The sequence below is a fragment of the Rutilus rutilus genome (assembly GCF_951802725.1).
Source record: "Rutilus rutilus genome assembly, chromosome: 22".
In the NCBI taxonomy this organism is placed as follows: Eukaryota; Metazoa; Chordata; class Actinopteri; order Cypriniformes; family Leuciscidae; genus Rutilus; species Rutilus rutilus.
Genome location: NC_140227.1, coordinates 17,261,021 through 17,378,436, shown reverse-complemented (window position 1 = coordinate 17,378,436; position 117,416 = coordinate 17,261,021). Strand labels below are relative to the sequence as shown.

The window sequence follows — 117,416 nt, the reverse complement described above, 5'->3', positions numbered from 1 at the left end:
GTGCCTATACAAATGGAACAAAAGTACTTATTGTCTTTATGAAGTATGTGGAAAATATGAACTATTTATAGGTATTATTGATTACTAAACACAATTTTGAAAGACTTTAAAGCGCCAACACATCTCTTATATTAGTTATAAAGATTCTCTAGCTGTGTTTGATTTGGCAGGATATAGTAAGTACACCTGAAGCACAAGGAAATTTAGCGTCCAATATTTGTTTGGTAAACAGGGCTGGAGGAAATATTCAGCTGTTTAAACTATGAGACATGAGCTGTACATGAGAACTGTGTGTGAGAGCGATGTTTGAGCTGACCAGGGTGAGAATATGTACTGAGCAAACAGGAGTATGTGACCCGAGTATTGTACCAATACAGTTGTGAGACAGCTGCTTCCGCTGCCTGCCTTTTGTTAGTGTGTGTGTGAACAGGTGAGCAACAATTCATTCCCCCGATACAATACGGAGCACATACACACAAGAGAGAACAAATATGCAGCAAACACACACTGCAACAAGCACAAGCTCATACACACTTTGCCTCGCTGTCTATGGAGTTTTTGACATCTCTTGGGTGTTTCAGAGGCCAAGTAACCTCACAGAACAATTCTCACCCCATTATTGCGGGTTATGATTGAATTATTACTTTCTCTGCTCACCTGTTGCAGTATGAGCCAGGATTGCAGTGGCCAATAAAACGTACAAAAAAGTTTTGAACGTAACTAAATGTAAAAAAAAATTCGACCAATATTAAGGTAATACCATTAATTCTTAAGGATGTACCGTGGAAATATACCATAGTATTCAGTAAAGGTCTTTGTAGTGTCATTGTACACAAAAAATACCATGAGTACCATGATATTCTTGGACATACTCTGGAGTACCACGTTAATACCATGAAACTTGAATTTTAGTACCATGGTATTTTTCAAAATGCCATTGTAATACCATGTGTAATTAGCCTCCTGTCCCCATAGTAGTACCATTTCTGTACCATATTACCACAATATAATGGTATATTAAATGGTAATCATTCACTATACTTTAGTAGCCTATATATATCAAAGGACTATGATATTGTGAATATAACTGAATAATCAAGTTTATTCATTGTGAACATATATATCTACTATTTTGGGTGAGGATTGACTGCCTCAGTGTGGTATTACCATGTTTTTGGACACAATACCAAGATAATTCCATAGTTTCTTAAAAGTGTGGAAGTGTGGAGAAAGGAAATATCATGTTTTTGGGATATTTACTTGGCAATACCATGGTATGTTTGGACATAGGCCTAACCCACAGTACCATGTAAATTCGATGGTACTTGAATTTCAAAAATGCCATAGTATTAAACCGTGACACCATCATTGTACCATGCTATAAGGCCATACCACACATTTGTTTTGTAAGGGTAATAGCCACATGGTATATTAATACAGTAATAATTCACAACTATATGTAACATGGTAAAACCATCTGCTATTATAATTGTATCATGTTACTGCCATATTGCCACAAATGAATAATGATATAGGCTACCAAAATGTCCCTGTTGATGGTGAGCCGTGTGCTTTTCGAAGTGTTGTTATGAATCATAAAATAAAGAGAAATCTGAACGAATTAGTCTCCTGAGAGTCGCGCACAGCTTGAACAAATCATTACGCTTTCACACTTATTGTCCGTTCATGACCCCGCTGATTCTTTTTGTCACTCTTCGGGGACGAGGGCTGGATACAGATGTGCAGCTATCGCTATGTGAGAAGTCGTGACTCCATTTTCCACCACTAGAGGGACTGAAACACTGCGACTGAGATGGAGCAGAGACAGCAAGACTTCAGGGGAATCCAACTCAAGACAGAGCCAGAAACACCTCATTAGTGTGTGTGTGTGTGTGTGTGTGTGTGTGTGTGTGTGTGTGTGTGTGTGTGTGTGTGTGTGTGTGTGTGTGTGTGTGTGTGTGTGTGTGTGTGTGTCTGGGCCACAGATAAAGATGTTCAAAGGCTTATTGGATGTTATCTCATCCAAGCACCTTTTGTCCAGCCCTTGGCCTCGTCTCTAACAAAACCGTGCCTTGGGATGAGATCATAGATTAACAGCTTGGACCGTCCGTCTAAGAGTGCAAAACATCATACATCTGCTGTAATTTAGCAGACATGTGAAGTATACAATTCCCATATGCGGTCACAAAGAAGCATGCATGTATGCATGTGTCGAGAATGCATTGTTGACTTAAACAACCGCTGCGCCTGCATGCATCTTAAACGAAAGCCCTTTATCGCTCTCTAAGCATCTGCATGTGCGCCAGCCTGGCTGCTTGGCAAAATATGAGCAATTTCCCTACAATGTGGTTACAATGAGCCAGTAATCGCTGCGAACGGCCCCCTCCCCACCCCCCATGCCACAAACACTCCCCTGCATTCAGTGTTGACACAGCTTCAGTGGGAATACCCACCCTTTATGCCTCCTCCTGCTCTGACCCCCTCCTCCATCACACACACACACACACACACATCAGAGGCCCAGCCATCAGGCCCCACACCTGGGCATGTTTGCAAAGGAAGAGGCCGGGGCGGGCGGCCCTCCATGCGCCTGTCGACTGGCTCCACAATGTCTGGCCAGCTGTGAGCCTGGCCTGCCCTGAGCCCTCACTGTGGGGGCTGAACACACAGCTGGGGAAGGCATGCTTCCCAAAGAGAGAGAGAAAGAAAAAGGGAGGGTGGGAGGCAGAGGGAAGACAGAAAAAGAAAGCAAAGGAATGAGGAAAGCGACTGCACTGTGCATCTGGATACAGATGCTATAATGTATTTTTTGTTCATAAACTGTTGCTAAACTTTGTAAATAAATTTTAATTCTTTCTTTTTTTCCTCCACATTTTTGGTTGCTACATAATTCTACTCATTTATGCATTTAGCAATGCTTTTATCCAAAGCATTATCCATAAGCAATTCGGCACAGAGCCAATGATATTATGTTGCTGTTACTTCATCGTTTTGCTGACTTTTATTATAAAATGTAGATAAAGGTTATAAGAAAGAATGAGTCAGTTTGTTCAAACTTTTCACGGCTAGGCTTGGTTATTTTTAGAACGTAGAGTTTGAATAAAGTTTACAGAGCCAGAACAAATCATTACCAATCTCTTGTAATGATACACGGCCAGATATCTAACTGGAATAATATTCCGTTCTGTAAATCCAAACAAGCCCCCAAGGTTTATTGTAAAAGTCCAAGCATAAAACCCTCTGTAACTTTGACTTGTTTTTATGAGTCTGAATTGCTATAATTTTACATCTTTTATAGACATATTTTATGAATTAACAGCGAAATCGCCTTTCTATCGTTCTTACTCTTTTTTTTTTTTTCTACAAATCCAAAAGTTGAAGATCAAGTATGTGCAGCTTGCTTTAGTATGGGCCAGTGCTACTATTACCAGTTAAGTACTAGTTAGACCAGAATTGCAGTCTATTCCCAGACAAGGCTGGTCTTGTTATCTGTCAAGAATCTATTTCAACAATCTCAGTGAAAAATCAATCATGTTATTATATAATAGAATTTAATATAATGAATACGTTATTTTATATCATTTAGTTATATAGTTTAGTATATGTGATATGTTGTGGCTGTATTAGTGTAATGCATCCTATAAAAGATTCATGCCACAGCCAAATGCTTCTTCTAACTGACCCATATGACCGACCTGTTGGGTTTAAACCAGGCTGTATCCCTCTCAGAGGACACATGCTGCGTCTCCAACCTGCCCTGGCCCGAGCACCCTGCTGCTTCCCTCTCACACACACACACACACACTCCAGATGGGCACAGTAGATGGACAGAAGGACAACACATGTTTAGGAAGTTGGAGAGTCAATAGGGAAGAGATCAGGTGGAAAAATATACCTAACAATACCAAAAAGTGTAACTGTTTAACACGCTCTCTTAATAGCAGTGCAGTTTTTTCTGTAGCTTTGTTTCTAGATACTATAGCAGCAATATACTGGTCTATAATTAATGCCAGCAATGCTAGATCCTCCAGCAGATTCCTTCCCCATTTGGGTGTCTGAACACACACTCATACATGCATGGTTTATACCATTTACGTCATGTACCAATCAGCGCCTATCACCAGTAAACCCACTTACAGCATTCCAAGGCTATCCAGCACTGGTTTATGCTGCTTTATCTGGCAGGATGGATGAACGTACACTACCGTTTTAAAGTTTGGGGTCAGGATTTTTTTAATTTTTTTTTAAGAAATGAATACTTTTATTCAGCAAGAGCACATTACACTGTAAAAAGTGAACAGTTGGATCAACTTAAAAAAATTACTTCAATTGGTAACACCTAAAGAAATTAAGTTTTCTCAACTTAAATTATCACGTTTTTCACGATAAAATGTGATAATTTAAGTTGAGAAAACTTAATTTCTTTAGGTGTTACCAATTGAAGTAACTAAGTTGATCCAACTGTACACTTTTTACAGTGTAAATTGATCAAAAGTCACAGTGAAGACCTTTTATAATGTTACAAAATATCTTTGGTAGGCTACTTTTTATTCTTTTAAAGAACCCTGAAAATGTTTTTATCAGGTTTTGCACAGAAATATTAAGCAGTTTTCAACATTCTTGAGCTGCAAATCAGCATATTAGAGTGATTTCTGAAGGATCCTGTGACACTGAAGACTGGAGTAATGATGCTGAAAATTCAGCTTTGCCATCACAGGAATAAATGACATTTTAAAATATATTAAAATACAAAAACAGCTATTTTAAATGTGTAATAATAGTTCACACCATTACTGTTCTTACTGTATTTTTTATCAAATAAAGGCAGGCTTGGTGAGCGGAAGAGACTTCATTCAAACACACTAAAAACTCGATAGTGAATCTGTGTTCACTCGTTTCGTAGGCCTGAAATGAAGTTTCCATTAATTGTATTTGTTGTTTTATGACTATTACATTTATATATCGTCACCTTCCTAAAATAATTGCCTAAGTCATTTTTTCAGGTTTCTCAGAAAACACTTTCGTTCTTCTTGATGCAACTGCCATCTTGAAAAGCTTGTAAAATTGCTTGTAAAAGTCTCATTGTCTTTTGACTCATAAGTCACACTCTTGACATAGGCCATTATACTACAGAGGTAGAAATGCATGATCTGTTCAATTGAGGATGTGGGTGATTTTACCAGAGGTGGCCAGCATCATGAGGAGATGACTTGTGCAAAAAAATCATTTTTGTCAAATATTTTAGGAAGGTGACGATATGTAACTTTTTGTTGTTAGTCTGGTTCTGTTTTTCTCCACATGAGAATAGGTGTATGACGTTATGACCTCATGGTTGATGTCATGACGTGCCTGGTTTGTATTTGTTTAAGTGCACATTAACACTTTTTTGTTTTATAGCCCTCAGTTTGCACATATTTATAGAGGGGAGTGTTGAAAACAAATGAATGAAATATTTAATCAATAAATCAAACAAATTTTCAGTTAGTTGCAGTGTTAATCTATTTGAGTTTCTGCAGATGAACGTGCAACCAAATGTGTCAAGAATAGGCAAATGGAGTGAGAGACGTGTGAGACATTAAGTGTTGTTTCACTTTGCAAGTGTTTTTCCACTTACGGTGCTTTACTTTTGGAATTCCGCAATGGAGCAGCGGATCCGTCTGTTCATTTGCCCACAGGTTGACATTACACGGCGAGCTGATGACGCTAAAACGATTCCTTGTCACATCAGCAAATGGCAGTCACCTGCTTAGCTAAGGGAAATGGAAAAATCAGCAGTACAAATGGGGTGAGAGAAGATCACATGTGTGAGCGTGTTTGTGTGCGACGCGGAGAGAGAATTCCCTGAGTGAGGCCAAAAGCAGGAACTATCTCTACAGCTGTCTTTGAAACAGGAAACTACTCTCTGAGAAGAGCTTTCTCAAGGCCTGATCATAGAGGCGTGACAGGAAGCCCCATCAAATGACAGGAAGTGAAGTCTGGAGAGAGGAAGTGGGCTGTGGAGCTTCGGCTCCAGTAAGTCTGGGCCCTAAAGCGAGGGAGGAAAAGAGCGAGAGAGAAAGATGCTGGGCGTACTGATGTTAGCGGCAGCTGTTCCCACACTGCCAGCTGTGAGTTATTATTTGCCGCCTCGTAAAAATACACTGGCACCAGTCGGGCAGCCTCCTGTCGCCATGGTACTAGTCTCTCCAGTGAAGAACAGATGTGTGACAGCACACAGCCATCGGTCTGTCGTTGTGTTAGCATACAAAAATAAGCATGGTTTTCATCTACAATGCCACATATTGTGGACACACTTTAGCATTATTTTCCTCGCTGTCGTATAGTTTAATATGTCAGTAAGAAAACAATGGTGATAAAAATATATATTTGTGAACTAATTAAGCCAAAGATACGGCCTGGTGCATATTTACAATGTCTTAAAACACATGCTAGTGAACAACTCTTTTACACTCCCCTCAGGTTCGTAAAAAAAAGTCTTTAAAGTTTATGTCACGGACCGTAGCGGCGTTCAGAGCATGTGCTTAAAACATTGAAAGGCTAACCGTGCCTGTTTTGAACACTTAGCATACAGAGAATGAGGAAATAGCTGTTTTGCATTAAAATAAGATGTATCACCTCAGATAAGTAGGTGCTAATTTGTGTAGCGGCAGCTGACATGAATACAGTGGCAGCGTCATTGTGCGTTAAGGGTTGTGACCACAAACATGGCCGCAAAGCCTGCATACTCATCCTAATTTGGGTATCAACTTCCTCATTCAGAAGAAGAGGTGCTAAGTGTACCTCACACTGCTAATGGCTCGCGAACCTCGCTGGAAAGGAAACCGATCAGGAGACAATAGCCTATTACAATTATCACACTTTCTAAGTGGCACCAGCAAGTTTAACCACTAAACTTTTCACCTACTGTAAAGAGCTTTGTGAGGCATTGCTTCCTTTCTTTAGGGATGCATCAGGTTGCTAATGGATCATTAGCACCCGTAACACCGGCCCTTGAACCCGGGGACTTTGCGTCTCGGGCAATGTCAAGGAAAAGTTAAAGTTTTAATTGTCAAATGTGCAATGCAGAAACCTGCAGTACCTGCTGATGAAGTAGTGTTATTATGTAGAGTTGTAGTGTTATTATACAAATTATATATACACTCACTGGTCCCTTTATAAGGTGCACCTATTCAACTGCTCATTAACACAAATATTTAATCAACCAATCACATGGCAGCAACTCAATGCATTTAGACAAGTGGACATGGTCAAGACGATCTGCTGAAGTTCAAACTGAGCATTAGAATGGGGAAGCAAGGTGATTTAAGTGACTTTGAACGTGATATGGTTGCCATTGGTGAGTATTTAAGAAACTGATGATCTACTGGGATTTTCTTGCACAACCATCTTTAGGGTTTACAGGGAATGATCCGAAAAAGAGAAAATATCCAGTTCTGTGGCCTTGTTGATGCCAGAGGTCAGAGGAGAATGGCCAGACTGGTTCGAACTGATACAAACGCAAAAGTAACACAAATAAGCACTCGTTACACCCGAGGTTTGCAGAAGAGTATCTCTAAACACACAACACTTCGAAACTTGAAACAGATGAGCTACAGCAGCAGAAGACACACCGGTGCCACTCCTGTCAGGTAAGAACAGGAAACTGAGGCTACAATTCACACAGACTCACTAAAATTGGACAAAAGAAGATTGGAAAAACATTGCCTGGTCTGATGAGTCTCAATTTCTGCTAAGACATTCAGGGCCCTATTTTAACGAGTATCAAACGCGAAAACACAAGTAACTTTGTGGGCGGATCTTGGGCGCAGTTGCTATTATACCGGCAGGATAAATGACTCTTGTGCCTGACGCAAATCTAAAATGGGTTGGTCTGAAGTAGCTACATTACTCATAGGTGTGGTTTGGGCTTAACGTGAAATAAACCAATCAGAGCATCATCTCACATTCCCTTTAAAAGCAGGCGTGCTTGTTCCATGGCGGGTTGCTATTATAACGGCGGATTTGCCAGGCACACGCCAGGAGCGGTTCACAGCCGAGGAGACCGACGTTCTCGTCAGGGCCGTAAAAGACAGAGAAGTTACATTGTATGGGGATGGGAGAAACCCACCCAAATAAGCTTCGGTTAAACAGGCGTATAATAATTTGGGTAAATGTGGAAGCTAGATTTATGGCTATTTTTCTTCATGGACACCACAATGATTTCCCTCATGTGGAATATTTTTCCTTGTAATTATGTATGCAAAAATGGAACTGCTGCGTCTGTGTAGATGAGAGAAGCAAAGTGTATGCGCGTTGTGCACACGCTACACTATGGCCAAGCATGCGCCCTTAAAATAGCATCTGAAAACGCGCCACTGACTTTAGACTAGGTTTTTCCTGGTCTGTGGCGGAATTGTTTTCTGAAACTGCAAAATAGCACCAGGGAACGTTTGCCTCCTGTTTTCGCTGAACTGCCCCCGGGAGCCCAAGTTCCTTCCCTAATTTACTGACGTGCGTCTGTGGAGGGAAAAGTCCGCTGTGCGTCGGGTGCAAAATAGGAATGATACATGCATCGGTGTACAAAGTCAATTGCGCTGGGTGCAAGATAGGGCCCTCAGATGGTAGTGTCAGAATCTGCTGTAAACAATATGAAAGAATGGATTCATCCTGCTTTGTATCAACAGTTCAAGCTCAATTTATCTCAAACTGGTTTCTTGAATATGATCTCAATCTGATAGAGCACCTTTGGGATGTGGTGGAATGGGAGATTCGTATCAATGTAGTTCTAAAGGGAAAAGGGGGTCCAACCCAGTACTAGCAAGATGTACCTAATAAAGTGGCCAGTGTGTATATAGCATGGAAAGTTGGTATCTCCAACTATGTAAAACAGCAAGACCTCTTTCGTCAACCAGTTTTAGCATACAAGGTCATTGGGTTCGCATGCACTTAGAAAGTTCAATTTCAGTCAGACAGAGTTTGTAGGAAGTATTAGCCTCATGGTTTCTCAGCAATGTCTTATTATTAGATCAAAGGTGCCACATTTCATGTGACCTTTTCATATTATTCAGATAGCAAACTCAAGTCTGATAGCAAATGAAAAACAAAGCGATGCCACAAGGACACGCTCAAGAAAGACAGACAGTTACATTACTGTGACTGATGGCATTAGCCTAGCATCTGGACAGACATAACACAGGAGCCACAGAAGTATCGCAGACATAATTCACAGAATTGTATCACCACGTACGATAATATATCACATTATTTTGCATTTCCAGAGGGTGCACACCGAGACGCATCTTTCTTGGTCGAAAAATGGATTTCTTCAGCTCTTCGTTGTATTTCGTCCTACATAATTTCAGAAATGTCACTGATTTTCCATCTCCAACTTTGGTCATTTCAAACTCATTTTGAGCAGTGGCTTTGATCACCTCACACAGCTGCACTGAACCACTTTCATTGCTCTCACAATAGAAGAAGAGTGTTTTTCTCCAGAAGAAAGCCTGGGGTTTAGTTCCCAAAGAAAGCTGAAGTTTAGCTCCTTCACTCTCTCAGCATTGTTATGCTAACAGGGTCAGGGCTAAAGAAACATCCCATTAGCATGTGAAGAAGACCCCACATCTGAGAGGAGACCTTCCAGAAAGACAATCTCCCATTCCTCTCTCACTCTCTTTCACTTATTCATTCATTCCTTCTCATTCAGCTCTGATCCTTCACTCTCTTTTTTCCTGTCTTTCAGGCTTTTATTGTTGTGTGTTTCCAAAGATCCTCCATCTGTTTCCCTCTCAAAACGAGAAAGCGCATAATATCATTTCTTTTTGGAAGCTTCTTTAAATATAGGCTCTTAACGCTAAACAATATTTATTGTTAATCACATGGCAATTATAGTTACCGTGACTCACGCTGTTGTAGCAGCCCTAAATGTATCCTTCAGACTCGGGATGAATTCATCATGTATATGGCAACAGTGTGTGCCTTAACTGGTGACAGATGTGGAGACCTTCAAGTCTGTGTGTGTTTGAGCGTGCATGTGTGTAGATCATGATAAGTATGACCACACTGATTTCTGTCTTATAGTGAAACTCCATCCATCTTTAAGCGCACATCAGCCAGAGTAAATATATATGTTTAGATGCCATATTGAGCAAAGAGCTGTTGGATTATAGACATATGGTTCTGCTGGAAAACAGAAAGCTATCCAGATCATAATGGGAAATATGAAACACACACTTCATAATGACCAAATACGCTGTTTAAAGGATTATCTATCAGGGTGTGTGAATGCGAGTATTAGCTATACTTTGGAGACAAAACTGTCCTTGAAACAGCTAATTCTGACAAAATCTCTCTTTGGGGATGACCTCGTAGTTAAAAAAATAAATAATAATAATTAATAGATATTTAGTCTAAAGAATCTTTTTGTTTTATATTATAATTAATAATGTTTTATATTGATATTTTACTTTTTATCTTTTTATTTAGAGTTAACCTATAGCATTTACAGTTTAGGCAGTATTACAATAACACTGTGTCGTACAGTACCCTCCACTGATATTGGCACCCTTTGTAAATATGAGCAAAGGCGGCTGTAAAAAAAAAAAAAAATCCTTTTGATCTTTCATTAAAAAAATGCACAAATTTCTAACCTTTCATTGAAGTAAAAGTGGGGGGAAACTCACATTATGAAATAGATGTTTTTCTCTAGTTCATGTTGGCCACAATTATTGGAACCCAATATTGCAATGTCCTTTTCCCCAGCTCTTGAGTCTTCTCCTATAATGCCTGATGAGTTTGGAGAACACCTGACAAGAGATCAGAGACCATTCCTCCATACATAATCTCTCCAGATCCTTCAGATTCCTAGGCCCATGTTGGCGCTTCTTCTCTTCAGTTCAGCCCACTCATTTTCTATAGGGTTCAGGTCTGGGGACTGGGATGGTCATGGCAGAAGCTACATTTTTGTTTTGATTTTGATGTTTGTTTTGGATCATTGTCCTGATGGAAGATCCAACCACGGCCCATTATAAGATTTCTAGCAGGGGCAGTCAGGTTTTGATCTTTTATCTGTTGGTATTTGCTAGAATGAGCTGAACAAGATGTCCAGGACCTCCAGCAAAAAAGTAGGAACCCAATATTAAAGATCCAGCAGTATATTTAACCGTGGGCATGGGGTACTTTTTATCCCTGTTTGCACCAAACCCATCTAGTGTGTTTGCTGCCAAAAAGCTTTTGAATTTCCAGTCGTGTCTGACATCTGAATTTGCTGGAGTTTGTTTTAGGATGAGTGAGGAGGATTTTTCTTGAAATCCTCCCAAACAACTTGTGGTGATGTAGGTGCTGTTGTTTGATAAAAATGTTTAGGTTTTCTTACCCCAAGACTCAACTAATCTCTGCAATTCTCCAGCTGTGATCCTTGGAGAGTCTTTGGCCACTCAAACTTTCCTCCTCATCACGCATTAGGACGATATAGACACACGTCCTCTTCCTGGCAGATTCTTAACATCTTTAGTTAATTAGAACTTCTTAATTATTGCCCTAATGGTGGAAATATGAATTTTCAATGCTTTAGCTATTTTTCAAACAGCCACTTTCTATTTTGCAAAGCTCAACAATGTTTTGCTGCACATCAGAACTATATTCTTTGCTTTTACTTCATTGTGATGAATGATTAAGGGAATTTGGCATTTGTGTTTCCTCATTTTTATACTGCTGTGGAACAGGAAGTCATGACTGGACAATTTCATGTTCCTAGTCACCCTGGTGTGCCAAAAAAACATAAATATGAATTAGAATATACTTCAGAGATATTTTACTCATAATAATTTCTATGGGTGCCGATAATTGTGGCCAACATGCATTAGACTAGAGAAAAACATTTATTTCATAATGTGAGTTTCCCCCCACTTTCAATTGTTTTACTTCAATAAAAAGTTAGAATTTTGTCATTTTTTTTGAATGAAAGATCAAAAGGATAAACAATGCAGATTTATTTCCACAGCCGCCTTTGGTTATATTTACCAGGGGTGCCAATATGGAGGGCACTGTATCTTTCACATGTTAATCAGAGTTTTTAATACGCAAAATGCATTGGTTATATATTTTAGAAACGGTTTCTAGTTTTTGTGATTTATTGCGATGTCACGGCTGGAACAACAACATACAAAGTATGAATGATAATCTCAGTACTGATTGCATGCTTATTGTGAGTTTAAATGTCATTCTGCGTGACCTTTATAGCATAATGAAATCGACGATGGATGATTCAACTCAGATCTTAAAAATAAATAAAAAGGAAATGTTCAAACTGCAAAGTCATTAATAATTATGGATTGTGCAACAGTCAGGTTCCGGAAGTAAAAACACCATTCATTTTCTCCATAAGGAAATTGATTTTGAACTATAACTTATAAACCTTTAAAGACAGACCTACTGTGAGCTATGAGGTTGTTAATCAATGATATTTACTTCTGTTGAAGCTGTCAGCACTCATTATTTCAACTTGTTTTTAAAATAATTGTTTAACAGTTGGTCTGTGGTGAAAAAACTACACTACCCATGATGCTGTACAGAAAATTAAGCCAATCAGAGAGTCGAAACAAGCAAAGCTCGCCAAAAGAGCGCTTAAGCTCCGCCCACTCCCATGAAGAACTTAGTAGTCCAGTCGCCTCTCTGCTGTTCGCAATGCTTCATGGGATTGTAGTTCTTTCCCTCACTAAAGCAGTTAAATATACAGTCTTAGTGCTTTTAAAGGGATAGTTCACTTTGAAATAAAATTTTGGTATGTTTTAGCTTACCTCAAGGGCATCCAAGATGTAGGTGTCTTTTTTTCCGCAGTAGATTCAATTTTGATATTTTCAAAATATAGTCAGTCATATAATGCAGGTCTATGGTCACCACCTCAAAGAGCATGCACAGAGTCCAAATTAAAACAATTCCCCATCGTAAGTACACAATGATGGCCTGAGACACGAAACGAGCGGTTTGTGTGAGAAAACGAACAGTATTTATATCGTTTTTACCTTTTGTACACAGCGACGTCCAAGTGATCTGAGGGCGCGGGCGCTTCCTAGTGTGTGACGTGTGCGCAGACTGGTGCATAGAAATATACACTAGATGTTGCCTTGGCGACGGCAGTTCATTGAACGAATGCCGTAGCCAAGGCGACATCTAGTGTATATATCTATGCACCAGTCTGCGTACAAGTCAGATCAGATCACTTGGACGTCGCTGTGTACAAAAGGTAAAAACGATATAAATACTGTTCGTTTTCTCACACAAACCGCTCGTTTCGTGTCTCAGGCCATCAATGTGTACTTACGATGGGGAATTGTTTAATTTGGACGATGGGGAATTGTTTTAATTTGGACTCTGTGCGTGCTCTTTGAGGTGGTGACCATAGACCTGCATTATATGACTGACAGACAAGAACGGTTTGACCTAAAAATATCAAAATTGAATCTACTGCGGAAAAAAAGACACCTACATCTTGGATGCCCTTGAGGTAAGCTAAAACATACCAAAATTTAATTTCGAAGTGAACTATCCCTTTAAGATACTTTTTGGTTCAAATCAAAGTTTGTGATGTTATGATTAATAGATAAATAGATCCATTAAAAGTGTCAAGTTTCGTATGTCACCAAAATTAACCCATTCTGTAATCATGCCGCTGTAGTTCCGCTACGGGTTTCCCCACTAATAAGAACATGAATCTGGAATGTACTTGCAAGTGTACTGATACAAAGAGTGAAAAGTCTCAAATTTGAGGACTAAAACTAACTGTTATATGCTTGATAACAACTTGTTATTCATTGATCTGTTGCCTAAAATCAAAAGCACACCATGTTCTACTGATTGTGCTACAGGAATGTTCATTTAAAAAAGAAAAACAATGGCACTTCCTCATTTTGATCGCTAGGTAAACTTGTTAAGGTGTCAATAAGCAGGCTGATTATCACTATGAGTGTATGATAAACAGTAGTGAGTGAACACTGTGAGTGATGTGACACTCAGCCTGCTCTCATCTCTAGAAACAGAAACTACTGCCAGCTGTACAAAGAGTCAGAACCGCTGCACAGGCCCATCTGCCAGAACACACTCACTCACACACACGCACACATTTGAAATCCTGGAAACTCCAGAGTCATGGTGCTTGGCGCCTGAGTATGTGAGTGATGCTTTCAGTAAACACTGAGACAGCTGGGCTTTTAGGGAGCAGCTAAATTGTTGATTACAACATGTACCTGTGACTAGCACTGTGGTGTAGCTTAACATCACATAAGCTCGCTTAATAAGGAGTTGCGTTGAGTAACCCACACATACTCACGGATGGGTAGGGCAGAGAGGATGACTAAGTCTCGCACCTGCTGGGCTGTCAGGGCATTTCACTAAAGACACTTACATAGGCAGAGAAAGGGAATGAGGGAGGAAGGGAGGGGGAGTAAAAGAGGATATTTCCAGTGAAGTCAGAAGGAGGATGTTGTGAAATCATGTTGCGTATGTGACTGCACAGCTGCAGAGTCGTAGAGAGGGGCGGACTGAGCATGTGCAATCACAAAGAGGCACATACATGGCTTACGCTGACATTTCGTCACCGGGGACATTATCACAGATGAAACGGATAATGTGTTAACATTATATGACCTGCCAACGTGAGGACTGGCAGTGGCAGAGGACACAGAGAACTGCACATAAACACATGCACCTTTCGTTTCCTGTAACTATTAGGCTCTGATCCAGCACATTCCTCTTGTTCGGGAAGGAAATGCCTCACAGCTTCGGTCTCTCTGATGGTTTGAACCAGAGAAACACCCTGCACATTGACTTCTTTTGTTCTTCCTCATATATTTATGAAGGGACTTGCAGGTGGTTAGGTCAACTATCTGTTAATACATAAAATGAATAAAATATCATTTAAAATCAACTGATGAAGTGGTAAAATGCACAAGGAAGCATGTTGCATCTCTACAAATGAATTAATTCATTTGTTTTACTTCAGGGCATAGCAGCACATCAAACTAAATGTTTGATGTTTGAAAATATAAATACCTGAATATATATTTGTACATTATATGCTTATAATATGCTTTTATATATATATATATATATATACTGTATATATATATATATTTATATATATATATATACTGTATATATATATATATATATATATACTGTATATATATATATATATATATATATATATACTGTATATATATATATATACACACACATATATACAGTATATATATATACATTCTATATATTCTAATTAATTTATATACCTATTTAATATAATATTTACTATCTTTAATATTTATTTATTGATATAATATATATATATATATATTTCTATATAAATTACAAAGATAATTTTTTTTCATATTATACTACATATTTAAAATATTTATTTTAATTACTCTAAAATCCACCAATTAAGGTGGATTAATTAAGTATTGAAAGTATAAACAGTATACACATGATATTTCTAAAATAGACCTAATATACTGTATATTATAAATTATGACAATAAATAACTGTGAAATAAAAATATGATTTTATTAAATATCTAGATTCATTATTCTTTATATAAATAAATCTAAATGTATATTTTCCTAAATTGGTGAAACTTTCCTTGTCATAAACCACTAATGCAAACCAAGTAGTGCATGTTAATTTTGACCTGTGGGGTCTGTAACCACTGAAGCCGTTTATGGTGAAATGGCCTCCAAAAACCCAGTATAAGGGTGTATGAAGCCAAGCGTCCTTCCATACAGGCGCTGTGTGGTCCAGCTCCCCCTAGGAGATGTGTGCAGGAGCCCCAAGCTTTCTTTAACTGTCTATTTAGCTTTGATGCCGACACTCTAAAAGCTATAGTGCAACACGTGCTGTATATGTATTAAGATGAAAGCGTGGTCTATTTTTGTAAGGTTAAGTATGTATATAGATAAGGTGTGCCATTTAGGTCTTCACATGTCTTTTTGAATGTGAATATATGTATGTGTGTGTGTGAGAATGTGTTTGGGGGGGGGGGGGGGGGGGGGTACGGCGGTCCCCTCCTGCCTGGTTGCCAAGCGAGCACCATATGGGCTGCCTGTTAGGGTGCAGCTGAGGTCTCTAGCCCGTTCCCAGAATTGAGATGGTAATGAGAGTGGCCCTCTTTAACTGGACACTGGACTCAAGCTGGAGCTGAGAGGAGACGCTGCCTTTCAGTGCCTCCAACAGGCTGCGGGACAGCCCAACTCCACAAGACGCAGCCCCTCCAACAGGGCCAAACCACCTGTTTGATTTTCTCATGAAGAGGTGGGGGGGGGAACGGCAAGAAAGAATAAAGAGAGTGGGAGAAAGCAGAGGAATGTGCTCTGCTAATTCTGTTCATGAGTGTCTCCTTCTCTTCATTCAACTTTCTCCAGATACCCCCCTCAGCAGCACCGCTGACACACACATACTCACGAGAGTAATTTAGAGTCTATGCTCACAGATGAACGCGCACAGACGTGGACAGACACTAGAGGACGATGGTGTGAACATACCACACACACAATGTTCACCCGTTCTCCCTTTGTTACTGTAACCCCCCGAAACAATGCGAAGAAAGAAGAAGAATGTAAAAGAACTGGGGCACCTTCTGCTGCCTGTTTCACACAATTGGATCCCTGCAAGTCAGGCCTGATACATGTGTGTGTGTGACCAAGTGTATGGCGTTGCTCGGGCCTGGCTGTGGGAAAAGAGATAGCGTCACTGTATGTGTTTGTGCAGTGGACACATTCTTCTACCGTGAGAATGCCCAGGGGAGATGGGATGCATCCTTTGCATCCAGATTGTAGCCTCCTTCATTCCCGCAGTCATTCCTATGGACTTTTGCTTTTGCTATGACATCAACAAGGGCTGATAACTTAAGATTTATTTTAAGATTTGTTGATTTAGTGTGATTGTTTACATTAAAAAAAACACTATAAAAATGCAGGGATTTTAAAAGGATTTCATTTCCTCATCAATTATCATACACACAGTCATTTTTATTTTGCTGTAATCAAAAATAATAGCAATAACGTTAAAATTATATATATATATATATATGATATTACTATTATATAATAAAACATTTAAAAAAAATACACATTTAAAATGTACAAGAAAATTATTTATAACAATTGATAAAAAAAATAAAAAAATAAAAACAAACTGCAACTGGAAACAAATTATTTTAGATTTTTTATTTTTTATTTTTTAAGAACTGTTTTCTGTTTTCTTAACCGGTAGGCATGTGTGGCTCAAATGTCCACATACTTTTATCTTGTAGTATCTTGATCTTCCCATGCAACTGAATTACAGCTTATTCTACTCTTGTGGGAACTGGCTGAATTTACATTCTACATTACAGTACCTACATAAAACAGGTGAGTGGTTGAAATTTAGCTCTATTATATTTAACAGCCCAGCCCTGCCATATGGCAGATGGGCAGCTGAAGTGTGATCCAGCTTTAGGCAGTCAGTGTACACTGGCTGATGAGCTTCACTTGTACTAAGGCTGCAGGCTGAACACCTGTGTGGAGAGTGTATGTGTGTGTGTGAGAAACACAGGGTGAGTTTGTGTATTTTAGGGTGTGGCTAACTGCCTCGGCTCTGTGGACAAACAGCCTCACAGCAGCACCTGATACATGTGAGTTTCTGGTTACCTCTTTCTGATGTGATTTCAAACCTGTTTACACTCTAATAAAGGAATGAAACCAATGAGTCAAAACCAAACAATTCCTGCCTGCAGACTCGTTTGCCTTATTGCCTCATTGCCTTCTGCCATTTCTTGCACCTGTTGATCCCGAGGCTTCAGAAGCGGTCGCGAACATTTCTGAAAGTATGACGTCATCACCACAGTCAAGCAACTCAGCTTTTATTACGCAAGACAACAAAACACGATGATTGCCAACATTACCACTTGGGCAAATTCAAAAACAATCATCCTGGAATTTCCTGGGTTCAATACAGGTTAAGCTTAATCGACAAGCTTATTTGTGGCATAATGCCGATTACCACAAAAAAAAAAAAAAGTAACTCGTCTGTTTTCTTTTAAAACGCAACCAGGGTTACAGTGAGTCACTTAAAATGGATGTGAATGGGGTCAATTTTTGGAGGATTTGAAAGCAGAAATGTGACACTTCAAATTTGATAAATATTTGAGTTGTGAAGTTGTTCTCATAATGTTTTAGAGAGTTACGTTGTAAAGGCAACAAAGTTGAACAATTATATACACTGTAAAAAAAAGTTGCCGCCTTAAATTTTGTAAGTACAATCAACTTAGATGTATAAGTTATTTCAACTTAAATTACATTAAACTGGCTTAAAGAGTTGAATCTTGTATAACTTATAAAATAAATTAGAAAATTTCTCAACTTATTTTGATGCGTTAAAGTAATGTAATAACATTGTCATGACTTACTGATCAAATCATTTTTACAATGTAACGTTACATCGAAAATGTTAGTGATTTTTCACAATAAAGTTTTACACCTTTTAGCTTTACTACTGAAACACTGAGTTAACATTCATTTTTATTGTAAGTGTAGTTCGAAATTCACTTTAGTGGTAATCAACATTATGCCACAAGTGCCCAGAATATTCCTTTAATGACCATACAAATCAAATCAAAGTATCTTGAGAGTGCCATACCCCCCCAGAGGAGCACAATCTTACAATCCAGAATAATCCAGATTACATAGATTCAATACTGAAAACAAAAGAGCTGGAAAGGTCTGTTCAGTGTCAACGCCGGCGGCCATTTATCAGAACCATCAGCGGAATTCATTCTCAGGCGACTGGCACAATACGCTCTGACAAACAGGAGGGCTTCCCATTCTTTGAGACTGCCACTGGGAAAACGGATTTGAGGAATTAATCTTAGTGTGGAACTGAAGAGGAGAGAGTAACCAGGCCTCTGTATTGTCCCCTTTACTCTGAATAGGGCTTTGTGAGGGAAGCACAGCTGCCACCATCATCACACCCATCTTTAGGCCATACTTCCAGCCAGTATCCAGATGGGTTTGGGTTTGGTATTTTAGCACATATAGGTATGTGGAGGAAGTCAGGTGACTTGAGCACACATAGATCTATTAGATGCAACCCGACCATACAAGTTGCGACAAGCTGCGAGACCACGAATAGTTGCTGACGGCAACTTTTTTGACAGCTCCGTAGAATATCGGAAATAGCACAGCACCTGACACACAGGGAGATCTGGGTTTAGAATAGAACGAGCAGAAGCTCTCCAGAGGGTCTCTGGCTAAATGGCCTCTGTCCTTCTCCCCTGCTGGTGGTGACAGCTGCCCGGTAGTAAGGGTCTTCCCTCCAAAACTTGGCCATTATACCCCAGCTGTGAGCAGCTGGTCTCCCATAAAAACACACACACACATCCTCTGGATTTGTCCATACAATGGCAATGTGATGTAAATGAGGGTAAGGCGAGAACATCATTCAGCTTTTCTTGTTTTGAGGTGGGACAAGAGTCATCTAAGCATCTTTAACGATCAACTTCTTACCCACCTGGGGCGATTTGTAGACTAGGGAATGCGCATTAAATAATCATGCCGAAAACAAACCGCAAAGGTGCGATCGCATTAGTGAATTTCCGATGAAATTTCACAAGCAAAAAGTTCAATTGTCTATCGTCTATAGCGTAGTGATGTTTGAAGCACGGCTCACAATGAAGTCCCTCAAACCAAGCAGCTTTTTTGTGAAATATGTGAGGGGAAATATTTCGCATTCACACGAAATTCCCGATCACGTGGATTCCTATTGAAATGATTTGGCTCACGAGCGGTAAATGTAACCCCGCTTTAAGTGTCAACTTTGTGCGCTTTTTTTACGCAACGCAGACCGGACGTTACCACCGTCGGCTCCTTTCAGAAGCTCTGCCCTTATGTCTCTTTTCGAGGATGTTAATATGGTGCTGTCTGGTTGCATTTATTACCCCACTAACAGCACAAAACAAACGTCTGTTCCCAGAAGATGACACAGTCACAGATTAACTCGAAGAAGCAGAGCTGTCGCCAATGAGCATGAGAAAAAAAAGGAGGAGGAAAACAAAATGTGTTTGTGTGCGTGGGGGGTGGCATCCAGAGGACAGAAAGAGCTCCAACGTTATTAGATTTGCAACAAGCCACAACACTGTCGCCCATTGTGTATCCACCTCCTCCCCCGTCCTGTCCCGTGCGCCTCCCGGAGTTCGGAGCTTCTCTCCTCCCTCTCCGTAACCCTGGCTCTCCTGTCCCATCCCTTCCCAGAGGTCCAAGTCCTCTCCAGGCAATCTCCAATGGAGTGGAAACGATCCTGGGACACAATGGCCACTCTCTGAATGGGGCTTCAGCATGCCACCGGTGCTCTGTCACCAGCAGATGGGGAGCTAATTAGGAGCCATTAAGGCACTTTGATAGTGTGTGTGGGAGCCAGGCGGAGAATGTGGAGTGTGAAAGTGTGTGGCGAGCGGGGAGATCTGCGTTCACAAGATGGTAGAACCGCTATGTAGGAAGGAGTGCTAGCCTATATATCATCATGAGGTCAATCAGAGTATATCTGATAATATCTAATAGTATTGGGAGTATTGGGATTTTGACTAAAGATGCGATGTAACGAAAGTAGCGACAGATCATTTCTTCCATATTGTGATGAATATCCAAGTGAAATGGATTATTGAAAATAATATAATGTAGGGTGGGGGTCCTATCAGTTGTTGATTGGATGGAGGAGGATAGTTTGAATGAAAGGGTTGGCTGAAATGACTGGAGAAGTCTTGCATACGTCACCAGAGAGAAGTCTGCCGTTTCCCCCGAAGATCCAATTATGACATTTTGATAAGGAATTACGAGGTCAGAAAAACGGTAAAAAATGAAACGTGCATGGATGAATTGTTCGAAATAAGAGCAATAGCAGACAGATGACTCAATTTTCCCTTTCATGCAGATGTTAAAGTCAAGAGATGAAAACGAAATGAATCAAAATGATCAAAATCTGAAGCTCAAAAAGTAGGGGATGGCGCCACCAATGCCATGGTTATAGGGTCGATTCCCAGGAAATGCATTAACTGGTAAAATGTACACCTTAAAAAAATAACAGTTGCCGCCTTAAATTTTTAAGTACACTCAGCTTGGATGTTTGTCATTTCAACTACATTAAACTGACTTAAAAAATGAGCTGAATCTTGTATAACATAAAAAAGTTGAAATTTGCTTATTTCGATGCGTTAAAGCAATGTAAAAACATATGTTGTCATATCTTATTGATCATATTATTTTTTTTACAGTGAAAATGGTTCGGACAACAAACAAAAACACTGTAAAATGTCACAACTTTTCCACTTAGGCCTCGCTGGCGGTTGGAACATATTAACCAATGTCCAGCTATTAAGCAAACTTGCTTTTATTTTGGCTTCTTTCTGGTATTTAATGGCCACCATCCAATCAATTCCCACCCTACATTTTTTTTTCCCCCTCATTGCCCTGTTTCAGAAATACGTCATGTTACGGAAGTCAAATGTGTTGTGAAAAGCCATTAACGTTAACTTAATGTCAGATGACTCACACAAGCTAATTAGGTCATTTTATGTCTGTTCTCTGTGAACTGTATTGTCTATATTGCGCTTTGCATTGAACACTTCCTTTCTGTGTCTATCTGCTTTGTGTAGCGGTGATGTTGTGAATTAAAGACTTCATAGCCAGCTGATGACACAACACAGAACACTGCAGCCTTGTCAGACAGCGATCACATGACTTCTGACAGGATGTGATTCCCTTGAGGACAATTATCTGAGGCCACTCTTCCCATGAGAGGGGAAAGTCAAAGATACATGCAGATGCTTGAAGAAGAAGAAGAGTATTCACACTGACCCCGCACCAGCTTTTTCTGCTGCATGACATATTGTGAGAACACAGTCATAGACAAGATCAGGGTGGAATCAGGACAAGAACAGCTATAAATTATTTAAATGCGTGTTTATGTTCACCTGCATTTAAAAAACATGCTTTATATTACACATTTGTGTGAAATTATCCACACTAAATGAATGACGGAATGAATTAATAAACAAAAATGTAGGCTACATCAATATCAACTCATTTTTTAAGTCAGTTTAATGTCATTTAAATTGTACTCAAAAATGTAAGGCAGCAACTTTGTTTCAGAAAGTTTTTTTTTTTTTTTTTACAGAATAAAGATATATTAATATTTGCGTGCATTAATTCTGTCTTCTAAAACTATAGCCACACATGATGCAGATTATATTATATACGTTTTAATGAGCAAATAAAAATGGGTGCTTGCTGTCCAGTGTCCAGCATATGAGGTCGTCGAGCAATAAAGCATAACTTTTTTCTTTTAACTTCCTCTCTCCACTTCTAGGAATATGTTTTATATTTTACCAAGAGTTCATAAGGGTGTGTGAGTGTGTGTAAGGGGGATGTTACACTCTTTGCCTCTCTTTGCCTTGATGTGCAGTAAACAGGCTTTGGAGAGCCCAGCTGTGAGGGCTTATTGTTGGAGTCGGTAGGAAGTGCTGATAGCTTGCGCAGCTGAACAAAAGCGGGATGAGCGAGTGGAGGGGCGCTCCAGACTCGTCGGCTCCAGCCGAGATTCTCTCTCACAGTCCCGATACTGCACTCCCATTGTTCAGCTCCTCCTCCACCTCCCCTCAACCCCGCTCAGCTGTGACCGAGCCAGAAACGCTCCAGTCCCTCGAACTCCTGCAGGATGAGCAGCTATGTGCACGAGCCATCGGTAAAAAAATAGCGTGCACACATTCGTGCACGTTGTGTATTTAGGTTTTGTTTTAAACACTATTAAAAAAAGTAATATTTTTTACTATATAAAAAACAAAAATGCACATAAATTGCAAATACTCTCTGTTATTATAGTTTTCATGTTTAGTTTTTATTTAGTGGACAAACTTTTTTTTCCCTTCAAATTATTAAAAATGCATATCTGCTTTTTTAAATATATATATAAATTATAAATAAATTTTATATCTATAAAAAAAAAACGATAAAAAAAAAACGATAAAAAGTTAATGTTAAACGCTAATGTATTTTGAAATAACTTTAAAAAATATCCGGACGAAAATAAACAATTAGCCTAACTTTTTTAAAATGACAACAAAATAAAAGGTTCCCAGGAATCTAAAAAAAAAAAAAAAAAAAACTCTGGCTCAATAGGCTATTTTTCACTTTGTCTCTCACTTTTTGTGTCTTTACAAGAGTCTTTCGCGGGACGACAATGGCAGTTTGCAGGTGCGCGCAGAGCGGTAATCGCATCAGAGGTTTTAAGTGATAAATGAGCGCTGACCAGTTTGTTCTCAGGATTCCGCAGCGCGCAGGTGAATGGGGGAGAGTGGAGGGATGCTAGCCTGTTGTTTGTTGTTGCTATAGAGACCGCCCGCTCGGCGCCAGGCTGACAGGCGTCAAGGCTCGAATGAATGGGTGACGTCACGGCGCTGGCGCCCGGCAGTCTGCTTCGGTTTGTTTGGACAATCTGGGGGAAGAATCAGAGCACAGCAATGCAAAGTTATGTGAGTGCGCGCGCTCGCGCTCAAGGCGACGCGCACATATGAAGGAATTTGGAAGTTTGCGCGAGGAAACACATTCGAAGAAAGACAATGAGACGATCATTGAACAGATAGAGGACATTTTTGAATAAAAATGAGATTGTAGCGAGACTCGATTGCACATGCACAATAGGATAAATCTCGGGCTATCTACAATCTATCTGCACTTACTGTAGGATAATGGACTATGCATAGTTTACACTTTAAAATACTTTATATGCTACTGAATGCAATTAGTCTAAGGCTGATGAAAATGTAAAGGTATATAATATCAATAACATTAAAAAGCATGTGAACCTCTAGCAACAGTTCACAATAAATGTCTTATATTTTAAAACACACTGAATCCATATCATGTCCTGTTAAATCACGATTTTATCAGATTTTATACAAACCACAAAACAAACAAGCCCAGGTCTATTTGATATTAAGCAACGATTTTATTAATGTATAACTTTAGCGCTTAAAAATGCACTGTAAAAACTGAAATTCTTGAAAAGCAACAGGTTTGCATTAGTAGTTTGGCATAGGCCTATTCCTTTAAAAAAAAAAACTTTTGTTTAAAATACTATTAATAGCCTATTTTAAAAACGTTGTCAACCAAATCAAAATCAGTATGGCAAAACCAAAATGCATGAAGCCATTTTGTTGAGATGATTTCTTTAGACACTTATGACTATATGTAAAGGTCATTGATTTATAAGGGAAAACTTTTTATTATATAAAAATATATATTTTGTGTGTGTGTGTGTGTGTGGCCTACTTAAAAAAAAAACAATATGTTTGCATTATGAACACGCACATGTGTTCAGGGTTCACATTTCGCGCAGTATAATGACAGAAATGATTGTGACAAGTTAAATGGATGGAAACAAAGATGCTGATGAAACATTTTACAGTGCGCTTTGTTTCTTGACGCAGCCCACATACGAAGAAAGCTTGTTTCATTGGAAAGTAATAACTGTTGCCTGTTGATTCTCGAGCACCCCCACCCTCCGCTTGATCTGTGTCTGCTTCACCTGTGGAGAGTACGGACAGCTGGATATCCACAGATCATCCGCAGAAGACACACATTTGTTTCCATTTGTAACACCATCCCCCAAGCATATTGTATCTGCGATAACAGAGCCGCGCCGTGATTGGCTCCGCTCGCGACTCCGGTGAAATCCTATTGGCCCAGGCCTGAAAACACGAGTGTTTGGTGACGCCCACAATCCTTTAAATACCGAACAACCCGACGCTGTTAGCATGTGGTGAACTGTCATCGCACTCTCGACGACTCAAGACCCTAAAGGAGTACGAGCACATCGCTTCAACTCAATCTCTTTGACTTAATCGTCAACTTTTACAGCCAAAATGAAAGTTGTGGGACCTACCTGCGCGCTGAAGAGCGGCGAAGATGTTGTCCGCTGCCTCTCCGACCAGAGCCTGGCTATCACCAAATGCAAGATCCCGCTGCTGGACGAGCAAATGACCATGTTTCTGCAGGACATGAACAGCTGCTACAGCAAACTGAAAGAGCTGGTGCCCACGCTGCCGACCAACAAGAAAGCCAGCAAGGTGGAGATCCTGCAGCACGTTATTGATTACATCTGGGACTTGCAGGTCGAGCTGGACAGCAAGAAGAACCAGAGCTCCTCTCCCCGCACTCCCCTCACGACGCTCAACGCGGAACTGGCCAGCATCTCCGTCGAGGTAAACAGACTAGCCTATATATGATTCTTTCTGCTCAACTAAATGATCCATTCGTAACAAGAATGTCTGTGTGAATGACTCAACTCATGATGTTTCCCCTCTTGTTTTGCAGAACGGCTGTTCAGACGACCGAATCATGTGCCGTTAAAGCTAATGCTCTCGGTTTCACATCAGCTGATCGAAGCATCGCGAATAACGAACAAGGTGCGCTGAGGTGATGATGATGATGATGATGATGGACCAGAACCGCCGTGACGCCTTGAACTGTGTTGGGATAGACTCTCATTCTCCTGTTGTAGAGGGAAAACAACTTTCAGTAGAGAGTCACAAAACCCCGTGGACATGAGAAGTGTGACGTGCTCTCTGAGATCTTCCCAAACACACCGATGTGTGTGTGTGTTAAAGCTGTGGAATCCATGGCGATTATTCACTTATAGTTCATGCATTTCCCCCTCGGTCAAAGTTTCTCCAATGTTTTCTTAAGTCTTTAGAAAATCTTCTATTTTGCTGTAAATGTTTTCTCAGATTACTGAGCGAAAGAATGTATTGTATATTACAATGACATATGATGTGAATGCTTTATTGTGTTTTTTACAATGTATATTGTTTTTTTTATGATTAAAACAAGAAAATGAGACGTATTTTGGACTTGTTTTGTATGTGGGAACGAATGAAAGTTGGACTGAGTTTAGAGTGCCTTTTTTAAATAGTTTAGTTGGTCAGTTTTACTTCCATTTAAAATGAGTTGCTTTCACAAGGTTAAAGGTCATTTAGCCTGTTAACACATTAAACATTATGCTGTAACATGTTTTCTTCATGTTACGACATCATTATTACACAATTTCTGTCATTTCAAATAAATTAGTTCAATTTCATCCTTATTTGTCAGTAGTTAAACTGAAAGTGAAATTATCACTGCAGATTGTAACTTTGATTTAGTGAGTAAATGAAACATAAAAACAGCCATTCAATTTTAGTGGGTTCATCTGTTTAAAAATTTAAATGATGAAAAACACGAAAAATACAGCTATATAAGATAAAGGTCCTATCTGATAAATATGACATCAACAAAAGGCAAAATAAATGGAAAAGTAGGCCAATGGTTTACAAGAGAGGGAACTAATCTTTCCCTTGAAAAATTAAAAAAGATTTAAATGAATAATTAATAAAGCATTTTAATTGGTTAAGGATTGCTTGATTATTCAAGTTATTTTTAGCTATAGTGATATTGTCAAACGTTTTAAAGCGTGTAATTCCGCTTCTTTTTACGCATCCCAGTATTTAAGCACGGGTAGCGGAAGGGTTAAGTGCTTTCCGAGAAGAAGGCAGTTCGTTATAAGATTTATTCCGTCTCCCTGGTGCAATGTTTTTCTCATTTCCCTGCGGTGTGATGCGCGCAGCTGCAGGCCTCTGCTCGGATCGGCCGGTGTGTGTGATTGTGTTTGTGTGATCGCTTTGTGCCAAGGGCAGGGGAGGGCGCAGACTGAGCGGCGCCGCCGCACACCTGGGGAAGTTCAGGTTAAATCGCTCCACATTCCTCGGCACACAGCTGATTGAAACATTAACAAACAGTAATCCGCAAGCCCGGGCTGCAGATGGGCCGGGAACACGGCCAAGGAACTCTCACTCCCTCTGTATAGTTTCCCACATACTACAACGAAAGCTTCTTTTAATAAGAACTTAGCGCATTTAAACATAGCGCCACACATTATACAGCCAACTTTTCCACTGGAACATCAACTTAACAGCACGCGCTTTGACTTAAGAACACGTTGTTTTCAGGCCAGTGCGAGATATTTAAATTAATTATAGCTAAAAAGTTTATGCAATTAGCAATTTAATGTTAATTAAGGGGCATTTAGCCTATGCATGTAAGTACTGAATCTTCTCTGACAGACGTAAAAGTGATAAGGCCAAATGCATTTTTAGTAAATCCGTATGCTCATCGGTTTCATTGAATGATACTTACCACTTACAGCCTATTAAGACGACATTCCCTTTTTAAGAATAAAGTTAGTTTTGTAGTTGAGGCGGGACATTTGGGCTTCTAGCGCCCCTCAGTGGTAACATGGTGAACTTTATTTTACCTAAAGACACACACACACTTTGGGTTTCCATCTTTTATGGTGACTTTCCATATGAATGGATTTTATACTGTACAAACGGTGTATTCGGTCCCCTATTCGGTATATTATTTATGAAATTTTTGGTATTACTTTCCTTATGTTATTATGGGGACATTTTTTCCTCACAACATATAGGGGATACCTGAACACTACACACACACACACGTGTTCATGCTTTATGGGGACTTTCCAAATACATAATGGTTTTTATACTGTACAAACTGTATATTCTATCCCCTGAGGAGAAGAATTTTGAAAATTGCCATCTTTGTGGGGACATTTTGTCCCCATAATGTAGGGTTTACCAGGACCACAAATACACACACGTTGAGTTTCGTTCTGGGACTTTCTATAGAAAGTTTTTTTTTGTACTGTACAAACTGTATATTCTATCCCATAAGCCTATACCCATTACAGGAAACATCCTGCATTTTTACATTTTCAAAAAACAATTTAGTATGATTTATAGCCATAATGGGGACCAAAAAAAATGTCAAAATGACTGGTATTACTCTCTTTGTGGTCCCCATAATGTACCAAGAGTGCACACACACACTTTGGGTTTCCATATTTTATGGTGACTTTCCATATGAATGGATTTTATACTGTACAAACTGTGTATTCGGTTCCCTAACACTTTCCCTAAACACCACCCTCACAGAAAACTTTCTGCATTTGTACATGTATAAAAACATAATTTGGTATGATATTATTTATGAAATTTCCTTATGTTATTGGGACATTTTTTCCTCACAACATATAGGGGATACCTGAACACTACACACACACACGTGTTCATGTTTTATGGGGACTTTCCAAATACATAACGGTTTTTATACTGTACAAACTGTATATTCTATCCCCTGAGGACAAGGATTTTGAAAATTGCCATCTTTGTGGGGTTTACATAATGTAGGGTTTACCAGGACCACAAATACACACACAGACACACACGTTACATTTTCAAAAAACATAATTTAGTATGATTTATAGCCGTAATGGGGACCAAAAAAAAGTGTCAAAATGACTGGTATTACTCTCTTTGTGGTCCCCATAATGTACCAGGAGTGCGCACACACACACACACACACACACACACACACACACACACACAGAGCTATTTAAATGGGGACATTCCATACACTTGTATTGTTTTTATATAAAGCTTGTTATAAAAACAATAAGCAAAACCAAAAACTTACTCCATTTTTACAATTAAAATAACCTCCAACAACTTGGTCAAAAATGAGGGTGTCCTCAAAAGGAGCTTTTGTCAGATTTCTCTCACTTCTTGGTACAAATTTGTCATCGAAACAGAAAAGCAGGCACGCACAAACCGCAGAACATACGTGTCACGTTTAAATAGAACTTTTATTTACAACAATATCAACATCAAGCAAAATAATTAAGTGTAATGTAATTTACATCCTGTAAAATGTGAGCTTATCTTTTCATGTTCACACCCCTCCGTCAACCAGTTCTGAAAACACACCAGAATAACCTCAATTTCCCGGAATTATCGTTTCAAAATATACTTTGTCACAATCAACAGTAATCTAGCGAAATGAACACAAACGATAGCGTTGCTTTCCTGAAAAGACTGAAGAGACTGACTTATTATTAGTTTCCCCATTGAATTTCATTCCCGCATCTGGGAATCAGCATTATTTGAAGTCACTGAAGGTAAAGACTTGACTAATGAAGCGGCCGAGGATCACTGCAACAGAGATGCACGGATGAGCGTCTTTGACAGAATGGATTCCTTATTACTCGTACTTTCAAAAAGCACACGTAAAAGTGGTTTAAGAAACGTTTTAAAACGAGGTGTGTAGTCTTGGCAGTTCTGTAGATAATTCAAAATCATTCAAATCTTACAAAACTCAAACTGAAGAGCGAATAAACCTGCATGATAGAGAAACCCTCAAAAAGCACAGACAATACTGCTAAAATATCAACTGGCCTCAAAAATAAACAGGTATACTTGGTTTTGTATGTATACAGTATATAGTACAAAATCATAATATGTAGTAATATGTTCATATGATATGTACCTTTTACTCCGCGCATTAGCGCAAACACATATTAATGGATACACTTCTGTAATCAAACTTGAGGAAACAGAAAAAGAAAAGACTGAAAAAAATATCTTTGGATTGTGCATGTTTCTTAAAGGTAGATTCTGAAGAACCGACAGTACGATGCAGAGAGAAAGTGAGTTATTTTCATTAGTAAGAGCTAGCTTAAAAAGCAACATCAAGCATAATCTTTGCGCATCATCTGAAAATTTGCACCATTGTTTTTTTTTTGTTTGTTTTTTTCGGTCAGAAGAACAAATGGAAATGAAAATAAAACGATGAAACCATCATCACTGCGCAACATTTCTGCGAAAAAAAAGAAGCCATCCAAACATAATGGCGGTCATTGTTGAAAAAGAAAAGACAAACAGGCTGTGCTGGAAAAGATAAAAATAAAATATTTTCTCCCTTTGATAAAAGTTAGAATAGATGTAAAACCCAGAGCAGTATTGACCTAAAATATAGATAAGATGGACCTAACCGGGTCCAAACTCTGTGCAAAAAAAAGTATGTAGTAAAAGCATGTATGGTACATATGTAGCATACAGTATTTACAATTCCAATCTTATTCACACACACACAAAAAAAAAAAAAAAAAAAAAATCCTGTCTAATACTGCAGTACCTTTTGCTTTTTGTTGACACACCACTTCGGTGGATTGAGAGGAGGATTATTGCTTTGATATGCGTAAGTGATGAAGTTCTGGTGCTTACAATTCCCACGGTTTTCATTCAAAAAGAGGCTTGTCCGAAACAAATTCAAAATAGACAATATGCACATAATCGTTCTATAAGGCTAGAAAAGCAAGAAATATATTGCAACTATCCTTTTCCGTACTAGCCTTAAAATAAAGTGCTCCCCACACTGTCAAGTTGTACCACAACCGTTCCTACTCTGTTCACCCTGGTGGTTATGTTGTGTACTGCAGTACAGCCACGTGGGACAGGAGAGAGAGAGCCTGCTGCACTCGCTACTGGGCACATTCCCCCAAAAACCCCACAGAGAAGGCTTGAGTCTCTCTCTTTCTCTCTCTATCCCCTTTCCATGTCTTTCTCTCTCCCTCAGTCAAGTTTTCGCTGAAGAGTTCCAGCGATTTCTCCTCTGCGAGGCGGATGTTATAGCTTCATGTTGACATTTCCTCAGCGGACTGATGTGCGAGTCCGAGTTAGACTCCAGCTTTGACAAGAGATGGCTCGTCGCCTCAGCAGTACTTCTGTAAAACACGTTACACGTGCACAGATAAGTAAAGGTAACGTGTGACGTGTTTTAATGCAGTCATGCGTATGTAACCGAATCAACGCGGGGCCTGTACCTGATCGGGTCCCATCGGCATGCGTCCCATGCCCATGGCACTCATGCCCATCTGGCCCTGCATTGGGGGCATCTGCCCTGCACCGTTGCCATTTACACCCCCCTGCATGGAACCGTTCATCATCATTCCCCCGTACTGTCCCGGCGCCCCCTGCTGGGGATATTGCTGCTGCTGGGAGTATGAACTAGGAAACAGATAAAACAGGAGAAAGATTGGTAACTGGTAGCACTTTATTTAACAATCCCCATGTACATACCATGAACTTATTACAGTAATTAACTGGGTAATAACTCTGACCCTACTCCTAAACCTAACCCATGTAGTTACCTTATATTACCCAGTATGTAAGCACACTGTAAGTACACATACTGTCAAATAAAGTGCGACCACTTAACTCTATTAAAAACCATGCATTCATGTTTGATTGTTGTGACTGACAGGTTCAATACTTTGTCTGAAAAGTTTTTCAGTAACACTTTACAATAAGTTAATGTATGTATTATCTAACAATAACAAATACAGAAACAAATGGATTGCTCATGGTTAGGTCATCTTTGTTAACGTTAGTTAATAAAAATACAGCTGTTTATTGTCAGTTCACGTTAGTTAACAGTGCATTAACTAATGTTAACAAGATTTTAGTAGTAAATATTGAAATTAACATTAACAAAGATTATTAGTTATTATCATTATTAATGTTAACTCACGTAGTTAACTAATGAACCTTATTTAAATTTTAATTATGACCAGTTTTTCATTTATTTAGCACAGTGTACCACATCGGCATTGTTTTAGTACTATTCATATACTATTATAATATTTATTTATAATTTTGTTATGTGCTTTTGTCATTTTCATTAGGTTTTCTTTTTTTTTCATTTCAGTTTTAGTTAATAACAACCCTGCTTTTTGCCAATAAATTTCTAAGATTTTCTAAAATAATTTTATAGCATTTCTAGCTGGTTAAATATTATTTTAGAACTGAGCATAACTAGAAAAGCTGATTTATATATAATAACACTAATATATAGTAATAAATATTATATAAAACAATAATATAATATCAAAAAAATTAAATATTAAAATTACATATATCTTTATTTATATATATTTGTACTTTCATAACTATAGTAATTTCCATAACATTTTCAAGACCGTTCACAACCAGAACAATAACTATAATATAACTCTATTAGCATCCATATTATATTGTTCTGTTTATTCTAAACACAATTAATAAAACGGACCACAATTAACAAAAATAAAAATATGAAAGTGATTACAATATTGTTTCTGCTATTCTTTTACGTACATCTTTGTCATCCTTGGTGCGAACAGGCCGTTAAGTGTCATTTTATTAAATCATTTTTCAAGGACAGAAAGCAAAAATGATCTGACATTTCCACCAGTTTCCATGCTGCATAAGGGTTTAGAACTTACTTATTCATGGGCATGGGCCCCTGTCCCCAACCTTTCATCTCTGCTGACTGGTACATGGGATTGCTCTGTGGGTGCTGTTGCATCATGGGATTCTGAGGGCCACCCATACGACCAGACATCATATTGGTAGGGGGGCTGCTGCCTGTTGCCACAAATGAAGGGTCCCCCTGCTGGCCCATACCTGCAATCACAACACACATATTTACAAGAAAGCAAGAAGAAAGTGCATTGCGCATCATTTGCAATTGATATACCTAAGCAAATCGATATTCTATTCCAATGCTGTTAACCACCACGTTATTTTATAGCGCATTTCAGGAGTGTTTCTAGCTTTTTTATTAGTACTCAGGCACATAAAAAAAAAAAAAAAAAAAAAAGATAAATTATAAAATTATAAATATATGGACATAAATTGTCTTTCCCTGCAGTAGAGAGTCGTTTACAATGTGCACGAAATCTGCTCACGAGAGCGGGGCAACTCAAATGAGATCGCAGCAATAGCAAACCACAACCATCCAATCAAACCCCAATGGACAAAATTAAGCCCCGTCCTACATTTTCTCTTGTTCGAGAAGCCGTTTCACTCAGATACGGGTCACAATAGGGCATTGTCCCCATCATTTCATGATGACTTTAAGCAATGAGATCCCAATATGATAACTATCCTACCATAGTTGCCTCCATAGTTAAAGGCCTGCTGGCCGGGCTGGTTCATTGGGGGTCCTCCCATTGGACTGTCCATTCCTGTGGGAGCTGTGACATTAGGAGGGGGACTGAAGCCTCCGGCTGCAACCTGTTGCTGTTGATGCTGCTGCTGTTGCTGCATCATCATCATCATCCTTTGTCTTCTCATCTGCAGAAAAGAAGAAAACAATCGTACATCAAATCGTATACTTCAGTTACACTACATAAATTGTCACTGGGGGGTCGAGTACGATATATGCAACTCCACGTGACTAACACAAGCGCATATTTTGAAAACGGTCTGTTTATACCTCTGTTTGAAGATTCATCATTTCTCTGCTGCGCTGGGCCATCATCTGAGCATTCAGAAAACCAGGCTGAAAGATGAGGAAGGGTGATATTAGAGAGAGAAAATGAACATATATGAGGTTTCAGATTTCATCGGAGGAAGAAAAAAGTACCTGTCCACCCATGCCTGGCTGCATGCTGGGTCTCATGCCTGGGTTTCCGGGCGGGTTGTTATCTGGCCTCATCACCATGCCCTGCCTGCTCTGGTTCAAAAACTGCAGCAAAGACACATCCAGATGTTATGAGATTTCATCAAGTAACATCATTCATTACAGTTAATCTGCTGGAAGGATAAAATAATAAAATCATCAAGTAAATATCATTACTTGTGTTGAATATAGGATTTCAAGTTTCAATTATGGTTTATTTAGAATCTAAAATACATGTTTGATTTTACAAAAAAAAAAACTTTTTTTTTTATATCTATCATTAAAATGCAAATATTTTATAATGCAATATTGCAACTATTTATTACTGAATTTTTTAAATGACATTATTGTATGTACAATGTTTTTAGTTATAATTTACACGGCTTTAATGTACAAAAATGTTCAACTGTAGTCCTCATGCAAAATGCAAGCCTTTTAATATGCGCATTCCAATAAGTTATTTAATTTTATAAAGATATTTTTGTCATTAATATTCTTTCATATGTGGTTAAGCTACATACAGTTCATAATGTTTTTAATGTGAATATGTAAAATATACAAACATTACAAGCACATTTTCTATATAAAATGTCCCAGTTTTCTGTGTCATAGCAAAAAGATCTGACTGAACGATAATAATTTTTCTCCATTAATTATTATTAATTAGTAGTCCCAGCCCTACATTACACAAAATATTATAGGCACTAGAAACTAGAATTTCTAAAACGTGGATCAGCTGTAAAAGCATGTAAATCGATTACACTTCCTCATTTTTGTCCGTTGAGTGCTGCTCACCTGCTGTCCCTGCAGTCTCTGCTGGAGCTGTAGTCTGAGAGGCTTGGTCGTGTTCACCATCCGAGGTCTCATCATGTTCGCACGAGGATGCATAGCGCCCATTCCACCCATTCCGGGAAAACCACCCTGCTGGCTCATCTGACTCATCATGGGGTTAAACCCTGGTCCAGACTGGGGACCAGGTCCAGGGCCGGGACCAGGGTTGGGACCAGGGCCATATCCACCCTGCATCCCCATGGATGGGGGGCCTGGGTAGCCCTGCCCATACATGCCCTTGGGCTCCATACCCATAGACGAGTCAGGCCCCGGACAAGGACCAGAGAAGGGGTCTGTCGGAGGGGGCTGGTCTGAACTATGACCCTAAAGGGAGAAAAGAGAAAGACGTTGTTTTTCAGGGAATGTGACTGGATGGTTGCTCTAACATTTCTAACTCCACAGCGTTACAGAAAGTGAACACATCTGTTCCATGAAGCAGGTCGGCTGAGTACCTGGTTGATGAGATCCGGTATGCCAAGGGCACGGTCGATCTCCTCCAGAGCAATGACGTCAGTGTTGTTGAGTAGAGAGTCCAGCTGGTCCAACAGAGCTCGCTCATCACTCTGACCCTCAGTGGTGGATGGAGGGACCAGAAGATCATCCAGAGAGTTATTAAATGGCAGCCTGATACACAAGCAGAGGGCAAAGAGGACGCTATTAACTTTTGGGTGTAAAAACCATCTAAACATCGTTGCAACAAAATAGATTTACTTGAGAAGCAATGAGATGCACACACTTGTTTTCAGAGAATATATCTTGAATTAAGTACTTTTTTGGTTTTAAGAACAAATCTAACAAAATAAAAAAAAAAGGGGGGAAATTTTATATAAATGATATAAACTTAACTTAATGCAAATCTTATTTGACATGTAAATTTATAAAACGATATATATATTTCAATTTTTTTTTACAAAAAACGAAATATATAAATATTATATATATTAATCCATTTTTTGTTTAGTTTTAAATCCTTAAAATAATAAATGTAACATTTAAATATAATATTATAAACACACATATATACATGTATACATGAATACTGTGTTTATATATATATATATATATATATATATATAATATAGCTATAATATATATAATAATAATAATAATATACATTAATAACAACATATTATTTTGTATTTAAAAATATATTTTTTAATACATTTATTTTATTTTATTTTATTTTATTTTATTTTATGGACTGAAAAAAAAAAAGCATTAAGAAAAAAAAAGTCAGAGCTGCCATCTCATTTATAATGTTTGGGTTTGGTAACATGAAACCTATCAATTTGAAAGGGCTTTGGGGAGAAAATGTGTGATTGGATGTGAGAATATGATCCATTTGAAAGTGCTATATAAATGCCACATTCATTCATTCATTCACTCACTCATTCAAGTGAATAAGTCTACACTAATTTTAAGCATTTAGCATCAATGAAAGCAGGCAAATGATCTAAAACTGTAGATCTAACGTAGCATAATTTAATTAACCTGTTTGCATTCTGTGGTCCCTCCATTCCCATCCCACTGTCCGGCCATGAAGGGGACTGTGGTGGAGGTGCCTGCCCTCTGAACGAATTTATACCCATTCCTACATCATAAGGCCCTGCAAAAACAACATCATGCCGTTTGAAAGATTTAATTTGATATATTATATTTGATATATTTGATATTATATTGATATATTTTAATAGGCACACACTGCTGGTTTTTAGTTATTCTGAATTAACAGCACTTACCCATATCCATCAACTGCTGCTGCAACATGGATCTGGTTGCAGGAACGCTGTTAGATCGGTTAACCATGGGTCCTCCCATCATGCTCTTAGGATTGTGGTCCATGCCTGCACGACCCATGCCAGGGTGTCCGACAGGGCTGCCGGTGGAACCAGACATTCCCCAATCTCCTGCACCTGCCATAGGGGGCCGATTGGGCATTCCCATTGGCCTGTTTGGACCTCCTGGGAACAAAATGGTGGAAATGTTAAAAATCCCTCTACAGAATGAATGTATGCACGGTTTTACAGTTACATTTATGTTTAAACGTTGAATATGAGACTCACCCATGCCCATCTGGTTGTCAGTGTGCTCCTGTTTGACAAGAGAGGAAGGGGCGCTCCTCCTACCCGTCATGCCCGGCCCACTCAAGGGTTTACCATCGACAGACACTGCCCTCTGGAAGGGCACACGTTGACCAGGGCCCATACCAACAACTTCCCGATCTGGAGCACACAATAATGCATACAATTCCACTAAGAATAAACACAATGGGCAGCAGTTTTGGTAATCTACGTGGTCATCTGCAGTTACCTTTAACATATTTGTCCAGTTCATTTCTGTTGAAGTTTACATGTTGTCATCTAGTCAGATAAAATTTTCAACATCCCCTCCTGGCTTTGAGGCCCTCGAGGTTTTGTGACTCACCATGTGCGGTGCTGTTAGGTCCATTGCCTTGCTTATTGCCTCCTTCCATCCCTCCGGTTCCAGAATCAGCAAACATTCCAGAACCAGAATTCCTCAGCCCTCCAAGAATACTCTCCAAGTTATCCAGCTGGAAAAACAAAACAAAAGGATTGATTTTAGAATAATAAACAAATAAATCTGAATTGGATCCGAGTTTTGCATATCAACAAAACCTAATTTAGTAACCGTCATTATTTTTCATAATGTGGAAAGATATTCCAAAACCCTAATTTTTAAGTATTGACTTAGAAGGGTTTTTAAATATTCAATATATAAATAGATCGATATATATGCAAATTAAAGTTTCTCTTATGCTCATAAAAAAAATACAGTTATACTGCTAAATATTATTACAATTTACCGTAAATGATCTCCTTCCTGTCATGGAAAAGCTGAATTTACAGCTTATGCTACTTAATATTTTTGTGGGAACCGCAATATGTTGTTTTTCAGGATTCTTTGTTAAATAGAAAACAAAAATTTCATAAATATATAAATTAAATATTTTTAATTAAATAAATTCCAAAATATAAGATTAATGTGATCTTGAGAAATATAAACCCCCCCAAATAATCAACCATGAATACCTCATCAGGTGGTTCGATCTTGACTTTGCCCTCCTGGTTGTTAGAGTTGGAGGTTGTGACCCCTGACCCATGCCCTCCAGTGGCCCCTCTCCCTTCCAGCTCCTCCAGCTTTGGCTTGACCTCTGTGGCATTGGGCTCTTTGGAGTCATCCTTATTGAGGAGGTAGTGAAGAAGGGCTTTGGGCTTTTTTCCTTCTTTCGGACTGTGCTGCTCCTGTTTGAGATCCAGATTCCTCCCTTCAGCGCTAGGGTGCTCCGAACCAAGAGAGGCCTTACCAGTAGCCTCGGCTGTGATGCGAGCCACCTCATCGGGTGTGTTTCCATTTTGAAGAAGCTTGTGGAGTATCTTGTGTTTTTCCTGTAAGGTGTGAGTACTGTGATGTCCACTGGGACAAGCCGTGGACGACACTCCTCCCGAGCCTTGCTGATTTAGGTTATTCCCTGATGATGAACCGGAGGAGGAGGACACCCCCGTCGATGAAGGACTCATCATGCCACCTCCTGCCTCCTTTGAGTCGGAACCCATTGGAGTGGAGGCGCGGCCTGGGATGGGTCCACCAGTCGCAGTCCCAATCCCAATCTCTTCAGTTGGGGATGTGAGCAACTGAAGTAATTTCTTGTGGCCCTTTCCGTCAGGGACTCTCCGGTTGACTTCCGCCCCAGTGGAACCGTCCTTGTTGGACTGACTGTCCGGCTTATCCGTGGTCTCTGATGAAGAGGCCTGTTGTTGATCCAACCCTGTGCTGTGAGCACTTGACGGGCTCTTGGACTCACCAGCGCTGGGTTTGTTGTTGCCGGTCTGGCCTTGCTGACTGGACTGGGTCGAGTTGATGCTGGGAGAGCTGTCGGATTTGTGGGCAGGTGAGTTGAGAGCTGAAGGTAGAGAAGAGCCAACACCTTCACTTATGGCCTGGAGGGCATTCAATGAGCTGCTAGAGAAGGTGTTCCCAACTGATGGACCAGAAGATCCACCACTGCCGCCCATACCTACGGGACCCATGGGAGAGTGCATGCCTGCAACATCAAAAAAGTAAAGAAATTACAGTCAAATCTTGATGTTTGTTTTCTAATGGAGCACTAAAGCCCAAAGTATACTTAAGGTTTTTATGCATACACTAGGGTCCGTGTACATGATGCAAATTTAATCATCAGCATAGTATGCGTGTACTGTACAAAGCAGTCAGATTTTTCTACCAACAAGTACAATGTACGCTCAGCTCCCACATGCACCTTGAAGTTTTAATGCACTAACTAGTTTGCCCACAAGATGGCAACACTGCCAATGCCTGTTGTTTCACAGTCAAAAAAAGAAACCAATGAGACAAAAAACTACTGGAGAAAACAATAGATGGCCATGTTGATGAGCGCTCATGTGAAGGAATAAAGAGACACACGCAGCTCTAGTTTAAATGAGTAAAGTCATTTTTATCTGTGAAAACTTCTGAAGAGAAATAGAGCAGATTCACTAAACAAGGACAAAACTTTCTAGTGTGCATGTATTGAGTGTTCATGTATCAAATGGAGTATACTTTGAAAGGCTGTGCATTTGCCTTACGCATATGCTAAGCATTAATGTCAAAACTGAAGTATATTTTAGGCTTAAAGGGATAGTTCATCCAAAAATGAAAATGCTGTCATCATTTACTCACCCTCATGTTGTTCCAAACCTGTATGATTTCCTTTCTTCTGCTGAACACAAAAGAAGATATTTTAAAGAAGGTTGGTAATTAAACAGTTGCTGGTCCCATTGACTTCCATAGTATTTTTTTTTCCTACTATGGAAGTCAATGGGGTCCATCAGTCATTTGGTTACCGACTTTCTTCAAAATCTCTTCTTTTGTGCTCAGCAGAAGAAAGTAAGTCATACAGGTTTGGAACAACATGAGGGTGAGTAAATGATGACAGCATTTTCATTTTTGGGTGAACTATCCCTTTAAAGGAACACGCCGACTTTTTGGGACTTTAGCTTATTCACCGTATCCACCAGAGTTAGATAAGTCCATACATACCTTTTTCATCTCCGTGCGTGCTGTAACTCTGTCTGACGCACCCACCGCTAGCCTAGCTTAGCACAAAGACTGGAGGTAAACGGCTCCAGCAAGCATGCTGCCTAGAGCCCTGCACGGGGCAAAAAATCCAGCCCTAACCGAGACCTGGCCCGTGGTGTTCAAGCCCTAATCCGGCCCCAGCCTGAAAACGTCTGCAATTTTTCAGCCCGAACCTGACCCGAGACCAACATCAATATCACTTTAAGCTCTCTCTGACGCACACTGTCTCTGCTAGACGCACACACAAGACGCACACACATACACACACACGCTACTAGGTAAAATTTTATTATAGGCCTCAAACACCACCGACAATTATGCCCACAAATATTAATACAGACTGTCCATTACAGAGAAACATAAGCATGCAGTAGAGAATATTATATAGCCAAATGTGATCTAGCAGTAAATAAAGATTCACGGCCTACCTTTTTTTGATGTTAAATAACTTTACTGAAGAACAACGTTTCAAAGAACTCTTTGCCAACTGGCTAACGTTAAATAATAATAAAAATATAATACCATTTTTTTTAAATCTGTTGAACTGAGCAGGCTCACATTCACTGTTTATTCGCGAGTGTTGTGAAGAAAAAGAATAGCATCCACTGTTGAAGGCTTCAGGCTCGGTAATCAAATCAAAACTCTTTCAAAATGCAGCTTTTCCTGAAGTATTGGGAACTTTTAGTAACTCCCCACACTCCAACTTCTCCCTGATGCTCTGCATGGTCAACTGTCACCTAATGCATTGCACTCGCGTAATCACATATTGCGTTGCATATAATATTATCAATATAACAATATTTCATACAGTAGCCTGCGCTCTGCACGTATATTATGGGCACGATGAAAGGAGAGTCCGACCAAAGCCCGATCTGTAAAAAAAAAAAAAAAAAAAAAGAAGGCCAGACTGCTCCCAATAAGTGACAAAATAACGCCAACATTTTCCTATTTACATGTGTATAGTCACAGCGTGTACAAATAACAAGGTCACATGAGACACAGCCATCTTCTAACCTTATACATACTGGGAACTATATTCTCAGAAGGCGAAGCACTGCTACTTGATGGAGTGATTTGCTCGCAGCACCTGAGAAGCCCCGTGGTGAGGAGCAGAGTTCGCTCAGAGTTGGAGTAAATCACTCCGCAGAAGTAGCAGTGCTTCGCCTTCTAAGAATATAGTTCCCAGTATGTATACAGTTAGAAGATGGTTGTGTCTCATGTGACCTTGTTATTCGTACACGCTGTGACTATACAAATCACAACATGTAAATAGGAAAATGTTGGCGTTATTTTGTCACTTATTGGGAGCAGTATGCTAGCTGGAGCCGTTTACCTCCAGTCTTTGTGCTAAGCTAGGCTAGCGGTGGGTGCGTCAGACAGAGTTACAGCACGCACAGAGATGAAAAAGGTATGTATGGACTTATCTAACTCTGGGGGATACGGTGAATAAGCTAAAGTCCCAAAAAGTCGGCGTGTTCAATTAATAGACAAAATACTAAAGTATTTTAATAACGAATGAAATCTGGAAATTTTTCTTATATTTTCTTTCTTTGGTTTAAAGGCAAAATTGATTTAAATTCAATTAAATTAGTTAAAATACCAATAAAAAAAAATAGACAAGCATACCTATTTATTGTAAGGTGATCAAATTAGCAAAAATATTTATTAAATGAATACACGAGGTGCTTGGGATAAGTAGAACTTTAGGAATGACGTGTTCGAATGCTGTGGAACTGAGCAAAGCTTTCTATGTAATTCTGTTAGATTATGCAGGCCTAATATTCCAACCATTTAATCTAAACTGCAAAAACAGGACACATACCTCCAGGTGAGAAAGGACTTGCACCCATTTTAGGACTCCCTCGAATCCGTGGCGACCCCATGAGGTTCTGTTGAGTAGGATTCATACCGGGGCTTCCTTGCGAGGGACTTGTCATGCCCATTCCATAGCTACCACCATGAAACTGTTGGTGTTGATTCATGCCAGGATGGCCCATCTGATTCATAGAGTTCATCTGATTCATAGAGTTCATCTGATTCATGGAGTTCATTTGATTCATGGAGTTCATCTGATTCATGGAGTTCATCTGATTCATGGAGTTCATCTGGTTCATTTGATTCATCTGATGCATCGGGTTCATTTGATTCATCCTGTTGCCTGGGCCGTACATAGGTCCTCCTCTGGGTCCCATGTGACCTTGCTCGTTCATGCCGTAGCCCCTGGGATTGCCCATGGCCATCTGGGTATTCGGATTGGCATTGCCCATAACTGTTCGCATTACACCACCCTGGTTGGGTCTGTATCCATTTTGCTCCCTGTGTGAAAGAGATTGAGATGAGGACGAGGACAGCACAGAGGCATTTTCATGTAAAATCAGAGTAGTGTGTAACTGTTGGCTTTGGGCAGAGCTGCACAAACCTCTGCAGAAGATGTGTAGAGAGGAATGTGACCGGGTCGTTGGTGATGGGGTTTCGGCATAGCTCGCTACGCGTTTGTGCCGTTACTGGAGTGCCATCTGACAAAGAGAACCGATAGAGTGGAGTCTCTGCTCTGCCATGAACATATGCTGAAAAGAGGAAGAAAAAAAACATCATTAATATAACAAAAGTACTCAATCTGTCAATTTCACACCTCATGCAAAAGCAGCATGTTAGCGAGTTACAGAATTCACACTTCCATTTTGTCTTTCAACATCTTTTCTCAAAGTACATGGAGTCATTTACTTAATTTAAACACCAAATTGTGCAATGGACTGTGATGACATGTTTCCAAAGTTATTAAAAAATTTTTTATCTATTTTTTATATATTATGTACATTTCTTACACTATACTTTGTGTTATATTACCTTAGCATTAAAATACAGGGTTAGTTCACCCAAAAATAAAAGTCCCTGTCATTAATTACTCACCCTGATGTCATTTCAAACCCGTAAGACTTTCGTTCATCTTCAGAACACAAATGAAGATCTTTTAATGAAATATGAGAGATTTCTGTCCCTCCATTGACAGTTACAGAACTACCACTTCGAAGCTTCAAAAAGTCAATAAAAAGATTGTAAAACTAATCCATATGAATCGAGAGGTTTAGTACTCGTTTTCTGAAGAGACTTGATCGCTTTATATGATGAACAGATTGAATTTAGACTTTTATTCACATTTAAACCTTGATCAGTGAACAAACCGAAGCTCAACTGAACCTGCTTGACGCGCGAGTACAAACCTAACTGGTTCTTGCTGAAGTTCAAACGTGTTGCATTACACAAGAATGAACCTCATTGGTTCTTGCTGAAGTTCAAACGTGCTGTTACACGAGAATGAACCTCATTGGTTCTTGCTGAAGTTCAAACGTGCTGTGTTACACGAGAATGAACCTCATTGGTTCTTGAAGTTCAAACGCGTAACACATGAAAATTAACCTCACTGGTTCTTGCTGAAGTTCAAACGTGCTGCGTTACACGAGAATGAACCTCATTGGTTCCTGCTGAAGTTCAAACGTGCTGCGTTACACAAGAATGAACCTCATTGGTTCCTGCTGAAGTTCAAACGTGCTGCGTAACACGAAAATTAACCTCATTGGTTCCTGCTGAAGTTCAAACGTGCTGCGTTACACAAGAATGAACCTCATTGGTTCCTGCTGAAGTTCAAACGTGCTGCGTTACACAAGAATGAACCTCATTGGTTCCTGCTGAAGTTCAAACGTGCTGCGTTACACAAGAATGAACCTCATTGGTTCCTGCTGAAGTTCAAACGTGCTGCGTAACACGAAAATTAACCTCATTGGTTCCTGCTGAAGTTCAAACGTGCTGCGTTACACAAGAATGAACCTCATTGGTTCCAGCTGAAGTTCAAACGTGCTGCATAACACGAAAATGAACCTCATTGGTTCTCACACGTCACGCGAACGTCCTTGAGCTTCCGTTTACCACAACTGATGTATTGATGAATGTTTATATATGAATAAAAGCCTAAATTAAATCTGTTCATCATATAAAGCGATCAAGTCTCTTCAGAAAATTTGGACTAAACTGCTCAATTCATATGGATTAGTTTTATGATCTCTTTATGAACTTTTTGAAGCGTCAAAGTGGTAATTGCGTAGCTGTCAATGGAAGGACAGAAAGCTCTCAGATTTCATCAAAAATATCTTCATTTGTGTTCCCCAGGTGAACGAAAGTCTTAGGGGTTTGGAACGACATCAAGGTGAGTAATTAATTAAATTAATGAAAATTTTATTTTAGAAAAATAAACACAAAAAATAGACACTAGCATGGATTTTTTAATATTTTGCTATTGTAACAAATGGGAAAGCAACAAATATATTTGTTATAGCTTCCATTCACCACTATAGAAGTTTAACCAGCTATGACGCTTCTGAGAACCCCAGAAATGTGAAAAGGGTTCGCACTAGAAATGAAAAGATCACATACCTTCATGATAGTGTCTCTTGTAGGACCAGGGCTGACCCTCGCTGCGATGCAGGAACATCTGCATACACCTGCGCACTAAATCCTCCCAGCCAGGACGCATGGTGGTGTGCAACAGGCTCTGCTGCTCGATCTCGATAAGTTTACCTGTAGTCAAATGAATTTTAATATTATCTCATTATTTGGTCACTGCTGTCACTTGTACGGATCCATTATACTGTTACACATGCGTTTTCTTACTCAACAATTACGCTCACTTAAAACATAACTGACCGTTTACGTGAATACTCACCAAGACCGGGATTTTGACATTATTTTGTATTTGACATTATTGTGTATTTGACTGTAAAAGCTGTGAAAAATAACTCAGTTTAGTATTGAGAGGCGGCTTTATGTGCATGCACTTAAGGTGTGAGCACAAAATCTGCTGAATGAGTACAATTATTAAATGCAAGCCCTTGTAACACCAACAAAATTCATCCAGAGCAAATGAAACGAGCGAGGAGGGGCGGGTTTGTGTGTCAACTCGCTGTCGGAGAGACGAGAGTGAGAAAGCGCAGCTGGTATCGTGTATCTATTCTGTGGAAAATGAGGATTGGAAGCGTTTTAGATATTTCAGTATCAAAATGTATCGAAAAAATCTATATTTTTGAAAACACTACATTACACTTAGTTATTTCAGATGCCTTTTTTAAAAGACTACAACTGAAAATGTATACATTATAAAATTCACTGTTACTGTCAAGTATATGTCATCATATGTGTGTGTATGTGTTTTTAAAAGAGCTTATTAACCTGCTAGTTCAGTTTAATAATTGCAATATTCACATTAATTCTATGTAAATTCACTTTGTAAACACTGTTATCGCCTTTTTAATATCCTGCAGTGTATATCAAACGCATTTTATTAACAGTATTTAATGAGCTTAAGTCATTTTAATTAAAAATCATAAAATTTCTGTCATGACGACTTTTCACCTTGTCACAAGTAATTTCGCTGACGAAATTTACATTGAGCTCAATGGCACCATGGTCAATTTTACCTGTTAGTTCGTGTCTAGTGCTGAATCTTTCTGTCCTCTCAACTGCCGTCACTCTTCGTGCAACACAAATCATACACGACTGCAGGTCTGAAAAACAGAAAGAAAACACTCTTTATACTTAAACTGCACTGCAAAAAAACAGACCTCAATCTGAATAAAAGTATTGAAATGTATAAATTTACAACTGACCTTCCCCTTCCTCCATCATTGCTTTAGGCTGCGTGAGAGCGAAGCATTGCATAGTCTCGTAGCGTGGCCCACCGGACCCTTCCTCACCTCCAGGAACACCATGGCCAAACTTCACCAGCATGCGGCAGTTAAACGTGTGACTCTTCTGACGGGAAGCATCACCACCCCATGACACACTGTTGGGACCTTAACATACATACAGAAAAGTTTTGCTTTAATCAAATGGCATCATGAATTTATGTATGAACAGTCAAAGAGCAACATTCACATAACACATTGTTTAATTTCTTAACACAACAGCATTCGTACCATTGCTTTTGGGCAAGTTTTTATGCAATTCTTCCCTGTCTTCCTCATGCAGTATGTTGTAGATGCTGGTGTTGATCAGCTCCTCCTGTTTATACTGCAGGTACTGAGTCACATTATCTGACACAAACACAATGCTGCCTTCACGACTCACCACAAACAAAAACCCATCCAGAGCCTGAATGAGAGAAAAAGATGCAGAATTGATATTATTAATTCATTATGAATAAATACGGGTTACACGTATGTTAAAAAATAAACCTAACTTGTTTTAATAATTTCCCAATCCTTTGGAAACTTCATATAAGACACTAAATTATAATTGCAAATGTTCTACAGGTGACCCTTGACCTTTAGGTCTCTAATCTAACCTGTAGCAACAGAGGGCCCAGATGGTCCTTGTCGATGACTCCTGGACCAGTAGAGGAGACGTCCGCCTTCTGGACATCATCATCGCCACATGAACTTTTACCTGTGTGACGTGCGATTTTAAACCACATATTAGAAATATTTGAGAAAAATACACAAAGTTGTAAAAAACGTTTAAATGGCAATGTATTTCTTTATAAATGTATTTTTCGAAACATATTAACACATTTATTCAGCAAAGATGCATTAAATTGATCAAAAGTGACAATTAACAATGCTACAAAATATTTCATCAAAAGAATTCTATTCATCAAAGAAATATTAAAATGTTTCTGAAGGATAATGTGACACTGAAGACTGGAGTGATCATGCTGGAAATTCAGCTTTACTGAATAAATTACACTTTAAAATTTATTTAAAACTAAAACTGTTATTTTACACTGTAATAAACTCTCTCAATATGACTGATTTTACTGTATTTGTAATCAAATAATTGCAGACTTAGTGAGTGCCAGAGACTTCTTTCAAAAACACACAAAAATGTTTTCACATATAGAATATTACAGCAAGAGAACAGTTTGAAAAAGTTTAGAAATATTTAGACAAGACTAACTGACTGAATGTCAAATAAGGTAGAATGAACACCGATGCCTTTTCATAGTTTCGCTGTGTGAACACCGGGTTATATAGTCTATATGCAAAAAGGCATGTATAGGCCTGTCTCATGCAACAGACTTGTGGAGAATACTGTTTTGAATGCAATATATAATTAAGAGAGGGATGAAAACAGGGCTGTCATTGTAGAAAATATACTCCAAATCTTACAAATATAGTAATAAAGTTAATTATTTTACACCACGTTTTTCTTTATGTACAATGATTTATTGATTTTAGTCAAATTTGATTTGCTAAATTTTGCTTCTAGACAATCCAGTCTCATTCACATTCATTTACATCCACGGGCAAAGTCATGAATGCAATGTATTTAAAAGAGAAACTTATTTTTTATCTGCTAAAAGTAGCAAATGTGTTGAAGATGCACACACCAGACTGCAGTAACACAACATTACACTTGCCACCAGGTGGCAGCGTTTTATAAAACCGAGCCAATTCATCCGGTTCCGCACACTGTGGGTTTAGTCAATATTGTTACAGGCTGATATGTAAAAGAGCAGTTCGAGCAGATGTGTACCTTGCTCTTTAATCTGTCGTATCTGGCGCACTGTCTCTTTAAGGATGGCACATTTATCGGGTTTGACATTGAAGCTGTCGATGTCACTAAGGTTGGCCGAAATCAGTTCGGCCAGCTCCTCTATATACTTGCTCTCCTGTTCCCTCCTGCGCTTATCACATCTGTAATAAAAACCACACATATGTCATTTTAGTGACGAAAAAACATGTAATACATTGCTTGTTGCATGTTCACGTTCACGTTCAAAAAAGTCTCACCCTTGTCCTGGTGTGTCACATGTGGAGAGTTTGCGCTTCCGGTCCGAGCACAACGGCTCAAGTGAGTTCTCACCCACTCCACTCATGTTTAAAACATATCAGCACCTAAGAAACACACACAAAGTTTAGATTTGGGGCAGAAAACACACATCCAAAGGCATATTATGATCTCAAAATGATAGGAAAACACCACAAGTGTACTTCAAACAAGTAATGAGCTGACTTTGACACTTCTACACAATGCACTTGAGGGCTTCATCTCTTTCCAAATGGTTTAGTAAAAAAACTGCATGTGTGTGTGTTTGTGTGTACGGCTTATTTTTAAGTGTTCCCACATACAGCTGAATGCGCGGAATGTTCCAGGCCTCAGCAGCGGTGCTGCGTGCGTGTGTGAGTGTGTTTGTGTGACAGTGAGTCTGAGAAGAGACACTGATTATGATGGAGTGAAACGGGGCCCCAGGGGAAATGGACCAACCCTCAGTGTGTGTGTGTGTGTGTGTGTGTGTGTGTGTGTGTGTGTGTGTGTGTGTGTGTGTGTGTGTGTGTGTGTGTGTGTGTGTGTGTGTGTGTGTGTGTGTGTGTGTGTGTGTGTGTGTGTGTGTGTGTGTGTGTGTGTGTGTGTGTGTGTGTGTGTGTGTGTGTTTCTATAGCAGGGACTGGGTCAATTATCTCAATCCGTGAAGCCGTACGCTGCACAAAATATAAATGAAATGTATAAATGATCTAATTAAAAAGCAGACTAATGAATCTGAATTACTCTAATACAGAATTAAAGACAATGTGGTCACAAAACACTCTCGAGCCCCCCTCCCAAAATGCATTTCAGAAATATAATGTCCTTCCTCCACACGTCTGACACACAATCACACCATTTCTTCCACCTTTTACCGTCATTGCTCCGCCCACTTCACCAATGACAACACTTCCTCCTTTTTAGTGACACTTTTTTTTTTCCTTTCCTTTTGTTGTTGTAACTGGCACTACCAGTTCTGATATGTCTGTAAGATGTCTTCCTTTCAAGTTATGTAAAGACAGAGTGAACCCAAAATATGAATCAAACTTTATCCACAGGTAAAATGTATAAATGCATTAGATACAAAATATAAAATCGACAGCCATTTATTGAAAAGGTGAAGTGTGTGACTTCTGTGCAAAAATACTGATTTTAAAACTGCTATATATCTTCTTTGGAACAGTCCCGATATTGATTGAAGATCACACAGGCCGATTCCCAAAACGAATGACTGTTATTAAATTGAAATGACCTTGTGAAGCTTGTAAATAGGAACTGAATTGACACTAGTGTCACCAACTGCAAAAACGATGACCGTTTTACTGAACATTCTGCCATTGGTCACCCAAACAGATAGTCCCGTCCCAAACCTACAGCACTGATTGAGCCAAAGTTGCTGTGTCGGGCTGCGCAGATGTTTATAATTTTGAATGTATTTTTTTTTTGTGATGTATAATTTTTTTTTAAACAGGAGCCCTAGAGTGAAATCATATGCTGTCAATATTTATTGCAGTGTTTGAAGACATTTTGCATACTCAAAGCATACAATGATATTTTGCATACACAAAGCCTACAATGACCACACCTTAATGTGAAATATATATTCATAGTTAATATGATGAACTACACATGTGATTACCTTGCTAAGACATCTGTGTAAACTTGAGGGGAAATTACTTCATTCATTCAGTAAAAATCACTTTGAGGCCAGTGGGTTTAAAGTAATCACGCATGGCTGTCTTTCCATCTCCGTTCTTTTCATTATCTCTGGCTTCTTCTGCTGTTATCGGTCTCTGTCACACTGGTCATAGACCTTCTGCTGTATGCGTGCATGTGTGTGAGTGTGTTTGTTTAGAGCCCTGACCTTGCCCCGGGCCTGACCCCTCCCAGAGTTCAGCGGAAATCTCAGAGCACAGACCATCGGATTGCAGTCTTTTCCCCTTCCCTCGCTGTACACACACATGCAAACAACCTTTTCCCCTTGCTTAAAAAGATAGTTCACCGCCCATCAATTAAAATCCTGTCATTGCGTTGTTCCAAACCCATAACACTTTTCTTCATCTTCAGAACACCGTTTTTATATATATATATATATATATATACACTTTTAATATTCTCTTATCTTTTTTGTCCATTGATTTAAAGTCTGATTGAAACTATGCTCTATTGTGATGTATAGCCATCATTTTAAGTTTAGTCAACTCAAATACCCAAGTTGTCACTTAGTACAACTTTACATTTTAAGTTGACTAAACTTAACATTTAAAAAGGTAGCACGAACACTTTTTTTTTTTTAAAGTTAAAACCTTATTTTTTTTACAGTGTTCTTAAAAAAAAAAAAAAAGTGTGTGTGTCACTGGATTTTGGCAATTTTGCAGGAATTGATTGGGAATTTAGATTCTATAAAATTCATCAACATTTCAAAAATGTCATAAACACATCACAAAAAGGGGAATCAAGCTGTTTAAGCCAAGCCTTAAATAGACATGATTGCTTTATATGATGAACATATTTAGTTTAGGCTTTAATTGACATTTAAACATTGATCAATGGACATCAAACATGAACATCAAATATGGTAAACCGGAACGCAAACAAGCCTGCTAGACACTTCTGTTTACCATAACCAAATCTTCTGGTTTACTTTTACGAAGTCTTTATGTACTTTTTAAAACATGAAAATCTTGATTTCATACACTTTCAATACATGGACAAAATATTATAGAGATTATTAAAAATATCTTAATTTTTGTTCTGTATATGAATACAGGGCTGGAATTGGATGAGGGTAAGTAAATGACAATATCCATTTCTAGGTGAACAATCCGTTTAAGGAAAACACACAAAAACACACACAGTTTGCCCTCTGTCACCTAAAAACTCTCAGTATGAGCTCATCATTCCTGAGTCTGACTGAGAGACATTACACAACTGTGCCCGTACTGCATTGCCTGTGCTGACACGTACAGCTGTCTGTCACAAACCAGAAACCTGCTGCTGAAGCATTTGCATCTTCCAACTTCTTTATTATTCTGGCTCCGTCTTTTCCCCTTTCTATCTCCTTGAACTCTACAGTGGAGTGAAACAAATGATAGACTGATAACCGTTCATGATGACCCAAAAATGATATTTCTGTCATTAATTACTCACCCTCATGTCGTTCCAAACCCGTAAAACCTCCGTTTATCTTCGGAACACAAATTAAGATATTTTTGATGAAATCCAAGAGCTTTCTGCTTTCTGAGGTTGAGTAATTAATGACAGACTAATTTTTGGGCGAACTAACCCTTTGAGGTCAAGGCAACATTTAAATCTAGTCATTAAAGAGTTATTTCATCCAAAATCGAAAAGTCAACTTTATGTCATTTTAAACTGTTCTAAATGTTTTCCAAATGTGTATTAGGGCTGTCAAGACTCTAAAAATGACAAAAGGATTGCACTGTATTGATCACTGTACCTTGTGGCCTAGGATACATTCCAATTTACTAAAGCCATTTAATAGCTTTATGTGGTGGAGAAACCCTAATAAAACTGGCATGATTCACCAATGCAACATATTTAAGTAACGATAAGGGGTTGCGGTCGCTCCGAGCATGTTGTGCCAAACACTGAAGTCACAATATACACTCAAATCTAATCCAATTCACATAAATTATTATGAATATATTACACATTTTAAAAAAACTGAATATACATGAAAGCAAATGAGATTTGAAAGCAATGGCAGAGGGGCAAATTGTCAGTAGAAAACAACGCAAATTTGATGCTCCTCACATAAAACTATCATAGGACTTCGGAAGATTTAGTGAATGAGTCACATGGACTATTTTATGATGCTTTTATGGTGTTTTTATTCAATTTAGGACCTTGACAGCCTCAGTCCCCATTTGTTTCTATTATAGAATATAGAGGTCATTTACAGGTCATACGGATTTAGAATAACATATCTATTGAAAAAAAACTAAAAACAATACAATGCTAGTTTTCTGGTCCAAATTGATCTGTTGGCTGGTCTCAAAAGGGTTTTGCGCACTTTTCAGCAGGTCAAACCAGCTAAATGCCAATTGAATTGAGAACAGTAAACAAGCTAGACTGTTTTTAGCAGGATTTGTTTAGCAGGAATGAGAGAGTAAAAGATTTCATCTGTTCCTTTACTACTCCATTCATGTACAGTTCCAGGCTCATCGATACTCTAAGTGCACCTGCAACAAAACCAGACACCACATCAACATTCTGCTCAAGAGAGCATGAGAGAGCGAGGGTGAGCGTGAATGCGAATGTGAGGAACGAGTGAAAGCAAAATACTGAGACAGAAAAAGAGCAAGAGTGAGACAACTTCAGTCCAAGGATGAGCACTTCACATACGCTTTTAATTAAGCAGGAGATGTGGAATGTAGAAGCTCACGGCAGGATCAAGGATACAAGAAAGAGTGCAACTTCTTTCTGTACGGAGCTCTTATGTTTCCGATCTAACAGTCGAGATGGCGAATGGGTTTTAAGGACATTATGGCTCCATTATACAGTGATGCAGTTCCCCATCTTTCAGAAGTTCAAAAGGTGAACCGGGTATCTGATAAAAACACACAAGAGCATCGCTCATTATAGCTGAGCTCTTCAAACTGCTTCTTCCAGAATGCACCAGATGAGCATCTCTAAGCAAAGAGCCACTATTCTCAGAAAGACTGGACGTGGATATTTTAATGGGAAAGTTATCGAGAATATCCGAATCAGGAAGCAGCAAAAACAGGCATCCTGTTTGCGCCTTCCCACACACACCGAGTTCTGCGTCACCGCTTCCTCTTCCTGGAAAAAGCCTGCTGGCTCTTCGCAATCATATTTACATATTCAACCTCATGGGCTAAACTGGTTCTTCTGTTCAGTCTCTTCGAAGCTAATCTGTCTGTCTGTGTCTTTCCGTGGGTACTTTATCTTACACCACCACCCATCATCTCTGTCACTCTCTTAATAAGAACTTAATTTCGCAAAATTATGTTAAAGGAGCCATATTCTACAAGTTATTTTTTTACCCTTGAGTTGATTCAGTATATTTATGCTAGCACCAGCTACTTAGAACTAGGCTATTTAAATTTAGAAAACAGTAAGTGCCAATCCTTGATTCTGATTGGTCAATAGCTGTGTTTTATTCAAGATAAGCGGTTCTATGCATCACTACACAACACCCCTAACAACCACTCTTAGCAACGTAAACATATGTTTGTTCTCATTTATATTGTTCATTGAAGCTAGAGTAGAGTGAGAGATCAAGTAAGCGAGTGTACCTACATTTACAGTAGATACAGCGTTTTCCTTCAGGTCAGTTCTATATTCATAACAAGAAATCCATTTGAATGTCTGCTGCGAAATCTTGTCCTTTTAAGAGTCAATGGGTTTTCCCGTACCCTAGTCATTTGTCAGTTCCGTCTTGCTTTTCCGTGTTCACAAGTTTGAGTCCTTTCAATATAAAAGTCTTCTCTACTGACTCACTCACTCATAAAGACAGTCTTTGCTGACACTTTCTACTAATGGTGAAATAATGCATGTAACTTCTGTTGCTGTTTACAGTCAGGGACTTTTTTTTTCCCAGCTGAAGGAAGGCTTTTAGTGATTTTACTTCAAGAAAGTTGCATAGATACATATTTTTCGGCTTTAATATTTGTATTGTGTGGTAACTGTTTTATAAAAGCAGTAAGGTACTCAAGGCTAGTATTGTATCGTGAATAAGTCACTGCTGAAGGCACGACACGAACGAAGCGAAGCTTTGAATTATTCAGGATACAGCACAGCCTCTCGTACCTTATTGCTTACATATAAAGGAATCAAATTCAATCTGTCAAAATGTAAGAAGTAAAACAGTAAAATTGTTTACAATTAAAGGCATATTATCTTGACGAAATGATAAAAAAGATAAAAATTATGAAAAGGGATTTATTTACATGCACTTATTTACATGCATATATATATATATATAAAAATAAATAAACAGCAATATTTACACACATAGAGGCTCAGCCTATTCTTTAGGGAAATAGTTTAAAGGGATTCTCCACTTTTTTTGGAAATAGGCTCATTTTACAACTCCCCCAGAGTTAAAGAGTTGAGTTTTACCGTTTTCGAATCCATTCAGCCGATCTCCGGGTCTGGCGGTACCACTTTTAGCATAGCTTAGCATAGATCATTGAATCGGACAAGACCATTAGCATCTCTCTCAAAAAAATGACCAAAGAGTTTCGATATTTTTCCTATTTAAAACTTGCAGGCGTAATGATATGACGCAGCGCCTGAAAATAGTCCCCATCTCAGTAGCTTCCAACGTGACCGGGACTAAGTTTGTCTAACCTATTTTCAGGCATTGCGTCATATCATTACGCCTGCTGGACTCATGGTACGGCAGCAAAGTTTCTTGATTATTACGCAGGAATGAGAGTATAGTTCCTAGCCATATCAGCCTAGAAAATCGCAACTTTACATTTTCCGTCGGTCTTAGTACACGATGCAACTACAGAAGAGTCAAGTTTTAAATAGGAAAAATATCGAAACTCTTTGGTCATTTTTTTTGAGAGAGATGCTAATGGTCTTGTCCGATTCAATGATCTATGCTAAGCTATGCTAAAAGTGGTACCGCCAGACCCGGAGTTCGGCTGAATGGATTCGAAAACGGTAAAACTCAACTGTTTAACTCTGGAGGAGTTGTAAAATGAGCCTATTTCCCAAAAAAGTGGAGTATCCCTTTAATGCATGAAAAATGCCACACAGTGACAAATAGAGGTCGACTGATTGACCGGTTTTGTCGATTAATAGGCACAGATGGCCCATTGCTGGAACAATCAGTTATCGGCAAAAATCCATACTGATCGTTTTTCCAGGTTGCGTCCATAGCTGGAGCGGCTGAGAAGGGTGCGCTGTCATTACACAATATGAGAGCGGCCTCTAGAGGCGAAATAAAAACTATCACTGACACCTCGCGGAGTTTGTTTTGACACGTGAAGGCTGTGGATGTGGTTTCAGATGTGGATTTAAAACAGACAATGAAACGGTATGTTATATACTCTACACTACCGTATGTGCTTTCATATCATTATAAAAGTTATTCATTTGTTGACTAAGGGAGAACAGCAGCATGTTTGGGGCTGAGAGGACTCTAAAAAAATTTTGTTTAGGTTAAAAATATTAACCTGCGTAATGCGGTTAATGGATTCTCATCCTTGGAATGCACCACTTCCGGGTATTTTTTTTTTAATCAAGTATTCAAATTTAATAGAGGAACTGTGTCAGCCCTAGACACGTTATTAATCATCGTCACGAGACAAAGAGCACTTGAAAAAAATATATTGCAATATTCACAATGTATTTTATAATACAACTGACAACCAAATCATCATGCATTTATTGTGTGACATTCAATACGTGTCTCAATCTTTGTTTGCGATTCTGTTGTAAAATTCTAAATACAGAAGCAGTAAATTCAACGGCTATTTGTAAATACAAATGCATCTGTCACGTTTTATGGATACTAATACACTGGCTGGAGGGGAAAGAATAATTTATTAATGAAAATTAAGATATGAAAAACTAGAGATTTACCGACTACAAATTCAACAGATATAGGCTACAAAACCACAACCACCACCACCCTCCCCAATTGCTGCTGTCTCCTCTGCCTGTTTCCCTGACGACCAGTAGGGTAACGTCTTAATATCCCATCATGCCTTGACCCCATACAGAGAGAACCTGCATTATTGATGGGGCTGCCTCCTGTCGCCAAATACACACAACACACAGTCCACCTCAATACCTCAGAGCCCTTTTTCCATACATATCAGCAGTGAAATTCAATGGGCTGTTCAAAACTATCACACTGAGTTAAAGGGACAAATGCATTATTGAAAAGAAACATAATTATGTCAGCGGCACCTGCGACTCTGTCCTCCATGTGCAATGAAAGGTATATCAAGCCATTTAACAAATTACACTTCAAGCATGCATTAAGGTTAAATATGTTATTAGCTTATTTTCAATACGTCATAAAAACTCCATTTGGCATTTTCTATAAAACAGGAGCTGTTTTAAACCAAACTGCCACTTACAGAAAAGTGAATGCAAGATTTACACCATGCACTGACTGTCAGAGGACAGCAAATTGCACATTACACAGTTGTTCTCACTGAATACCTGGTTACACTTGGAAATATTACACATTTAGGAAGCCAAATAGGTTTGTTAATGCTATTTCATGTTCATTCACTTTAAAAGCTCTTTCATGTTCACACACTTTAAACAGACCCAAACATGAATGATAATAAAACATAAAAAAAAAAAAATCCAGCTCACTTTGTTTTTGCAATAAAACATTCCAGAGCTGCACGATTGTGGACAAATTGAGAATCATGATTTTTGTTTTGTTTTAAATAGAGATCACGATTCTCCCACAATTATGACCAGACAAGTAAACAAAGTCAAATGTAATAGAGGTTCTGACAAAATGTTAAAACAATATTCAAAACAATAAAGTCGGAGCTTGATGACGTCGTGAATGAGTGTGGAATCATGGGAAAGCAATCCGACGGGAACTAAAGCAGAAATCATGTTCATGGATGAGCTAACGTATTCAAGTTTTAATAACGTTGCGGGGCCGAGAGCCTGGAATATTTTACGTTGTAGTTTCTATTATGCTTATATATCGCATTCGGCCGCTGCCGCTCCTTTCGTTTCGTTGTTTTTGTTTATTTTACGATTAAAGTAACGTTTAACATCCGCCTCCTTCACATTATTTTATTTCATGCTCAGCCGCAAGTGTTGAATTACTACTCATACAGGTCACTTTATATGACGAATTAAATTTGTAATCATATTACCAGTAATGAAAGCTGGATGCCTTGTGTTGCTAAATGGCATGCAATTAATTACAAAATATATTGTATGGCAAAGAAAATGCTGTATTACTGTTACTACAAAAACACTTGACAAAATAGCGTTGTCTCTGAGACATGGTACAAACACTTTACTAACAATGACTATGACTATAACAATGATTAGTTGTCTGATAAAAGTATTTAAACAGTTGCTCACATGTTTTATAAAACAATATATTAAAGTGTCTTTGGTGCTTCCTTGGTTTCTATGGAAGTAAAAACGGAAATCGAGGGTAACGCGGATGTGACGTCATTGAAAGGCGACGCAATGACACGGGCTAAAACAAATAGCTTTAGTGCTTTAATCACTGGTTAAAATTGCTGATTTCTCTGGATTTAAACATTGTTGGAAAGATTTGAGATAATGTAAGTACACAAGTAAGTACACACTACCATTAGGTCACTTGATGGAGTTTTTCGGTTCCTTGCCACTGTTGCCTTTGGCTTGCTCAGTTGGGGATATTTTGGGGATATTTAATTAAATTTTATCAATCAATAAATTCCACTAGAAACAAACCTTGTTGTATTATTTTAATTTAATACTGTGAAGCTGCTTTGATACAATCTGTATTGTGAAAAGCGCTATACAAATATACTTGACTTGACAAGTCAACAAAATATAGAACATTGTTCAAGTGGTCTTTGAATATTTTAATCTAAAAATCTTACATATTGTGCCTTTAAGCAGTCTATTTAATTTTTTTTTTTTGAATCAACTATTTAAAAAAAAAAGAGATTTGAATGAATGATTAATGAAATACTTCAATTGTTTAATCAGCGTTTTTGAACGAAACTCTTGAATGAATGATTCAATGATGTAATGATGATGCAATGATACAATCGGTATTTGAAGCATCAAGTTAATTTCAAAAAGGTGATTTGCTCTATTCTGATCGCTACTGTAGACATCAGTGTTTATATTCAACCTATAAACTTTTATCCCAGTACTTCTGTGATAATTTGAATAATTGTAACAGAAATAATGATACTGTGTGGTTGAAAAGACAATTTGTGAAGCCGTTTCATACGTACATGAGAAATGCTCTCTCTGGCTCAGAGGCAGCAAAGCAGATTTGAATGTTACGCTGTGGTTTTGTCAAAGGTTTAATAGACAGGCGAATTGTAGTCATTTAGAAATAAGATCGCACGAGTGTTGGAATCAAGATTGTGATCTTTTAATGATTAATCGTGCAGCTCTACATTCCAGTATTTCAACCAATTACACATTTAGTGACCTCAGTTCAAATTCCATTCATATAACTGGACTCAAATCTCTTTGTTTGATCCACTTCAGTTTCACTTGAATTGAAGTTAGGGCTGAACTTCTGCTAAATGTAATTTTATTTTGATATTAAATATTAGATCTTTAGATATTATGTATAATACCACTACTAATATTAATAACAACAACAGGTCTTAATAACATTTATAATTGAAGGGTGTGGATTGGAATCCACTGCTGCTTCAATGTATATGTAATGTATAATCAAGGTATTAATTGATATTTTTCCCTTCTAAACATCACATGAGTTGAATGATTTCTCTATGCTTGTGAGATTTTACTTTGTTATAGAAGTTACCAGTGTGATCACTGAAATGTTCTTTTCATGTATTCTCTAATGTCTGTATTTTTATTTCAGTAACAGTGCTTGCTCATGTAGCCTGGCTTCCAGAAATGAAATATGGAAAGGTGTTTTGTTTGAGAAAGGTCTTCAACATGTGTCAATAGCCGCTTTCCGACCGGAGGAACCTTTTCACAGTTCCTAGAACTATTGGCTAAAGTACCCGGATGTCGGCGTGTTCGCACCGCAGGAACTAGGAACGATTTTAGTTCTAGGAACTCCATTTGGAGGAACTAATTTAGGTCCTACTTCAGAGTAGGGTCTAAACCAGCACTATAGGAACTACCCGTGACGTTAGTGTACGCTGATGACCGAACGCACGCGGAGCACCAGCACCCGCCATTTTTAAAACAGCTAGAATGTAAATACACAGATTATAGCCTATATATTTACTCCAGAAACTAACTATACAAACATGGAAAACAATAGCCGCTTTCCGACCAAGTAGTTACAGGAACTTAGTTCTAGGAACTGTCCACTTCTAAACAGTTCTAAGAACTACTCTCCCCCAAACTCAGTTTTGCTGTTTGCGTTCGCACTGGCCAAGCGGCCATAGGAACTGGTAGGAGGGGTAAGGGCGTGACGCAAGCACGGTGACTTTTATTTTGACGGCGCGACGGACCTTTATTTTGGCGGCGCTGAGAACGCCAGAGCAAACAATGCTCGCATTCTCTGTGTTTATTAGTTAGCGATCTGTCTAACAGTACTGTTTAATATGTTATTAGATAGAACTGTTATAGAAAGTAGACAGTATATTAAAAAAAGGTTATTAGCCTATGCCGTGTGGTTGATGTCCAGTGTTGCTAGCGGGGCAGATAAACATAATCATGTTTGGCTTGGTCCCCTCAAAGTTGCGTTGGATTTTCTCTTCAGCATAAAGGTTTAGAGGCCCATCTATCACTGTTTTCCATGTTTGTATAGTTAGTTTCTGGAGTAAATATATAGGCTATAATCTGTGTGTTTACATTCTAGCTGTTTTAAAAATGGCAGGTGCTGGTGCTCCGTGTGCGTTCGGTCAATCAGCGTACACTAACGTCACGGGTAGTTCCTATAGTGCTGGTTTAGACCCTACTCTGAAGTAGGACCTAAATTAGTTCCTCCAAATGGAGTTAACTAAAATCGTTCCTAGTTCCTGCGGTGCGAACACGCCGACATCCGGGTACTTTAGCCAATAGTTCTAGGAACTGTGAAAAGGTTCCTCCGGTCGGAAAGCGGCTATAGATGGGCCTCTAAACCTTTATGCTGAAGAGAAAATCCAACGCAACTTTGAGGGGACCAAGCCAAACATGATTATGTTTATCTGCCCCGCTAGCAACACTGGACATCAACCACACGGCATAGGCTAATAACCTTTTTTTCATATACTGTCTACTTTCTATAACAGTTCTATCTAATAACATATTAAACAGTACTGTTAGACAGATCGCTAACTAACACAGAGAATGCGAGCATTGTTTGCTCTGGCGTTCTCAGCGCCGCCAAAATAAAGGTCCGTCGCGCCGTCAAAATAAAAGTCACATGCTTGCGTCACGCCCTTACTCCTCCTACCAGTTCCTATGGCCGCTTGGCCAGTGCGAACGCAAACAGCAAAACTGAGTTTGGGGGAGAGTAGTTCTTAGAACTGTTTAGAAGTGAACTAAAGTTCCTGTAACTACTTGGTCGGAAAGCGGCTATTGCATTCATCTGTTTTTCTAGGGTACTCTGACAACTATGGTCACAGGGGTCAATGAAATCTATAGTTTAAGGGACCATTTTGTTGTTAAAGCCTTACTTTCCAGTTAGACTAAAGTGTAGCTCTCCTTGAGAGAAAGAATGCATTATCTTGATGTTTTGAGAGGACTCTTTTATTTATAGTTAGAGCCTGGCCAAATCCAAGCTTGTGGAAGCTGTCGGTGTGTGTGTTAGTCTTCTTGGTTACAGGTTAAGGAACCACTGGCATTATTGGAGATTGACTGAGTTGTTGTTCGGGACATGCTGGCGCCCAGAAACCCAAATCTGCGACCTGGAAGGCCACGACGTGCCTAACTTCAGGGTCCGAGTGTCAGCTGCATAATCGTTGGAGATATGCTTCAGTCTATCTGTATATGTGTGGAAAATTACTATATTTCTTAGCCAATGAGAATCATTCAACCTGTAAGCAATGACGTAGCTTAGACCTTGGAAATGGTATAACTGCTGTGATCTTTGTAACTGTAAGCGGGGCGGCCTACGAACTCCTGTGTGAGTCTTGAAGCTGACTTCTGCTGATGAAACTATCTTCAGTAAATCTTTTCTTCAATTTATTATAATTCTGACTCCGGGTCTTCTTTCAAACATCTGGTCCTTGGGTCCTAAACTGTTACCCCCTAACATAATAATAAGCTGTAATTTGACCCACTTCAAATGAACTTGCACTGGCTGAAATATTAGATTTGATATATTGATGTTACAGTTTGAATAATAAGTATAGAATAAATATAAGTATTATTATTATGCAGTAACTTTTTGATCCACTTCAGTTAGTCCTCTTGAATATCATATTAATGTAATATTACATTGATATTAAATAATAGACCTAATTTAATATTAATCGTACAGTTAAACCCTTCAGCCTATAATTTCAAATGGCTTAAGCCAGCAAATTGAATGATTGCTGTTTACTTCTTTCTGAGGTTCAGGCAAGTACTATACATGTGACTGCACATATATCTGCCCAGTCATGTTTTCGTTGAGACTAGGGCGCATGCAGTCACAATGGGAACACACATCATAGATACTTACAGTATGTTTAATGTGGGTATGAATGCAATGTTTCTTTAAAAGCAGATGAATGGAGCATGTAAAGAAACAGAAGAGATGTAGGAATGGATGAAGAATGACTCTCAAGTAGGAGCCATTCAGACTCAGAATAGCCACCACATTCTGGCAGAGCCTGAAATAAAGCATGAAATCTGAGCTCAGTGAAACACTCACTAAAAAACAAACACATACACAACAAAACCTCCGCAGACAATTCGGCACGCTCTGCCTTTTCAAAACGAGGATGTGGAAATGAACTGTGGCAAAAATCTATTCAGACACGGTGCAAGAGGAGGACGAGGTGGCACAAGTTACTGGTCGCCGCTCTCTTTCTCTGCGATAGACCCCGCATGACCATGACCATCTCAGGACGGCTCCATTCTGCAGCAGAGAGGAGCGAGACAGCAAGTGCAAGGGATGAGCTGAGGTAGAACAAAAAGGAAAGGAGGGAGGGAGAAAGAAAAAAAAAACGAGAAAGAAAACAGAACAAGAACAAGGGACAGAGACTGGTTATGATTGGAGGAGGAGGAGGGTGAGAAAAAGCAAGAGAGAGAACAATAGCGAACAGCCCAGACACGCAGACATGTGCCAAGCATGTGTGTACATGTGCAGACATCCAAAAGCTTTTCGCAGTAACACTCGCTGCTTCATCTGAGCTCAAGCGTACTGACACACGATTCACTGCCAAACCTGGACCAACTCGCAGTCCAGCACTAAAAAAAATAATGGCAAAGATATCTGGGGTCTGATGTCTTAAAGAAAAATCTGACTAGGTGATGATGAAATCATCAAGTAAAAATGATCACAGTCAAAGCACGGTCCTTCTAGAAGGACAATACTGTTTTTGTGTTTCGTGAGCACATCACTTTCTAAGTTTCCTTCCACTAAACCATTAAAAAAAATGTTGTAACAAAGAGGGAGTGGCCATACCTGTGCATTAAGGTGCGCAATTTAATTTCATACTGCAATTATTTTGTTCAGTATCGTGATGCCATGGCATGCAAAATAAATAACCTCAACAGCTTGGATAAAATGGGTGTAACATCCCATGATCAACAGGTTGTGCACAAACTAATTCATTCTTTTCATGATCCAATCAATTTCTGATACGAATCAAAGCTTTATTCTACTTTTTTCCCCTTGTTGAAAATCCAGGGTTAGGGTTACATTATAGAAATAAAATTGTGAGTGCATTTTCTTTTTGAATTCACATTTTACCTGGACTTTAACGCAGATTCAGATCAATAATAAGTTTTTAATAATTATTATTGATGCGATCATTTTTATTTATATTATCATTATTATTACATTTATATATGAATTATATTATATTATATTATATATATACACTACCCTTCAAACATATGGGGTCCGTATGATTATTTTTTTTACAGAAATTAAAAATTTTATTCAGTGAGGATGCATTAAATTGATCAAAAATGATAGTAGATATTTATAATGTTACAAAAGATAAATGCTGTTCTTTTGAACTCTATTCATCAAGGAGTCCTGAAAAAAATATTATCATCACGGTTTCTACAAAAATATTAAGACATTTTCAACATTGATAATAATAAATGTTTCTTGAGCACCAAATCAGCATATTAGAATGATTTCTGACAGATCATGTGACACTGAAGACTGAAGTAATGATGCTGAAAATGTTGCCATTACATGAATAAATAAAAAACATTTGAAAATATATCCAAATAGAAAGCATTTTAATTTACATTTGACTTAAAATTGTAATAATATTTCATAATATTACTGTTTTATGGTATTTTTTACTAAATAATATATCCTTTATTAATATAAATGCACACTACATTTATTATAGAATAGTAAGCTTCTCTAAAACCAATAAAATGCAGCTAATATGAACACCATATTACAAGCCACGTGTGCTTGAAGAATAAGCAGTAGATTAGAGGCAGATCAGAGTGCTCTCCCTCACTGCGTGTGAAGCACACTATGCATTTATATTTATTGAATTAAATCACAGCCTTTTGAGGTTTAATAATACCATATCGCACCAGGCCATATCGCGATTTCGATTTTAATCCGATTAATTGTGCAGCCCTAATGTGTATGTGGTGTTGCTTATGGGTGCGCCACAGGCCCATTTTGTAATTCATAACAATAAATCTGTTAATCCAACTGTGTTACTGTAACAGACCACCAGATAATAAGTCATTCCTGCTGTGCAATACTAACACATTACGCGTCTTTAAGTATTAGATTAAGGAGGAGACAGAGAAAGCATTTGAACGTTCGCCTTCCCTCTCCTTCAAGAAACTGGCACATGCACCCGGTACCAACCATGTGGAGCAAAAACTGCAGAGTTCGGGAAAATTGCAACAAACGCTGCAGAATCACCTCTGCAGGAGGGGGGGGGGGGGGGGGGGGGGGGTGGACAAGCAATCATGGAGGTACAAAAAATGTATTTAAACACCATACTATGCAAATTCATTCATCAATCTATGACAGAGGGGCTTTCAGCAGCCTGACGGGGGGGGGGGGGTTGGGCTGCACAATATATCGAAATATCGCAAATGTATATATCGCGATATGCATATCGCAACAGCTTGCAATAACTGGGGTCATGAACAAACGACAAAGAGAAAATCACTCACTGCTCTTGGCTGAATAACTTTTGTAGCTTTAATAAGAATCAGTATATATTTAATTAATAAAGAGAAAACTAAGCAAAGTTGATTATACAGTTTCTGTTGTTAAATAAACCTAATGTAGGCCTTCCTGAAACCCTAAACCCCATGGTTTATGTTAAAATAACACTTATGCTACAGTAAAACACAGCTTAAATATATGTTAAAGGTTTTTTTACACACTTTAAGCATTTTCGCATCGCATTTTTCTTCAATATCGTGCAGCTCTAATGGAGGGTAAGAAAAAGACAGCAAAAGTGAGGGAGAAAAGTAGAAAATAAAGAGGAACGGGGGGGGGGGGGTAGAAGGGTAACGTGCCTGGTCATCTAGTGCAGTCCACTCTTTCAAGCACATAAAAACACAGAGCTCTGAGAGCAAATGGAAAAAGCAGAGGGTGGGCCTCATTTTCCTCATAAAAAAGGCCATTTAAAGAGCACAGCTCCACTCTGAAAAACATCCATGGATTTTTGAACCCAGAAGGAAGGGAGAAAAGAGAAAGAAAGAAAGAAAGAAAGAAAGAGAGAGAAACTTGTGCAGCCTAAAACCCGAATGCATTTCTCGGTTTTTTCCATCTGTGTTTTTTTTCTTTTTTTCTTGAACTCATGTTGACTGCTCTGCGCGCTTGAACAACTTATTCATTCCAGACTGTGACTGTGTCGATTCCTTTTTCCAGCCTCCGCTCTTTCTCCCTCCCTCTCCCTCTCTCTCCGAGTAAACAGAGGAAGAGCGTAGGCTCCATTCCAAACTAGTCCTGGGCGTTCCTGCGCAGCTCCGGCAGGGTCAAAAGTTTACAGTGGTTTTAATTTCACCTTTCCTCAGCCAATAGCAGCACAGCAGCTGAACTCTGACCTCTACTAAAGGATTCTACTGGCAGGAGGATCGCTGCTCTCTTTCGCTTTCCAGTCTCCCCCCTGCACTCTTTCTTTTACTCCGTTTCTTTCTCACCGCTCGGATTTGTTTTGAAATCGGTAGAACGTGGGATTTCAAACAATGTTAAAAGCAGGACGACTCAGAAGAGCTAACGTGAAGGTTTTAGTGCTGATGCTGAAGATAAAGTAATGCTGTAAATATGAATTTGCTGCTGCTAAGGTGAAAACTACTTCCTTGTGCCATTTACGTATAAACATATTACAAATGTTTCAGGAGGAAACTACTAAAAATGAATCAAGATCTATCCAGATGTTGACAATAATCATTTCAAAATCATAATTCATCTTTGTTATTCATTATTTCTACCTACTGATATTTATTAAAAGTCTTTTCTAGAACAGTCCAATGAAGGATTTTTAATGGATAGCTTGCTTAAAGCAATTAATCAAACAAAAGTAACAATATAACTGTACACTCTAAAAATTACCGTAATTTTTACAGTAAAAAACAAAAAATGCTACGGCAAAAACGGCAGTTTTGGTTAACAGTTAGTTTCCTTACTATACGCGGCGAATAACCGTAATAGATCTAACTTTACATTTAATGTAATTTTACAGTAAAATACTGTTCAAATTACAGTTTTGGAAGTAAAAAGAACAAGTCGTATAATTTGCAGTGAAAAAATGTAAATTGACATTCCCAGAATTCCATGAGTGACGCTTTACATTTGATGTTTTTTCATTAAAATAACTTTCTTAGTTTTTTTTCTAATCAGTTATGTGCATTAGGGTTTTATGTTACGTCTAATGTTGTCAAATGAATGTTTATTGCATTACTTTAGTGTCATGTGTGTTACCTTGAATGACACTGTGCACCTTCTATATATTAGTATTTAGCTTCTCAGCTTCCTTCATCATGTGACATTCTCATCACCACCTGTTTTTGGTGTACTTCAATAGATTGGTATATTACCATTATATCAGTTAAAGGTTGTATCAGTGATTTCAGGCCCAAAAAAATTATCATCACATTCATCTAATCTTTCCTAACGATCCGCTAGCTGCCCGCCCCATAAGCATGCCGACAGGGGGAGGGTGTTGTGAGGTTTTGAGTCAGCTTCTTCTTCAGCTCCGACTTCGCGTGCAGCAGTGCACGAGCACAAAACCTCACAACACCCTCCCCCTGTCAGTGATTGGTTGGAACACTATTTGTTTTGGTTTTGAGTGGTTGGCGAAACCAATTGTTTTTGTGTGCAGATCTCAGAGCCTAGGCTGCCTACAGAGACGCGGTTTTTTGACGGCATGCTTATGGGGCGGGCAGCTAGCGGATCGTTAGGAAAGATTAGATGAATGTGATCATTTTTTGGGGGGCCTGAAATCACTGATACAATCTTTAATGAGATGAGTTTTTTTTACTGTAAATCTAAATTAAATCTGCAAAACCTAAAATGTTTCTACCGTATTTTTTTTTTACAGTACATTTCTGGCAACCACAGCTTTCACCGAATTTTTTTGTTTTTTTTACAGTGTAGATAGTGAGGACAGAAAAACAAAAAGACTTTATAACCTTTAAAAGGGCTGAGAAGATGCTTTTTTTAAATTGATGTCGATGCCAAAACTCAAACGCCAAACCAAACTTAAACAGTAATTTGGTGAAATTAATCCGTTACTTATTTGTCTACAATTTTTGGACAGTTTTTGTTCCATTTGCATATGTCTTGGTAATATTTGAAATATTTAAAAATATTAAAATAATTAAATTCAATATTAAATAAATAAAATAGCAATTAATTATGGGGAAAAAATGAAATAATTAAAATTAAATTATCTTTTTTGTTTTTATTATCTTTACACCTTTTGATGTAATTTGATGAATTTTGGGGTGTTTTCATGCCTTTCATTTTGTACATTAAACAACTCTGGTACTAAAAAAATGAAGGTCGTGAAACAAAACTGGACTGGCTTGAGACAGACCATGCCTGTGACTTTCTCTCACTTAAACAGCTGGTTCTCCTGGAGAGTAAACTGAATACTTTTTTCTCCTCCATCATCCTCATTCACAAATCAAATTATGCAGTTTTCATAGTAAAGGGAGCTAAGTGCCCTATGCTGACCTCAGCCTGTGACCCCTTCTGTTCTCCAGGTTCCCTTTCCTCTCCCTCACCACATGCTGCCCCAACACGGGCTAAACGCCAGCTCGACGTAGGCTAACACTATTAAAAGCGTGTTTAAATGACTTATGAGCACTGAGACAACAGAGAGGTCGAACGGGCTGAGCACCCAGGGAGCACGAGAGAAAGGCCGAAGGCTGGGGAACGCTCCAAAGTGCCTCCAATATTGAAGATAAAAATCAACTAATCGAGTTTGAACTGCCAATACGTTCGATGAAGCCCGGTTGGGTTCAAAAGGCTTCTCTGCATATTTCAAGGTTACACTCTTAGTCACTTTGGCAGAAAACCGTTGACTGACTGGCAAGTCACAGTTATTTCATGAAAACGAATTGAGCTTCACACAAAGGAAGGTCTGAAACCAGTCAAATGGCATGAAAGCTACACAAAACATTTGATCGGGGACATAATTTCCTTTAATTTACAATGTCAAAAGAGAGGGAAATCAGTAAATAAACAGTTGTTCTCAAAAAGACGGGTACTTGACAGAAAACTTACCTCAAAACGAATATGAAATTGGTGCAGGCGTCTTTTTCACAGTCATCAATGTCAACTAGGTGAAATTCTCTAACATATCAGTGCGAAACCACAGTTATTGCAGTGACCTTCCTAACCTGAATTTCATCAAAACAAAACTAAATCTATAAATAAACCTGGAAACTTCCTGTAACAGCATATTCTACATATATAGACTTGCTAAAGCAAAGCGTCAGCTAGCTCTCAACGCTCTAAAGAGCAGAATGAACAGGGTTAAAGGCCAGTTGCTTTTGTTAGCTTGTTCTTTTCTTAAAGATAACCCCTGACCTGTTCTGGGGTCAGCAGTGCTCTGTCCTCACTGCTGATGGTGTCTGACTGGGTGCTGAGTGAGAGATCGGTCACTACGCACTGAACCTGAACACTGTTTGGTCAGATGCTGATTGGAGACAAGCACAGGTGATGAGTCAAACTGTCAGAAAGCATTGTGACACTTTCCTTAGGCAAAAAAAAAAAGGCACATCAGCCTTTAACGTGTTCCGATTTCTAAGCATGTGACAGAACATCAATCACTGAGGTTCAATTCAATCCATAGGGAAGATATTGGTACATTTCAATCGATCAGAGGTGATTCTTGCATCGCAATCCTGTTCAATGGATGGTTCACTTAATGAAAATTCTATCATTTACTCACCCTCATGTCATTACAAACCTTTATGACGGACTTACTAAAGAAATTATTTTAAAGGTTTTTTTCTTCTGCAGATGATGTTCATTTTTGGGAGAATTGTACCCTTTATATTATTTTAAGTTTATTAGCATATTAGTCACTAACACCAGAAACACTAGAGTATGAAAACCATGAATCTTTTCAAATGCGTCGAAATGTCGATGAGAGGAGTCTTTTTTTTACTTCGAATCAAATGTAACGATTAATCTCAGAGCACTGTTATTTTAGCATTATTAATACACTATTATAGTATTTATTAATATTTAGAATTTTTATAGTTTCAGTTTTCATTTCAGCCATTTTATTAGTTTATATATATAATTTTTTTATTAGGGCTGTCGATTTAGCATGTTAATTAATTATTTGTGGAAAAATAACGCAAATAAAGTGATTTAACGCATTTAACACACCTGCCCTGCCCCACGTTCTTCATCTTACATTTCATACAGTTGATTTGTGACGAACATGAAGCAGTTAGAAGGCCCCTAAAATTCAAGATATTAGGGCAAAAATGCCTCTGTATGATATATTTTTTAATATAGTTAAAGGATTAGTTCCAAACCCGTAAGACTTTCGTTCATCTTTGGAACACAAATGAAGATCTTTTTGGATGAAATCTGAGAGCTCTACTACGCAACTACCACTTTGACACTTCAGAAGTACAACTTTTCAACAACTCAAGTTCAGAGTTAAGAGATCGTAAAACTAATCGATGAATTGAGTGGTTTAGCCCAGTTTTCTGAAGACACACGAGAACAAACCTCTTGCTGAAGCTCAAATGTGCTGTGTAACAAGAATGAACCTCATTGGTTCTTGCACGTCAAGCGAACATGCTTGAGCTTCCGTTTATCACAACTGATGTGCGAGTTGATTAATGTTTATGTGAATAAAAGTCTAAATTCAATCTGTTCATCATATAAAGCGATCGAGTGTCTTCAGAAAATTTTGGACTAAATCGCTCAATTCATATGGATTAGTTTTACAAACTATATGATATATATATATATATGGCTTAATTTATTCTATTTCAGGTTTAGTAAATTAGGGTTATTCACGGTTTACATTTTTAGTTAACAACAAAATTGTCTCAAAGCCAATTGTGTTGATTGACTGATAAAAGTTAGAAAAACAACTAAGGGACTAAGCATAGCATGTGCGACTGTAAGCGCTGAAACCCAACATTGCTGAATGTGTCATAGCATGTCACGTGTGCTCTAATTGCTAGGCTGTAACTGCTAAGCTCCGAAACAAACATCTTACAAAAGTCAATGGTGGCACCTTCCTTCATATCAAATGTTGTACAAGCAGTCGCAACAAGCTCCTTTGGGACACTTCCTGTAAAATGTTTACCATTTGTCATCAACTTCAGTGTCTGTACTCCATGCTAAAGACAAAAAGATTGGATTAGTCCACCCACTGAAATAAATGACAAATGTCAAGAAGTAAAATGAATGTCATAAATCATCCAAACAGTGTCAACCTGTGCTTTTGGCATCAGGGTTTTGTATCGTAATTTGCAACCACAAAGAGTGAAAGGTAAAGCAGCTCACGTCAATATGGTATGATATACTGTATACGATATACAGGACCGTGGCAGTCTATGTATACATAACTCAAGTTTAATTAAAATTTAGTTATGACAAAAGGCCAATGCAATTGCAAACTGCTCTATTAATAGTGCATTGGATAGATGGACCTCCTAAAGGGAAGAGGACGCCCATCATCTTTTCCACAGCGAGGAGAGCAGTCCCCGCCCACGACTGGCCTCGTCACCTTGACAACAGGCCATAACACGAGTGAAGCCATGGTGACAGGCAGACAGACAGCAGAGAGACCAGGATGTAATCTGCTTTACCACACGGTCTTGGACTCTATCCAGTAGAATGAAATGCATTTCCAACCGAAAGCCATAAGACCCTCCTACATCCCGTGGCATAAACATCTAAATCCAGAACCCTAATACAGACTGACATCGATACCGATTCTGAAATCGCCAATATATTCAATGCAAATATGCATTTCAGCCACATTGGTCAACCGTAGAACGCAAGGCTGTGGTGTCCGTTCCGTCTGTCATGCTCTTTGATGAGTGGCACGTGTGTCTCAGGTGTGTGACCGGTCCCGACAGCACAGGACGGCTGCGACAGTGGCTAATTAAAACATAAATGATGTGATTAAAGGGACAGACCGTTGCTTTCCCCACCTGGTGCCATCTTTTTTTGTCGAGGCAGACGCACGAGGTGCATCTGCTCTGCTGCAAAGACACAGCATACCTGTTTTTATCACAAGCTTGTACTCTACCTTTGATTTAATCACTGCAATGCTAAAATCCTATTCGCCGTTGTCCCTTCAACATCATCAGATTATCGGCCTGAGACAGAGAGATTATGACGCTCCTCAGGAACAAAGAAAGATGAAGCCTATGGAAATACAGTGAGCAAAAGAGGGGTGCATCAACCTTGGATGCAAATAAGCCTTGCGGTATGAAGGTAGATATAAAAAAAAAAAAAATAGCCTACTCTCCAATGGTGTTGCAGTGAGGTGCTTCCATAACATGGCTCATTCAGTCATGTTTATAATGTATAATTGTATTATTATTGATAACCTACAACTAATTTATTATGCAGCTAACCGTTTGTTTGACTAAATTATCAGAAAATATTAGGGCTGCCCCCGACTAAAGATCTTTCTAACCCATAGTACATTTAAGCCATTAGTCGACTAACCGCACGTTTATATTAATTTAATGACTTAAATATATACTGGGGGGGGGGGGGGTCATAATATATAGCCTATTCCGCATTCCAGCGCATGGATAAAGCTTGCAGCAAAGCACCGGCAAAAGTAATGATTATGAATGTGCTGGAAAAAATAGCATTGTTTATTAATAAACTAGTGTTTTCTGAGTCAGTGTCGGCTGCAAAGATGAAGTTGGCGATATTGACTCTCATCTCCGCTGTTCCCGTCTTTAGAGAGAAATGCACCTTTTAGACAGATCACATAATCAGAGAGCATTTGTTTTTTTATAAGAATTGGTTATTCGAAAGTAGACATTTCAAGTTATTTTCTTCCTGTTTGATTTCTTTATATTACAAAAGCACAAAGTTTTATTTTATTTTAAGGTGACGTAGTTAATATATGTACTTCTTTGTTGAGCACGAGAATAAATGTCTTTTTCTTTTTTTTTTATTATTGACCCCAAACTTTGAACGGTAGTGTATACTGGTATTGTTCATCCATCCCATCCATATGGATACAAACAGAGGGGTGCAAGAGGTGAGGAGTTACTAAACACAGGAAAAGGTAAGCATAAAATTGTAAAGGGGCATGTAAGAAGAAAGAAGAGGAAAGGCACAGGTCATGTTTAAAGATCACTTTCATATGTCAGTAGCGATATTCAAAGGCTGAACACTTTAATTAGGCTTCTTGTGTATGAAACTGTATGTCCACATAACCCACAGCCGCACTGAAACAAAACTCTCACCTGGAGTAATGTAGAGTTACAGGAACAGGTCAGCTCACCCAGATAAAAGTTCTTGGTTTAAAATTTTTCTCATGAAGCATAAAATAAGACATTTTGAATAGTGAGAGACTGATAAATCGGTCTATATTTAGCTATTTTAAAGAAATATTTTACCACAAAATTTTAAAGAAATATTTAATACTTTTCTGACTCCGTAGAACACAAAAGAAAGTCAGACAACACTGACCCCACTGACTTTAATTGTATTGACAAACATAATTTTTGTTTGTTTGTTTATTTATTTATTAATTTTCCACAGAAGAAAGTCATTATCAACTCATTTAAAGGAATGGAATCTCTAAGCTGGCACATTGTGATTGGTCAAGTGACAACGAATGTAGCTTGGCATGACTGACATCAAACCTGGAAACTTGAAAATAATTCATACAGGTTTGGAACAACATGAGGGCTAGTAAACAATGACAGCATATTCATTTTGCATTGACCTAATCCTTTGATTGTAGAGTAAATATTCCACATTAATTCAGTTCGGCTGTAGTTTGGACTTCAGCAATACAATGGAGTTTTGTAAGTGTGGAATTCTGACTAACTCTCCACAAACCTTTCGTCAAATTGGGGGCTGGGGATGCTGGCAAAATGAAAACAAGGTGGCCGCTAAGCAGTTGAGAAGTTCATCCAAAGTTGACTTTCTCTCTTTCCATCGACTTCTCTCTCTCCCCCCCCCCACCTCTCCTTCCTCTAGGCTCAACTGCCGAAGAACGCATCTGGTAACATTTACCTCGTGACTTAAAACTTTTCTCTACTATTATACAACAGGGCCCTAAACACAACACAAACACACACTGAGTCTTGCTAACTTTTTACAATGGTAACAAGACCAGACCAGGGCTTTACCCTCCCGTGGGCTCATTCAGGTGAGTCCGTTTTATGAGCATTCTTCAGCAAAGGGTGAGAAAGCCAAAAAAACGAGAGAGAGAAAAAAAAAAAACAGGAGTGTGCACTTCTCACTCTTTAAACCTCATTAGCCGTCCCGCCCCCCCCTCTTTCTATCTGCTTTTGACGGCAAAAACAGGAAAACAATGACGGATCGTGGAGAAATCCGAAACTGGGCTGGAAAATTCAACAAATTAAGTACGATAGCAATGAGTAAATGAAAAACCGAACACTGTATTTTCCTCCTCAAGCCCTTTCACCCTCTCAAGAGAAAGTATTCATGCACAGAACGCGTTTGCATACGTTTCCAAGTTTCACTTTCAGACACCCACAGTACTGCAGAGAGCTTCCTTCCGCGTATGTGTGCATATCGAGCACACGCCGTCGCCAGGCACATCCAGCTCGACGTCACCGCCCGAACGACCTTGAGCCAGTCGTGCAGGAGTGTCGTCATGGCAACACAGCTTTACACAAGCAGCCACAGCTGGATGCAACTTACAAATTCCTCTTAAATTCGACTTGTGCTATAGGACACTGAAGGGAGCTGTAAAATGTATCCGGAGCGCACGACGACACTCGCTTGCAGATGCCATGCAGAGACTCTTAATTATGACTCATAAGTTTCCAAATGATTCGCACAGAAATTTTGACATACGACAAACAAACCTTCACAGTTGAGCTCTTGATCCGTGTCTAAAGAGTGAAGGGAGAAAGTTCACAACATGTTGTTTATTAACTGAGTAAACAAAGACAGAAAGGAATTAAACGCATTACTGTCTCTGGACTGCATTGAGAAGGACTAACTTTACTTTTATGCTTGTTTTTCTAGTTAGCAAACCGGAAACTTTACAGCGGTCTACAAATTAGCATCGCAAATCCAGAAGAGTTACGTGGAGGATCGTTGAGGTGCAGTAAATCATTAATATCCTGAAGGTTCCAAGCGGTTCATCAGGAGATGCGAGTCAACCTCGCCACACATATTAAAAGTTTACAGGGCTAAAATAACCCGCCTGCACCAACACCTTTAACTACTCAGAGCAAAAAGCCATCGCAAGTAACAGGTATCACATTTCAATTAGTGCAACAATCAAGCTTTTGTTTCAACCCACTGCCACCAACACAAGCGCCTTGGAGCAACACTATACACTCCCCCCACACCATTAATCTTACATTTGAAACAAACACACAGATACTTGATATTAACTGGACCATTTTCCCTGCTCTGAAAATAACCGTCACCCACAACCACAGTGTTTTCCTTCTTTCACTCTCACATCGTGCTCAGAGAACGGCAGCATTTCAGCTTCTTCACGTATCGAGGACTGAAAAATGCTAAATGAGCTAAGGCCGATCAGATAAGTGTCAGAAAGGTGACGGGAAGCACATTAGTCATTCTGCTGTTTCGCTAGTCACAACCTCCTGCGATCCAAGAGGAAAGCCACAAAATATCTGTGCAAAAAAACGAACATCTATTATAGATTAGACATTATGGAATAGTTCAACAAAGAATGAAAATAACATCCATATTTAATTTCTGTCTTCACTTGAACACAAAAGCTGAATTTTGCATGAATATTCTAGTCGCTCTTTTCCAAATTATGGATGTGAATGGGGACTAGGGCTGTCAAGCTCCAAAATTACCCCCCAATAAATAGATATATTAGGGATGTACAATATATCGGCCGATATACGGTCATTTTTAATGCTTGCATTCTCGGGCCGAAAAGAAAATTTGGCCGATATATTAAAGCCGACAAATAATGGATTATTTTCTACAGCTGAGACGCTTCAGATGCGCAACTGTTCGCCATGATGGTTTTGAATTGCTTGAAATTTGATAGGAATCACTTCAAAAAGGAAAACACAGTTAAGTGCAAAATGAAATTATAATGAGAACATTATAATTGTGTGCTTGAGACATGGCTTTTAATGGTGGTGAGACTTGTGTTTTTGTAATCAGGCTCTCAAAAATTATATAAAAATTTGGATTTAGATATTATATATATATATATATATACACACACACATACATATACATATACATATACATATATATATATACATATATATATATATATATATATATATATACACATATATATACATATATATACACATATATATACATATATATACACATATATATACATATATATACACATATATATACATATATATACACATATATATACATATATATACACATATATATACACATATATATATACATATATATATATATATATACATATATATATATATATATATATATATATATATATATATATATACACACATACATATACATATATACATATATTTTTAATTAACATGGCTCATAAGACTTGCGCAAGTCTTTCGAAGTCACATGATAGCTTTGCGACTTAAGTCATTCTCTGAAACGCGTGACTGAATTAGGCTATTTGTCGGATCATTTGACTGAATGATAACTATTTGATTAAAAAATTTATGAAATTTTGAAATTTTAAATAAATAACTGAAATAAAATAAGCTGAAGACATATTAAATTTACTCAAACTAAAATTAAAAAGCTAAATAAAAATATAAAAAAATAATTATACAAATAAAAAAAGGACATAACATTACTAAAAATCTAAAAGCTAAAAATAAAAGCTAATTTACAAAAATCGAAATAAATACTATAATAGCATATAAATAATAATAAAATAACATTGACTCAATGGTTCAAGTTTATGGCCACTGGGTGGCAAAAGTATCAGTGAATAACAACGTAAATTTTGGTCTGTTCATAACACAATGCTTCAGACATGAAATAAAGTGCACAAGTCATATGGTCAACTTTTATGATACTTTTATGGTGCTTTTGCCTCAAGTTGGGGGGGGGGGGGGGGGATAGTTAACTATTCCTTGAGCCACAACAGTGAAATCAAAATAAGAAAAAGATGCTCAAATCAAAACTCAGATGGCCCTTCAAAAATCATGGGAAAACTTTTGCACAAGCATTTTTTTCTTCCCCTGAGAGAGTCCGAGTTAATGAGTTATAGAGCCAGAGCTAACAAATGGACGAGGACAGAGAATCTATGCATCCTTTAATTCTTAACCCCATCTGCAGTCAAAGCGTTCAACACAAGATTGATTCATAGTTAATGCAGCCTGACGCTCGGCGTGTGAGAGAGAGGGAGCTGCGGAGAAAGGAACAGATAAAGGGGGAAGGAGGGGGGCGGCCTGCGACTAGTGTGAGGAAGAGTTCAGAGGGTCTTTTCCCACACGCAGTCAGGGCATCCGTGGGTCCCGTAGCGTGTGAGCACCAACATACACGCACGTTCTGTTCTCATGCATCCACGGAAATGTTTCAAAAATACACACAGTGTTAAACTATTTTTAAGCTGTGAATAAGTGCACTAGTACAGGCTAAAAAGGCTGCAGACCCAGCTTTGAAATTTAATAACATTAATTATCAGGAAGATTTTCTATTACACTGTAGAGGCAATAAAAGCAAATCAGTTATGGTTCTAACAATATGTTATTAAACAGTGCAAGCATGATATCTACCTGTGCCTTCAGTGTGCAAATAATAACCAAAAGTATATTTCAAAGCGTCTATCCATGTCAACATGAGTGCATGTGGATTTCAGGGAAACGTTGGTCCTACAACTGTGGTTCTGTGATGTTTCTATAAATGGGCAGTGAATATTTTTGAAACGTGGGATGTGGTCAAAGTCTCCTAGCTCACAAACTGCAGCATTTGGATCACTACAAAATGTGAATCGCTTTGAATTCAGAAGAACATCAAACTTTCCAGTAGCGCTGCAGTGCACTGAATACCTCAGGCTAAATCATTGCAATTAACATTGCAAGTGCAAAGAATGGGAGTGTTAAAAATAGTGTCTGATGACTCTGATAAGAAACGTTCATGTTCCTACGTTCACAATGTACACGTTCCAAAACGCGTCTGCCATGTCCAACAATACTGTCTGGGTGGAGATCACTGGAGTTTGTGACACAGCCATAATTCAAGCGTCTAGTACAGTAGGTAGGTGCAACCTACACCACACTTTGTCACCATAAATACGCAATACAACAACAAAAAAGACAAAATCTAAAAGATAAGAGTTATCCTGCTGACTTGTGCATCACTAAAGTGGTCAACTGATTTTAATTGTATTAACCCTTGAACCGTTTTGTCAGCTGATAAATACAGCACAGTTTGGTAGGTAGGAAAGTAAAAGCATAAAAACACTGTAAATAATGCCTAGCTTTGATTTGTTCCTTGCTGACCTATGATAATTTTATCTCCACCCTCAGTGTCATTAACCAGGAAACCATCTTGTTATTTGAACTTCATGAACTGAGAGCAAAAGCAACAAAACATGCTCATAACATAACATCACATCACACAATACATCTGAACAGATCGTTTGAGGTCAATAAGTTTTTCATGAAAAATCAGAAAGAAAAAAAGTTGGAAGAATTTATAAAAATATGTATTTGTGATAGTGATAGATAAAGGGTTAAGAATATGTTATGCTTAAGCAAACTAACTTCAGCTCACGTTAAGTAAACTATCAGGTGATCCACAAACTGGTCAACAAACTTGCTGCTGATCAAAGATTTAAAACAAGGGAAAAGAAAGAAATCTATTGATTGTGGAAATAACCTTAAAAGTATATAAACCAACAACGGTAATAGTACAGTGAATTTAAAAAAAAAAAACTTAATTATTTTGAGTTGTAGTTCATCTCAAAAGATTCAGACTAGATTCAAACCTCTTCAAAATGTTCACCAACTTAGGAAAACAGTGTTAAAATGCGTCGATTAATGACAAAATGTTATTACGGTCGCAGAAGAATACCAAAATCCACAGACGGATCTTGTTATGAAAAGTAAACAAACATGCTGGAGAATGTTGTATCTGGCAACACTGTTACTACGATTATTGTCTCAAAGGCAGAATAACTAGGTGGCAAGATCCTCACCGTGGACAAGAATGTACTTCTGAATAACCGGCATCGCGTAACATTGTTTCACGAACACAACAATTGGTTAAATGTCTCCATTTACGATCGCGATGAAGTGTTTCGGTTCACTTACCGGTGTAAATGTATCCCGTGAAACACTCCAGTTTCTTTAAGCCACTTCTACGCATCCGCCATCTTCAGCATTAGCTATGTTTGTTTAAATGGGAAACACTCCCAAAGCTTAAAGAAGCCTGCCTGAACCATGCGCGCGGGGACTTCTGGGTAATGTCGTTCTGCCATCCGGGCGCTCAGCGCATTCCACCCAGAGCTAAAGAGGAAAGAAACTACAAGTACATGAACCCCCGCAGATCGAAAACTAGACATCCAGTAGGCGATGGGCAGTAGTAGCAATATCGTAGAAAAAAATATAGTGCATTTATTTTTAGCTCATCCAAGTACCACATAGAGATAACAGTCACGTATCCCTAATGAGTAGGCTGACGTACGCCTTTATTTACATATTTGAGTGTGATTAATTCGCTGTCTTCGCGAGAGATCGAATTATTTGTTCGCATCACACCTTTTTATTCATTGTCTGTCAAATCAAATCACTTTATTATCACTACTACATGTAGATAAATCTCGTGTTTTCCACCAACATTGCAGTCCCGAACAGTGACAGTAAAAGACAATGTAGAATACACAATATTGGCCTACTCATTTCACAGTTTATACACGATGTATACATCACGCAATACAGACGATCTACAAGCAACTGAACAGTTACTTGAAGTTTCAAATAAGTTGCAGAATGTATCTCAATATGCATAATACGAAGTAGTTAAATTTGCAAGCAAACGTGGGAAAAAAAACTACCCTAGATGATATTTAAAGTAGGCCTAGCTAGAATTTTGCCTCCATATTTAAATTATTATTATTATTTTATTTTTTGGTTGCAAATTGTATTTTGTATTACAAACATAAAGTATTTCATATTCTAGGCATGATATTATGCATTGATGCAGTGACATAAGCCATTTTTCCCAATTGATGATGCTTGATCCAGTTGGCATAGCCTATACAGTATGTTTTTATATGGTTAAAAAGAAATGTGTTCTTGTAAAGGTATGCCACTGAAAATCAATTTAAGTGTGCAAACATTGCCAAATAATTTAAAAAAAAGTTAATTTCTGACGCTTTTGCATGTTTTTGCACGAGAAAAGGCTACAAAACTGTATATAAATTACAAAGCAAACATTGATAGCTTTACTGTAAACTAGGCATAATAATATCACACTCTGTGCATATATATACATATATATATACATATATATATCTTCATGTAAAGAGAACTGAATGGTCAAAAAGGCATTTTAGGATGCACTCGTACTCTTGCGGTCTGCAGAGGCTGTAAGTGCTCTGCCCTCTGAAGACCAGACATGGAAGATAGCAACGAACTCGTCTCCATGGTGATCTGTGAGGCATACCAGTGTAGAATTTCAACTGTTGGAGGAGACAGCGCTAAAGAGGGAGGGAGGGAGGGAAGGAAAAAGAGAGGGGAGGTAGGAACGAGGGGAGGTAGGAACGGTGGGAGGGAGGGGGAGGGGAGAATGAGAGAGAGTCAGACTGAGAAAGAGAGAGAGAGTAGTAATTAGCTCATTGCTTGCTGTTTCCTGTCATGACAGTTCCCTGCTATACAACCTCTGCTCTCATTTGGCCAAGAAAAACTTACACGTGAAACTGAAGCATCAAGCAATTTAGCTAAAAAAAAAAAAAAAAAAAGTCCAAATTTATTTGTTGACTGTTTATTTGACGCCAAGGAAATGCAGCAGGTTAAAGCGGATTGGTATTTTTTTTTTAAATCTTAATTTTAAATCTTGATGAATTATAACACTATACGAGATGAAACATGTCGGTTATGAGCTTATTCGCATTTGACCACAAGACAGAGAGCCCCAATAACATTCTTGAGAAGCCCAGAAAGAGGCCCATAGACCTGTTGTTGTTCCCTCCCCCAATTCACAGCACAATCTGACTTCCCCCTTCCGAGAGTGTGAGATGGTTTACCCCCCCAACCCCCTCACTCTGTCCGTCCCCTTTGAAAGGACAGGAGATAGCATTTTAAAAGGACAGGAGATGAGCCCCCAATCATCTGCATCTATAGATTCTCTACCTGCAAACATGCAGTCATGAACCTCTCTTTCTTTCACCCATCCCCTCTCCAGATGAAGTGCTTTAAAGATTTATTAGGTTAAATCGCCTCTTTAGGAGTGTACGAATGAGCATTGAGTATGAAATTGAAAGTGCAATAATTACATCTGTTTAATACTAGGTTAGGAAATTGTATCACTGGGGTTGAGGCTCCTTGAGGCAATCAAGTGTTTGATAAAAGAGATACATTAAATTCTATATTACTTATAGATCTCTCTGAAGACCTTCCAGGCTGTCAGTATTTTTAATATATATATACAGCATATTTTTATATACAGTGTTTTTAATAATTAAACTGCATTTTAAAGCTGTGACTCATCTGAAAATCGTAAGATACTGTAGATATGGAGCTGAATGAAATCAGTGTGCCTATGGAAAAACTCTCCATATCATCAATATTTCTTTGGCTTGAGATCTTCCATGCTGTGTGAGTGTGTGTCTGTGTCAGTATGTGTTTTGATTTATTAATGCAGCAGGGAGTCTCAGACAGCTGTCCTCAGCATAGATGACAACATGAGGAGCAGAAAGCTGAATAGCCTCCTCTAGTGGACAGCCTGTGATATGACCTTGCAGGCCTCTGACCTCAATGAACGTTTTTAGCTGAAGAATCGTGTAAGTAGGCCTATTTAAAATATTATTACAAATGGCTTTGGATTCTATTAATGTAGGTATTAACATCTGGTCTGTGATTTGCAATGGAACTATTTGTGACATATCTTGTAATATGTTATCACACAAGTCATTTGGCTGTGTTTGAATTTTAAAAACTCAAAATGTGACAGACATGGGTTGAATGAAATGTAAATAGACATTGGTTCCATTTTTGGGAGTAGTGTATATATCTTTCCACCAGAGATATGTGACCTTGCCAGATTAAATTCATGATCACTGCTAATGAGTTAGCTTTTTATGTGATGAATAAGTAACACATATGTGTAAAAAAATACTGAGCTATTATTGTTAATTGACAGACTTGACTGTCTGTTCCATAGACTTACATGGACGGAAGGACCCAAGGTATATCTAGAAACAAAGATGTTACCAAATATTCAAGTTTGGAGAGGATAAATGTAAAAACTTACAGGGATAGTTTACCCAAGTTGTTCTGAACCTTATGTGGAACATAAAGTAAGATATTTTGATGAATGCTGAAAATGAAACAGTTTTGGTGACCATTGACTTCCATTGTATGGACAAAAAATATCTTATTTTATGTTCCACCGAAAAAAAGAAATTCATACAGGTTTGGAATGACATGAGGGTGAGTAAATGATGACAGAATGGGACTGTCCCTTTAAGAGTTAGTCACTGAACAAACCATGTTGATTTACCATTAATTTGAATATTAGGCCGAAAGTGACCCTCTCATTTCCTTACAGCTTTGTCTAGGCAATTGGGCTAGTAAGGGCCACTCAGAACACCCTAGCAAGAGGATAATGCACTAAAATTACTCAGAACACCTTGGCAAGAAAATGTTATAATAAATAAATAAAAATCTTGTTATTCATTATTTTCAGTATCATTCACAAATTTCCAAACCCTAACCCTACAATGGAGCATCTAGTGATGTTTATCGCTTATAGATTCTAAAACTAATGTGTGTTTCTTTTTAGATAATAAGACAAGAAGTTTGGTTTTGCAAGGAGACAACAGGCGTGGGTGGAGTGTGTTCTGGCAGATGACTCACTCAAAGCAAAGGTGCTTCAGAACCTGTCTAACTAGAGTCTAACTAGTTTTAGATAAGCTGACCACACCCTCTCAGGTCTGTCGGAAACAAACACATGCTCATGACACCTTGGTGATGAGTTCAAGCTGAAAAACAATACACAACTTTTCAAATCTGAACCGATTTAGGCATCATATTCTTGCCAAGTTATGACTGTTAAAACTGGGCATCGTACACTATTGATCTGATGATCACACACTACTTTTGGAAGTCTTTCCAAACACAACAAACTTTCGTGGAAACATGCGCCTTGGTGCAAGGAGACGAATGACAAATGAAGACAAAAGGTGTTCTATGCCGGCTCAAAATATCAAACAAGTTTGATATCCTGTGACTGGATGGAATCCAGGATATATATATAAAAAATACAAATAAATAATGAATCAGTGTGTCCATAATATGCTATTTTATGTTTAATCTGTCAACTCAAAACTGCAGAATGGCTCTGACTTTCGCCAACTAGCATCAACTTTTCCAGACTGTAAATTGGCAAAAATTTGTGCACATTTTTTTTTATGTATTCCAGCCTTAAAGTCACCATGAAATCAAAACCTACCTATTTTTTATGGAATATTGTTGTATTTATTATAAATTATTTACCTGTGCACAACCTTTTTTTTTCTAATTCATGCACCTTTGTAATCTTTAATAAAAATAACTTCCTCTCCCCCTTGCAACGACATGACACTTCCTGTGTTTTTCGGCACGAGGGCGGGACAACCTGTCACTCGCATGACATCACAGCAAAAGCAAACTACAACCATCCGTATTAATCAATAGCCAATGGACAAAATCAATTCCCTCCCTACTTTTTGTCTTGTTCGAAAAGCTGTTTTACTCAGATATGCATCACAACAGAGAAAAAAATTATATAACAGACTATAGCAAGTCTTTCTCATTATAGTTTGATTAACGATCAACTATAACATCATGAAATAACTAAAACTTAACGATTTTGTTTTACTTAAATAATTGTTTTGGGTTTTTTTTGGCTAAATTTAGCAAAAAAAAATAAAAAAAAAATGCACCATTAGATTATTGTATGACATACAAAATACTTTTGTTAGAGTAAAATCACACGTAACAGCAAAATCACACTTAACAGCAATGTACTTCAAGAAACAACTTGGTTGTAAACAACCCGTGTTATGATTTTGTAGAATCAATGTGGTAAGAATTAGTGAATGATTTAGAGGTAGACGTAGTGAATGATTAACAAATCGAGTGAACTTCTCTAACTGCATATATGTATCTAAATATATGTATTAAGGCTAAAAAACATGGATGAACTTGATATTCATCATTTAAGGTCGATTTTTTTCTCTCAGTGGAAAGTTTAATTTCAGGACTCAAGGCCTTGTGCTTGTAATGCCACTGATTTCACTTTAATAATTATTTGTTTTAATTAAGTGTAAAACATCTTTAACAAGAGGTTGACTGTGTTAGGTTGAGTAATTTAGCTCAGTTTTAGCTATACAGATCGAGGCCTAGCTCCTCTTTTAGTCCACAATCCTGCCACAGCCTGTCTGTACTAAACAAAAGACATTTACTCAGGAAACGTGTCAGCCAATCAGCTGCTGCCTTTCATCCTGCCTCTGAAAACCAGCCAATCAGGGAACTGCTTCCATAGCTGTTATCAGAATGTTGGCTTGGCTGGCTTGGAGAGCCGAGACTGCTGTGTAGAGAGAGAGAAAGAGAGAGAGAGGGAGGGCTGTCCTCCATGTTTTAATAAGCATTGACATTACCCACTGTTTTAAGCCATGCATCCACAGAGGTAAGAGATTTTTCATTGCTTATATGCTTTTTACACTACCTGTTAATGCTAATGGTTGAATTATGTTATGCAGAAATACTGGATTTTCTGAGAGACAGGGGACAAAAACCTGTCCCAACTCCAAAGAGCTGGATCCTGGCAGGCAGAGGCAACTCAGAAATCACACTCACACTGTGTTTTAGTCTCCAGGATCGCATGACTGACCTGTGCTAACTCTGTGACCAAAATGGCCTCTTCTGTTCTCTGTCCTAGTAATGTTTCTCAAGAGTAGGAGAGGAGCACAGTCGTGTCAGGTTGTGTCACAGGCCAGGCCTCTCAAAATGGAAGGCCCTGAGGAGCAGACAGTGCTGGCTGTGAGAGGAAACGCACATGTAGAATGGCTGAGTTTTGGCTCAGGTTGCAAGTTAAAGCAACACTTTTCAATGGCTGACATAATGCTGAATGTGCATTTTTCTCAGGATATAGGCCTAATTCGCAAAAGCATACAGCAGATTGATTTTGCTGACAGAGTTATCGGATCTGAAATAGAAGAAACTCTCTTTTCTATAAATAGATGCACATAGATGGTGAATTAGGCTTGTGTTTGACTTTCTAAGTTAAATACAGGCTTCTGTCTGTTTACTCGGGTTGTGAAGAGTCAGTACAGGCCAGGCATTTTATCAAAACTTAGTTGTGGTATGAGTTGGCAGCCATTTCAGTCAGACTTCCTTTTTCAGCTGCGCAACCACAAAGACTGTTTTTGTGTCTGTGTGTGAATATAAGCGTTTTACTTAATGTGGCTTCATTAATATTACGTCTGAATTCAGCATTTTAAATATTTCTTTTGGATGGCATGTATTTGGAGACTGTATTTAGTATAGCAAGGGCCTGATCAGAAGGTCATAGCAAAGGACTCTGACTAGTGGTGTTTTTCCACAACCATAATATCAAAGTGAGGTGATTTTAGTTTTTTATCTGCTGTAGCAGTCATTGTCTGCAAGTAAAAACCTGTGAGTTTCACAGTTTGTATGTTAAAGTGATTAAACCTGATTGTCTGATTGACAGTGCATATGTGCACTTGTGATATGTTTGAGCTTATACTTCTAGAAATGTGATTTTATCTTTTGTTGCTGAGATTTTTGGGGGATGGATGAGTTTTATGTGTTGATTATTGGAGCAGATGATTATTACTACAGGAAAATAAGAAAACAAATTATTTGAATCATAGCTATCAACAATTTGAAATTAATTTATTATTATTATTAGCTGTAGACAAATTTAAATTTAAAATTAATGTATTACTATTATTAGCTGCAGACAAATAAGACAAATACTATATAATTACATATATCATCAGGAATTATTCATTCATAAATATGAGTTGTGCCGCATGACATTTTACAACCTGAACTAACTAAGGTCTGATGTTTAAAGGGATACTCCACTTTTTTTGGAAATAGGCTCATTTTACAACTCCCCCAGAGTTAAACAGTTGAGTTTTACCGTTTTCGAATCCATTCAGCCGATCTCCGGGTCTGGCGGTACCACTTTTAGCATAGCTTAGCATAGATCATTGAATCGGACAAGACCGTTAGCATCTCTCTCAAAAAAATGACCAAAGAGTTTCGGTATTTTTCCTATTTAAAACTTGACTCTTCTGTAGTTACATCGTGTACTAAGACCGGCGAAAAATGGAAAGTTGCGATTTTCTAGGCTGATATGGCTAGGAACTATACTCTCATTCCTGCGTAATAATCAAGAAACTTTGCTGCCGTACCATGAGTCCAGCAGGCGTAATGATATGACGCAGCGCCTGAAAATAGTCCCCAGCTCTGTAACTTCCAACGTGACCGGGACTAAGTTTGTCTAACCTATTAGACCAATTTTCAGGCGCTGCATCATATCATTACGCCTGCTGGACAAGCAAAGTTTCTTGATTATTACGCAGGAATGAGAGTATAGTTCCTAGCCATATCAGCCTAGAAAATCGCAACTTTTCATTTTCTGTCGGTCAAGTTTTAAATAGGAAAAATATCGAAACTCTTTGGTCATTTTTTTGAGAGAGATGCTAATGGTCTTGTCCGATTCAATGATCTATGCTAAGCTATGCTAAAAGTGGTACCGCCAGACCCGGAGATCGGCTGAATGGATTCGAAAACGGTAAAACTCAACTGTTTAACTCTGGGGGAGTTGTAAAATGAGCCTATTTCCAAAAAAAGTGGAGCATCCCTTTAAGAGACTTATTGACCTTGACACACAGTCATAAAGGGTCTGCAGGAGTCCTCTCTATGACATCATTTCCTGTTTTTATCATCATCATCACTGTTGTTGTTTTAGAAAAAAAACTATATATTAATACAACTTTTATTTCTTCATCTATTTTTGATGGTCAGACAACATAACTTGTTGGACAAAGTTTTTCAAATGTTAATAAGCAGTGAAGCAGTTTTATTAATTTTTTTTTTTTTCTAAAACAACAACAGTGATGATGGTGACGATGATGATAAGAATAAAATATGCCACTAATTAATACGGTTTTCTTTTTTTCCATTATGATATTAAGACAGTGCCACCCTGACATTTTTTACTTTATGCCCCCTCAAAAATATCTAAATGATTTTTAATACAGAAATTAAAACCATGCTCATTATAGGTTTATTCAAGTTATTATATGTATAAATGGTATTTTTAATGTGTATTTGTGGGGGGAAACACCCCCAAAACAATAGATCCAGACAGAAAAATGAGCATCATCATGTCATTGATCCTATTACAACATTACTATGCAAACTGAAAATATTTTTAGATGGTTCATGAGCTCATTTTGGCAGGCGGCTGACTGTAAGTAATCTCCAGCAGCTAAATGGGAGAGCATAAGGAGTATTCCCAAGACCTGCAATTTAACACGACTCCGATTACATTTTCCAGCCTTTTCTTTGTCTCATGATGTTAAAAAAGGCCCTTACTGCATTCCTGTGAGTCGCTCATTTGTCAAATCTCCATCCGGCTCTTACTTAACACGACAAGGAGAGAGAATGTGATCAAAATGGTCGCCCTTAGTAGTGACTTCAGGAGGGGGAGGAGGATAAAACCATCTGACATGTTTGTCCGAAACATCTACGTCCTGTGTTCATTCACACCGGTAGATTTCAGAGTAGAAGATGAGTATTTTCCTGGTAAATGGCAGCAGCAGCAGCAGCCCTCCCTGCATTGCAGCAGTGTATCAGAGCAGAGAGAGGGGAGCAGGGAGAGCCTGTGTGGCACACACAACGCCAGCCGCCCAATCACGCGCCTCCGTGTGGCTCTCAAACCAATCGGCAGCACACAGCTGAGGTTAAAGATTGACAATCGCTCTGAGAGCAGCAGGGAGAGCAAGGCCCTTCTGGAAAATTCTGCACCCATCTTTGTCTCATCCCTCACTGCCTTTAAATCTGAAAAAAGCCCATTTAAAAGGCTCAGCCTGAAGAATCTGTGTACTGTGCCTGTAAAGAAAAAGGTATGCTGTTATTATATGTCAGTTTTTAGATGGAGAATCATACAATGCTAGTGGGATTGCGTGTTTTTTGGGGGGAGGAAGCTTGTATTTTAAGTGTATACGTGTTTCTGTGATTGTATTTTGCCATTTTTAACTCATGTGTTCGGGTTTTTGCTTGTGTAAGAGGAACTGGATTCTGCTGTGGGTGGGGAGTGGATGGTGCATGCAGGTTGGACGTGAGGAGGCCAAGATGGCAAGAGCTCATGCTCTACAGATGTTTGCCTTGTGCATGCTGTCAACACACCCCCTCCCCATCTGCATCTCTGAAGGATGGGGGTGCAGGACATAGCAAGATATCGCTGCCACATCAGTGCAAACGCATGAGAACAGACCTTGTGACTGTCAATAACAGTGTGATTTTTGTTTTTGATCATCCTGAGGTTTGTTCTAGGAGGATGTGCTCTGTTCTTCTGTTCATGAACGAAATATGGTGGGCGTGTGTGATAATGACCTGGGCATCAGCAGAGAAAAGGGGCCTTTTTAAAACCGTTCAGGCTGCAAAATGACTGAGATGGAGAAGCGTTATGTCGCATGGAAAGTCTCAAGTCTACGTGCTGCATCCAAAATTGAAATTGAGGTTCAGCGTTGGCATCAACCGACGGTATATCTTATGAGTTATGGACCATTGTTCTGATGTGCACATCACATTCAGATGGCGTTTGTGTGTTTATTGGAATTTCGAATAGAAAATTCTCTCTTGGCAGTGAGAGGCAGCCATCTTGGCGCTACCTTTGCCAGCGTTGTAACTAAACTGTGTTGCCTTTGATTGGAGAAAAGCACATTATTATTATCCAGAATGGAAACTGCTTTGCCTTTTTGTATATGTTTACATAAAATACAATGTTTTATGCCATGCCACTTGTTATCGAAACCATCAGGAAAGGCCACAGCTGATCTGTTTTGTTTTTTGCTAGTATCAAATGCTCATTTGTACATTTGGACTTACACCTGCCTCATGATGTTTCATGCTTATTCTTAATGTTTAGTTTCTTCAACAATACGAATTATATAACAATACGTTACAGATACCTGTAAGTTTCGCATTTTGGAGTCAGATTAGCATTTGTCCGTAGCTAGCGGGCCCTTGGAGTGGAGAATAAGCATATTGTGTTGACTCTGAAGGAGGCCCTGCTGTGAATCTGACGTCAAAGGGCTCTTTCACTGTGAACTTCCTTCTCTTCTGCTCTTCTCTTCTCTTCAAGCTGTGGAAATAAAGCCTGAATTCAGTGAAATACTTTATGAAGGCATTTGCTTGCTTGGTGTTTGGTAAAATGGTGAAGTTAGGTTCGATTTTATCATGTTTTTTTAGCTTCATGATTGCTAAAAAAAACATTCCATCTGAAGGTGAAAAATTAATAATTTGTGTAAAAGAGTTTTTTTGTTTGTTTTTTAAACAGAAACGAATGATATCAGAAATACAGGTGCCACTATGACAAAACAGCAGGTGTAGGTGTAAAATGGAGATTTAATATCATTAATTTATTTTCATTGTGGCAGTTTGGCTGAAGGAGAAGAGAAGGAGTCAGATGCAATTGAAGGGATGGAAATTGCAACACGATCCAAGGGTGAGAATCGTCCTTGATGTGATGAGTGTGCCTCATTTATTTCCACATTCAAGTGTGAAAACAGTGCAAAAGTGTCAGCTTCCATATTTGTTGATGTTTTGATGTCTTTCAGTATGGTTTAACTTTAGTTTTGTACAATTTTTTACTCTACGTTTACATCAGTAATTTGTCCCATTGCTGTGCAGTCTCTGATCAAGGTCCAGCGGAAAGGACCGTACCTAAGCGCAAGGTTTCCAGCCCCCCTCACTCCTCAAACGGACACTCCCCTTCCGAATCCTCCTCCAGTCCTGTGAAAAAGAAGAAAAAACCAGGAGCCGTCAATAGCAGTAAAGATCAGGTGCAACTTTCGCTCCCCATACAAGCCCTTGTTCAGTCCTGCATGTCAGTCATTCACTAATTTCAGTGTGCATCTGTTTTATTTATTTATTGTATTTTGGGTGGCTTCTTTGTGGTGATGCTCTGCAAGATTTTATGGTATTCATCATTACCATCATCCTGTGCTTTTTACGATATTGTCATTATAGGGCCACTTGTTTTTCTGCTGTTTTAGCTGAAAATAATTTAAATCTGATTGTCAAACTGTGTTTTAGGACCCCTGTAAACAAGTCTACCGCTCACAAATAATAAAATCAGAACACTACCAGACTGACTCTAATAGAATATATTAGCAAGACGGATTACCTGGGTGATTTTTGGCCACTTTAAGATTTGTGCCCACTTGGTCAAATAATAGAAATGTGTCTGTTACAAAATCTACTAACAGCCTTGTCAATTAATAATGCTTTTTCCTGTTTGCAAATATTTTGTTAAATAAATATTTAATTGATTTTAGTCATTTTCATATCAAATCAATTAATGTCAAATCATATCACTCAATAAAAAAATATCTAGGCCTCTATTTAAAGGGTTAGTTCATCCCAAAATGAAAATGATCCCATAATTTACTCACCCTCAAGTCATCCTAGGTGTATATGACTTTCATCTTTCAGCCAAACACTATTGGAGTTATATAAAAAAATATCCTGGCCCTTCCAAGCTTTATAATGGGAGTGAATGGTAACTTGGATTTTGAAGCCCAAAAAAGCGCATCCAACAAGCGCATTGAAAACATAAAATCAAATAGTAATTATATTTAATAAGTCATTTTCCCTTTTTTAGCAATAAGTAGCAGTTTTCTAATTAAGTGTCAGATGCAGAGTACATTATATTTTACATTAAGATTTAGAAGAGAAATCTTATTTAAAAAGATTTATAATTTGAATAATAATAATAATATATTTATACATAGCCATTATAATTAATAAACTACTACTACTGCTAATATATTTACATATTTATACAAAGGCAAAGCCACATCTGAAGGACATGAATGACTCAAAATGAAATAATTAAATGAATAATTTGGAAGGTCAGTTTAATAAGGCTGTTATAGTGTATCAATATGTGAATATATTCCTGTGTTCTTGTTTTATTTGTAAACTGTTGCTATATGTTGAACATTCGTTTTTTGACTGATGTGGCCATTGCATCACGCTGTTTTTCAGTGTCTCACACCATGAGCGCTTTGCTCAACAGCAAATGTATGCAAACAGACCACCCTGGTCTCTGCAATTGATAAACCCTCTTGATTCGACCGCTACCTACATTTTTCAGGGTATCCAAACACGTGCCATCTTTCGACAGTGACATTCATTTTCACAAACAACCTAAGGTCCTCGTCTTTAGTTTTATGAGACAGATAATGAGCTCAGCCTAACAAATGCAAGGCAGGTGGCTTTAATGCAAGCTAAGCAGAAATGTGTATCCAGGGACAGACTATGATTCATGTTGATGCAGCTGCAATGAATTATTAGACCTAAGCTTGTTTCTGCCTCTGACAAGGATGCATTTACCTTTATGTTACAGATTGAAATGCCATTAATTCAGTGCCCATTTGTCTACATTTGCTCTCCTCTGTCTTTCCATGCCACACCCTGATCGATAACCTTTGTGCCTGTTGGTTTTGTCTTGTTACTTTTAATACCCGTGTTTTGAAACCCCGACCCTCTGTTTCTCTCGCCCGCATTCCAGTCAGAACTAAGACATGGTCCCTTTTACTATGTGAAGCAGCCCGCACTCACCACAGACCCTGTTGATGTTGTACCGCAGGACGGGCGGAATGACTTCTACTGCTGGGTGTGCCACCGCGAGGGTCAGGTGCTCTGCTGTGAGCTCTGCCCGCGCGTCTACCACGCTAAGTGCCTCAAACTGGCTGCAGAGCCTGAAGGAGACTGGTTCTGCCCTGAATGTGAGGTACTGGCTCACGTGGCTTCACTTTGTCTAAAACAAATCAACTTAACAATGCAGATTTTTTGTCATTTATAATGGTTTTTTTTCCAAAGGCCAATTATAATATAAAAAGTCACAATTTGTAATTGCCTGGCAATTTTCCACCCTTTTGAAGTAAACATGATTTTGCTACTGTAACTTTAAGACATCTATACTGTATAGAAATGACCTCTTTTTGATTGGCTAACCTTTTTGCATGTGAAATGTTGCTGAAGCGTAAATGGGGGCAGTCATATACCATGACGATGGTTTCTGAATAAACCATTTTTGTTGCGTAGTTTCATATATATACATCTCTTTAATATTTGCATTTAAAGTCCCCCTGTGGTGAAAATCAAGCTTTTGATGTTGCTTATATGTCTACGTGGTGTTTTTAACATGCTTTAAGACAAACCATGTGTAAATTCATGTCAACACCATTGCTGAGTTTTTTTCTTAAAACTGCAGTGAACCAAAGGCAGTCTCAAAAACACGGTTTGAAATCGCTGTGGTGTTTCTGACGTCACACAGACTACCTTGTAACCAATCAGGTCAACGTGTGATCATCAACGAGTGGATCTCTGAGCTGGTGTGAGTGAGTGGAGGCGGGGCCAATTTGCATATTCATAGAACCGCGTATACTAAATGAGGCAAGGGTGTAGAGTTACATTCAAGCTATTTTAAAGCATGGCAAAAAAAATTAAAGGAAAAAAATATATATTTAAATATGTCATTTTGGTGATCAAAGGGATAAAATGATTGACTACGGGGGGACTTTAAAGAAAGCGGAAGATGCAATTTTTCTCTATTTTCTTCTCTATTGTGACGTGTATCCGAGTGAAATGGCTTCTCGAACTAGAAAAAATGTAGGGCGGGGTTTGAGATTTGAGTTTGTCCATCGGGAATTGATTGGATCATTGGATGGTTGTGGTTTGCTGTTGCTGTGATCTCATGTGAATGACAGAGAAGAAGACACATCATGAGAGAAAAAAGAGGTGCTGCAAGAGGGAGGGGAAGTTATTTTGATTAAAGATTACGATGAGGACACATGGATTTTTTAAATATTATGATGTGCACGGATAAATCATTTATTATAATAATCCAGCAATATTCCATACAAAAATAAGAATTCTCCATTTTGATTTCATGTTGACTTTAAGCATTTCTCTCTTTTCATTACAGAAAATAACAGTTGCAGAGTGCATAGAGACCCAGAGTAAAGCTATGACGATGCTCACGTTGGACCAGCTGTCTTTCCTGCTGAAGTTTGCTCTCCAAAAGATGAAGCAGCCAGGTGTAAGTTTCATGACTTTTGATGGTCCTCCTTCAGCAAATCCAGGATTTAGTTAACATTAGAGTGTTGTGCCTAGATCTAGTGCAAAAACAAAGCAATGGTGCAAAATGGTAACATTTTCCCACTTTTTTTAACATTGTATACTGCCATATGAACTGAGTCTCAAATGAAAGCCCCCTTCCACATAGAACAGGCATAGACACAAGACACATGCAGCACACCTGAAACACTTCTTTAGTGTTGCTTTCACATCTCAGTTTGGTTTGTTTGGTTGGGTTAAAATAGTTGTTCTACACAGCAGGCCAACACAAGTGCTAAAGTTTTGATTTTGAAAAAAATCTTGTTAAATTTATGGAAAAAATGGAAGCTGTGAAATTCATTGCTGTGTTTCCATTATTACAGGATGACATATTGGTATAATGGCATATAATTTATAACATATATTTCATTAAGTCACATTTATTTGTATAGCGCTTTTTACAATACATATTTTTTCAAAGCAGCTTCACAGAAAATGTATGTTTCTACTTTACAATTAATAGTAATCTGTTATCAGGTGACTGTGTCAAACTAATGTCCATATTGCAGAAGTTTACAGTTCTATGACAATACAGATCATGCAGTTAGCTAACAACATCATGTATTAATTTAAGCAAAAACAATGAGTACGGTAAAGCATGGTTACATGTTGTGATAATGATTACAATATAGGGAACATTTGGCAATTTTGCATGTTGATTCAGAATTGGCATCTTCTGAAGTCCTCACAGTGGTTGGCGTCATCTCTTCACAGGTGTTAGGTCTTCTGAAATCTTCGTAAGAACCTGGATCCAAACGGGATCTGGCGTAATCTGGAGAAAAATTAGCGCAGCTACTGTTTATAACATTTCAAGCAAAAGATAATCATGTGCTTTTGATCAGATATAACTGGTATACAAGGTTATGAGATGTATTATGTGAATGCTTGGCTATAGAGATGTGTCTTTAATCTAGATTTAAATTAGGAGAGTGTGTCTAAGCCCCTGAACATTATCAGGATGGCAATTCCAGAGTATAGGAGCTAAATGTGAAAATGCCCTCCCTCCTTTAGTGGACTTATATATCCTATACATACTAGTGACATACTACTAAAAGTTTTGTGTCCTTAAAGAGTGGGATGGATTGTAGGGCGATAGAAGATTGGTGAAATACACAGGAACTAAACCATATAGGGCCTTATAAGTCTGTAGCAATACTTTGTAATCAATATGAAACTTAATAGGTAACCAGTGTAGAGATGATAAAATTTTCTCAATCTGGTAACAACTCAGCAACTGCATTTTGGACTTAGTGGAGTTTGTTTATTGAGGATGCAGGACAGTCACCTAGGGATGCATTACAGTAACCCAGTCTAAAGGTCACGAATGCATGAATTAGCTTTTCTGCATCAGAAACAGACAACATGTTCCGTAGCTTGGCAATGTTTCGATGGAGGATGGAAGAAGGCTGTTTTTGTAACATGCAAAATATGATTTTCAAAAGAAAAGATGCTGTATAATATAAAACCCAGATCTTTAGGATGAAGCAACACTAGAAACTTCTAGATGCAAATTGTATTTTAAGGGCTTCTGTGTATAGGTTTTTGGGTCTAATAAGTAAAATCTGTCTTATCTAAATTTAATAGTAGAAAATGACTATCTTTAAAACACTCTCTCAAGTTGGATAATTCAGAAATTTCATCTGTTCTAGGTTAAATATATAACTGAGTAGTATCATCAGCATAACAATGAAAACTAATCCCATGTTTTAAAATAGCAGAGGGCCTAAAACAGACCCTTGCAGCACTCCATACTTTACTGGTGTTAAATTAGATTATTTCCTATTTACATAAACAAAATGGTAACAGTCAGACATGTTGGATCTGAACAACTTTAATGGCTGTCCATTACATCATTAAGTGATATAATGTCAATATACCATGCTACTTGAACTATCAAAATCTCAATATGCTTTTTACCTTAAAATGTACAGATAACCACCATAGGTGACACAATAGAAAGCCACACAATGAATCAGAGTTCATCATAAATGGCCAATACACTGTAGACAGTGAACTGGGTCATACACACAAAGACAAAACACCAACAGGATAACACACATGAGTTAAAAATGCACTAAATAACAGAAAATGTAACAGAACATCCCAATGTAGATTACTAATAGCAAAAATAAGAAACCCAAAAATGATTTATGCAAACTATCATGTCATGCAGGGACTGCTGGGAATGTCCCTTTACAGTTTTTTTTTTAACCATAAATTATATGGTAATAAATTATTTTTACTTTCAAAAACCATACATTTTGCTGTATTTTCAAGTAAAATTACTGTGATATTAAACCAATTACAATTATTAACTTAGTTAACTAATTAAGAGATTTTAACTGCACCATTTTGCGTGTTATTTATTTATTTATTTATTATTTCAATCATTTTTACAGTGTACAAAAAACAGTGAAACACCCTTAAAGTGCTATCCCAGATCATGGAGCAGTTTTCTTTCAAAACAGAACAAAGCTCATTTATCTTCTCCCCTTCTCCAAGCTTCTTAACTGAGAAAGACTTTTAATTGGGAAAACAAATGTCCTGCAGAAATCACCTAGCTATATTCCCCACCTTTTTTTGTCCCCTACTTCCCCAATATGTTTGGAGTCTTCATGTCGTATCAGTAATATTGTATTACTACCTTGGCCTGTAGTCTAAATGGCGTAGTTGGTGGAGGTGGTAAAGTGAAAGATGATCTGCTCAATACCAGTCATGCAAAGACACTGTGGGCATTATTGCATTTTAGACAAAATGTTTCTTAAAGGGGCAGTTCATTTACTCACCCTGATGTTGTTCAAAACAGACTTACTTTCTGAAACACAAAATTAGATGTTTATGCTGATCTTCTATCTCTACAGATATCTGTACTGTGAAAGTGAATGGGGACCAGAGGCTGTTAAGCTCCAAAAAAGCACCATAGAAGCATCAAGCAAACGTTGTCCGAAGAATTCATACACTACCTCTTTTAAAACCATATGATAGCTTTTTGTGAGAAATAGACCAAATTTGTTATCTTTAAAATACAAAAACATGTCTGATATCCATGGTCACCATTGACTTTCATTGTATAAACAGCTTGGATATTCTTCTAAATATTTCTTTTTGTGTTCCATAGAAGAAAGAAAGTCATTCAGTTATCAAACCATATGAAGATGAATAAATTATTTAAATTTTGGGGTGAACTATACTTAAATACTAAAATGTCTCTCTTTTTTCCCCCAGACGGAGCCATTTCAGAAGCCGGTGTCATTGGAACAGCATCCTGATTATGCAGAGTATATATTTCATCCCATGGATCTCTGCACTTTAGAAAAGGTGAAAGTGAAGCATTTGATCCTGAAAAATCAACCTTGTCAAATCTTAGGAATGTATAATATCTGGCATGTTATGAAAGGCTTTCATTAGTGTGTTCTCTTTTTGCTCCTATTCAGAATATCAAAAAGAAAATGTACGGCTCCACTGAGGCTTTCCTTGCTGATGTGAAGTGGATTTTGCACAATTGTATCATTTATAATGGAGGTTGGTTGCTAACAGTTTCACAGTATTGTCAAATTTGTTTCTGCTGAGGGTTTATGTTAAAACGAACTGTTTCCATCTGTTTTTTTTTCTCAGGCAACCATAAACTTACAGCAACGGCTAAAGTTATTGTAAAAATCTGCGAGCATGAAGTATGTATTGTAAATTATAAGAATTATAAGCAAAACCAAGCATATCATTTGTTCAGTACCAGTTTTTTAAACACCAATTATCTTTCAGATGAATGAGATCGAAGTCTGTCCAGAGTGCTATCTCTCTGCATGCCAGAAAAGGGACAACTGGTTTTGTGAACCATGTGTGAGTGTCTTACACAAAAAAAAAAAAGAAATTCCTTCTTCACATAGCAACCAGTGTAAGTTACCCATCTGTTCATGAAATATGTGTGTGCATCAGAGCAACCCCCACCCTCTGGTCTGGGCCAAGCTGAAGGGATTCCCATTTTGGCCTGCCAAAGCTCTTCGAGACAAAGATGGACAGGTGGATGCACGGTTTTTTGGGCAGCACGACAGGTGAGGAACCTTTGAACCACATATTAACCATCCACTATGCGGCAAAATGTCAATCAAAAACTTAATTTGCTTCATCTTAATCTGAGTTTTTAATCCTAATCAGAAGTGAGCGTCAACAGTGTTGCATAATTGCACATTGACAGCTCATCCAAATGTTGTTTTTTCAAAGAAACAGATGTCACTAAGCTTCTTTGTGAACAGTGCACACATTATTTTCAATGTGGATTTTTGTTGCGATTTTATAGATTAGTTGTTGCAGCCCTACATTTCTCCAAAAATCCACTTCTGAGAAAATCTGAAAATCTATTTATTAAACAAATGCGTATGTTTTGATTGGCTATGGTTGATATCGTGCTGCATTTCAATTTAGGCGAAGACAGAAAAATGTACATTTCACATAATTTATAGACATAGTTAACAGTTGGGGGTCGAGCGCAACTTCACTGTTTTATTTTATTCTAACTTATTTGTTTTAATATACAGGGCCTGGGTTCCTATTAACAACTGCTACCTCATGTCCAAAGAGATTCCCTTCTCTGTGAAAAAAACCAAGAGCATCTTCAACAGTGCCATGCAGGAGATGGAAGTGTATGTTGAAAACATCCGCAAAAAATTTGGAGTTTTTAATTACGCCCCATTCCGCACACCTTACACACCAGACAACCAGTTCCAGATGCTCCTGGACCCGGGAAATCCTGGCGCTGGTTCCATCAAACCTGAAAAACTTGAGAAGATCAAGTTCAGCTTTGATGTGACGGCATCTCCTAAGTTGCTCGTGGGCAAAAGCATGGTGTCCACTGGGAGCGTAGGGGGCGGGACAGGAAGACGAATCTCATTGACGGATATGCCTCGTTCACCAATGAGCACTAACTCCTCTGCCCATACGGGATCTGATGGAGAACAGGAGACTCCAGAGAAAGGTCATGCTAGAGCGGCCCTGCCCCATTATAGCACCGGAGAGGAGTCACTGGATTGCACTGGTATATATAAGTTTAAAACATGCACACTGCTGCTTTGCATATGTATGGTCTACTTGTGAAATATATTGAAAAGGGCTTTTGAAGATATAGAAGAGATCAGAAGCAACCTGCCAAAAACATGTAATGCTATAGTTTTAGATTAGATTAGATAATAGCTATAGCTATTAGTTTTTAAATGTAATTGTGTTATAATAGTATTTAAACATAGCGGTATGTTTTATTAAAGCTCAGATCTACTCTTGCAGGATCGTCTACCCCTCCTAAAGCAGGTCTCACAGGCAACACCTTAGAAAGCCCTAAACCCTTCCACTCACCAGCTCCCAGCACCCTGGTTAAACAGGAGAAGACCCCCACCACTGGCAGCATCCTCAACCTCAACCTTGGTAAACCTCCGTCAGTTGATTTTATTTATTTTCCCGATGGGAGTGGCATGTTCTGCAAATGACTTCATTGAAGAATTCTCTGATTTTTTGTCTCACATTGTATTACTATCTGATTCAATCTTAATTGTTGGTGATTTTAATGTAAATGTTTGTTGCCCAGGAAAACCAATGGTAGCTGAATTCCTAGGAATGTTGGACTCTTAACCTGATTCAATCTGTTAAGAGTAGCACACATGAACTTGGCCACTCTCTCGATCTCGTTCTGTCTTTAGGAAGTTCGATTTGTGATCTTAATATTATGCCACATTGTTTCTCTGATCATTGTCCAGTAGTATTTAACGTGAATCTCCCAAGTGTATATCAGTCTGCTCCTATGTCGGTGGTTTATTCCCGTATACTCAATCCACTTACAGTATCAGAATTTTTAAACTCTTTTATTGCCTCTCCACAAATACCTTGTATCGAGTCTGCATCTCCCTCTGTCAATCCAGATGAGTTGATTACCACGTTTAATTCTGTCTGTATGAACATCATGGACTCTATTGCTCCATTTAAAACAAAGGAAAGAAGAGCCAAAACACAACCTTGGCTAAACGATCAAACTCGGGCTCTTAGACGGGAATGTAGAAGAACAGAAAGGAGGTGGAGGAAAGATAGGTTGCAAGTTTCCTTGCAAATGTTAAGGGAAAGTCTGACAAAATACCAAACAGCTGTGAAATATTATAGAGCATGTTACTTGTCTAATATGATTGCTAAAAACTCACCACGTGAGCTTTTTGCTGTTATTAATAGACTGATCTGTCCAAGTACAAAGCCAGGCTTAACTTTATTATCGGCAACGTGTGATTTTATTTTCAAAGTTTTTTGTTGAGAAAATAAATGCAATCAGAGCAAGTTTTTCATCCATGGTTGCTAACCCAGTGCTAACGGATTTAACTGAGATGTATTCTTTTAGTCAGTTTGAACTGGTGTCACTTTCTGATATTAGAAATGTCATTCTCCACTTAAAGGGATAGTTCACTTTGAAATTAAATTTTGGTATGTTTTAGCTTACCTCAAGGGCATCCAAGATGTAGGTGTCTTTTTTTCCGCAGTAGTTTAAATTTTGATATTTTTAGGTCAAACCGTTCTTGTCTGTCAGTCATTTAATGCAGGTCTATGGTCACTGTCTCAAAGAGCATGCACAGAGTCCAAATTAAAACAATTCCCCGTCGTCCAAATTAAACAATTCCCCATCGTAAGTACACATTGATGGCCTAAGACACGAAACGAGCGGTTTGTGTGAAAAAACGAACAGTATTTATATCGTTTTTACCTCTTATACACAGCCACGTCCAAGTGATCTGAGGGCGCGCTCGCATCCTGGTGTGTGACGTGTACGCAGACTGGTGCATAGATATATAAACTAGATGTCGACTTAAAGACATTCGTTCCAATGAACTGCCGTAGACAAGGCGAAATCTAGTGTATATATCTATGCACCAGTCTGCGTACACGTCAGATCAGATCACTTGGACGTGGCTGTGTATAAGAGGTAAAAACAATATAAATACTGTTCGTTTTCTCACACAAACCGCTCGTTTCGTGTCTCAGGCCATCAATGTGTACTTACGATGGGGAATTGTTTAATTTGGACGATGGGGAATTGTTTTAATTTGGACTCTGTGCATGCTCTTTGAGAGAGTGACCATAGACCTGCATTATATGACTGACAGACAAGAACGGTTTGACCTAAAAATATCAAAATTGAAACTACTGCGGAAAAAAAGACACCTACATCTTGGATGCCCTTGAGGTAAGCTAAAACATACCAAAGTTTAATTTCAAAGTGAACTATCCCTTTAAAGCGATCATGTCCCTCTGATGCAGTTGCGCTGTCCATTCTTAAGGAAGGTGCTGATATAGTCAGCCCAAGTATCTTATCTATTATTAATAGTAGTCTACAGAATGGCATTGTACCACTTTGCCTTAAGCAAGCTATTGTTGAGCCCTATCTCAAAAAACCAAGTCTGGACCCATATGACTTAAAAAAACTATCGACCAATTTCAAAATTACCTGGCTTGTCTAAGGTACTTGAAAAAGTTGTGCTTAAACAAATATCCACATTCTTAACAAAGAATAATATTTTGGACAAATTTCAATCTGGTTTTAGGGGTGGGCACAGTACAGAATCAGCCAAATTAAGGGTTGTTAATGGTCTTTTTTTAATTACGGATGCAGGAAATCATGCAGCATTAATTAGATTAGATTTGTCAGCAGCCTTTGACACCATTGACCACCAGATCCTTCTGACTCGCTTAAGGCAGTTTGTTGGTATTCAGGGGACGGTCCTAAAATGGTTTGCCTCTTATCTGGAATGTAGATCCTTTTTAGTGAAGTTTGGGAATAACTACTCTGCTGCATTACCTATTTCCTGTGGGGTCCCACAAGGGTCCATCTTGGGTCCCATCCTCTTTTCATTGAATATGCTCCCGTTGTGAATGATTTTGAAGAAATATGGTATTTCTTACCATCTGTATGCAGATGACACTCAAGTTTAGTTGTCGTTGAGATCCGGTTGTAAGGATTCTAATGCCATACTCCTTAGGTGTCTGGAGGAAGTAAAGTTGTGGATGGCTGAAAATCTCATTCAGTTGAATGAAAACAAAACTGAAATTATTATTTTTGGTCGCACAGCTGGTAGCCAAACGGTAATCGATCACTTAGGCCCATGGAAGGGGTACCTACAGGAACAAGTAAAGAACTTGGGAGTCATTTTTGACTCATCCATCATTTTTGATCGACAGGTAAAGACAGTGGTTCGTAATTGCTTCTTTTATTTAAGAGCAAAATCCAAATTGCAAGCAATACTCTCAGCCAGCGACCTGAAATAAGTTGTCCATGCTTATATTTTTGCCGCAAGGTTGTTGATGAATGGTGGGAAACCGGACCATGTTACTCCCTTCTTATTTTCTTTAGGTTGGCTACCAATACATTTGGATATAGTATAAGATTTTGATATATGTTTTTAAAGCACTTCACGGAATGGCGCCAGAATATTTAGCTGAGCTTATTAAACCCTACAGTGCAGGCGTAAGACTAAGATCAGCAAACAAGTTTCTTTTAACTGTTCCCCGTGCACGTCTCAAAATGAAAGGTGATCGTGCTTTCTCTGTCGCTGGTCCTAGATTGTGGAATAATCTGCCGTTGGATGTTAGATCTTCCAATAAATCTAAATGTTTTTAAGGACCGCTTAAAATCGTATCTGTACTCTTTGGCATTTTAGTACATTAGTACTGGATGTTTTTGTGTTTTGTCTTGTTGTTCTGTTGGTTTCTTTTTTACTGCAATGTACAGCACTTTGGAACTACGGTGGTAGTCTGTAAGGTGCTATATAAATAAATAAACGAACGAAATGCTACCTTCTAACAGCAGGTCAAATTAGTGTCTGTTAACACATGCTTATTTTGGGCGGTAAATAATGGTGCAAATACCAGTAAATTCACTAGCGCAAACCTTAGTAAATAACCTTGCATGATATATTTAAAGGGATAGTTCACCCAAAAATGAAAATTCTATCATTGTTTACTCACCCTCAAGTTGTTCTAAACCTGTATGAGTTTCTTTGTTCTGCTGAACACAAAGGAAGATATTTGGAAGAATGTTTGTAACCAAACAGATCTCGGTCCCCATTGACTACCATAGTATATTTTTTTCCTACTATGGAAGTCAATGGGGACCGAGATCTGTTGATTACAAACGTTCTTCCAAATATCTTCCTTTGTGTTCAGCAGAACAAAGAAACTCATACAGGTTTGGAACAACTTGAGGGTGAGTAAATGATGACAGAATTTTCATTTTTGGGTGAACTATCCCTTTAAATACTCTCCTCCCATACATTTTGAGTCTGAAAGAGAAACTCCTACAAATGCATATACAATAAGGTCAGCCGCAAAAATAACTGTGCCCATGCCTTTTCAGTGCTAATCTTTCATGCCGTGTCTTTAGTAAATCCTGACAGTAGTTTTTTCATGCCAAAAGAGGGTTTGCGCTGGTACAAGCTGTTAGTAAATCTGGCCCATAGTCTTTCTAAATCATCCTAGATCTTATTTATACAAAATATTCTGTACCTCAAGAAAGACTAGTGAAATAAGAATTGGTAAACTCTTTAATTCAGCCCATATGCTTTTATATGCTCATTATGGTCTAGTGAGAGCCTTGTGATCTCTTTCAGATCGTAGTAAGGCAGAGATGGATCTGAAGGAGCTGAGTGAAAGTGTCCAGCAACAACAGCAGCAGGGGGCTCAGCCCTCCCTCACCTCTCCAAAGAGACAAATCAGAAGCCGTTTCCAACTCAACCTGGACAAGACCATAGAGAGCTGCAAAGCACAGCTGGGTCAGTTCAGAAACACAAAAGCCATTTTCACACTTTCAATTGATATAAAATTGCAGTGGCAACGGCTTTCAGTGTTTTATTCACATTTGTGCCATTCACACACCGTTACCAGAATTCCGTTAAACATTTTATTAGAAATGTAGAAAAAATTTAATTGACTAATTATGTCTATTTATTCCCTGTTAATTAGAATATGGTTTTGATTAACTCAATACACCTTTGGGAATATCGAATAGTTTTTACAATAGAACTTTTCGATTTCTCAAGATAATATTTAAATATATTTATAATAAAACTGTTGTCGAAAAAATTGGCTCAAAGATTCTTGGAATTTTTTGGGAGTCAGTTAGTTACACTCACAATTTTACAATGCCTTTTTATTTATGAAGAAATTGATAGTGAATGTGTTATTACTATTCTGAAGGTTCAAAAACTTGTGCTCTGTCTCACAGGTATAGATGAAATATCTGAGGATGTAGAACACAGCGATTCAGAGGAATCCGACAAGTCTGACTCAAGCGACAGTGAATACGGCAGCGACGATGAACAAAAATCCAAGAGTGGCCAAGACTGCAAAAACTCAGCTGATGATAAAAATGAGAAAGAGCCACCCAAGAAAAAGTCAAAACCATCGGCTGCCGCTGGTAAGGACAAAGACAGCAGCACAGAGTCTGCTGCTACGGCCAGTACAGCAACCAAAGGAGAAATCAGCCAAAAAAGCACCTCCAACCCTATAGCTAAAGACAAACCAGGTATGGACTCAGAGGAAGAACCTCCTGAGAAACAGAAAGCAGCTCAAGTATCCTCAGATTCCAGAGAGAAACCCAAGTGCAGCTCTGAGGAGGCTGGGCAGCCGCCATCTGTGGATGTAGACATGGACTCAGATTCTGAGAGGGAGCTGGTCATTGACTTGGGGGAAGAGCAGGCAGGGAAGGAGAGAAAGAGGAACAGGAAAGATTCAGCCGCTGTCACCGCACTCAAAGAGCCCACAGCCTCCAAAACTGAAGGTCAGATTCCCTTTATGAATCAGTGTCAATAAATATACCATTTGATACGGAATCGTTTTGTATTTAAGAGGCAGAGGCAGGGGTATAGGTAAAGGCAGTAGTGTAGTCTATGGCAGAGGTCTTCACCTCTGCTCCTGGGGACCCATTGTCCTCCAAAGTTTATTTCAAACCTGTTTCAGCTCACCTGCCTGTATATTTTCAAGCGATCCTGCAAAGTTTGTTTTGCGGTGGGTCCAGTGGATCCTGAGGAGCAGGGTTCAAGACCTTTGGTCTAGGCTAGAGTATACGCAAGCATTGGCCGCATAACCACCTAGTTTAAAAGAGATTTTGCCAATGCCCAACCTGAATGTGAGAGACCATACGTTTATCAATGTCCATTCGTGGAAGGCTTCTCTATTGTGACGTATATCGGAGTGACGTGGCTCGAACAAGAAGAAACCTGCTGGTTGTGATGTGGGAGTACTGGTGAACCAGCAAGATCAGCACTATACCAGCCATAGCCAGAATAAACCAGCCTGGACCAATATGGAATTCCTGCTGGTTTATGCTTGATTTTTCAGCAAGGAATGTAGGGCAGGTCTTGATTTTGTCCAGTGGGAAATGATTGGATCATTGGATCGCTGTGGTTTGCTATTGGTGTGATGTCATGTGAGTGACAGGTTGTCCTTCCCTCGCCGCGATAAGCACGTCATCAAAGAAGAAATGTCACTGCAAGAGGGAGGGAAATTTCTTAGATTAGACTAAAGATTACGAGGGCACATGATTTTTTATTTTTTATTTCGATGTGCATGGATAAATCATTCATAATAAATACTGCTATATTCTATAAAATAATTGTCAATTCTGATTTCATGGTGACTTTGAACTTGGGCCTCATTATTGTTAGTCTTTTTTCACAGAAACACAAAATTACCACACACACAAAAAAAGTCTCAAGCACCTGCAGCAGCCAATAGGCCTACTAATAAGTTCTCTGACATTTTTATTCATACATGGTTGCAACATTTTAGTTCTAATTTTTAAATGCCATTGTTTAAAAAATGCTTTATTGACAGATGTCTCAAAGACATTTGGTTGTTGACATGAACACATTTGTTTTGCTTCTAAAAAGATTTATATATTATATATAATTTATATATATTAATCTTTTTAGAAGCAAAACAAATGTGTTCATGTCTGAGATTCATTTTTGCTATACTTCATTAATTTATATAACTGCAGACACTGAAATGACACTGTGTAGAGTCTACTTTAAGTGTCCCTTTTATACTTATTTTCATATAAAGAAAAGAACTAAGATCGTTGGCAACCCAATAGAGCAGTTAATAATACTATTAACCCAGCTTCTTTAAATTTAAGAAAACTTCTAGAAACCTCTATTACACCTTGCCCTTTGACAAGTTTCCGGGCGTCAAGTAATTTTTCTTTTCACACTGAATCAGTTCATTGCTTCGTGGTGATCGAGATCACACAACCTGCCGAATACTAGGCTACTTGTTTTAGCTCAGTAACCCCAATATTATCAGACACTTTCTCTCACAAAATAAATTAAAATCTCATCGGTAAGCGAAAACTCTTTTTAATTGATTTTGATGGTCAATTGCGCCATTTCGCTGTCAGTCAGATATTTGTTAGGCCGACGAAGTCAAATGCGCGACGCCATCTTGCGTCACAGATTATTATACCGATAGAAAAAATTCTCTCAGAGAGCTTAAGTTTTAATGTTATTGTAATATTGTTGTAGTGTTCGTTTGTTTGCTAAGCCGATTGTGTTGTACGTTATAGTAAACGTTTTCGTTGCTGACGTTTAAAGATAATAAACAGGCACGATTGTAAAATAATTTAAGCTCAAATCAATATTTCATGTCCATTGATTTATTTTGTTTACTGAGTAGCCGTGTAATAAGTAGCCTAATTGATAACTATTTGAACCACTGTAACTGGACAAAAACAGAAACTATTAATAAACCATCAAATGTCTTGTTAAAAAGTTATGTTTAACAAAGTAGAAATCAAGTGATATTGCTTGACAGTTTATAGTGTTTTATTAGTGTTTGTTTGTTTGTTTGTTTGTTTGTTTGTTTGTTTGTTTGTTTGTTTTTTAGAATCATTGAGATACTATTATAGTTTTTAATAATATTTTGAATTTTGTTTTTATATTTTCCATTTTCAAGTTTTAGTAATTTTATTGTTTTTGGCATTTTTTTATTAGTGACTTAGTGGCATTTAAAATTTGTATTAGTGGCATTTAAAAATGACTTGATATTTTGAATTAGTTTTTATTTTTATTTTTATATTTTGTTTTTATTTTTGTTTTAGAGGTTTAGTAATTTTGTTGTGTGTTTTTAGTTATTTTAGGACATCAAAATATATTTTTCCGTTGAGAAATATTGCATTGGAAACTAAACTATCTGAATTTTATTTTTATTTTTTCAAGTAGCCTAATGAAAATGTTTAGTGGTAATGTTTTAGTTTACTATAATAATAACCCTGTCTCATGCTCTCATGTTTTTCTTTGACTGCAGGTAAAACCACTCCAATTTCAAGTACTCTCACCCAGCCTCAGAACTCAGCGGTCCTTTCCTCCTCCCCAACTATTAAAGACCCATCTCAGTCCCCAATGTCAGTTCCACTTAACATAATACCCCTCACAGCAGCTCCGACCAGCACTGCTCTGACCTCCTCCACCCTCCCCATCACCACTCCCTCCACCGCCAACAGTTCCTCACCCATCTCCGCCAGCACAGTAAAGAAACAGCGGCCCTTACTTCCCAGAGAGACCGTACCTGTGGTTCAGCGGGCCGTCGTCTGGAACCCCACTACCAAGTTTCAGACGTCCTCTCAAAAGTGGCACATGCAGAAGGTGCATAGGCAGCAGCAGGGCCAAGCGCAACCGGCCACACAGGCTCAGGTGTTAACACAGGTGCAGCACAGCCAACAGCCGCAGCAGCAAGCGCAGGTCTCCTCATCCTCATCGGGACAACAGCCTTCATCCAGCACCAGATACCAAACACGACAGGCTGTGAAAGGTATTCAGTTCAACACCATTAAATATGTGTGTGTATATATTCTTTTTTTAAAAGTCTATTCTGATTGCCAAGGATGCATTTATTTGATTCAAAATACAGCAAAAACAGTAATTTTGTGAAATATTTGTACAATTAACAATGATTTTTCTATTTAAATATATTTTTTAAAATGCAATTTATTCTTTGGAATTTTCACCATCATTACAGTCTTCAGTGTCACATGATCCTTCAGAAATCATTCTAGTATGCTGATTTTCTGCTCAAGAAACATTTATTATTATTATTATTATCATCAATGTTGAAAACATATTTGTACACATTTTATTTTCAGGATTTGATGAATAGAAAGCTCAAAAGAACAGCATTTATCTCAAATAGAAAGCTTTTTTAACATTATATACTACCGTTCAAAAGTTTGGGATCAGGGCAAATAAAAAAATTTGGGAAAGAAGTTAATTCTATTATTCAGCAAGGATGCATTAAATTGATCAAAAGTGACAGTAAAGACATTTATAGTGTTGCAAAAGCTTTCTATTTCAAATAAATGCTGTTCTTTTGAACTTCCTATTCATCAAAGAATCCTGAAAAAAATTGTTCACAAATATTTTCAACATTGATGATAATAATAATAATAATAAAATGTTTCTGTTTCAAATAATTGCTGTTCATTTAACTCTCTATCTTGCATGTTTTTACTGTATTTTTGATCAAAAAAATTCAGCCTTGGTGAGCATAAGAGACTCCTTTCAAAAACATTTTGTTACATTTATTATTCCAAACTTTTGGTGTGATCTGCACCACATATACGAAAATATGACATTAAACACATATAAATTGCTCATTTTTATAATAAGTTACACTATCCACCCACGACACCAGCAGCATCTCTCTTGCCTCCCATGAGCCCACTGAGTTTTAACAGACCCCCTAAAGCGTGCCGTGGGTTTGGTGGGGATTAGTGAAAAATGAATGGGGAAAAAGTCATGTGAGCGGAGGCAGTGTCTCCAACGCATTACGATTGGCTATTGCGCTATTCACACGTAATGTTAATGCATTACTATGAAAAGTGTTATATTTGTCGGTGTGTTTAAATCCAGCTGTGCAGCAGAAAGACACCCCAAACACCACCTCCACCTCTGCAGTCACCCTGGTGACCAGCACACCGGTATCGGCCACCATGATGGCAGGAGCCACTGTCAGCTCTTCCTCTTCATCATCAACTTCTACAACCGGAGACTTCCAGATCCCCACCACATCTGCAGATGTAGCGGCAGACATAGCCAAGTACACTAACAAAGTAAGATCGCTGATAGAAATGGGGGTTCAAAACAACATCATTGGATAAAAAACATTTTAATTGGTCCATAAATGTAATTATTTATGTGTATAACATATTATTTATGTTTTTGAACTATTAATAGATCATGGATGCAATTAAAGGTACGATGACTGAGATATATAATGACCTCTCCAAGAGTACGTCGGGAAACACAATAGCTGAGGTTTGTATTTGTTAAGTAAATCTGGAGAAGAGCAAAACACTATTGGCGAATTATTAAACAACTTGAGGATATGAATAAAACAACCTTTCTACCCTGTTACAGATTAGACGGTTGCGAATTGAAATTGAAAAACTGCAGTGGCTACATCAACAAGAGTTATCAGAGATGAAACACAATTTAGGTATGTAATTTTCTCATGTAATTTGGCATCTATGGTTTCATGAAGAACTCCTACCACCCATGGAACCTTTTCTATTCAACAAAGGGTTATTTATAGTGGAAAAAGGTTATTTAGATATCTGTTCACTGAAAGGTTCTTTGAGGAAACAAGCTGCGAAAACCAGTTTAGAACCTTTATTTTTTTAAATTTAATAATAATAATAGTTCATTTAACTTGGGGATGCACCAATGATAAAATTCTGACCTATAATAAGCTGATAATTCATTATGTCATTGTCTCAAACCTGTAAATGGTTGATATTAAAATTCAGTTTTATATATATATATATATATATATATATATACACTCACCTAAAGGATTATTAGGAACACCTGTTCAATTTCTCATTAATGCAATTATCTAATCAACCAATCACATGGCAGTTGCTTCAATGCATTTAGGGGTGTGGTCCTGGTCAAGACAATCTCCTGAACTACAAACTGAATGTCAGAATGGGAAAGAAAGGTGATTTAAGCAATTTTGAGCGTGGCATGGTTGTTGGTGCCAGACGGGCCGGTCTGAATATTTCACAATCTGCTCAGTTACTGGGATTTTCACGCACAACCATTTCTAGGGTTTACAAAGAATGGTGTGAAAAGGGAAAAACATCCAGTATGCGGCAGTCCTGTGGGCGAAAATGCCTTGTTGATGCTAGAGGTAAGAGGAGAATGGGCCGACTGATTCAAGCTGATAGAAGAGCAACTTTGACTGAAATAACCACTCGTTACAACCGAGGTATGCAGCAAAGCATTTGTGAAGCCACAACACGCACAACCTTGAGGCGGATGGGCTACAACAGCAGAAGACCCCACCGGGTACCACTCATCTCCACTACAAATAGAAAAAAAAGAGGCTACAATTTGCACGAGCTCACCAAAATTGGACAGTTGAAGACTGGAAAAATGTTGCCTGGTCTGATGAGTCTCGATTTCTGTTGAGACATTCAGATGGTAGAGTCAGAATTTGGCGTAAACAGAATGAGAACATGGATCCATCATGCCTTGTTACCACTGTGCAGGCTGGTGGTGGTGGTGTAATGGTGTGGGGGATGTTTCCTTGGCACACTTTAGGCCCCTTAGTGCCAATTGGGCATCGTTTAAATGCCACGGCCTACCTGAGCATTGTTTCTGGCCATGTCCATCCCTTTATGACCACCATGTACCCATCCTCTGATGGCTACTTCCAGCAGGATAATGCACCATGTCACAAAGCTCGAATCATTTCAAATTGGTTTCTTGAACATGACAATGAGTTCACTGTACTAAAATGGCCCCCACAGTCACCAGATCTCAACCCAATAGAGCATCTTTGGGATGTGGTGGAACGAGAGCTTCGTGCCCTGGATGTGCATCCCACAAATCTCCATCAACTGCAAGATGCTATCCTATCAATATGGGCCAACATTTCTAAAGAATGCTTTCAGCACCTTGTTGAATCAATGCCACGTAGAATTAAGGCAGTTCTGAAGGCGAAAGGGGGTCAAACACAGTATTAGTATGGTGTTCCTAATACTTTAGGTGAGTGTGTATATATATATATATATATAAAACTTAAAAATAAAACAACAAAAACCAAAGCCAATTATTTGTGATGCCTGAATTCAAAAGTGAATTTAGCCATTACATTATGAGTATGTATAATGTACAGTATGACAAATAGATATTCATTTTCTGATTTGCATTTTGTTTATATATGTATTCACATAATTTTTCAATGTCTTCGTAGCGATAAATTGAAAATTAATAATATAAATATTGTACCAATGTACTCAGAGCTAACCATGGCAGAGATGAGGCAGAGTCTTGAGCAGGAGCGAGAGCGAATCGTGACGGAGGTCAAGAAGCAGATGGAGGTGGAGAAACAGCAGGCTGTGGATGAAACAAAAAAGAAGCAGTGGTGTGCAAACTGCAGAAAGGAGGCCATTTTCTACTGTTGCTGGAACACCAGCTACTGCGACTATCCCTGCCAACAAGCACACTGGCCTGAGCACATGAAGTCATGCACACAGTCTGGTAAGACATAGTATGAGGCTCAGAACTCCAACAGAACTTTCATTGGTAATAAATACAGTGCGTTTAAAACACTATACAAACACTACAAAATATAATAATTTACTAGTGTAAATATGTTTATGTCTGTCGGGTCATATATTATAAATGTCCTAATATGTATGTTCTTGTGGCCACGAGTTATGCGTAAACAAACCTGCGTGACCATAGCAACCTGGGATTATCAGAAATGTATATTATTAATAAATTAATGTTTTATTTTAAATTGAAAAGTGCAGAAATGAGAAATTATTATATTAACCTACTATTACAGGTTATTATAGGTATTTTGCGCAATGTTGGCTATAGACAGCATTTGAATGAAGTTTGTTATAATCAATAAATGTAAAAAATAATATAGGCCTACAAGAAAACATTTTAAATCTATTCACCGATCGTTTCTTTTTTATTTAATATTTGTATATTATTATTATTATTGTTTTTTTGTTATGTATTTGCTTTATTTCCCCCCTTAATTCCATGTATCTCTTTACCTAATTAACGTTCTGTATATTATGTTATTTATGTTTTGTAAATAATGTAAATACCCAATCATGCCAATAAAGGTTTGACTTTATGACTGTATTTTTTTAGGCTTGTGATACGCCTGTTTTTATTTACAAATGTAGTATAGGCTTGTGCCCGTGACAGCATTCGAATGATGTTAAAAGAATATTTAAGATATAAAAAAAAGGAGAACAAATATTAATTTCTTTCAAAGTATTTTAAATCCATTCATTGATATGTAGGTTATCTTACTTTTGTTAAATATTTGTAAATAGCTATTTATTTTATCATTATCTCTTTACCCAATTAACGCTCTGTATAGGCTAATCTAATAGGCCTATTTACATAGCCTATGTTTTGTAAATACTGTAAATTCCCGACAGTCATGCCAATAAAGCTTTGATTCCATATGCTTAATTTATGTGGGTGGTAAATTATATGTTATTTCATTTCATTTCACTATAGGTGTCTAGAATAATATTAATCGAAAAATATTCAATAAAAAAGACATGATCAGTGAATGGATTTAAAAGGCTGTGGGATAGGATGGATAAAAAAAATTCTTGTAGGCCTATATTATTTAATGTTCTTACGTAATCTTTTAGCATTCATTGATGATAAACTTATCAATGATAAGTTTATTATCTTTGTCTATAGGCAACATCACGCACAATATAATATAATATAATAGTAGTGTAGTTAATTTAATCATTTCTTAAGTCTGCACTTTTTTGTCATCCTTAATTCAAAATAAAACATTAATTTATTAATAACTGAATTACTGATAATCCCAGATTGATATGGTCATGTAGGTTTGCTTACGCATTAAACTTGTGGCCACGAGAAACAGATGTCGTTCCCTCAACATAAGAAGTCGTGGGCACAAGAAAATTATCTCGTTACCTTGACAAAATGATCTTGTGGCCACAACATATTATCACGTTCCCACAAGTTAACATGTTGTGGCCACGACAAAACTATGTGAACCGAACATGTCCCCTCCCGGTCACCGTACTGGCACAATGTCTGTGAAACACAATGTTCTGCACATAGAAAGCTGCTCCAGATAGCGCGCCAGTACCGCATGGAGTTCTCTTTCACGCTTAAACGGACAGAAACACAAAATTATGTCGAAATGGCCGTAAGTGGCGGGCAACATTGTAAGCACAATGAGTTAAAAAGTCTTAAATGACCGTAAATAGTTGTGAGAATATCGGAAGCATGTCAGATCCGCTTCATATGCGTCAGTTCTTAAAGGGCTAGTTCACCCAAAAATGAAAATTCTGTCAGTAATTACTCGCCCTCATGTTGTTCCAACCCCGTAAGACCTTCGTTCATCTTCGGAACACAAATTAAGATATTTTTGATTAAATCTGAGAGCTGGATCACTCCTCCATAGGCTTCTAAGGCATTATAACTTGCTGGCCCAGAAAATGTATTAAAGACATTGTTAATATAGTCCAAGTGACTCCAGTGGCTCAATCTTAAGTTTATAAAGCGACGAGAATACTTTTTGTGCGCAAAAAAAAACAAAAATAACGACTTTATTCCACTATTCATTTCCTTCTCTCTGGGCCTCGAGTCTTTTCCATAGACAGTATATAAACGGTCTTTTCACGCAGTATAATATATGTGTTGTAAGTCACACGTAGGCTCACTATTGGCCGACGCTGGTCATGTGTGTGATGCGTGTGACGTACAACACAGAAGCGCTGCGCAGTTATACTACGTGAAAAGACTCGAGGCCCAGAGAGAAGGAAATGAATAGTGGAATAAATTATTTTTGTGTTTTTTTTGCGCACAGAAAGTATTCTCGTCGCTTTATAAACTTAAGATTGAGCCATTGTAGTCCCTTGGACTATATTAACGATGTCTTTAATACAGGGCCAGCAAGTTATAATGCCTTAGAAGCCTATGGAGAAGTGATCCAGCTCTCAGATTTAATCAAAAATATCTTAATTTGTGTTCCGAAGATGAACGAAGGTCTTACGGGATTGGAACAACATGAGGGTGAGTAATTACTGACAGAATTTTCATTTTTGGGTGAACTAACCCTTTAAAGTGACAGCAGCCTAATAAACTCTCATTAAAGGGATAGTTCACCTTTAAATGAAAATGAAGTCATCATTTACTGACCCTGGTGTTGTTTTAATGCCGTATGCCCTTCTTTTATGGAACACAAAAGGAGAATTTTTTCTCTCACTCTTGTCCATATAATGGCAGTGAATAGCAACCAGCATCAAGCTTTTTTTTAAAAGATGCAAAAGTATCACAGAATAGTCCCATGCGAGTTATTCCATATATTCCAAGTGTTCTGGGGTATACGACAGGGTTTAGTGTAACAAGTTTAATGTATCATTCAACACACAGCTGCACAACTCGCACATGTCGGCTAGCTGTGAACTGAAGACCAACTGCCAAGTTCAAGAATTTTGATTAAAAATACATTAAATTTCGTTTAGTTTTTTACTAAACCTTATCAAATACCCCTAGAACACTTGGAATATATAACAAGTGTCGCATGGGAACATGATCAGTGTCACATGATCCTTCAGAAATCATTCTAATATGCTCAAGAAATATTTCTTATTATCAATGTTGATTGTTGAAAACAGATGTGCTGCTCAGTATTTTTGTGAAATAGTAGCATTTATTTGAAATGGAAATGTTTTGTGACAATGTCTTTACTGTTACTTTTGATCAATTTAAAGCATTGTGTGTGTATGTGTCTTTGTGTGTGTATATACATATGTGTGTATGTGCATGTGTATGTGTGTGTGTGTACATGACTTGACTTATTAATAAGTAGTATATGCAATGACTTGTCAATATGTGAATTCCAGCAACATCATCACAGCAAGAACAAGAGTCAGAAGGCAGCACAGATGTTACTCCCAAAGCTCCTGGGCAGCCGAACAATGGACCCAACTCACCTAGAGAGACTGTATCTGCTACACCTGCAGACAAAGACAGTGAAGCAGATAAAGCTAAGGACAATGTCACTATCACTATGTCCTAGCTCACATGTAAAAAAAAAACACATACACTACAACAGCACTTATGTTTGTACAGCTGTACATAGATGTTGTCAAATTCTTCACTACAAAAACTCTTTCAACTAACGTTTGTCTTGCCTGATTGTGCTTATGTGGGTTTTTTTCTGTTATGACTATGTCTGAATGTTCCAAAACTAAGACACAAAGACCATCCAAGCATTTCCTGCTGTAGGATTGAGAGGGTTGTCCGATTGCTCTGTTAAGTTTGATTGTAACAGAATGACCAGTTTATTTCTTTTTCTTTCAAATCTTGTGGGTATGTGGGGTCTGATAACTTGAGTTCATATTTTTAATGTTGCCAAAATTATATTTATAATATTTCAGAACACCTGATTTGCAGGTATAATCTTAAAAGAATGAGTAACATCGTTCACTTTAAAAATGGTTACAGCGACATGGTTTTTTTTTATTTCCAAGTCAAAAAAAATAGTACAAAATGTGGTTATTTTTTATTTTTTGTATTTTTAAGAAAAGTCTGTGCTGTATTTATTGGAATATCTTATTTATGCTAATTTATCAAAAGAACATTTGGTTATATAAAACCTAAGAGACTACATTATATATTGTCCATACATCGCTAAGACGAGTTTAAACACTGTTTCACAAATCATTACTACTTTATCTTTGTTCGATTTTATGTGTCCATGAAGAGGAGAAGGTTGAAACATGTTGTAAAACTGTATTATCAATAGATACGAGTGAGCATTATACATGTGAGGCTCTGTTCATTTGGTTTCCTGTAATATATCTTAAATGCCTTCAGTTTTTTGTTTAGTCCATTCACCTGATCCTGTTGATGTTATTTTGTTTCTGTAGGATCTCATTGGCTCTCTTTTTATTTACGTTAACCTTTAACAGTTGAAACGTACGTTTACGTTAAACAGTTGCAAGATAGTGTTAGGCCAGTGATGATTGACAGATTTTGTCATGCCTATATTGTTGGTGTCAAAGAATTACTTGCCTTTAAGATGGATTTGCCTTTAAGATACTTTTAGACAAGTAATTTATGCTTCCTTATTGATCTTTCAAAAATACCTGATTACTTTGTATTTAAACATTGGAGAACTTTTATTGTTGGTTTTATTTAAATTAAGTTGTAATATCCTTGTTAACTGGACTGTAACTTCACACCAACACAGTTGATTAAGAAAGTACTTGATTAATACTTTTTTTTGTTATTTATCATTTTTCATATAGCATTCATTTTTATGCTGTATTCTCAATGTTTTAAGAACAAATTCTTATGAACCCATAAGATACTGTGTCTATGAACCACAAACATTCCTCTGTTATGCTATTAATAGTGCATAAATATGTTATTCCAAAACATGTACAGAAAAGGAGAGCGGTCAAGAAGAACAGATAAATGTTTACATATTGTATATAAATAAAGATCTGGTGGTCTAAATTGTAATTAATAGTTTTTGTATGGTGCAAGTGAATTAAAGAGAACACCTATGTAAATGTTTCACATTGGAGTCATACTTTGTTGAGTGATTGACATTAGCAATAGAAAAAAGTGGACTTCACACCTATACACCTTATTTGGACCATCAAATGTGTTTTAATATTGACAGTATTACAAAAAATCTGTGAAAAGTTGTATGATGCATATATGTCGAGGTTACATGTAAGTGATTACTAAAAGAAGTGTTTTGTTTTTGCCGCAGTATGTTTGTGGTGACTTGTTGCATAATATTTTGTGAATATCTCTGTTATTATTGCTGTCAAATCTTGTATCAGTCTGAAGACATGCTGGATCTAAAGGAAGGTAATAAGGCAAGTCTGAATCCAATGTTTGTGAAATAATGTAATGTGGGGTGAACTCAGAATAGAAGGAGGGTTGGATCCAAATGCAAATAAGGTTTATTAAAGGAAACAAATGTTAAAGGAACCAAAATAAACGAAGTAACAGACTCAAGGAACAGATAAACGGAACAAGACTGAGCACTCCAACAGATAAACTTGACAAAAAAAACACAGGAAACAAGGGGGTTTAAATACACAACATGACAAGGGACAGGTGTAAACAATGAATCTCTAAGAAACTAATGAGGGTAACTATAGAAACAAAAGCAAACAAATACACAGGAATACACAGGAAGTGAAACACTGGAACTATGGAATCATAACCAAGCAGATTCTAGACTCTCAAAAAATATAAACAAGAGTCTAGGAGGGTGGTGGAGTGGAGGAAGAACAGGGGAAGGATGGAGGACCAGGCCCGTGTATTGGTAAAGGGCCTGGAGACTAAGGCAGAGCAGATGGAGCACCAAGACCACCAAGGCAGAGCTGGAGACCACGGCGGGGTATGGAACCACAGAGGTGCAGGCGGAGCTGGAGACCATGCTGAAACTGCAACAAAGAGCACCGAAAGTTTATTGACGCAATAGCAGAGAGCATAGACAGTTTAGAATCGGCCTCCGTGGCCATGACAGGAAGAGTTCAATGGTGGCCTCTGAGGTAGCAACAGAGCTGACAGTGGGTACAGAGAGTTCAGAAACGGCCTCCATAACAGTGACAGAAAGCACAGAGAGTCCAGAGATGACAGGGAGCAATGGCGGCCTATGTGGCTATAACTGGAAGCACAGAGGGTGGCCTCCTTAGCTGTGGCGGGACAGGCAGAGGGTTCAGAGACAGCCTCCTTGGCCGTGACTAGGCAGAAAGATGGTTCAAGAGTGGACACCGCCGCCTCTGGAGGAGCTGAGGAAGTGTGTGCGGCCCAAACACACAAGATGGCGGTTGCCATCACAGCAAGTGCGGCAAGACAGTGGAAGAATCTCCAGGACCACCGGACTTGAGACCACCAGACTCGGAAGTGCTAAGACCACTGGACTTGGGACCACCAGACTCGGAAGTGCTAAGACCACTGGACTTGGGACCACCTGACTTGGAAGTGCTAAAGACCACCATACTCACCATACTCGTCTTAACCCCACAAATATAGTAACCCTATAGTAAAGAAGCGTTGGAGTGTGATTCAAGCAAAATGTTCAAAGGAAGGAGGTTCTCTTGTTGAAGTGTTGCCAGTACAAGTACAAGTTCAAAACGTTGACATTAAGGGTTTTATCTCACTTTATTTTGCTTAGTTTCACAGAAGCATTTACCCGGCACACAGAAAATTTCCTGTCTAGGCACAGCCTATGAATTTTCCTTTCGGTCTTTCATTAGCCCCTAGAGTGTTAAAAAAAAAATTGAAGCAACTCTGACACCACTGAGAATAGTGGGTCTCAGAGTGTCAGGTTATTTAGACGATCTGCTCCTCTGTGCTCCGTCACACCAGCAGGCAGAGATAGATATAAAAGTACTCATGTGTCTCATTTAGAGAACTTAGGTTTCAAAATTAACAAGATTAAAAGCTGCTTGGTGCCCATACAAGATATAATCTACCTAGGTCTCAGATTAAACTCACACCTATAAGGTCAGACCTTAGATCAAGCATTTCTGTTTGAGGAATGCATCAGCTCAATTCACGGCTGTTTATTCCTTTTTCAGAAGGGGAAGAAGGTCCCATTCAGACTGTTTACGTCTTCTGAGACTGATGGCCTAAACCTTCTCATTTATTCCCCTGGGACTGTTGCGAGTGAGAGAGTTTCAGCACTGGACTGTGGCGCTGGACTCTCCATCCTCAGGTAGTGAGCCAGTTGTGGAAAAGATTTTGCCAAGCTGCTGTAGATCCCTTCACCTCGCACAAAAAAAAGCCCTCTATTTTTCTCTCTGGCGAGAGACGGTGCACCTATGGGTGTGGAGGCTTTAGCGCAACTATGGCCAAACGCATTGCTTTACGTGTTTCCTCCACGTACCAACAGTCTGATCGTACCAACACTAAAATAAGAAAGAGAATGCGGTCACTTAGTCATACTGATCGCCCCAAACTGGCCCGGGAAATTGTGGCTGACGGAGATAATCCAGCTCCTGTGTGACCAGCCCTGGCCTCTCCTGCTGCACAAGGACCTCCTCTCTCTGGGATTTTTTTTCACCCAGCCCTGGACAAAGTGACTCTTTGGGTCTGGCTTTTGAGAGGTTAAACTTGAGTGGGTTTGCCTTCAAGGGTGATTAAGACTATTCAGAATGCGAGAGCGGCTTCAACGTGCTCTGCATATGATCGGAAATGGAATGTGTTTGAGCAATGGTGCACACATTGAAACAAATTAAGTTATTTGTTTCATGGCCGAGGGCTCAGTCTACCAGAAGTATGGCTACCTCATGGGCACTATTTAAGGGCATTTCATTTCAGGACATATGTGCAGCAACAAGCTGGGCTTCACCTCACACTTTTGTCCAATTTTATAGACTGGATGTCACAGAACCATAACTGGCTCATTCCATCCTACGTGTGTAAAAAACACTCATTCATGAGGTGTTTTTTTTGTTTTTGTATTATTCAAGAATTCCTCCCACAGAGATATGCTGAGAATGAAGTGGAGACCGCTAGCAGCAATATATATTAGGGAGGCGGGAATCCTGCATCACTGTCGTGATTGGTCAGATGTGGTGTAATTGGTAATTCCAGGATTGGTCACGCCTGAGACATCTCCCATAGTGCAATACCTCATTTCTGTTCAGAGAACCCTGGTTAAGTATGTAACATAATGTTATTTTGATTAAAGATTATAATTTTAAAATAATAAGGATGTGCACAGAAAATAATTTATAATAAAATTGCCAATACTGCCAATAGTTCAACCTGCCAGTCATAGGGTCTGTCCTCTGCACTTTTTGTCTGGTTTGTCCAAAGACTTTATATATAGAAAGAAGAAAGATTGTGCACTGGTATTACTATGAATGGGAGAAAGTGCAATGCACAATATGGTGGAATAAGTCCCACCTTCTAAATGAAAGAGCCAATCGGCTGCTTTAGCTCCTGCGCATTGGCTGCTCCAGCCTGAAAATGTAATGCTATTTAAGCATAAGAATTTATGATACGGCTGTTGTCAGATTTCAATGGTGATTTCAAATACGAAAAGTAATCTTATAAGTTTGGTGAACAGCTTTGAAGAATTTTATGTTTCCCCATTCAAAGAGATAGGACCTGTACTTGCATGTCTGAAATAGCTGCCAGAGAGGAGTTTCAAAGATGGCCGCCGAGTGAAATGACTTGCCTG

At 38.2% G+C, this 117,416-nt stretch overlaps 3 protein-coding genes across 8 annotated transcripts; 2 read left to right on the top strand and 1 right to left on the bottom strand.

Annotated features, from left to right (window-relative positions):
• The first annotated feature begins 24,793 nt into the window (after positions 1-24,793).
• On the top strand, positions 24,794-25,896 carry id1 (inhibitor of DNA binding 1, HLH protein). The gene is made up of 2 exons (XM_084395284.1): positions 24,794-25,255; positions 25,368-25,896. Exons 1-2 carry the CDS (start codon positions 24,917-24,919, stop codon positions 25,401-25,403), a joined length of 375 nt encoding a protein of 124 aa, XP_084251410.1. The 5' UTR covers positions 24,794-24,916; the 3' UTR covers positions 25,404-25,896.
• A 2,837-nt stretch (positions 25,897-28,733) lies between these two features.
• Positions 28,734-76,903, bottom strand: ncoa3 (nuclear receptor coactivator 3). The gene is made up of 23 exons (XM_084396104.1): positions 76,818-76,903; positions 47,099-47,203; positions 46,842-47,002; positions 45,652-45,752; positions 45,284-45,458; positions 44,975-45,160; positions 44,786-44,872; positions 43,746-43,889; positions 41,737-41,884; positions 41,140-41,633; positions 37,271-38,283; positions 36,645-36,771; positions 36,284-36,442; positions 35,960-36,181; positions 35,712-35,826; positions 34,673-34,844; positions 34,185-34,544; positions 33,354-33,455; positions 33,204-33,269; positions 32,878-33,061; positions 32,209-32,389; positions 30,769-30,952; positions 28,734-30,669 (listed from the first exon to the last, which is right to left on the bottom strand). Exons 2-23 carry the CDS (start codon positions 47,182-47,184, stop codon positions 30,658-30,660), a joined length of 4,479 nt encoding a protein of 1,492 aa, XP_084252230.1. The 5' UTR covers positions 47,185-47,203; positions 76,818-76,903; the 3' UTR covers positions 28,734-30,657.
• A 5,344-nt stretch (positions 76,904-82,247) lies between these two features.
• On the top strand, positions 82,248-113,779 carry zmynd8 (zinc finger, MYND-type containing 8). 6 transcript variants are annotated; one of them, XM_084396108.1, is made up of 21 exons: positions 82,270-82,395; positions 82,469-82,543; positions 87,407-87,474; positions 87,660-87,811; positions 89,623-89,766; positions 90,964-91,077; positions 94,380-94,472; positions 94,589-94,676; positions 94,770-94,825; positions 94,914-94,991; positions 95,088-95,203; positions 95,687-96,183; positions 96,429-96,566; positions 100,781-100,942; positions 101,395-101,949; positions 104,475-104,978; positions 106,076-106,275; positions 106,400-106,480; positions 106,583-106,661; positions 108,473-108,712; positions 112,099-113,779. In XM_084396108.1, exons 1-21 carry the CDS (start codon positions 82,382-82,384, stop codon positions 112,272-112,274), a joined length of 3,630 nt encoding a protein of 1,209 aa, XP_084252234.1. In that variant the 5' UTR covers positions 82,270-82,381; the 3' UTR covers positions 112,275-113,779. The 6 variants fall into 6 exon arrangements, with proteins under 6 accessions (XP_084252233.1, XP_084252236.1, XP_084252234.1 ...); XM_084396105.1 differs by having other exon boundaries at positions 89,545-89,766; XM_084396107.1 differs by lacking the exon at positions 82,469-82,543 and having other exon boundaries at positions 82,248-82,395; positions 89,545-89,766.
• The last annotated feature ends 3,637 nt before the right edge of the window (positions 113,780-117,416 follow it).

Excerpts from the sequence above, each read along its gene's own strand:
- ncoa3 (XM_084396104.1), bottom strand. The coding sequence starts at position 47,184 with ATGAGTGGAGTGGGTGAGAACTCACTTGAGCCGTTGTGCTCGGACCGG. Across the intron at positions 36,443-36,644 it reads ACCTAACAGCACCGCACATG|ATCGGGAAGTTGTTGGTATG; the intron begins GTGAGTCACAAA and ends TGTGTGCTCCAG. Across the intron at positions 34,845-35,711 it reads GGACCACAGAATGCAAACAG|GCTGCCATTTAATAACTCTC; the intron begins GTTAATTAAATT and ends CTTGTGTATCAG.
- id1 (XM_084395284.1), top strand. The coding sequence starts at position 24,917 with ATGAAAGTTGTGGGACCTACCTGCGCGCTGAAGAGCGGCGAAGATGTT. Across the intron at positions 25,256-25,367 it reads TGGCCAGCATCTCCGTCGAG|AACGGCTGTTCAGACGACCG; the intron begins GTAAACAGACTA and ends CTTGTTTTGCAG.
- zmynd8 (XM_084396105.1), top strand. Across the intron at positions 94,473-94,588 it reads ATCTCTGCACTTTAGAAAAG|AATATCAAAAAGAAAATGTA; the intron begins GTGAAAGTGAAG and ends GCTCCTATTCAG. Across the intron at positions 101,950-104,474 it reads CACAGCCTCCAAAACTGAAG|GTAAAACCACTCCAATTTCA; the intron begins GTCAGATTCCCT and ends CTTTGACTGCAG.